The sequence below is a fragment of the Triturus cristatus genome, chromosome 7 (assembly GCF_964204655.1).
Source record: "Triturus cristatus chromosome 7, aTriCri1.1, whole genome shotgun sequence".
Classification (NCBI taxonomy): Eukaryota; Metazoa; Chordata; class Amphibia; order Caudata; family Salamandridae; genus Triturus; species Triturus cristatus.
Window position 1 is genome coordinate 333,706,285 of NC_140590.1, and position 144,179 is coordinate 333,850,463.

A 144,179-nucleotide genomic window follows, 5' to 3' on the forward strand; every position below is an offset into this window, starting at 1 on the left:
GGGGCAGAGATGGCACCAGGCTGACCAGCATTTGGAGAGTAGGGGGAGGAGAAGCCCGGGAGTTGAAGAGGCTGCTATAAAACAATTGACCCGTCTCCTGCTGAGTGATTAAGGATCCAGACTCCCAGTATCAAAGGGAGAAAGGCCTGGGAGGGAGACACCTAGAACTGATTTAGGCAGGGGTCAGGGACCCCTGAGCACAACAAACTTCAAAGACATTCAGGGGTATAACTATGAGAGCTGAGACCCCTGAACGTTGGAATAGAAATGGATTGAGACTGAAAAGGCTTGGACCCATTTCGTGGTCAAGATGAACCTCTGCTAAGGACGGAACAACTGAAAAAACTGCTGGGAAGGACCGACCCTTGCTTCGTAATCTGGGGGTGGTCTGCAGTTTGCTGTTTTAACAAAGGAAGAGGCTGTTGGAACTGTGCTTTGTGTGCTGGGTCCCCCTGCTTGAAGAAGACTGTGCTTTGTGCTGTGTCTTGTTACCCCAAGGGCCCGAGGTGAGCAGGCTCCTTGTTTGGAAACACAGTAACATTGAAATTTCCGGAGAAGTTTCAAGTGATTCGGTGGGCGCGTGTTGTAGCAGCTTGACACCCTCGGAAGGTGTGCCCTGTGATTTGGGACACACGGAGGAGAAGTGAGACTCAGACGCGCTGGGTGCATGTCGTGGTGCACAGGAGGCGTTGGTGAAGAGCGCCTAGTCAATGTGTGCATCGAAGGTAAAGTGAGTCTCGGACGCGCAGGGTGCGTGTCGTGGTGCACCGCAGAAATTGGTGAGGAGCGCCTGGTCAGCGTGTGCATCAGAGGTGAAGGGAGTCTCGGACGTGCAGGGTGCGTGTCGTGGTGCACAGGAGCCGTTGGTGAGGAGCGCCTGGTCAACGTGTGCATCGGAAGTGGAGTGAGGCTCGGACACAGTGAGCGTGTCGTGGTGCGGCCGAAGGCGTTGGTGAAGAGCGCCTGGATATCGGGGCACCGGAGTTGGAGTAAGTCTCAGTTAAGCAGTGTGTGCGCTTTGGTGCAACCTGGGACTGTGAAGGTGATCAGCTGATCATCGTGTGCACCAGAAGAAAGTGAGTCTCTGCAGCATGGTGTGCGTGTCTTGGTGCCAACTGAGACCGCAGGAAGGAGTGCCTGGTGAACGTGCACTGGCAGTTGACGTGAAGTCCCATCAGTGTTGTGTGTGTGGCTTCGTGCCAGAGGAGACCCGGAGGGTGCTGTGGTGAATGTGCACCCGGAGTAACGTAATCTCAGAGGCGTGGGGTACGTGTGCCCTGCGGCCACCTGAGACCTTCCTAACAGTCACGGCCCGGACCGGCAGCCTCAGAGGAGATGAGCTGCCAGGCCGAGCCGCTGAGGCCTATTGAGAAAGTTCTGCACGGAAGGCCCAGTTCAATTAAGGAGGAGCGGAGAGTGGGGTCGCAACCAAAGGGCCGTGGATCATTACCTGGGCGAGGTGCGGGTTCGGAGGGACACTCTCTTGGCCTCTCATTCCTTCTGGTGACGTGAGCCTTTGCTTCGGCTGAGATTGGGCCTGTACTGACCAAAGGAGTGGCCGTACTGGGGCCAGAGTGAGAAGCTGTACTTTATGTCATCGTTCATACATGTGGGGGGCAACTGTTATCGAAGAGGCTGATTGTCGTAATACACATTGCCAATATTGCTGCTAACGAACTGCCGGACTGTCTTGTGACGCCTGACATTATTTCTGCATAACGAAGTACACGATTGTAGCGCTACGCATTGCATTATTTCTCCATCGCAAAGTACAGGATTGTTGTGGCCCTCGCATTGCATTATTTCTTTATTACTAAGGGGGTGAGCAGGGCTATCTCAAACAGTGTCCTTACTTGCCCTAACGTTGAGAGAGGAGTCCCGGGTCTCGCATTTGGTGACAGCGGTGCGGGAATGGGACTCCGGCTTCCAACATAAATGTACTATGGTTTGACTTGCAGTATTGTTTCAGAGAAATGCAATCACTTGTAAATACAGTACATAGACTTGAATGGGATTTCCATTAAAATAGCAGGTACGTTATTTTTGGATTACTTTTTGTCATAACTTGCCCTTTAGTGCCAAACACGCACGAGCAAACTTACCACGTGAGTGAAGACTCCTAGCAGGCTAACGTGTGTGCCAGTGAATGAAAAAGGAACGATGTCATCGGAGCTCCTGTCCTGACGCACGGTGAAGAGGTGCATGCGCATTGCCTGCTCTGACTCGCACACGCAGACGCAGCGTCGTGGAAGAAAAGACTAGAATGATGAGCGCTTATGCAACACGCTGTAATCTGCTCCTCGTAAAAGCCTGACTTGACCTGTTTTTATCAACAGCCTACCAATTGTCGTGTGTGCAGTTCAAAAAGAAGACAAGAATAAATTTCTGAAACTTGTCAACGGCACACCTCATGAAGAGAACTCCCTCAAGCTAAGTTATTTATTTTAATTTATTGTATTAATTTTCCTATTAGTTTGACTTTCTTTATCTAATTGACAACACCAGCAAGTGCTTTTCTTCTTTTGTATGAGTACCTACAGGGAGTAAAGCAGACGGGGAACTAATCAGCTGACAACTTCTAAATGGAAATTTTGGGTTTAGTTAGCTTGTTATTTTGGCTTGTTGTTTTAAATTATTGTATTAACTTATTTTGTTAGTTTGTTAAGTTATTCTTTCTTGCAGCATTTCGATGTCCAGTGGCATGAGCCAACCTCCTCAGTTTTTATGTGAGCGAGGTGAGCCTATTCTTCCTTGGAAGAAATGGAAACCACTTTTTGATTCCTACCTCATAGCCATCGGTGGTGAAAAATTCTCTGCCACAAGGAAACAGGCAGTCTTACTTCATAATCTTGGCATTGAAGCCAGGAACATCTATGATAGTCTGGATCCCATACCAATAGGCAGAGGTGCCGGAGAACTAAATGATGTTTACGAAATTAATGTACTACAACTGAGGAAATATGAATTTTTATGGTCAATTGTGTCCCCTATCTAGACCCCAACGGCTCCATGTACATGCTACAAGTACATGTATGTTCGCTCCACTTCAAGCTATGAAGACACAAATACAATTGTGTCCAACGTTAATATGTACTCTTTCATATCTGCCATGAATGGGCCAGATATTCCGTTCCTAAGTATGCCTTGCCACCGTCTTTATATGGTATACTTTTCACGTTTTCCAGCTCTGGCAAGGTAGGCCCTGAATTCTGCCATCGAGCTATTTCCTGCTTCTGCCTCTGAAATGCTCCAGCCTGAACCTGCATCTGTATCCATGAACCTTGTCTTACTTCCTGCGCGGCTAACGGTGCCTAGCCCGGCCTGTTGCCTTCCAAAACTGTATTCAGCCTTCAAGTTATCTGTTTCGCTCCTCAAGAAATGCATTCCTGTCTACGTAGCGTAGGTAAACATCCCTCTAGCTGCAGAGCAAAGGGCCCGGCCTTACTGTCTCCGTGCAAGTAATTCATGACTCTCGTTACCATGGTAGGCCCATGCCCCCCTCGCATCTCATGTAGACACTTAGACACTTGTACACGCACTAGCAGTCAGTATAGAATAGGATCTGTCTGAGAAGACCTTTCCTTCTAGATAATATAGTTCCTTAAACACAAGATATTAGATATGATTTAGGACTAGGTTGTCCTGACACCCCAGACTTCTGTCTCCTCATGTAGGGCTAAATGTCAAGTTCCCTTCACCCTCTAGTTACACGTCAATCACACGTCATGCGGCTGCGCGCGCATCTCTGCCATGTATTTTTGCTGACTTTGCAGGATTCTCTTATGGATCCACCCACTTGTGTCATCATCATAATGACGTTTTTAGTATACGCCTCTATGCACGCCTATTGTAACGCCTTTTCTATTACGTATGTGTATTCTTATCAGTTGTTACGCCTCCTGCATCTGTCTTTACTGTAATGCATTACTATATATGCCATAACCTGTCAATAATGTATTGCTGATCCCTTCCTGAACCTTCGTGGTGACGGAACTCGATTGCCTGGTTCGAACCATCATTCCTTTGTAAGGAATAAACTCCCTATTATACCCTCGAATACCACGGATTCTGCCTCTTATTTTTACTGAGTTATTCGTATTGTATTTTACCGCATAAATTAAGTCTAGGTAATTTAAATTTACCACATAATTGGCGCCCGAACAGGGACACCTCTCACACCCCACGCGCCGGAGGTGCGTTGCAGACCCGGTCTCCTGCCACAGCCGGACGGACAATTACGCGTACCCGCAGGATTTCCTGTATCTCCCTCAGGCCAACGGGGGCGACTGAGGCTGCGATCAACACCCAGACGAGGCGGTGAGGAGTGCGGAGAATCCCGACCAGAGCCTAGCTGAGAGAGCAAGATCCGAGGTATACAGAGGCCCACCAGATTCCGAAGTTCCGAAGTATCTAAGTCACGAGTCAAGTCCAGTCCAGTTTGGTCTAGTCCAGTCCAGACTTCCGAGGCCTTCCGTTCCGTGCTTCCCGGTGAGTACCGTTGCTGAGGACGCATCTAGACGTGCACATTAGTTTGTGCCGGTCAAGACGGGTCTGGGTACACAGACCTGGTCTGCACTGTTTTAGCAGTGTATCTGTACTGTTTAGCAGTACATACAGTATATTTAGTATTATGCAGTTAACTAGTTTTATTCTAATTATTATTGTTCGTTCTAAAATGTTTTGATATGTTTTAAATGTCGTGGTATGAGTGATTGTTCGATCTTCATTATTGTGTTTATTGTAATTATTGTGTTCAAAAACCGAGTAAGAATTAAGTAACAAGGTTCAAGATGCCGTTATTTTCAAAATTAAGACAGATAAAAACTAGAAAAGGGATACTCGAGGAAGCTGTTCCTATCCCACCTAGGGACACTCCAGGGTACTTTATGTACCATAAACATGGCCTAGATGCCGTATTATATCTTGATCTATGGGTGGACTACACCAAGGATTTGGCAGAGAGTCAGAGATGGCCCGCTGCTGGAACGTGGGATGCAGATTGCATCATGAGACATAATATCTCCACGGGTAAAACCAAGGAGAGACCACGTCCGCCTAGACAGGATCAGATCCAACAACAAGTACCTCAGAATATACAGCCTATGCAAACTGCACAACAGACCGTACCACAACAACAGCCACAGCCTATTGCCGCAACACAAAACACGACACAACAGATGTACCAGTATGCACAAAATGACTATCCAGAGTATCAGCGCTACACATGAAATAGCCTGGAGAGGGAAGTTGGCTTACCCCTTATTGAGGTTCCTGTAGATCAAGAGGGTCCCTATGTGCAGAGTCAAGTATTAGGGAAAGACAGAAAGTTTCTACTTGATACAGGGGCAAGCAGAACAACTATAAGTCACAATGAAGTTCCAGGGGCACCCCTCTCAGGCTCACAAAATATTTCCCTTGGTTTTTCAGGAAAGCCCACTATTAACGAAGTATCGCAACCACTTGCATTCACAGTCGGTCCATTAACACGGACTACAGATCTATTGCTTACGAAATCATGCCCAGAAAACTTGTTAGGTATAAAAACATTGAAAGCTCTAGGAGCTATAATATGCTGTTCTCCGGACGGAGTACGACTATCTTTGCGTGACTTTAAAGGTCACTACATGTCTAGAGACATGGATCACCGGTTACAGAATCTACCTGCACACTTATGGGCACAAGGCCCCACTGATGTAGGTTGTATGCACATTACACCTTATCGAGTTACGCTCAAAACAGGAGTGGTACTACCACGAATGCGACAATACAAGTTACCACCAGATGCTGTAGTGGCTTTACTGCAAATCATTGACGAGCTCATTGCACAAGGAGTGGTTGTAGAAAGCGACTCCAATGTATGTAATTCTCCGATTATTCCGATTCTTAAACGAACCGACCCAAAAGCACCCCCAGTATATCGATTAGTTATTGATCTGCGAGAATTGAATAAATGCATTGTACCACAATATCCCGTGGTCCCAGATATTTCTTCATTACTGACAGCTATTGATTCAGAGGCAACGTTCTTTACTGTAATTGACCTCAAGAACGCCTTCTTCAGCGTCCCAATCGATCCGGAAAGCCAATATTTGTTTGGATTCAGTTTAAATGGACGAAGTTTTAAATTCACACGCGCACCTCAAGGATTTACAGAAAGTCCTAGCATCTACAGCCAAGCACTGAAAAGACAACTTGACAGTATCCACATGCCTGTTAACACTGCACTGCTTCAGTATGTCGATGATCTGCTGATCACCGCCCGAAGCGAACCCGAATGTGAAAAAGCATCACTGACGGTTTTACATTTCTTAGCCGACAAGGGGCACAAGGTGTCCCCTTCAAAGCTGCAATTTTGTGCCCAGCAAGTTGTGTACCTAGGGCACTTGCTGTCCAAATGGGGGAGACAGCTCACACCTGATCGTATCCAGTTAATTGTAAACATGCCACCACCCAAGACACAAAAGGAGGTACGGGCCTTCATAGGCCTCACTTCGTACTGCAGGCAGTGGATTCCCCAATATGCATTTTTAGCTAAACCACTCATTCAGTTGACAACCCAGGAGGCAGCGACATCGACTGTCCTCCCTTGGACTCCAGAACATACACAAGCTTTTGAAGACTTAAAGAAAGCTTTATTCCAAGCACCTGTTTTAGCGACACCATGTTACAGTAAGCCTTTTACACTCTTTGTTACAGAACGTGAAGGTACTGCTTTGTCAGTACTCACGCAGGAACAAGCAGGATCACACAAGCCATGTGCTTACTTTTCTAGCACATTAGATCCCGTAGCTCAGGCTCTTCCTGCGTGTCTGAAATCAGTTGCAGCGACAGCTCTAGCGATTAGACAAAGCGATTCCATAGTATTAGGACATCAATTGACAGTACAAGTACCACACGCAGTAGAGGTTCTCTTGAACCGGACACAGACACAACACTTGACTATAGCACGACTGACAGGTTACGAACTCACATTGTTTCAGCCACACATAGAAATCAGACGTTGTAGTACATTAAATCCTGCCACACTTTTGCCATTAAGTGGAACAGACCCACTGGCACATGATTGTATTGAAGTCATTACTATTACGACGAAACCCAGACAAGACTTGACAGATGTCCCATTACCAGATCCAGACCTGACACTTTATGTAGATGGTTCATGCATGAGAACAAGTACAGGAAAGTTAGTGGCCGCCTATGCAGTCACGACAGACACCGAAGTCATTGAAACAAATTGTATCGACACATTATCAGCTCAAGCAGCAGAGCTTATTGCTCTGACACAAGCCTGTATTCAAGCCAAGAATAGAAAAGTTAACATATACACAGATTCACGTTATGCTTTCGGAGTCGTACACGACTTCGGAGTCCTTTGGCGAGAGAGAGGTTATTTGACTTCTCACGGTGCCAACATTCAACACGGTCCCCTCATTCAAGCTCTATTAGATGCAATACATCTACCTACTTCAATATCTATCATGAAGTGCAAAGCCCATACAAAAATCACCGATATTACTTCCCAGGGTAACGACCTAGCAGACCGAACAGCTAAGCAAACAGCACAGAATCAGACTCATGCAACTGACTTGACAAAGACAATAGTTCCAACGCCGACACACTGCATGACAGTTAAGGATCCCGCTCTTGATGTAATTGACATACAGACACATGCTACACCAGAGGAAATAAAGAAATGGACTGAATTAGGAGGGATCCAAACCGATCAGGGATGGATGACGAAGGGAAAATCTATATGGTTTCTCCCCGACTCAATGGTTCAAGTTATCATTAACACAATACATAGTCCAGCACATCTAGGAGAAAAAGCTATGTTAGACAGTATTCAACACATTTGGTTCAACAAACACTTACGAGCTGCAGCCAAACAGAAAGTCCGAACTTGTATGATTTGTTGTCAGTTCAACCCAGGTAAAGGCGTACCTGTAGAGCAGGGTGGATTTCAACCTCCCGATCACCCTTTTGAAGTCCTCCAGATGGATTATATCCAGATGGAACGATGTCGAGGATTCAAATATGTCCTCGTAGTTGTATGCGCTCTTTCCCGTTGGGCAGAGGCGTATCCCGTTTCAGATTACACTGCCCCGACTACTGCCAAACAATTAGTTCGTGAATTCTTCCCACGGTATGGTTTGCCCCGTATCGTGTACTCAGATAATGGCCAGCCGTTCTCATCCGAGCTAATGAAACACATTTCACTCTTGTTAGGCTATCAATGGAAATTCCACTGTGTCCGACATCCCGAGGCAGCAGGTCTCGTGGAACGTCATAATCAGACCCTGAAAATACGACTTTCTAAAATCTGTAGAGAGAAAGGTGTCGACTGGATAGTAGCCTTACCGGTTGCACTATTTTACATGAGAATGCTAGCACATTCTCGCACAGGGCTATCCCCGTACGAGGTGGTCTTCGGTAGGCCACCAAATATGTGGGGGACGCCTATACCTCGTAAAATAACTGATGTTGATTGTAATATGCTGACAGATTACCTTGCTTCCTTGATGTCTGCACTACAATCTTGCCGTTCACAGGTAGCTGCAGCCTTGCCCGACAACACCGAGGTAAAGCCCCATGAAGTAGTTCCGGGAGATCTCGTTTTTGTCAGAAATTTCGACAGGAGGAGTCCGTTGGAGCCTCGCTGGCTACAACCGAAGCTGGTTCTCCTAACGACGAGGACAGCAGTGAAGGTCGAAGGTCGCAAGGGTTGGTTACACTCGAGTCATATCAAGAAATTTCATGGACTATCAGCCGATCTGAACTCTCAGCCCTGCCCCCTTCCAGAGACTGATTAAAAAACTCCCCCTGGTTGAACCGACCGAATCTCAAAACTATAAACTGAAACTAAGGTCTAGCAAGTCAGACAATTCGATTGTTTAAGTCCTCTCCAAGGTGAATCGGTTGAATTGAGTCTTTGACATTTATCCTCTAGACCGAATGAGAGAGAAAAATAGACAGAAACAGCTCAAGAAACATGCATACTGTAAATCACTTCATAGTCACTGTATAGTGACATTGTTGATTATGTTTTTTCTAAGTCTTTTTATTATTGCTGCAAGCATACTGTTACATATGTACTATCCTATTTTCAAGCGTGCTTACAATGTTACAGCCGAACATTATTTTAGTGAACTACCTCCACATGAGTTGTCCTATAGATTTGCGCTGCGCAACAACACATTCATTAGTATGTTACACCATTTCCATCAAACCAGCAATGCTACAAATTGTTGGATATGTGGCCGACTCCCTCCCTATCAGAAATACAAAGGAGTTCTGCCTCTCTTTCCATATCCGTTCACACACAATGGTTCCTGTGGAGCATGGTTTAGTTTGATTAACTCTTTAGATTCAAACACCGTAGTTTACCAGAGCAACTGGGTATGGGGAAACCTGAACTTAGTTTTGCTTAAAGCCTGTTATCCTAACAAGGAGGGACTTCCCAAAAGAACAGGAACTGACCTAGAAAATGAAGTATATGGATTAGGTAATTTTACACTTAACCTCATGATTCTAAATGTTGAATCTGAAGCTACACTAGTCTTGCCTGCTATGTCCGTATTACCAGTCAAAGGTGAATTATGTGTAAGAAAGAATGGTTCAGTACACCTGGGTCATAGTAAATGTACTACTGTGATCGAATTCAGTGATAAAGGCAAGTCTACATTTAGAGCTTCCCGTCACTCCTACTTCATCTGTGGTCACACCGCATATATACGCCTACCCCTAGATTGGGATGGTACCTGTTACATTGCATTCCTTCTGCCACCTGTTTTCCTAGCCCCTCCTGATTATCATAGAAATACCAATCTAGTACACCATAGACCCCAGAGAGATATCCCGATTGTTGACTACACCGAAACAGCATGGGAACAATATACAGACTTCAATAAAGGTCTCTTCCCTTACATAGGTGTTGTCTCAAACAGTAAACTGATACGTAGATTAACCAGAACCCTTGAAGCAGTAGTGAATGAAACTACCTCTGCCCTAGGCAACTTAACAGAGGAGCAGTCTGCGATGCGGATTGTTGTTCTCCAAAATCGTCTTGTCCTTGACGTCATCCTAGCAGATAGGGGCGGAGCTTGTAGGGTCATCGGATCAAGTTGCTGTGTTTTCATCCCAGAAAACGCGCCATCCGTATATAAAGCCATAACTCGTCTTCACAAGATTGCAAACCAGATACATCAGAATGCAGGCACCTGGACATGGTCCGGTTGGTTCTGGAGCGTGTTGTCAGCCTGGGGATGGAAAGTCCTATCCTTCCTAGGTATTGGCCTTCTCATAGTATTCAGTTGCTGCCTATGTCTACAATGTGGACCAGCGATTTGCGGCCTGTGTGCCACATCGTGTATTCCACGTTCAAGTTTTCATTCAAGATCCCGGAAGAAGAAAGAAGAGCAAATGATGTTACATGAACAGATTGATGGATTCCTGAAGATCGATATTTCATGAGGGTCCGTAGGGGACAAGGAGGGAATGAGGAAATATGAATTTTTATGGTCAATTGTGTCCCCTATCTAGACCCCAACGGCTCCATGTACATGCTACAAGTACATGTATGTTCCCTCCACTTCAAGCTATGAAGACGCAAATACAATTGTGTCCAACGTTAATATGTACTCTTTCATATCTGCCATGAATGGGCCAGATATTCCGTTCCTAAGTATGCCTTGCCACCGTCTTTATATGGTATACTTTTCACGTTTTCCAGCTCTGGCAAGGTAGGCCCTGAATTCTGCCATCGAGCTTTTTCCTGCTTCTGCCTCTGAAATGCTCCAGCCTGAACCTGCATCTGTATCCATGAACCTTGTCTTACTTCCTGTGCGGCTAACGGTGCCTAGCCCGGCCTGTTGCCTGCCAAAACTGTATTCAGCCTTCAAGTTATCTGTTTCGCTCCTCAAGAAATGCATTCCTGTCTACGTAGCGTAGGTAAACATCCCTCTAGCTGCAGAGCAAAGGGCCCGGCCTTACTGTCTCCGTGCAAGTAATTCATGACTCTCGTTACCATGGTAGGCCCATGCCCCCCTCGCATCTCATGTAGACACTTAGACACTTGTACACGCACTAGCAGTCAGTATAGAATAGGATCTGTCTGAGAAGACCTTTCCTTCTAGATAATATAGTTCCTTAAACACAAGATATTAGATATGATTTAGGACTAGGTTGTCCTGACACCCCAGACTTCTGTCTCCTCATGTAGGGCTAAATGTCAAGTTCCCTTCACCCTCTAGTTACACGTCAATCACACGTCATGCGGCTGCGCGCGCATCTCTGCCATGTATTTTTGCTGACTTTGCAGGATTCTCTTATGGATCCACCCACTTGTGTCATCATCATAATGACGTTTTTAGTATACGCCTCTATGCACGCCTATTGTAACGCCTTTTCTATTACGTATGTGTATTCTTATCAGTTGTTACGCCTCCTGCATCTGTCTTTACTGTAATGCATTACTATATATGCCATAACCTGTCAATAATGTATTGCTGATCCCTTCCTGAACCTTCGTGGTGACGGAACTCGATTGCCTGGTTCGAACCATCATTCCTTTGTAAGGAATAAACTCCCTATTATACCCTCGAATACCACGGATTCTGCCTCTTATTTTTACTGAGTTATTCGTATTGTATTTTACCGCATAAATTAAGTCTAGGTAATTTAAATTTACCACACAACTTCAAAGGCATTTTGACCCACGATTGAATGTGGTCATGGAAAGGCACATATTTTGTATGCGCGTGCAGGCCAAAGGCGAGAGAGTTGGTAACTATGTAGCAGCATTAAAGTCATTGCCACAGACTTGTGAGTTTGAACAGTTGTCTGACTCTCTCATCCGTGATCAACTGGTGCGGTGCACTAATGACTTAAGAATTCAAAAAAAGTTGTTATCAAAGAACCCGAATCCCAAAGAAGCCATAACTATTGTTGAGAGCATTGAGCACACCTCCCATTGGGTAAAAGAAATACGCAGCAGCACCATTTCTGCTGACGCTATTGCCAACATAACTAAAGATAATCTTGAAAATGTATCACTTGACACACCAGTTGCAACTATGAGTAAAATTAATGTCAAACAAGAGAAAGAGTTTGCAAAGTTTGATAGACAAAAGTTCAACTATATTTTGAACAATGATAACAAGTCAAAATGCCCTAGATGCAGAAGCCAGAACCATAGACCGAATTTTCCCAACTGTTTTGCAAAAAGCACGTATTGCAGGAATTGTGGGAAAAGAGGACATTATGCCCGAATGTGTAGAAACACAAAAGTAAACTTTGTTGAGGATAATGAAGAATTTCCTCAGCAAGTGATACACTGCATTACTGAAAGCAATTTTGTGCCTGTGCATGATGTATGTCTTGTAGATACTGATAATGAGACCATGCCGAAACGTGATGTATACATTGGTGACAAGAGTGTTCCAGTGCTAGCTGATTCGGGATCACCGTATACCCTGCTGAGCGACAAATTTTGGTATGCCACTTTCAAGCCCAACAGTATAAAACTCTTGCCACCTGATATCAATCTTGTAGGATGTGGGGGTCAAAGTATTGACTTAATAGGGTATTCCATACAACCCATCGTGTTCAAAGGAAGAGAAACAGTTGGTAAAATCTATGTTGCCAAGTGAGGAGATAATCTTTTAGGTTGGCGTCACCAAAAAGATCTTGGAATCATCTTTAACCCAAATGCGCCTGACCAGGTTATGCTAGTTATACAACAAGGTGATGATCAAGATATTGCAGGAAAATGTCCTATGGTTTTCAGTGGAAGACTTGGACTTCTTAGTGACTTCAGCCACAAAATAGTTCTAAAAGACAAGGCAAAATTGGTTGTGCACAGAGTAAGGAAAGTGCCCAACCTCATGTTGAAACCTCTCCAAGAAGAAATCAACAGACTGCTTGATTTGGGAGTTATAGAAAAAATTGAGTCATCAGAATGGTTCGCTCCCATTGTTTTAGCCCCCAAGGATAAGGGCAGTAAAATTAGGATGTGTGTGGACTTGAGAAGTTTAAATAACTGTACCTAGGTCGACAGGCAGCCCTTGCCAAATATTAATGAAGCTTTCACAAAGTTGGGAGGTGCTTGCATGTTCAGCATGATGGACTTATTGTCAGCGTATCATCAGATTTAACTAGATGAAGATTCAAGACCGCTAACATCCTATGTAACCCCTTTAGGCACTTATAGATTTATCAGGATGCCATTGGGGTTGGCGAGTGCCGCCGCATGCTTTCAGAGAGTGATGAAAAATGTATTCGCTGGGATTGACTCTGTCCTATTTTTCATAGACGATATACTTGTCTATGGGCAGGATAGAGTCAAACATGACGAAGTACTGTTCCGTGTGCTGTCCCGATTAGAGGAATGTGCACTCACTCTAAAAAGCGAGAATTGTAAATTCAGGGTTGGGTCAGTATCCTATCTGGAGCACTCCATCTCCAGTGAGTGCATTAGCCCCAAAATTGATCTTGCAGAAGCGATATTACAGGCACCAGCTCCATCATACAAAGACCAAGTGAAATCTTTCCTTGGTTTATCTGAATATTACTCAAAGTTTGTGTACAACTTTACTAGTGTGGTAAAACCCTTGGGATTACTGTTAAAAAAAGGGTGTTGACTTCAAGTGGACAGCAGATTGTGTCAATGCCTTTAACAAAGTTAAAGATAAAATTGCACGCATGCCAACCTTGGGACATTTTGATGTACATTGAAAGACTATCCTGACCACAGATGCCAGTGTGCAGGGTTTGGGTGCTGTCCTATCCCAAATGGTTGATGGCAGTGAGAAGGTCATTGGTTTCACTTCCCGCTCATTGAAAGAGCGGAAGAGTGTTACTCGGTGATCGAGCGTCAGGCGTTAGCCTGCTCTTGGGCCATCAATCATTTTAGATTTTACTTGTGGGGTTTACCATTCGTGGTTAGGACTGACCACAAGCTCCTTGTACACATGTTTTCTTGTAGGAATGTTGAGAGCACCACACCCAGAATTAAAAGGTGGGTTGAAGGACTCTGGGAATACACTTTTTTGGTAGAATATCTGCCTGGTCTTAAAAATATTCCAGCTGATTTTCTTTCAAGGATGCCCTTAGAAACAAATACTTCCAGCAGCCCTGACTGCTCGGTTTCTTGGGTAAAGGAGTCGGCCCTTAATAAGGAAAAATGGAAAGCCTGTTCTGAGAGTGACAAGACAAGAAGACCAGTTATAGAATTCGTTGTCAATGGTTGGCCCTCTTTGAATGATGTTCCCATCTGTGCTAGGCATTCACATGTGAGGGCATACCTGATATTCTAGTCTCAGATAACGGAGTACAATTCACTTCTCAAGAGATGATGGATTTTCTAAAGGACCTCTCCATCACACATCACAGGACTGCCCTCTATTCTGCGCAAGCTAATGGCTTAGTTGAGAGCATGAATAGACTGGTCAGAGCCTCTGCTCAGACTGCTCTAGAGACTAGATCCCCTCTCAAGCCCATCCTTAGAGAAATATTATGGGCACACAAAAATACTCCTAACAGCGTGATTGGTTGTTCTTCATTTAAAAAGCTCACGGGTAGGGCAGCTGGTTCTAAATTAAATCCCCTATGGTTGTGTGTAAAAGATAGGGGCAGTGTAGTGAACAATTGGAGAGTGAAAAGGGACCAAGAAAATTACAAACGCAGGTTTGATAAGAAGATGGGTGCACGGACATCTGTCTGGAAAGAGGGTGATCTTGTTTTTGTCAGAAAGGCTGGTTGGTCTCCCAAAGGTGAAACAAAATATTTTGGTCCCAGGCACATCATCAAGGTAATGAGAAAAGTTGTCATGCTCAGTGGTGGTGATGTTTGGAGCATGTCCAGTCTGACAAAATGTACAAGGGAGGATGATAGTGTGGGGCCTCAGCCTCAGACCAGTCATTTCCAGTATAATGATGGTAAAGTCCAAACTGATTCACTTGCTCGCAACCATAGAGCGAGGAGGTCACCATCGTATCTTCAAGATTACTATCTCAAGTAAGGCTGTCAATCCCTTTCTGTGCTCACCCTCATACCCAATCTTCATTTTTAGCCTGACATTTTTTCCTCAGCACACCGTTGTGTTTTACCGTGTAATTTTTCTTTTCCTTGTCCCTCTCTTCCCTTTTTTCCCCCTCCTCATTAATATTGTCAAGGGAAGATGTGTTGTAACTTGCCCTTTAAGTTTATAGTTCTTTCTGAGAATGTCAGCAGCAGAACGTGTAAACCGCAAACAGTGTAAGTCAGTTGCGGTGCCTGCTGTTGGTGTGGACTGTTCTGGTGTGTGTAAAATTAACCTCTTCTTGTAACGGACTACTGAAGCTTTGTTTTATTACTTTTCTTACTCAGTGCTGTATGCCTGGATGCAGCACTGGGACATTTCCTGTAAACAGGTGAGTAAACACGTTTTTGGTAAATCGTACAATTTTAAAGAATTTCTTTAGGTTTCAAAACTGCACGCTTAGAAACTTTTCCAGGAAAAAGTGTCAATGTTATCCTATGGAGGAAAATATGGTTGTCGGTTTTTAGGTACGTATTTGGTAGTGGGAGTTGAGGTTCTGGGGGTAGACTCAGAGGTCCCCCAGGGCCAGTGATGCACTCTTGTTACACCCTCAGCGGCACTAGGGCAGCCGGTTCCAGAGTGTTGAGGCCCAATGTTATCCAATGGGGGATAGGAGGCCTCCGGTTGGTGGCTGCTGGTAAGCAGGCCACTGAGTTGTGGGAGCAAAGCTCCTGGACTTCAGCTCAGGGCAAATGGGGAAACAAATTAGCACCAAAGGTGCACCCTCAGCGGCACTAGGGCATCCGGGTACATGGTGCTGTTTCGAAGTCGGATGCCCTGTTGTTTCCAATGGAGAGCCTCCAGTTTGCAAAAGCACTGCAGGCAGGGAGACGAACGACTTCTGGGTGCGACCACCACTTCGAGAGGTAAGTTGGGAAGTTAGGGGTTGGTTAGGCACCGTTGGTTTGGGCACACAAGGCCGTGGGGCATCTAGTGCAGGGGTGCCTTTTGGGGTCGGATCGTCTTACCAGCTCCTTAGGACGGCCTTCTGGATTTAGACTGCAGGCGTCGGCTGGAGGCTTGAGGTAGGTCAGGGGTCGATGGTTCTCGGTTCAGGATCACCGGTGTGACCTCCTCGTGGTGTTTGCCCACTCGAGCTCGGGCCGGGGAGGGCGGGTGCAGAGTGGGGCAGATTCGCGGTCTCCGGCTGCTGCCAGAGGTTGCAGTTGAACATATCCGGTGTTCACGGGAGAAGCAGTCTTTGGAAGTGAAGGCAGGCAGGTCCTCCGGGGTTTTTAGGTTGCTGGCTGCAGGACACACTGGGATTTTGCAGGAACAGGTTCGAGGGGGAGACAGGCCGGTAGGGCTGGGGCCGAGTCAGTCGGCGTCTTCCTCTTGTTAGCTGCTGCACGGCTGTTCGGTCCTTCTTCTTCTTTTCTTCTTATTTCTTGTCTGGATCTGAGGAAACAAGGTTTAGGGGTGTCCCTGATAATTATATTTAGGGGCGTTACAGGTAAGTAAAAGGCAGTGACCAATGGGTCCCTTCCCTGGGGTGGGTACACCCCCTATTATGCCACCCTCCAGTGGGAGGGCGGCATGTGCTTGTCCCTGGTTGGCTGTGTCCCCCCATCTTCAAGATGGTGTGGACTGAAAGTTGTGCTTCACCTCGCCTCCCCCACCTGAGGGTTGGAGTTGGCAGAGGTGGGCACACCTCTCTTCCTCACTTGTTTTAGCTGCCGGTTCTCCCACCCAAAGTGGGGGTCAGAACCAGTGGGGACCAGTTACTGAAAGCAGCAATTGGCCTGGGGACGCTCACAAAGGCGGCAGGCCTTTGAAGCTTCCACTTTGTGAACCCTGCCCATCCTGGGGGAGTAGGCTTGGCACCTCGTCCCAGGATGTGCATTGTTTCAGGCCCCAGAGAGCAGCAGGCTCTCGATCCAGGGGTCCAGAAACATGTCTGGTGGTGGCTGCTGAAAGTAGCCACTCAGCCTGGACACTGGTGGTGGGTTAGGTTTCAGGGGGCATCTCTAAGATGCCCTCTGTGTGCATTTTTCATTAAATCCCACAATGGCATCAGTGTGGATTTAATGTGCTGAGAAGTTTGATACCAAACTTCTCAGTTTTCAGTGTAGCCATTATGGTGCTATGGAGTTCGTAATGACAAACTCCCAGCACCTTATACTCTTAATGGCAGCACTGCACTTACAATGTCTAAGAATGGACTTAGACACTGTAGGGGTACAGGGCTCATGCACCTGTACCCTCACCACTGGTATAGTGCACCCAGCTAGAGCGGTGACTGATCCATGCCAGGGTAGTGGTTTGTAGGCATGGCAAGGAGGTGTGCCATGACGACTCTTCACTTTGTTCTGCACTGTGAGAAGGTGGCCTGATATATGCTGTCCACTAGTTCTAGTGGGCACCTTGTATCAGTCCAAACAACCCCTTATGGTGAATGGTTAAAGACAACCTTATGTGACAGCTATCCTAGTGGTAGCTACGGAGAGCAGCCTTCGGGCTAAGTCTTGAAGGAATGTAAAGCAGCTTGTTTTACCAGTCTATTATCTCCTGAATGATCAAATGAAAAGACAACCACACCAGGTATATATTCAAAATACATGTATTTAAGATAAAACACACCCCTCTAGTCTCTTTATGAGGCTGGAGTTCGAAGTACTTAGTTTACAAGTGAGCAAGCATCAGTAAAAGCACAAATACACGTTTGGGCCCTAGGGGTGTACCAAACCATATACCAAAAAAGTGGTATAAGAACCAACCTGGAAGAGGCATTAGGCCTATTGCCTCTAGAATTGCTGGGACCCCAAGGAACCACCCAAGGTAGTGACACAGGGGACCCACGGGGACTGTATGCAGTGTGTAAACACAACCGCGGGTTCCTATTATCTTCTATGGGCAATGTCGCGGTTGGAAATTTAAAGATTAGGGACATGTCTAATCGAGCCTGGACCAAACCCTTTTGGACTTAAGAAGTTCTAGGGCTAGCACCCACGAGAGCACCGGAGTACTCGAGTTACCTCACCCAAGGAAGCCGGGTGCATAGGTGTCTTTTGGTGTCGGGTCGCGTCGTTGATTTCAATGGAAGCCTGCAAAGAACTGCTGCTGCCATGGAGAGGAGAAGTGTCCGAAGAGATCCAAGCCTGGATCTAGGATGTAAGGAACCTGAAAGCAGAGGGGACAGAGTCTGGGTCACTAGAGGGGTGGTTACACCCATTTCCTTTGTCCAGTTTCACACCAGAGCAGGGGCAGGTAGCCCCTGCAACCGGTTTGAACTGGGCTATGTGCAGGGACACCAAAAGTGCCCCCAGTGCAGGACTGGTGCTCCCGCCCAGCCCCAATACACATCAGCCTGTCTGGGGAGGTGGGGACACCTCCCCTCGACAGGAAACCTATTGTCCAGGCCTCCTCTGCCGGAGTTTCGGTCAGCAGCAGGAGGCCAGACCCGTGTCTGTGGCAGATGCATCCATTTTGTGATGCCAGGGCTCAGGAAACTCCTACCGAGTTTAGCCAGTGTGAACATGTCTCTCCCTCTAGAAGGGTGGAATGCTACCCCGGCCACCAGAACTGGTGTGGGGGGGGTAGTATTCCAAAGCGTTTGACACCAAACACAACTTGTTTTGATGCAGCCATCCCAAAGTTAGCGTTTACCGCGAGGTTATAATGCACTTAAGAGTATATGGTATGGCTGTATCACAGAACAGCCATAAGGAAGTATTTCCGAAAGCTGCAGAGGGTCTCAGCTCATGCTTGGGCACCCTCTCACACAAAACCAAGCACTCTGCCTTCAGGATTGCCAAGGCCTGCCATAGGAGTGGCTTATAGGTTTATATGTGTCTGTATAGGGTAGTGATATAGGTAGCCTATACCACAGCAAGGGGTGCAAGCACACCCTTACCCAGGCTGCAGTATCAGACCTGTGGTGCCATTTTGGAGTGCTTCCCAGGGGTGGCATAATATATGCTGCAGCCCCTGGTAGGCTTCTGAGGTACCTATGCCCTAGATACATAGTATACCATATACTAGGGGCTTATAAGGCACTCCAGAATCCAATTAGATATGTACCTAATGTACATGCAAACCATTTTACAGAGAAAGGAGATAGACTGGGGCCCTGAATAGCAGGATCCCAGTGCAACTAAGTCATAAACCAGCAAAACACCAGGAGAAAAGTGGGGGCAACCATATAGTCAGATTCCACCTTCCTACATAACCCCCCCCCCCCCCAAAACGAAAGGAGATAAGGCTAACCTTGGCCAGTTGATCCTTTATTGACTAAGTGACCATATAATGAAGCACCTGCACTAGCATGGTTGCCCCCTGTCTTATGGTCCACTAAGCTATTCCTCACCCTAAGGGCATTAGAGGATCTCCACCATGGGGAATTACTACCTGTGGTGTGTTTTGGCAAAGTAGAAGGCTGGTGAGGTGTCTGAGTAGAGAAGTGAGGCCCTAGTAAAGTTGGCCTCAGCTTCCTCAGATCACTTGTCACCATGGATGCCTTACTTTCCATGACTGAGTTGTACTTTGCTCTAAGGGTCAACCTCTGGCTGCCTACAGCTGGGGGTTGGGTCCCTTTGGATGGAACACTGGAGGGGCTGGGCAGGTTTGGAACATTTAAGTCCCATGTTTGCCCTTGCCCAACAGAGCCCTGCTGGGGGAGGTCCCTACACAATGGTAATGGGGATCCCTCAGTGTGTTGAGGAATTTTCACCTGGCTAGGGCTACTAGACTGGGTGCCCCTAATCTGCTGATGGGGGGGTTCCTCTGGACAGGGGGCCCTGGGTGGTCTACTGACCTTCCTGACCTCTGCAGCCCTGGGATGATTGAGGCAGGGTAGAGAGGGGCAGGTTACCTGCTTCAGACTGGGTACCACATTGGAAGGTTCCACTGCCATCAGGGGTGTTGCCAGGCCAGGCCTGACTACCTCTGGGGCAGTTCCTTCACAAGGGGTAGGATCAGCTCCCCCAGGAGGCAGACCCTTACCTATTGTCTGGGGGGGGAGAAGACTTTTCCTCAACCCTTGTGCTATCTTGTGGAGGAGAGTGGGCCATTATTTCAGGCTCCATCACTCCAAACATTTTCTGGGTTTGGGCTGTGGCCATCACAGCCCCACTAACTCTTTCAGGGTTGCCCAGCATTCTTAGATGAGTTTGGTGTTCAACTTCAGCCCAGGCTGAAATTTCCAGATCATTGCCCATCAGGCAATCTACAGGCAAGTTTGGGGACACTGCCACTCTTTTTGGGCCTGTGACCCCTCCCCAGCTGTGATTGACTATGGCCAGGGGGTGATCTGTTCTGACACCATCAATGTTGGTCACCTGGTATTTAAACTCAGGTAAAAGCTGCTGAGGGGGGACTAGTTTCCCTGTCACCATGGTGACACTAGCCTCTGTGTCCCTGAAGGCCACAGCTTTCTGACCATTCACCAGTGGCTCCAATCTGTACCTGCCCAATGCATTGGGACCTATGGTAAAAGTGGCAAATCCCATGCCACCATCAGAGTCAGAGGAGTCAGGTGAGGAGGCACTACCTAAATTGGGGCTTACCGCTGTTCCACTTGCAAAAGCACCTAACTTTTTGGGGGCAATACTACCACCAGGGGGATTACTACTAGTAGTACCAGGAGGAATGGTAGTATTTGTTGGAGGAACATTATCTTTATTGCCAATCCTGGGGCAGCTGGGATCCGTTTTCCAGTGCCCAGGCTTTTTACAGACATGGCAATATGGTTTCTTTTCAGGAGAGGAAGGAGTTTGGGACCCACCCCCAGAAGAGGACTTTTGGAGCCCTGTAGTGGACTTATCTTTAGATTTGTCCCTGCCTTTCTCTTGGGGCTTGGTAGAATCTTTCTTCTGGTCACCCCCCTGATTCTTAGGCCTTACCCTGGTTCTGACCCATTTGTCTACCTTCTTTCCCAATTCTTGGGGAGAGGTCAGATCAGAGTCCACCAGGTACTGGTGTAAAAGTTGATTGTGACAATTACTAAGGATCTGCTCCCTCATAATCAAATTGTACAATCCTGAAAAGTCATGCACTTTGCTGCCATGTATCCAACCTTCCAGAGACTTAGTAGCACAATCAACAAAGTCTACCCAGTCTTGAGTCTGAGCCTATTGGGTGTCTCTGAACTTCAACCTATACTGTTCAGTAGTTAGGCAAAACCCATCAATCAGAGCACTCTTCAAGACCTTGTAATCATCAGCATCCTCTTGTCTTACAGTGAGGAGCTTGTCTCTACCTATGTCTGCAAAGGAGAGCCATAAGATTGCTGCCCACTGACCTTGAGGGACCTTCTGTACTTTACAGGCCCTCTCCAAGGCAGTTATCCATTTGTGGATGTCATCCCCACTCTGGTAGGGAGGGACAATCTTACTTAGGTTTCTATGGTCATAAAACCTCTCCCTATCTCTAGGGAAATTGCTGCCACCAAGGGACTCTAGTCCCTCCTTTTTACTAGCTCTGTAGAGCTTCAGGACTTCCCTATCTAAGGCCATCTGCTGCTTTCTGAGATTGAACTTGTCTTGCTCATACTTCAGCAGTCTCTCTCTCCTCTCCTGGGAGGTTTCCCTCCCTCTGTGAGAAGAAACAGAGGTTCCTATAGAGGAGTTAGACTGGATAGATCCCCTTGACAGAGATCTATCCCTTCAAAGCCCTGTTGTCAGGCCTACCAGGAGGAATAAAGGAAGTGGCATTATTGTCATCCTCCTCATCCTCATCCTGGTGGTCTGTGTTCACCAGAGTCTGGTCATTGTCACCAGTCTGGTCAGCATTAGAGTTATGGTCAGGGGAGTTTCCACCCCTGGACCCACCCTCAGGTGCTGCCCCACCCACACTGTCTACATCATCAGGCCCACTAGGCCCTGTGATATCATCCAGTTTCAGTATATTCATGGGATGCTGTGTGGATGGACTTTTGCCTGTCTTCAGCTTCCTAATGGTACATAAGGCCCTAAGCTGAGCAAAGGAGAGATCCTCATATTTATAGGGAAGGAGCTCACTGGTTCCTGGTAGGGACCCACTGGTTCCTGGCTGGTTAGACATACTGATGTGGTGTATTGCACTACCTACACTAGTGTGGCCTACTAAACTCTCTTGAGCCGTAGAAAGGGTGTGCTATCCCTTAACACACAACTCTAAGTTCAGTAGAACTTACTGTAGCTAAACTTGATATTATATGTACCTCAGGTACCTTTAGTGGTTTTCAGTTGATCAATTCGATTGAGATTATCTGGTAAAACAATAGCAAGCTGGAATCCCACACGCTGCACACCAATGTGAGAAGGTGGCCTGATATATGCTGTCCACTAGTTCTAGTGGGCACCTTGTATCAGTCCAAACAACCCCTTATGGTGAATGGTTAAAGACAACCTTATGTGAAAGCTATCCTAGTGGTAGCTATGGAGAGCAGCCTTCAGGCTAAGTCTTGAAGGAATGTAAAGCAGCTTGTTTTACCAGTCTATAATCTCTTGAATGATCAAATGAAAAGACAACCACACCAGGTATATATTCAAAATATATGTATTTAAGATAAAACACACCCCTCTAGTCTCTTTATGAGGCTGGAGTTCGAAGTACTTAGTTTACAAGTGAGCAAGCATCAGTAAAAGCACAAATACACGTTTGGGCCCTAGGGGCGTACCAAACCATATACCAAAAAAGTGGTATAAGAACCACGACTGGAACAGGCATTAGGCCTATTGCCTCTAGAATCGCTGGGACCCCAAGGAACCACCCAAAGTAGTGACACAGGGGACCCACGGGGACTGTATGCAGTGTGTAAACACAACCGCGGGTTCCTATTATCTTCTATGGGCAATGTCGCAGTTGAAATTTAAAGATTAGGGACACTTCTAATTGAGCCTGGACCAAACCCTTTTGGACTTAAGAAGTTCTAGGGCTAGCACCCACGATAGCACTGGAGTACTCGAGTTACCTCACCCAGGGAAGCCGGGTGCAAAGGTGTCTTTTGGTGTCGGGTCGCGTCATTGATTTCAATGGAAGCCTGCAAAGAACTGCTGCTGCCGTGAAGAGGAGAAGTGTCCGAAGTGATCCAAGCCTGGATCTAGGATGTAAGGAACCTGAAAGCAGAGGGGACAGAGTCTGGGTCCCTAGCCAGTGACTGAGGGCAGGATGGACCAATGCCCACAGATGTCGGGTGCTTCAGGTGAGTTGATGGGTGTCTTGACTCTTCAGCCACGAGGTCCAGGAGGCGTCGACGAAGTCCACGAGCCAGATTCGAGCTGTCCCACGAAGTCTATCGAGTGCTGCGGTGTCGGCGACCAGAATGGACCCAACAAGCCTTGGCAACGGCAAGTCACTGGAATTCAGAGAAAGGACTGCGGTGCAGACCAGCAAGGTCTGAGGGACTCACCCAGCGAAGGTAAGTCGGGGCACGTCTGGAGCAACCAGGTAAGCCCAATCAGAAAAGGAGTCACCTTCGTAGGGACCTGCTAGCCAACGGGCTAGTGATCGCGAAGGAGCCTCGAGCGGTCGCACTTGGAGCTAGCCCACAGGTCACTCGTGGAGTGGAGGCCAACACTCTTCAGTGCAGGAGGTGCTCACGGCTGGGGCTACTCAGAGCCCAAAGCACAACTTCAAGGAGGACCAGGAAGATAGTGTTGCTGCAAAAGTCCACGGTGTCCAGGGGTCATGGTTCCACGTCACCCACGATAGCCACGGGCCTCAGCTTTGCTGTGGACTCTGGGTAGCCTCGGGGAAGTCTGGAAATCCACCTCTGGGGATGCAGAGACTTTGGCGTCCGGCGGGAGCTTCAGAATTGCAGACCGGTCAGTTGCTTCTTTGGTGCCTGCCAAACAGGGGAGTCACTCCTTGACTCCAAGGGAGATTTCTTCAGTCTTCTAGTCAGGATAGAACGTCGAAGGTCCAGGATGTACGGTGCAGAGTTTCGTTCAGGGTAATCTAAAGTCCTAGGGACTGGATTCCTATACTTATAGTAAGTTTAGGGGATGGACTAACTCTAAAGCCCCACCTATGGGTGGGCCAGGAAAGAGGGGTGGTTACACCCATTTCCTTTGTCCAGTTTCGCACCGGAGCAGGGGCAGGTAGCCCCTGCAACCGGTTTGAACTGGGCTATGCACAGGGACACCAAAAGTGCCCCCAGTGCAGGACTTCAAAGCACCAGAGAGTGCTCCCGCCCAGCCCCAATACACATCAGCCTGTCTGGGGAGGTGGGGACACCTCCCCTCGACAGGAAACCTATTGTCCCGGCCTCCCCTGCCAGAGTTTCGGTCTGCAGCAGGAGGTCAGACCTCTGTCTGTGGCAGAGGCATCCATTTTGTGATGCCAGGGCTCAGGAACACAAAACCAAGCACTCTGCCTTCAGGATTGCCAAGGCCTGCCATAGGAGTGGCTTATAGGTTTATATGTGTCTGTATAGGGTAGTGATATAGGTAACCTATTCCACAGCAAGGGGTGCAAGCACACCCTTACCCAGGCTGCAGTAGCAGACCTGTGGTGCCATTTTGGAGTGCTTCCCAGGGGTGGCATAATATATGCTGCAGCCCCTGGTAGGCCTCTTAGGTACCTATGCCCTAGGTACATAGTATACCATATACTAGGGGCTCAAAAGGCACTCCAGAATCCAATTAGATATGTACCTAATGTACATGCAAACCATTTTACAGAGAAATCAGATAGACTGGGGCCCTGAATAGCAGGATCCCTGCCCAACTAAGTCATAAACCAGCAAAACACCAGGAGAAAAGCGGGGGCAATCATATAGTCAGATGCCACCTTCCTACATGCACCAAGACACGCAGCCTGCAAAGGCAGTGTGTGAGTGTCAGGATAACGGACCTCTAAGGGTGGCACAATAAGTGTTGCAGCCCTTAGAGGCCTTCTCTGGTCACAGTGCCGTGGGTACCTGTGGTACCATTTACCAGGCGCTGACCTGTGGCCAGAGATGCCAATTGGGTTTAGGCTTCAATGCAGTTTTAGGGAAACTTGGTACCTAATTAGCAGGAGCCCAGGGCACGCTCAGTCAAAGTACATCAGTAATTCAGCAAAAAGTGGGGGTAACCATGCAGAAAGAGTGCACTTTCTCACATCATGGGAGTTGTAGTTTGCTCACACCTCGTTCCAACTTCTATTGCCCATGTTTCTTACTTTTTACTGAGTGTTATACTCGTCTCCACATCGTGAGGATATGAAATAAAGGCATCAACTTCTTTACTCCAAATGGAGTCCGGATCTTTACTGAGAGTGAATGTTCCTACTCCTGACAGTGTTCAATCCCTTATGCTTAGTTTTGGGTGTAACAAACTTACGGCCAACTTCATGTCTCCAGGCGAGTTTAGTTTAGTGGTTTTCAAAGGATCTACAATAGGTTTTGTTGGCATTGGGTTGTTGTTAGCATTTTTGTTGAATAGGTTATATAGACACAGGAACAGCCAGCTATTAAACCTGTTTAATGTTGCTCGGTGGATTTGGGTCAGTGTGCTGAGCGAGGACATTAGGGTGCCGAAGCAGTTGAATTTACCTGGGTGATGTTAGTGGGGAATGTATCTATTCATGTTGGGTTAAAGCCACTGCAAAGTACTAGGTTGGTGGTAGGTTAAAAAACGTATATTCCATTCAGTCCAAGAATCTTCAGGCAGCACACTACAGTAGGAAAGACCCACGTTTTCCTGAGAAAGACATATCAAGGATGTTGAGTCTTGGAAAGATAATGTGAAGTTAAGGGCCAGAACCCTGGTAGATGGAGGGTGGACCCATACAAGTAATGGTGTCTCAAAAGCATCATTGAAAAGAGAAGTCTACACGTCTTTCCTAAACTTCAGGTAGTTAAGGTGGCCTCTTAGTGTGGGGTGTTGTTCAATTAAGAGTCCCCAGCCCAAACTTTAAGAGACCTTCCTTCAATTGTTAGTCATTTGGGCTTGCTTTGGCATGGGTGGATGCATTCTTGGAGTTTGAGTTCCTTGAAGGTAAAGGGTGGGAGGCCTGTATTTTCAAAGAGGGTGGGCCCCTTTTCAGAAAAGCCTTGTGCCTGATACGTAGTGCCTAAACCTGGATCCATCCATTGCTGTTTGGCAAATCAGTTCAGGGACTTCAGAGCAAGGGTTATACGCTTGTGCATTTCGAAATTCAGGCACATTGTAGCTGCTGATTCTGGATTTATTGTCCTTTTTTATCAATGACTTTGGTAGGCCATCATAGACGATTTTGAAATAGTCTGTCCTTGGTAGGACCAAATTACTTCCCGGTTTGGTGAGCATTAGAATGTCACTGGTGTGCCAAAGTTTTAGAATTGCTCATTGAGGTATTTGCTGTACCTGGAGGTGGGATGAAGTTGAAGATAGAGCTTCAGGTGGCATTGGGGGAAGTGGTGGGAGGATTTTGAAGGTGTTGGCAGATAAGTTGTCCATGAATATCTTCATGCAAGTCGTTTTGAAATGTATTGCATCTCTGTCACCCCAGTCAACCTTTTTCTTTATCTCTTTGCTTGGGAGCCTTTTTTAGCAACACATTTCGCCTTCCCAGCCTTTAACAGTGACTGGACTGCAGTTGGGTGCATGGATGCAAATGTTGTTGTAGTAAGTATCAATTCATGGAATTCCAGAAAGGTGGGGTGGAAGGGTGGGTGGCATCAAGATTTAGGCGCTAAGCAATGAGCATAATTTGTGTGTGTGATGTCTGTGATTTTGGCGGGATGGACGATGGTTGAGCTAGCCTTGATGAGCTTGAGAAGGTCTGTGGTTGAGACTTTTTGCAGAGACAGGTTTGTAGGAAAATTGGTATGTGCTTGGAGAAGTTACAGGTGCTTTTGGATCTGTGTTTGTGTTACGCATAGCAGGTGTATATTTTAAAGCAGTAACCAGAACCTAAACCCGGAGGAAGCCTGAAACTAGGTGGGCTGAAAGGCAAAGGATGACGCAGTGGGCAGGTTGGCAAACACTGCCGAACAGCCGTCAAAGCACACCGTCCCTTTGTCAGAGGTACATATTGTAAACATCTTTTGGTATATTCCCAAGTTAGGCCCATGTAGCAAAGCAGTTTATTTCTTACATTGTCCTAGAAAACAACATTTCAGTGTGAACTTTTGCACACATTTGCATGCACGACAATGTTAGATTGGTTTCTCTGAAACTACTTTGTTTAAACATCAGCTTCGCACAACATTATCACAATGGGCACTGGAATGGTTTCTGAGCTAACACTGGAGCATGGGCTGGCAGCACTCAGTTCAGATAAAACCTCGGCAAGAGAAGCCTTCAACGGCTGGTCGATTGGTTTGTTGGTTGGTTGAGTTATAATTCGTTAGGTGGAAAAATATTGATAGATTGGTTGTTGGTTGATTGATTAGTTGGTTGGTTGTTGACTGGTTCATTGATTTGTTCCTTGATTGACTGTGCGTGTGGTAAATAATTAGGGACGTTTTATTGTGCATGCTGCACACCCAGTTGTTTAAGTGCATTCTGGTGTTGCCTTATTTTGTTATTATTTACTTATTTGTTTTAGATATTGATTACTTTAACACAAAATGTGTAATTTAGTTTTTTCTACTTGCATTTCATACTTAACATTGTATGCTGTATTATTGCACTTAATATTCAAGTTTTACGTCGTCTTTTGCTGTGCTATTTCGCATAACATATCCATTTGAGAATGTTTCTCTCGGGTCATAGGAGACAGAAGAAAAGATACCTACAATTTCTCATTTACAACAACTGCGCATTTTTCAGGTAGATTTCGAATTATGTGTATCTTTTTGGCATTTACAACTGTTTAGCTCGATTATATCCACGGTTTTTCGGGGTTATTTCGGCCTAGGTGGGGGTAGCTGTCAACCAATCAGGTGGCAACAACTGTTTGGGGCTTCCATCTACACAGTGACGTCAGCCTGCCAGCTGGAGTTTATTTGAGCGTCACTGTGAGGTAATCATCTGACTGGGGGGTGGGGTGAGGGGGTTTCCAGTTCTGTTGTTGTTCCTCCCAGAGCACCACACCCCGCTCTCCCCGCCTCCTTCTCTTGCTCGCTCAAGTGAGTGAAGGTGACTTGAAGTTGAAACGGACGCGCAGAGCGGTCTGCTGGCGACGCGGCTGGAGCTGGTACTTTGAAATGAGTGGGGCTGCTGACTCTGTTCAGTGACGCGAGAAGCAGAGGGCGAGAGAAGCATCCGAGAGAGATATTATGTAAGTAAAAAACATTAATTGAGGGGCTATATATGGGGAAAAGAGACGTGAAGGGGAAGGAAATGTTAATGAAACGGAACGAACCTGTGAAACACACGTGAAAAACTAGAAAGGACATAGTGACAAACGGAGTGAGTGAAAAAGAAACGAAAAGTATGAATGTGAGAAACTGCGAGTGAATGAACGGGATTGTGCTAGAATACAGAGACTATTTAATGAAAGATAAAAAAAACGAACGAGAAATGAATGAACTGAAAAGCTCAACAGTCATAGAAGGAATGATTACAAGAAAGAGCAGTAACGTGAAATAACGAAACGATAAAATGTAAAAAGAAACACTTGGAGAGAAAGAAAAAAAGAAGAAAGACAAAGAAAGAACGAAAGAAAGAGAAGATGGTATTAGAAAAAGCAAAGCAAAAAGAGAAAGAAAATGAAGCAGAGTAATAAGATAAAGGCGAGGAAAAGACTAGAATGAAAACCTGATATTGAGAACATGAAGGAAAAAGATATACAGAATAAAAGATAGAAAAAACTAAGGGCGAAAGGGGAAAGAGAAAAGTGGAGAAACTGCGAGATCTTGAGAAAGAACAGACAGAACGTAGGTATGCATACATATCCGAAATCTAATATATTTTTAGAATAAGCCTTTAGGAGTTGTACTGTTGCGCCGTGATCTGCAGGACATCTACGAACAAAAGCCCATGTGGATAAGGAATGTAGTGAATGCGCCTCCGTTACCCGCGCGGGCACCTATAAACATAGGTATTGTGGGATGCAACGTGACTGCGCCAGAAAACCATTTCATGAAGCATACATGCGAATCCCTATCAAAAGAACACACAACACGAGATTAATAACATCCCGTAAGGAAGGTTACGTGCTGTGAGCCGCGGGGAGGTCTGTCGGAAACACCTACAGAACTGACATTTTGGAAAGGTGTGGGCTGCAGGAAGGGCCCTGGCCCCGGGCACCTCGCAGAACAGAGTCTGCTTGTGATTGTGAACAGTGTGTGGTCGAATCTGCCCTCCCGCGGAAGGAACGCGTCACATTGTAAATGTGAGCAGGAGGGGCGTCGTGATTAAAAGAGGGGGAACAATGGCAGCAGCGGAAGCCCGCCTATGGAGGGGTGGGGGGCAGACTGATTCTTTCAGGCAGCCCCCTGCGGGAGCTGCGCGGGGTGCGGCTTGTGCTGCAGGCCGGGAGCTTTGTTGTGTGCTGTGCATGTGTGCCTGCTTTTACTAAAAGGTAATTCTACTGTTTGTCCTCTAGACGGTCCGGGGAGGGAAGAGGGGAGCTGTTTATTAACCAGAGAGTGGGAGGGGCGGTCTGGCCCTGAGCCCCAGGCCGTCCCATTGCAATTTGCACCTCACCTCAATGCTGCTCCGTTCCCTCCAGCCCTCAGACCCGGAGCCGCCTGCCCCCGTCTGGGCTGAGATACTGGCCCAGTCCGCTTTCCCTTTACAAGTGGTAATAATGCTAAAGTGTTCGGAGTTCTTTTCACACATTCTTACTAGAGACATAGATTACGTGCGGGACTACAGGTACCACATTGAAAGGAGGAAGGAGCACCGGTGGACGACATTTAGGATTCCTTATTGTAAAAAATATTTCTCCAACACCCAGAACGCGTACAACAGGGGCTGCAGCAGTGCAAGCATCCCGATCATAAAACACATTCAAACTCGGCATCAGCTGAGCGTGCGTCTACAAACACACACACACACCCCTTCCCATCCTATCTTTACACGAACTAACACACAACAGGCATACACAAGCAAGCAGTACGGGGGTTACTTATACACAGTGGGGGTGCAGTGCTGCAAGTGCCTTGATGCGTAGTGCAGTAGATAAAGTTGGCCCCCGAGTCCTGTGAGCCCGGGTGCACTGCACCTGCTGCACTATAGATACCCACGCCCCTGCTCATGCACACAGGTTGGTACAAATACGAACCGTGCAAGCGTTCTTATCAGGCCCGGTTCTAGAGGGTGGGCCAAGCCCACCCAAGGGCATTCAGAACTGAAAAGCAAGTATTTTCCACCGTATTGTTTTGCAGGGGCGTGCAGCCCCGTGCACTCTCCATTATCGTTGTTTTTAATGAATAACACTAATGATAAGGGTACTTTCAGCCCCAGGGAGGGGTGTGAAGTCAGCTGCTATGTTGCACAAATGACCAGCACTGATATCCTGAAAACTGAAGTATGATTCTCGGCAGATTGCATCGTGCTTTTCAACCGCAATGCTTTGCACAGTATTAACCCGACAACGTTTATTTAAACCATGAAAAGCTGCAAAGTGGCCCTGTGTGTCGGCAGAAATATTTTTGTTATTGCACTTGACCGGGAGCATGATGCAGTCTTAAAGTTCAGACAAGCAGCGTTCCCCCCTTCCCCAAAGTCAGAATCACACCAGAGGAAGCGAAGTATGTAGCACTGTGGGTGCTGATTATTCTGTTAAAAACGTCAAAAGCGGGGGGCGGAGCTTGGCTCGCGACGAACATGGCCGCCTGAGCCCGGAGCTCCTCCGCACCGGCCTACTATCCTGTATTTATCCGACACCCCCTCAGGCAAAAATCATCTTTGGACGACTGCTTTTGGGTCCGGGGGCCTCGACGTCCCAGACCTGGCCTTTCGACTCTTGGTTGCCCCCCCGTTCCGGAGCTGTGAGGCGAGGCCTCTGGCGCGTTGCTGGGCCTCGCATCCCCGGGGCCTGGTAGACAGGGGGCGTGGCTGCGTCGCCTTGCGTGCGGCCGGGCTCTGTTGGGACGGGCCGGTCCCCGGAGCGACCTGTGGCAGGACTCGAGGGCCCTCGGCGGACTCGCGCCGGGGCGAAGACGGGGTGCTGATCTGGCCCCGCGGAACGATCTGGCCCCGCGGATCGATCGTGTGAGCTGAGCCACCTGCGGCGCCTCCTTGAGTGATAACCCTGGTACAGCCTCCCGTCCATCTCCGTGCCTAGAGGGACCTGGGCAGCGGCCCGCGCCTCGAGGCAACCAGCATTGAGGAGGAGCAGGGGTGGACTCGCCGGCTACAGGGAGGTTAGTGGAGATCGGACTTTGGGATTGACCTACGCGGGGCTGGCGGCGCCCTGCCGCTCTTGACTGCGGCCTTCTGAGGGGACTGTGAGCGCCTGACCCGGGTGGTGCCCTCACGCAGACTGCCGGCCAGCACGTGTAGTCCTGGGATACAGTGCATCGCCCCAGTGCCTGCGGCCATACTCTGACCTTTTGCTGTGGTGACCGTCGCTTTGCCTGTGGCTTGCCGGCGCTGGGGCGCCTCGGATATCGGCGGCCGCGCCGTGGGGGCGACCTGGAGATATCTCGGCCCGCTGCGGCACTCGTGGTCGGGCGGCGCCGCCCTTGGGCCTGCCCTGCACGTGGGTCGGTCGCTCCTGCGGTAGCCCTGTGCCTGCACCGGCCGGGAGTGATCGCGGAGGCGGCCTGGCACCATGGGGGGGAAGGGCCACCGCAGTGGGGCACAGGCGAAGCTTGAAAAGTACGCGTTCTGTCAGGATCAGAAACGGTCCCCCCCGGACGGGCCTGCGGAGTACACGCTGGCGGACGTCATGGCCACGCTGACACAGATGCAGGCCTCAATTGGCACTATCTCCACAGATGTTGCGCTCCTCCGGGCGGATGTCGCCAAAATCAACTCCAGACTGACTGAGGTCGAGGCCACCACGGAGACCCTCACGCGGGGCACGGCAGACCACCACAAGCGCATACAAGCCCTTGAACTGGTGCAAAAGCAGCTGCTGGCCAAGCTGGATGACCAGGAGGGCCGGTCTCGGCGCAACAACGTGCGGGTCGTGGGTGTGCCTGAGAGTGAACGCGGCCCTGCCTTAGACCTCTTTGTTGAAAAACTGATCACCGAACAGCTGCAGCCCCGCGGGCTCTCCAAGTTCTTCTCGGTCGAGAGGGCGCGCCGGGTGCCGGGTGGGAGGCCTAAGCCTGGGGCCCCCCCGCGCCCGATCCTGGCCCGCATTTTCAACTTCCGAGACCGGGATGCGATCCTCCAGGCGGCGCGTGCCGCCCCACCATTGCGGGTGGACAACGCTAAGGTCACCCTCTATCCGGACTACACCGCTACAGTAGTGCGGCAACGTAAGGACTTCATGGCAGTTAAGGCAGACCTCCGCTCTCGAGAGCTAAAATATTCAATGTTGTACCCTGCAAAGCTGCGAGTGGAGGCGGAGGGGCGCACATGGTTCTTCACATCGCCGGCGGAGGCCTCGGAATGGCTCGAGGGGTGGCGTCCAGCAAGAGCGAGGGGCAGGGGAGAGCGCGCCCTGGGCGGCCTTCCCGACTCTCGCCAAACCCTGAACGTTGAGGACTCAGGCGCGGGTGACGAAGTGCCCTGAGGCATGGTGCTGTGATGTGACCGAACTATTGGACGCTTGGCGACCTGGGACCTTGCAGTGGCCGCCGGCCCCTGGGGCCTTGAACCTACAAGGAGCGGATGACCCCGGATCCCCCTTTTTCCTTTTCTCTCATCTGACAGTCTGCTGCTTGAGGGGACAAACTTACGGTATGGGGAGTGGCGGCTGTGTGCTGAGCGGCTTTCCCCCGTACGCACGTACCAAGTTTATGGGAACTAAGCACTCTGCTGTGTTGGGGTGGCGGGTAGTTGTAAATCCGCTGGGCAGGGAGGCAGGGAGGGGGGTGGGGGGATGGGGAGTTCGTTTAAATGTTGATTTTTGTTTTGTTTTAGGTTCACCAACCACTCAGGGGTACATACGGCAGATTGGGCAGGTACAGGTGCACAGGGGTGGCACAGGGCAGGACGCGACTAACACACCCTCCCCTGGAGACGACGTCACATAGCTTGCCTCGAGCGGCCTCTGACTCACTGCCAGACGCCCCTGCTCAGCAGCGTTCTCCTTCCTTTGCGGTCCTCTCCTGGAACGTTAACGGCCTGGGAGACAAGATTAAGAGGGGGCTAGTGCTTCAATATCTCAAGCGCAAGGGGCCCGGGGTGGCGCTCTTGCAAGAAACACACCTAGTGGGTACGTCCACCAAAGCCCTGGATAGGTGGGGGTTTAAGATGGCAACACATTCAGAGTTTACGACAGGGTCCCGGGGGGTGGGCATACTGGTGAACAAGCGTGTCCCCCTGATTCTTCTTGATTCCCGTAGGGACGAATATGGCCGCTTCGCGGCACTCACTTGTCAATGGGAGGGGAGGGTTTATAATCTGGTTTCTGTCTACATCCCCCCGACACTACACCAAGCCTCCCTCAGGGCACTGGGCGAATTCCTTTTGGCGCTCCCTCCTGGGGAGCTCATCATGGGCGGAGACTTCAATGCAGCCATGGACCCTGCACTGGACAGGTCTGCACACAGGACTCTTGGGGCCGACGCCTCCACGTTTGCAGACTTTGCTACCGCGCTTGGCTTAGTAGACACATGGAGGGCATACTGGCCTGATGAGAGACAATACACCTTCCTCTCCGGGGTACACCACACCCTCTCCCGTATCGACTACATCTTCACCTCACCGGCCGGGTACAAAGGGGTGACGGAGGTGTCGCACCTACCCAGGGGCATCTCGGATCACTCGCCGGTGGTCATCACGTTTGCGTCCGGTGACCCAGGAAGGCGCACATTGTTCCCGATCCGCCCCGGATATCTTAAAATCCCTAAAATTGCTAAGACCCTCAAAAAGGCGACCAAGAACTATTTTACCGAGAATGCCGAGTCGGTCGAGAGCGCAGCAACCCTCTGGGAGGCCTTTAAAACCGTCCTCCGTGGCCAGGCCATCTCCATCATTACGGACCATACTAAGACCCAGCGGCTCGCTGTACTGGAGCTGGAGCGGGCGATAGTGGAGGCGGAAGCATCCCATACACTGCGGGGGGACGGAGATTCGGCGCACACCCTTCATATGGCGCAGCAAGAATATAGGTCCCATCTTTGGGAGGGGGCCCGAGCTCGACAAGTAGCCACCCAGCACACCATCTATGAACTCGGTGATAAGGCTGGCAAACTCCTGGCCTGGCTGGAGAAGGGGGACCGTGCGTCGCGGTGGGTGGCGCGGATTCGCCTGGGCGAGGGAGACTTTACCTCGGAGCCCCAGCGCATAGCCGGGGCCTTCGCGGCCCATTATCAACACATCTATACCCCGGAGGCCTCGGCCACCGTGGCGGACAATGAGCTCTTCCTCAGGGACATCGCAATGCCTCGGCTGGCCGCTTCGGGGGCTGAGGCCCTGGAGGCTGATCTGACGGCGGAGGAGATCACGCTGGCGATTTTGGCCCTCCGCAGTGGTAAGGCAATGGGGCCCAACGGAATCCCAATCGAATACTACAAGCAAAATTCCGCTCTTGTGGTCCCTCACCTATTAGCCATGTATGAGGACGGTCTATCGACGGGGATGCTCCCCCGTGATCAGAGGATGGCTACAATAGTGGTGATCCCTAAACCCAACAAGCCGTCCCACGAGTGCTCCTCTTATCGCCCGATCTCGCTGCTCAATGCCGAGGCGAAGATCCTGGCCAAGGTGATAGCAACGCGGCTGCAGCCCTACCTTTCGACCCTAATACACCCGGACCAGTCGGGATTTATGCCCCACCGGAACACCGCTTTGAATCTGCGGCGTCTCCATGGCATCATTGCCGGCCGCTCCTCGATCGAGGAAGATGCGGCCATACTGTCGTTGGATGCGCGGATGGCGTTTGACAGAGTGGAGTGGCCTTTCCTCTTTGCCGTCCTCCGCCATATGGGGCTCGGCCCCAGGATTTGCGCGTGGATCCAGCTGCTTTACACTAAGCCACTTGCACAGGTGGTGGTCAATGGCCGCGTCTCTGACGCCTTTCCGCTGGGTCGAGGGACTAGGCAGGGTTGCCCCCTCTCCCCGCTCCTATTTGCTATGGCTCTCGAGCCATTGGCGGCGTGGGTGCGACAGGATCCGATGATCCGTGGCCTTAGGTGGACGTTGGAATGGGAGGATCGCATATCCCTCTATGCGGACGATGTGCTCCTCTATCTCGCCTCGCCGGCGCGCTCTATCGCCTGTCTCCTCAACATATGTGAATCATATGGTAGTAGGTCTGGATACGATATAAACTGGGAGAAATCCATCTTATATATGCTCCGAGGCTCCCCACCGCGGCTTCCGTCAGGCTGTAACATTCTACTAGCTAACGACGGGTTCAAATATCTTGGCATATACGTCACGGCCGACCGGGACAAATTTGTCGCGGAAAATCTAATGAGGCCCCTCCAACGGCTTCGCACCGACGTTAAACACTGGCGCACATTGCCGCTGACATTGCTTGGGCGGGCTTCGCTCTTTAAGATGCTCGCCCTCCCGAGATTCCTCTATGCGCTGCAAAATACCCCCTTCCCCATTGCACCCTCCTACTTCACGGCGATCAACGCTGAGATCACTCGTCTCCTCTGGGAGGACATGTCGCCTCGCATTGCCCTCCATAAGCTTACCAGTGGCTGGTATGATGGAGGTATAGCCCTCCCCGACATGAAGACCTATTACTGGGCGTCGCACCTCATGGTTATTAACCAGTGGCTCCATGTGCCGGGGGATGACCCCGCATACCGTATGGACCGACAACTACTTGGCCCCGGAGGGGTTATGGGAGCCCTCTACAACCCAAAAAGGGGTCGCGTTCCGGCGGGGCCCGCAGCCCATACCCTCCGGATATGGCACGCGGCGCAACGGGCGATGGGATGGGCTGGAAAGATTACCCAGGCAACGCCGCTTTGGGACACCAGGCAGCTCGGGGTACTTCGCACTACCAAGGGGTTCCACCAGTGGGATCTTATTGGTATCTCCAGGGTGGGAGACCTCTGGCGCAAGGGAGAGGTGATCACTTTTGCCCAACTGCAAGCGGACTACGACCTGGCGGACACCGAGCACTTCCGATATTTACAAGTTCAACACGCTCTTCAGGCGGCGATACCACGTGGGACTCGGCTCCCTGAGTCATCGCCCTTAGAGGACCGGCTCCTCATGGAGCATCTGCTCCAGAGGGCGACGTCCCTAACGTACCGGAAGATACTAAATATCCGCCCCGACCCTTTTTCCGCCCTCAAGGGGAAGTGGGAGGCAGAACTTGGAGAATTTGATGAGACGGACTGGAATTCCGCGCTCTCATCCCCCAGGGAGGTGGGCATATCTTCCAAGCTCAGACTGGTCCAACTCAAAATTTTGCACCGCACATACTACACCCGCACCCTCCTATTCAGACTCCACCGGGTGGAGTCCCCGCTGTGTCTCAGGAACTGTGGCCACGAGGGGACCTTCTTGCATACCCTCTGGGAGTGCCCTGTCGTGGCGACGTATTGGAAAGGGGTGTTGCGTATTCTCTCCCAGGTAACAAAAATTCCCACGCTGCCGGAACCTCGGCTGTGCCTCCTTAATGTCTGGGAACAGACGGACCACAAGAAGGTGACCCAGCTTTGGGTGACTTTGGGACTCATGCTCGCAAAGCGTAATATAGCCCAGAAATGGGGATCGGGGCTGGGGCCTACCCTGACGCAGTGGATCCGAGATATGGACCTTGTAATGGTGACCGAAAAAACTGTGTATGTCCATAGAGGGTGCCCCAGGAAGTGGTCCCAGGTCTGGGGTGGATGGAATGTATACCGGGGAAATATCTGTGAGCCCCCACCGGATGCAGCGGACTCGGATCTCAGTGACCAGGATTAATGGCTCCACTGCTGGAGATGGGCGGGGAAGGGAGCGATGGTGTGTTGTCATTGGGCTGTTTATTTCTCTCTGTGACACCTGTACTGTCATTGCTCCGGTACCCTGTAACCCCTGTATGCCATGCCTTGCACTATACGAGTGGTGTTTGTTTTTCTGTTTTGTTGATAAACCCAATAAAAATATTTCAAAAAAAAAAAAACGTCAAAAGCAGACAGATGTCAATACTTCCAATATCAGATCGATTAAATACTTTGTTATTTTTTTGCTAGTACCCATTCATCTTCATGGCCCACCCAAGCTTCTTTACGGCCCTCCCAAATGAACAAATCCTAGAGCCGGGCCTGGTCCTTATACACACAGAAGCAGAAAGCACCCGCATCTTCATGTAATCAGCACTCACGCACAACAGTCAAAACACAATCGCCAACAGTTGAGGCGAAGATGTTGTGCAGCGGGCAGGGCTGCAGTCTGTGGTTCGAGTCTCGGCGTCAGCGCGACACCCTGTGATTCTGGGTAAATCACTTAATACCCCCCCCCCCCGCCACCCCCTGCCCATGAACAGCGCCTGGATACCCTCACGGGTGATAAGCGGCGCTATATAAATAAACTAACAAACAGTGTAAACAGCCCACAGTCAGCCACGCACACCACACTTTCTGTCTCGATGTTTTAGGGTGAAAATAACCAAGGCCCTAGCTACAGCTAGGGTGACCAACTGGCATTGGTGCAAATTCAGGACTGTGAGTGTAAAAATTCAGGACAAAGGGTCAAAATTCAGGACACAAATTCAGGACAGGAGGTCAAAATTTAGGACAAAACTTCAGGACAATAGGTAAGTTTTACAGACACATCAGAGGAGGTCGCGCAATTGTATATAAGTAAGCCCAGCCATATCCAAACATATTCAACCATTTGCAAACCTATCCATCATGTATCCTTCCATCTATCATTTCACTCATCCATCCCTTCACTCGTCCATCCATTATCCATCCACCCTTTCACCCTATCCATCTGTACACTCACCCATCCACTCTTCTACCCATCCATCCATTCACTCATCCATCCAGCCATTTACCCTTTCACCCATCCTTTCACTTACTCATCCATCCACCCAGTCACTCACCCATCCACCCTTTCAGTCATCCATCCATCCATCCTCCCTTTCTCTCTCCATCGACCCTTTCACTTAGCCATCCTTCCTTCCATCCACCCATCCATCTACTCATCCACTCATGAATCCATCCATTGACCCTATCACTCATCCATCCTTTCTCTCATCCATTTATCCTTTCACTCCTTCACTCATCTATTCATCCTTTTGTCCACCTATCCTCCCTTTCACTCACTCATCCATCCTTCCATCCACCCTTTCACTCATCCGTCCATCCATTCACCCTTGCACTTATCAATTCATCAATCCATCCATCATTTCACTCATCCATCCACCCACTCACTCATCATCCACCTTTTCACTCATCCATCCTTTCACTCATCCATCCACCCTTTTACCCATCCAGCTACCCTTCCACCCATACATCCAGCTATTTACCTTTTCTCTCATCCATCCTTCCACTCGCTCATCAATCCATCCATCCTCTCTCATTATCCATCTATTCAATCTTTCATTCATCCATTCACCCTTTTACTAATTCATCCACCCACCCCTTCACTTACTCACTCGCTCACCTTTTCATATTAATTTTGAGCTGAGCCATTTTGAGAAGAGGCCCATCAAGAACTTCACCCTCACTGCAGGAGCCATTCCAGTACTGGGACAGAAGCCACCCAGGGTGGAGACAGGATCCTCCATAGGAGGGAGGGGGGACAGGAGCCATCACAGGGGGGGGGACAGGAGCCATCACAGGGGGGGGGACAGGAGCCATCACAGGGGGGGGGCAGGAGCCATCACTGGGGGGGGGGTGCAGGATCCATCACAGGAGGGGGAACAGGATCCACCAGGGTGGGTACAGGGGTGGGCATGCAGTATTCTAGTATCATCTTGGTCTCTTCCAGGGTGGGGTAGGGCTCCTCACTCCCTCCTGGACAAGACAACGAGACGACAGGCTCTCTTTCTAAAATGTTAGTTATGCCATCCCCCACTGTGATGTACAGTACTTAAAGGAGCTACTCCAAGAGAACTGATTTAACTGATTGTCCTCCATACTTTGTTAATCAGTGTGGGTGCGATTGTGCCATTTCTGTATTTTATTACATTATAGACTGCATGTTTGAAGAACTGAGGTTTGCTTACAATTTAGTGACAGTAATTAAGCTCTGTGAAGAGAACCACGTGCTGCCTCGGTGTAATTAGGGCCGGTTCTACGATTTTTGGGGCCCTGGGCAGAAAGGGACTGTGTGAGGCCCCACTAAATTGCAGAGACATGACGCATTCACAGGGTTGTTTGCATCTGAATAGATGCCCCTGCGCCTGAAGCTGCAGCCCCTCCCTCTCAGTCACCTTCAAACACCTCTTAACAGCTCATCAAGGGCTGAATGTGTGAGGGTAGCCATCCCGCTTGTGGTGTCGCTGGGGGCATCTGCAGTTGGCCCCCACTGGATGTGTGCTGTGCGGGTGCAGTAATGAAAACACGGGACACAGGTGTAGTGTGCTCGCCGTCTCCGCAGCCGTGGCGTTTCTGCCTACGTGCCTGCGTGACGCAATATTTATTGGGGCTCAAGTGACGTGCCCTGACGTGCACGCCAACGCGTGTCACGTCAGGGGAGATATCGCGACACTACATTCCTCCCCAACATACGAAACAACAAAAAAACATGACCCCAGATTCGTGACAGCCTTCTAAGGTATGGACGGTAGGTCTCATAGTGTCCCGCACCTCTGCCTTCGGCATCTACAGTCTGAAATTGTAACAAACACAAACTTAAACAGTCTTACTTGACGTAGTCACGTAGCCGTCTGGAGGGCGCGGGGTGCGGCCTCAGGTCATATCGCACTCCGCCACGGTCCACCGCAGCATCCGGACCTCCACTCCCGGAGTCGCCATCTGCACCGCTCTCTCCGGTCTCAGGCACGCCGGCTGCTTCGGGTGGCAAGTTCTCTGGCTGGTCCTGCCTGGTGTCAAGTCCGTGACCTGTGGACTCCGCTCCTCCACTCACCTGGCTCTCGAGCTCTACTAGTCTCTCATCTCGCGGTATGTCCATCCTAGCCCTGTCCTGGCATCGTTCCTCCACTCCGGAGGGCACTGGGACTTTCTTGAAGAATGAAACATTCCTTGTTATTTTCTCGGCCCCTTTTCGGGCTGTCACGCACGTGCCTCTGACTTTCTCCACAGTCCAGGGTTGAGGCTCAAAATTTAGGCGGAACTTGCCCCCTGGCACCCGATTGCGGATCAGCACATTGTCACCTGGGGCTAGTGGTGAGGACACTGCCCGCCGGCGGGCGTCGGCGTGAGCAAACGCTTCCCGTCGCCGCGCATCAATGGCACTGTCGTTGGGAGTTTCGGGCTTCCATTCTGGGTGATGCGGTATTGAGTCTGTGACAACCCGCCCCATCAGCAGGTGCGCCGGTGCTACTCCTGTAATTGAGTGGGGCGTTTGGCGGTAGCTGCGGAGAAATGTGAAAATGGCAAGTTCTACCGATTGGCTCTTTTCATGGGCAATCCGTATCACTTTATTGAGTGTCCTCATGAAGCGCTCAGCTTCTCCGTTTGCTTGGGGCCATCGGGGGGTGACTCGCCGGTGATGGACCCCAAGAGTCTGTAGGTACGCCGCGAAGTCTTGACTCTGAAAAGGTGACCCATTATCCGTTCTGATCTCCTTAACGATGCCGTGTGTTGCCATGATTTTTTCAAGCTTCGGGATTACTTCCTGAGCGCTCAGGACCGTCAATATTTCCACTTCCGGGTACTTGGAGTGATCATCTATGGCCACCAAGGTGTGCCGTCCGTCTGGCAGGCTGCCGAAATCGACGCTGATCTTGGACCAGGGCCTCCTCGGGCGAGGCTCCATCACCACGGGGGCTGGTCGGGGCACCTCTCCGGTTAACTGGCACGCTTGGCATTCTCGAACGGTGGCCTCCACGATTTCGTCCATGAGTGGGAACCACACCTTGGTTCGGAGCCTTGACTTAGTCTTGACCATGCCTTGGTGACCGACGTGAGCCAGATCCACCACTCTCTGGGTGAGGGCCGTCGGTATGACCAGCCGGTGGCCTCTCAGCAAACACCCTGTATCGTCTTCCGTTAGTTCTGTTCTCACATGGTGCAGGCTCTCCATTATCTGTTTCGCCTGAGGCGTTAAACTCTTCCACTCCTCTCTGGCGCGGGCCCAGCTGTTGTCGCGGACCGCCACTCTTGCTCTTTGTAGGCACTCGTCTTCACTGGTGGCCTGAGACAGGCTAGCCATGGACACAGGCCGGGGACATGACCGCGCCGTGATGCACCGGACGTACTCTTCTGTTTCTGCCGCCTCCTTCATTTCCTTTGGAGTGGCCGTGCGGGGGTGGCGAGATAGGTAGTCCGCGGGATTCCGCGCACCCGGCTGATACTCGATCTTGCAGTTATAGTCTTGTAGTTGCAACATCCACTTTTCGATTCGCGGTGGTGGCTTAGTGGAGGTGCCTGCAAACAGGGATATTAATGGCTTGTGATCCGTGGTCACAACAAAGGGTTTGCCATAGACATACAAGTGGAAGTGACGACACCCCCAATGAATTGCGATCGCCTCTTTTTCTATTTGGGAGTATCTCTGCTCCGTCTCAGTGAGGGACCGGCTGGCGAACGCCACTGGGGCCCATTCCTCGGCACTTGTCTTCCTTTGCAGCAGGACCGCGCCCAGCCCAACTGGGCCGGCATCGACAGCGATCTGTGTCAGCTTGGCCGGATCGAAGAAGGCCAGCGTCGTGGCTTCCGAGAGTGCCTGTTTGACTTCCTCAAAGGCTCGGCTCTGGTCACTGTTCCATGTCCAGGGAGTTGATTCCTTAGTAAGTTCTCTCAGTGGCGCCGTGAGGTTCGCCAGATCCTTGATGAACCTGCCACAATAGTTCACCATTCCTAGAAAGCTCCTCACCTCCGTGACATTGGCAGGGGCAGCTGCCTCCTTGATGTCCTTGACCTTGTCCGGATCCGGGTTAACCCCATCGGCCGAGAAAATGTAGCCAAAGAACTGGATCTTCCGGCACAGGAATTCGCACTTCTCTCGATGTAGCGTGAGGCCTGCGTCTCGTATACGTCGTAGCACCTGCACTAGCCTCTCGTTGTGTTCCGCTACGGTCGTGGCATGGACCATGATGTCATCACTGACGTTGATCGCTCCGGGGATCCCTGCAATCAGTTCCTGTATCACGTTCTGGAATACCTCCGCAGCGCTCGACACCCCGAAGCTCAGCCTCGTGTAACGCCTCAGACCTACATGGGTGGAGAACGTGGTTATGTTCCGGGATGCTTCGTCTAGAACTAGCTGGTGATACCCCGATCGTAGGTCCAGCTTTGAGAACCACTTGGCGCCGGCCATTTCCCCAACGATGTCATCGATGGTCGGGGTGATGTGTCGTTCCCTTTTGATGGCAGCGTTGGGGAGCCTCATGTCCACGCATATTCTGACTGCGCCTGGCTGCTTGGGTTTCTTCGCCACGACAATTGGCGACACCCACGGGGTCGGTCCGGACACCTTCTCGATGATCCCCGCTGCCTCTAGCTTCTTCAATTCCGCTTCCACCAGTGGCCTGAGGTGGAACGCTATGCGGCGGTGCCGGAGGGCTACTGGCTGTACAGTGGGATCGATATGCAGGTGGACTTCTTTTCCCCGGAACTTGCCTATCCCTTGAAAGATTTCCTCGAACTCCTCCAGGGTGTGGTGTACTGACTCCTGGTGTACTCCGAACGCGAACGTCACCACTCCCAGATCTTCTGCCGCCCGACAGCCCAGGAGCATGCCTTGTCCGTCTTCGGTGACGTAGACATTCGACGTGATGGACCTCGTCCCATGGGATATCACCGTTCTGAACTTTCCTCGCACCTTTAACGGTTCTTCCTGTCCATAGGCGAACACCGTGATGGTCGAGGGCTGGAGCGTGGGCTGCGGGCGCATGGATTTGTGCATCGCGGCAGCCATGATGTTGATGCTGGCCCCTGTGTCTACCACGGTCGTGACTTCTTGTGACCCTACTCGGATGCTGCATTGCGGCAGTCTCCTGGTCCGGCGGGCCGCCGTGCCTATCATGTGTACCCGGTGTATGACTTTTTCCTCCTCGTCATCGTCGTCCATGTCGCTGGCCCCCGGACCATGACGTGGGTCCCGTGCTCACTACGCCACTGGAGTCAAGCTATCCTGGCTGATGACGGCTGATAGCCAGAAACCGGTCCTAGGATGCTTGATTCCGGTCCAGGGAAGACATGGCTTGGCAGTTCGGGCTGGACTGTTCCCAACTTCCCATGAGGCACAGGGTCAAGACTGATTTGCATATGGCCATGTCTGAACTGGGGTGGCGTAGTGGGCAAAAGAACGATGGATTTAACCCAGATCTCTTGACTGGGGGAGAATGTCTGCATTGTCAGCATTCCGTCCATCATTTGTTTGTTGTAACGCTTTTCGCCCTAAGTAGGATGGGTATGCCCAGACGTGGGTCCCGTGCTCACTACGCCACTGGAGTCAAGCTATCCTGGCTGATGACGGCTGATAGCCAGAAACCGGTCCTAGGATGCTTGATTCCGGTCCAGGGAAGACATGGCTTGGCAGTTCGGGCTGGACTGTTCCCAACTTCCCATGAGGCACAGGGTCAAGACTGATTTGCATATGGCCATGTCTGAACTGGGGTGGCGTAGTGGGCAAAAGAACGATGGATTTAACCCAGATCTCTTGACTGGGGGAGAATGTCTGCATTGTCAGCATTCCGTCCATCATTTGTTTGTTGTAACGCTTTTCGCCCTAAGTAGGATGGGTATGCCCAGACGTGGGTCCCGTGCTCACTACGCCACTGGAGTCAAGCTATCCTGGCTGATGACGGCTGATAGCCAGAAACCGGTCCTAGGATGCTTGATTCCGGTCCAGGGAAGACATGGCTTGGCAGTTCGGGCTGGACTGTTCCCAACTTCCCATGAGGCACAGGGTCAAGACTGATTTGCATATGGCCATGTCTGAACTGGGGTGGCGTAGTGGGCAAAAGAACGATGGATTTAACCCAGATCTCTTGACTGGGGGAGAATGTCTGCATTGTCAGCATTCCGTCCATCATTTGTTTGTTGTAACGCTTTTCGCCCTAAGTAGGATGGGTATGCCCAGACGTGGGTCCCGTGCTCACTACGCCACTGGAGTCAAGCTATCCTGGCTGATGACGGCTGATAGCCAGAAACCGGTCCTAGGATGCTTGATTCCGGTCCAGGGAAGACATGGCTTGGCAGTTCGGGCTGGACTGTTCCCAACTTCCCATGAGGCACAGGGTCAAGACTGATTTGCATATGGCCATGTCTGAACTGGGGTGGCGTAGTGGGCAAAAGAACGATGGATTTAACCCAGATCTCTTGACTGGGGGAGAATGTCTGCATTGTCAGCATTCCGTCCATCATTTGTTTGTTGTAACGCTTTTCGCCCTAAGTAGGATGGGTATGCCCAGACGTGGGTCCCGTGCTCACTACGCCACTGGAGTCAAGCTATCCTGGCTGATGACGGCTGATAGCCAGAAACCGGTCCTAGGATGCTTGATTCCGGTCCAGGGAAGACATGGCTTGGCAGTTCGGGCTGGACTGTTCCCAACTTCCCATGAGGCACAGGGTCAAGACTGATTTGCATATGGCCATGTCTGAACTGGGGTGGCGTAGTGGGCAAAAGAACGATGGATTTAACCCAGATCTCTTGACTGGGGGAGAATGTCTGCATTGTCAGCATTCCGTCCATCATTTGTTTGTTGTAACGCTTTTCGCCCTAAGTAGGATGGGTATGCCCAGACGTGGGTCCCGTGCTCACTACGCCACTGGAGTCAAGCTATCCTGGCTGATGACGGCTGATAGCCAGAAACCGGTCCTAGGATGCTTGATTCCGGTCCAGGGAAGACATGGCTTGGCAGTTCGGGCTGGACTGTTCCCAACTTCCCATGAGGCACAGGGTCAAGACTGATTTGCATATGGCCATGTCTGAACTGGGGTGGCGTAGTGGGCAAAAGAACGATGGATTTAACCCAGATCTCTTGACTGGGGGAGAATGTCTGCATTGTCAGCATTCCGTCCATCATTTGTTTGTTGTAACGCTTTTCGCCCTAAGTAGGATGGGTATGCCCAGACGTGGGTCCCGTGCTCACTACGCCACTGGAGTCAAGCTATCCTGGCTGATGACGGCTGATAGCCAGAAACCGGTCCTAGGATGCTTGATTCCGGTCCAGGGAAGACATGGCTTGGCAGTTCGGGCTGGACTGTTCCCAACTTCCCATGAGGCACAGGGTCAAGACTGATTTGCATATGGCCATGTCTGAACTGGGGTGGCGTAGTGGGCAAAAGAACGATGGATTTAACCCAGATCTCTTGACTGGGGGAGAATGTCTGCATTGTCAGCATTCCGTCCATCATTTGTTTGTTGTAATGCTGGCCCCCGGACCTCCTTCCTCGACCGTGTTCACGGCTTGGCGGGGCCTTCGGAAACTCTTCGAACGGCACACTTTCTCAAAGTGGTTAAAACGTCCACACCCTCTGCATTTGGTCCCTCGCGCTGGGCACTCCGACGGGGTGTGGGGTGAGCCACCGCAGTACCCACAGGACTTTGGTTGTTCTTGAGTAGCCGGGCCTGGCTTTCGTCGGGGCCACCTCTGTTTAGGCTTGACTGCCACCGCGTTGACCGGCTCGGTCTTTACTGGCACTTGCAGGGCCGCCTCCATGTGCGCAGCGCGCGCCTTGGACAGTTCCTTCGTTCTGCCCATCGTCAGGATATCAGCTAGGGGCTTACCGGACTCCTCCAAGATTCTCTCCCTCAGCTTGACGGACGCACAGCCCTGTATTATCTGGCCTCTTATCTCCTCCGTCTCGTCTCGAAACCCGCAGGTGGCCGCCAAGTTCTTTAGACGAGCATAGAATTTGTCGAGGGACTCCTCCGGCAACTGGCGCGCCTGGCGAAATATGAAGCGTTCATAGTCGCGGTTTGCCATTGGCTCGAAGTGTTCATTGAGCGCCGCTATTAGCGTCGTGTGTGTCTTGGGGGTGGCTTCCGCAAGCGTCTTCACTATATTGTGGATCTCCTTCCCACCTAGGTGGATTATCATTGCGCGCTTCTGATCCCTGTGGACCTTCGTGGCTTCGAAGAATATGCGCACTCTGTCCTCCCAGTCTCTCCATCGGGCCGCAACCGTCGATGGGGGCCCCTCGACCGAGAATGGCTCTATTGGTGGAATCGTTGCCATGTTGCACGTGCGCGGCTTGCGTTGAGCAGAACCTCCTTCTCACGTGTGTGCTAGCGCTGGGCGAGACCTTTGGGCACGTGCGCTCTAGCGCTGGGCGAGACCTTCCAACGCTGGGCGAGACCTTCGGGCACGTGCGCTCTAGCGCTGGGCGAGACCTTCCAACGCTGGGCGAGACCTTCGGGCACGTGCGCTCTAGCGCTGGGCGAGACCTTCACCACCCCAGGCCAATGAGGGCCTCCACGTGGGCTGCGGGACCTTTTCCCCCTTTCCCAGTGTCAGATTCCCCAGGAGGGGGCTCCAGGACAGCAGGGACCGTGATCACTGGTCCAGACGGGCTGAGGGCACGTGGTTCTAGCCTTCCAGGCAGCTGCAGGCCCAGGCTGCACTATTCGTCACCGGGGGCTGGGCACGACAGGCTCTGCACGCTCTCCAGGCCAGGGGGGGCGGGGCGCTCGAGGTCAACGAAGCGCGCTGGGGCGCCGATGCCAGAGACGGCCCCAGCGCGAATCAGCAGTCACTGCGGAGCACTCCGGCGCTTCCGCGCACGTGTTAGGCAGACCCGGGAGGCAGGGACAGTAGCGCGCTCCGGCGGGGCACGAGCACCGCGAGCGAGGATCGCTGACGGCCGCCACACCTACCGGACGCGCAGAGCTGGAGCGGGGGCACGCCCACCCTCGTCGCCAGTTTGTGGTGTCGCTGGGGGCATCTGCAGTTGGCCCCCACTGGATGTGTGCTGTGCGGGTGCAGTAATGAAAACACGGGACACAGGTGTAGTGTGCTCGCCGTCTCCGCAGCCGTGGCGTTTCTGCCTACGTGACGCAATATTTATTGGGGCTCAAGTGACGTGCCCTGACGTGCACGCCAACGCGTGTCACGTCAGGGGAGATATCGCGACACTACACCCGCTGTGCCTCTCCAATGCTGCTGGGATCTGAGCTTTGGTACTGCATCGGAGTCTGTTACATCCGACCTCAACAGCATCGGAGTCAAGCAGGGAGGTGGGTGGAAGCTGTGCCGGCTTTAGGGTTGTGCGACCGGTGCCGGTTAAAATTACGGAGGACACATGGCGCCCGTTAAAGAATCCTTCACGGACAACAGACAGACGGCCGAATTACGGACTGTCCGTGAAATTTACGGACGGTTGGTCACCCTAGCTATCGATAGTGGGACCCAGTGGCACAGGGAGACCTCCATTCATTAAATCCTGCTGTGGAACGAGGCGAGGCAGCACAACAGGTGGGTCTGAGCACGTGACCTTCGGTCCTTGGTTTGATGAGAGGCCGTATGTGTGTGAGACTGCACAACATTGTGATTAATGTGCTTGCTCGCCTGACCCTCTCTCAAAAACTGGCACATATATTTATTTTAAGGAAATGTTTCAGGGTACCGAGACAGTCCTTTAAAAAGTGGGACTGTCCGGGCAAGTCCAGGCCATCTGGCCACCCTAAAGCGACCCACTCAGCAGCCCTTCCATCTGCCCATCTCAAAGCCCTCTCCCCCAACAACATCCATAGTCAATTAATTCTATCTATTTATTTATCCCAGCTTTAAAAAAAAAAAAAGCCCTATAAAACCTACAATAAAGTGGAATGTTGCTTTATCATAAAATCAATGGAAAAATTAGTCAATGCGGCTAAAAATATGAATTGGATCAGTATAAGGTAGAAAGGTTCATAAAGGTCAGCTGCAGAAACAAGCTACTGACAACTGGCAAACAAGATCTGATAGAAACAAAATGGAGTTAGGTCAGAGGTCGCGTAGATGCCACAGCTGGTCTCCGCGGCCGCTTTGCCTTAGAAGAAGTCGGAAAACTTCCCCCATCCTCGCCAATGGCAAAGTTGCCTCAATTCGCGAATATAGGCCATCGGCAACTGAAATGTCTTGTAAGACTGTGCGTTGTGATATTTCGCAAACTTGCAGCTCGCAGGGGTAATTACTTTTAATAACTTCTCACAAAGGACTCAAGAGGTCTTTCAGTATGGGCAATGCTTAAGAGCCGGTGTCTCGGGGGAGTGTCTATGGATCACCAAACACCTTTGGTACCTGAGGGGTGACAAATAACTTACTACTAGAGATGCATAACATTACCTGAGGGGGAGAATGTGTAGCCTTGAAGCTGGGTACTACACCGCACAGCCTTAGTGTGATGAGATGCTGGTGTGATGCCAAGCCACTGCACACCTCGCTAACATAGCGTTGTCAGAAGGAACAGAATAGTAAACAAGCATTTACAATGCAATAGGTCTCGCAATTGCAAGTTTTTGAGCCATTGGCATTGTAAATGGCAAGGCCTTTCAAGGCACTGTCATTTACAATACCAATAGTTTAAAGTTTTGCAGAGCGTGGTGTCCCTGAAGCTCATTATTGAAGTTTTTTTCTTTAAAATTAAACAGAGCGGGGTGTCCCTGAGCGGGCGCCGCGCTCTACTACAAAGTAAAACATTTTTTTAAAACTGAGCGTGGTGTCCTTAAAGCGGGCGCCGCACTCAGCATGCAAGTTAGAGCGGCATAGCGCTCTATAAGAAAACCGGCCAACATTGTCCCCATCAGTGTCAATAAACAAAATAGTGCTCAAGCACTAGATAATGCAGACCGTGTAACAAGCCAAGTAAAAGGTCCAGTCGTTATGGGCGGTAAAAAATGGAGACAAGGTGGTACCAAGAAGGGACTAACAAGCCTATTTACAAATCAGAAGCCAGCATTTACGAAGGGCAATGACACAATCCACTGACAAATACAGGTGGAGACTGGGCGGGGCTTCCAGTGCATATGCCAATGAGGCATGCCTTGCAGAGCGAGTAGCGCTTGCGCACTGCCGCTAGGCTCGACTTAAAAAAGAGGACAGGAAACGAGGGATAGTGGAAGAGAGTGGAAGTGACAATGAAAGCCAAGATGAAACGGACAAGTGAGACAGAGGCAGAGGGTGAGAGAAAGTAAGCGGGAAATGGAGGGAGAGAGACAGGCAGGGTGAAAGAAAGGATTTGAACAAGGATGCAGAGGGGAAACAGATGGGTGATACGAGTCAGAGAGAGTGAGGGACAAAGAGAGAGAGGGAGGCAATAGGAGACAAGGAGGAAGACAACCACCAGAGGGCAATTTCACACAGACACATGGGGGTGGGGAGGGAGGGGTAGAAGGAGACATGGCAAAGGAATGATTCCTGAGAGAACTATAAGAGTGAAAGAAGGGATAAACGAGGAACACTTGTATAGAGAGAAAAAAGAGGAAGGATGGGTTTAAAAAAAAAAAAGCAAAGAAAGTTTTTAGAAGAACGTTTAAAAGAGAGGTAAGCAAATAATGCATCTTCGTAAAGCATTAATGTGATGTGCTTTTATTTGACAAATGTGGAATTAGTAAAGTTGTTCATGGTGGAGCCAGGAGATGTTTTAATTAAGCTTTCAAAGCTTAATGAGATTATGTGATCTTGTGCAAAGCACTTTGTGTCCCTGCATAGAATTCCCTTTAGTAGCAAGAATTTGCACTTATGTTGACTCCCAGTTTTAAGAGGCATCCATATAAAAAGGCAGTTAATGTGAGATTTCAGGTTATTTTTCCTATTAGCATTATCGCATTTTCCAAAGTACTTTATCAGGCTGTTTTAATGTATATTTATTTTCTTATCAGTTATAAAAATGCTTTGTATTAGAGAACATTAGCAGCCACTGCAAGGATGAATACGTTCCAGAAATGACAGAGGCGCGCAAAGATGTAGTATTACAAGGCCGCAGCCCGTACCACTATTGCACATTCGGAGGGTATAATGTAACTTCTTCCCCATGTTACCAGTCAGTGTCATCTAGTGGGGAACTGCTGTGCAGCATGTTCGGTTGTACTGCACTGCGTTTCCAGAGTAGACCATTTGTCATTATCATGAGTAGTTGAGGGGCGGTAGGAATATTAGTCTATATATATGTGTAAATGTTCACAAGCTTTCTCAGGGACCAATTCCAATTTAATCGATACATACTCTAAACACCCCTTTCTCATAGTCATCAGGTGCTTATGATCAAGGCCATCAGAATTATGGGGAAATTATGCGGCTGGATTGACAAAATTAAGCTGCGAGTCAATTAATATTAGGCCGCATTTTATGGCACACTCTGACAATATATCGCTATTTTGTCATTTAAATACCTACAAATGCGGTTTGGCCAGAGCTGCACCTCGTTAATACCAGATTAAGAAATATTGCAATGGGTTAGTGATTTTGCTCTTTTTTGTGCCTTTTGATTGGTTTAAGCACGAGAAACATGGAGTAAAATCTGCGGATTACGTAGCACATTGTGGATTTTGTGGTGAATGTGGTAAAGCGATACTTATACAGAAAATGTAGCGACCGCAGAATCACATTATTCCTGTGGCACTGTGTATGACCGATATTCTAATCCTTAACATGCAAACAATTGTCAGCTGGCAGCCGAGTAAATGATTCTTTAAAAAGCAGAAGAAGTATTAAAAAGCGACTAGACTCCCTAGGCCTACCAAAAAAGAAATCAATGTGTCCTTCAGTAATGTAACTGCTGCTCAAGTAAAGCGCTCCAATACCTTCGGTTCGAGTTTGCGCTATGTAAAACTAAAAGAACAAAAAAAAGTGACTAGAGAGAACTGCGGCCTCCTGCCTCTCCTGAGCTAACCCAGACGAACCGTGGGATACTTCAACAAGCTAGTGCATGTACCCGATGGGAGAAGTTGGCCTGGTATATGCTGTCCACTAGTTATAGTGGGCACCTTGTACCAGTCCAAACAACCCTTATTGATGAATAGGTTTAAAGACAACCTTTATTGGAAGCTATCGTAGTGGTAGCTATGAGAGTCGCCTTCAGGCTAAGTCTTGAAGGAGGGTAAAGCAGCTTGGTTTACCAGATTATAACCTCTTGAAACACTAAATGAAAGGAGAACCACACAAGGTATGTATAAAATATATGTATTTATTTCTAAACACTCACTACTAATCTCTTTATGAGATTAGAGTCCAAGATACGAAATAATACAGTTCTAAAACGATAGTAAATAGCACAATATACAATGGGCCCCAGGGGCGGACCAAACCATATATTGAGAAAGTTGTATAAGAACCACGACTTGACTAGACACAGTGCCTAGAGCACGTAGAATCGCTGGGACCCCAAGGAACCACCCAAGGTAGTGACACAGGAGACCCACGGGGTACGCGTGCAGTGTGAGAACAAAGGCGCGACCCCGTACTATTCTATTGGAAAGTCGCGGTTGGAATTTTAGAAGGACACTTAGGAGAGGACTTTGAGCAAACCCCTTTAGACTTAGGAGGTTCTAGGGCCAGCACCCACGGGAGCACTAGAGTACTCGAGCTAACTCACTTAGGGAAGCTGGGTGCATAGGTGTCAAATGGTGTCGGGAATCGTCGTTGATTTCAATGGCGATCTGCTGTAAAGTGCTGCTGCCGGGAAGAAGAAAAGTGTCCGGTGTTATCCAAGCCTGGATCGAAGATCAGAAGAACCTCAAAGCAGAGGGGACAGAGTCTGGGTCACTTGCCAGTGACCAGGGGCACGATAGACGAATACTCACCGATGTCGGGTGTTTCAGGTGCGAAGAGATGAAGCTTGCAGCCACGAGGACCAGGAGGCGTCGACGATGACCAGGAGCTGGATTTGAGCTGTCCCACGAAGGATATCGAGTGCTGCAGTGTCGGTGCTTGGATTGAACCCAACAAGCCTTGGCAACAGCAACCCACGCAGGAAGAGAAAAAATGCTTCGGTGCATACCAGCAAGGTCCTGGGGACTCCCCAAGCACACAATACATGCTGCAGCCCCTGGTAGGCCTCTGGGGTACCTAATCCATGGGTACATAGTATACCATATACTAGGGACTTATAAGGGTACCCCAGATTCCAATCTGGAGTGTACCTAAAGTACTGGTAATCAATTTAGAGAGGAAGCAGCTAGGCTGGGGTCCTGGTTAGCAGGGCCCCAGCCAGACTAAAGTCGAAAAACAGTGAAACATCAGCAAAAAGTGGGGGTAACCATAAGAAGCAGATCCTACTCTCCTACACAACCCCCCCCCCCCAGACATAAGGACATTAAACTAACCTTGACCAGTTGTGTCTTCATGTTCTAAGCGAAAATATCTGGAAAGTCCATCTGCATTGGCATGGTTACTCCCATGTCTATGTTCCACTGTATAGTCCATCCCCTGTAGGGAAATGGACCACCTCAAAAGTTTGGGGTTTTCATCCTTCATCTGCTTTAGCCATAAGAGGTGCTTGTGGTCTGTCTGAACAATGAAGTGAGTGCCAAACAAGTAGGGCCTCAACTTCTTCAGAGTCCAAACCATAGCAAAGGCCTCCCTCTCAATAGCTGACCAACATTTCTCTCTGGGGCCAGCCTTCTGCTAATAAAAGCTACTGGCTGATCCTGACCTTCATTATTCAATTGTGATAACACAGCCCCAACCCCCAACTCAGATGCATCTGTTTGAACAATGAATTCTTTGGAGTAGTTAGGACTCTGCAGAATGGGAGCAGTGCACATGGCCTGCTTTAGGTCATCAAAAGCCTTCTGACAGCTTCTGTCCACTGAACTTTCTTGGGAATTTTCTTAGAGGTTAAGTCATTCAAAGGGGTCACTATGGATCCATAACCGTTGACAAATCTTCTATAGTACCCAGTCAGGCCCAAGAAAGCTCTGACCTGAGTCTGGGTGGTTGGAGCAACCCAGTCCATTATGGTCTGGATTTTGCTCTGCAATGGTTGAACCTGGCCTCCACCCACAAGGTGGCCCAGGTACACAACCTGACTCTGCCCTATCTGGCACTTAGTGGCCTTGATAGTTCGGCCTGCTTTTTGCAGGGCCTCAAAAACATTTCTCAGATGGACCAGGTGATCCTCCCAGGTGGAGCTAAAGACAGCAATATCATCTAGATATGCTGCACTATAGGCTTCCAGGCCTGTAAGGACTTTATTCACCAACCTTTGAAAAGTGGCAGGTGCATTTTTCAAACCAAAGGGCATCACCACAAATTGGTAGTACCCACTAGGGGTAGAAAATGCTGTATTTGGCTTTGCATCATCAGCTAGCCTGAACTGCCAGTAGCCAGCTGTCAGGTCAAACGTGCTCAGAAACTTGGCTGAGGCCAAAGTGTCTATATACGCTCATCTGCCCTAGGGATTGGACGGGCATCAGTCCTAGTGACTGCATTGTGACCCTTGTAGTCTACACAAAACATCATCTCTCTCTTGCCATCTTTGGTGTGAGATTTGGGCACTAGGACTGCTGGACTAGCCCAAGAGCTATCCGAGGGTTCAATGACTCCCAAATCTAACATCTTCTGGACTTCAGTCCTGATACAGTCCCTGACATGGTCAGGTTGCCTATAAATCTTATTTTTAACAAGCAGTCGGTCCCCAGTGTCCACTTCATGAGTGCACCAGGTGACTTGGAGTCAGAGAAAACATATGTCTGAACTGGCTGAGAAGTTCTCTGCAGTCAGTTTGTTGCTGGACAGTGAGGGGGCCTGCCAAGGCTACACCATCTACTGATCCATAATCAGGGTTCTGAGAGAGCAGGTCAAGGAGTGGATCACTCTTCCTCATGTCCCTCATCAGTTGCAATGAGCAAGCCCATGTTACCCCTGTCGACATATGGCTTGAGCCTGTTGACATGGAGCACCCTATGTGGGCCCCTGGGAGTTCCTAGGTCCACCAGGTAGGTAACCTCTCACTTCTCCTCAAGCATTGGTCGGGGAGCCATTCCACTTGTTTTGGAGGGCTGCTGGGGCCACAGGCTCCAACACCCATACTTTCTGTCCTGGCTGATATACAGACACCACAGCCTTTGGGTCATGCCAGGCCGTTTGTAATTCCTGGCAAGCCTCAAGGTTTTTAGTTGCCTTCTTCATGTACTCAGCCATCCTGGAACTGAGACCAAGTACATAGTCCACAATATCCTGTTTAGGGGATTTGAGAGGTAACTCCCATCCATCCTTCACTAGACACAATGGACCCCTAACTGGATGTCCAAACAGAAGCTCAAATGGGCTGTAAGCAACCCCCTTCTGTGGAACCTCTCTGTAGGCAAAGAGAAGGCAGGGCAAAAGTATGTACCTTCTGTGGCTAAGCTTTTCTTGGAGACCTTTAATCATGCCCTTTAGAGTTTTGTTGAACCTTTCAACTAACCCATTGCATTGCGGGTGATAAGGGGTGGTAAATTTGTAATTTAGTCCACACTCCTTCTACATAGCAGTTAAGTAACTAGACATAAAGTTTGTATCTCTGTCTGATACTACCTCCTTAGGGAAACCCACTCTGGAAAAGATTCCAAGTAGGGCCCTTGCTACCACAGGAGCTGTAGTGGTCCTAAGGGGAATGGCTTCTGGGTACCTAGTGGCATGGTCCACCACCACCAGTATAAACCTGTGCCCAGATGCTGTCTGAGCATCCATGAGACCAACTATGTCAATCCCAACCCTCTCAAAGGGAACACCCACCACAGGTAGTGGTATCAGGGGGGCTTTGTGGTGCCACCTGCCCTTACCAGGTGACATAGGAGCGACAAAACTCCTTGGTGTCTTCAGACATGTGTGGCCAATGAAAGTGAGGGACAATTCTGTCCCAAGTCTTGCTTTGGCATAGGTGTCCTGCTAAGGGAATATCATGGGCTAGTGTTATTAGGAAGCCCCTGAACTTCAGAGGTTTAACCAACCTCCTGGAGGCACCAGGCTTGGGGTCTCTACTCTCTGAGTACAGGAGTTCATCATCCCAATACATCTTATGGCTTCCACTAGCATTCCCAGCAGCCTCATCAGCAGCTTGCTTTCTGAGGGGTTCAAGCGAAAGGCAGCTCAGCTGCTCCTGGCTCAGATCTGCCCTGGAAGGACCCCCTGTCCCCAATAACTCAGCCTGATCAGGTTCAAGCTCACCTGGGACAGTTCCTTCTTCAGGCCTGAGATCATCTCCCTCAAGAGACTGATCTGCTTCCTGAGTCAGGGGGGAAGACACTGCCTACCCCTGCTGCTCCTTTTCTTGGGAGGCACCTGGTCCATTCTTCCAGGATCCAGGGCCTGTTCAGTTTTTGACATTTTTTACTGTGACCTGGTCACAGCAAACACATGTGCAGGGATTCCCAACATTTCTGCATGAGTCCTGAGCTCCACTTCAGCCCAAGCTGAAGTCTCCAAATCATTGCCAAGCAAGCATTCAACAGGGAGGTCTGCACTTACCACAACTTTCTTAAGGCCAGTTACCCCTCCCCAGGAGAAATTAACAACTACCAAGGAATGGTCTGTCCTGACATTGCTAGCATTGGTCACTTGGTACATTTCACCAAGTATGATCTGCTCAGGAGCCACAAGATCTTTTGTCACCATTGTGACACTTACTCCTATTTCCCTGAATGCCAAAGCCTCTTTTCCATTGATTAAAAGCTGCTGTCTGTATTTGCCCAGATTATTGGGACTCACAAAGGAGGACATAGCCATGCCTCCATCACAGATGAGTACAGCCTGAGTTGGAACTCTGACTAGGCCAGAGTCCACCTCAGAACCCAGGGTTAACCCTACTACACCCTTATTCTGAGTACCACCACTTGGAGCTGAACTAGGGGGAACAGTTGCCTTAGGGGCAATGGTGGCTGGAGTCTTTGGACTTGGTACAATCACTTGTCCAATGGATTTTCTGTTTACAGATTTTACACCATGGTTTCTTTTGGCCTTTTCCTTTGTTAGATTGGGACTCCCCACCAGATGCAGATTTCTGGGGCTCTTGAGAAGACGTCTGGTCTTTACCCTTATCCCCACCCTAGTCAGAGTTTTTGGAATCCTGCTTTTTGGAGTCACCACCTTGGTTCTGAACCTTCTGCCTCACCCTGGTTCTAACCCATTTGTCTGCCTTCTGACCCAATTCTTGGGGAGAGGTCAAATCAGAGTCCACCAGGTATTGATGCAACAGCTGATTTTGACAATTATTAAGGATCTGCTCCCTCATAATCAAATTGTACAATCCTTTAAAATCACACACTTTACTGCCAAGTAACCAGCCCTTCAGAGCCCTTCTTCCTCACCTTCAGGAAAGATTGGATTTTCCAGGTTAGAATCATCTTGATACTCCTGGTCAGTTTCAGATTCTAGGTCATAGGTGTTGTCACCTCTTGGCCTTTCCTCTTCTGCTGCCCCACCTACTATGCCTACCTCATCAGACCCTGGGGTCTTTCTGAGGTCATCTGCTAGCAATAACGTTATGAGATGTTGTGTGGTTGGACTTTTCCCTGTCTTCAATTTCCTTGAGGCACACATATTCCTCAATTCTTGGTATGTAACATTGTCATACTTAGCTGGGAGAGGTTCACTGGCTTCTGCCCTTGAAGACATGACTAGTGTGGTGTGTGCGCCTACCTACTGTAGTGGGGCCTACTAAACTTTCTTGAGTTGTAGAAAGGGTGTGCTAAGCCCTTGACACACAACTCTAAGTTCAGCAGCACTTACTGTATTCTAGACTTGATTTATATGTACCTATAGTACCTATAGTGGTTTTCAGTTAGTCACTCAAAGAGATTATCTGGTAAAGCAATAGCAAGCTTGAATCCAACCGCTGCACACTAATGTGAGAAGTTGGCCTGGTAAATGCTGTACACTAGTTATAGTGGGCACCTTGTACCAGTCCAAACAACCCTTATTGATGAATAGGTTTAAAGACAACCTTTATTGAAAGCTATCCTAGTCCTAAATCTTGAAGGAGTGTAAAGCAGCTTGGTTTACCAGATTATAACCTCTTGAATCACTAAATGAAAGGAGAACCACACAAGGTATGTATAAAATATATGTATTTATTTCTAAACACTCACTACTAATCTCTTTATGAGATTACAGTCCAAGATACACAATAATACAGTTCTAAAATGACAGTAAATAGCACAATATACTATGGGCCCCAAGGGCGGAGCAAACCATATATTAAGAAGGTGGTGTAAGAACCACGACTTGACTAGACACAGTGCCTAGAGCACGTAGAATCGCTGGGACCCCAAGGAACCACCCAAGGTAGTGACACAGGAGCCCCCCGGGGAAGCGTGCAGTGTGAGAACACAGGCGCGAGCCCCATACTATTCTATGGGAAAGTCGCGTTTGGAATTTTAGAAGTTAAGGACACTTAGGAGAGGACTTTGAGCAAACTCCTTTAGACTTAGGGGGTTCTTGGGCTAGCACCCACGGGAGCACCGGAGTACTCGAGTTACCTCACCCAGTGAAGCTGGGTGCATAGGTATCAAATGGTGTCGGGAATCGTCGTTGATTTCAATGGCGATCTGCTGCAAAGTGCTGCTGCCGGGAAGAAGAAAAGTGTCCGGTGTGATCAAAGCCTGGATTGAAGATCAGAAGAACCTGAAAGCAGAGGGGACAGAGTCTGGGTCACATGCCAGTGACCAGGGGCACGATAGATGAATGCCCACCGATGTCGGGTGTTTCAGTTGCGAAGAGGTGAAGCTTGACTCTGCAGCCACGAGGACCAGGAGGTGTCGACGCCAGCCAGAAGCTGGATTTGAGCTGTCCCATGAAGGATGTCGAATGCTGCGGTGTCGGTGCTCGTATTGAACCCAACAAGCCTTGGCAACAGCAACCCACGCAGGAAGAGAAAAGATGCTTCGGTGTGGACCAGCAAAGTCCTGGGGACTCCCCAAGCGATGGAGAGTCAGGGCACGTCTGGAGCAACCAGGTAAGCCCAATTAAAGTTAGAGTTGCCTTCACAAGGACCCAGCAGTCGACGGACCAGGGATCGCGAAGGGACCTCAAGAGAAATATAACAATACCAGCCCACAGGTCACTCGGTGAGTGTAGGCCAGTAATCTTTGGTGGAGACACTGCTCGGGGTTGAACGACAAGAAGCCCAAAGCACAGCACACACTTTTAAACACAAATGAATATAACTTGTCAGTGCATTAGGTTCATATTGCTGGTGGCCTACAGTAAATCTCTTAATCATTTGTAAGTATGGTTAAGGACTACATTTTATGTGAGATATACATGAGACATTTGTGCACACATTACACAAATCCATTATCGTTTCTAGAGTAAACACTTTCTAAATAGGTGAGGATGGTTTGTTCGATAGTTTGATAAGTGGTATATTTATATAGGTGAATTGGCGCCGCTAAGGAGAATAACACTTAAACTATATACTGAAGCAAATATCTAGGTGACTGTGCTCGTAGGGTGGAGAGAACCACCAGCCTCCTCCAAATCTTTGTGGCCAAGGCCAGCAAAACATGTAGAACAACAATCCCCAGCACACGTCTAAAGTTGTGGCAACTTAATCCTAAAAGCACAAAGTAGGCAAAGACTTTTTTTTTCCAAATCATATATAGATTCCTTCATTTTATTCTTGTATGTCTTCAGACAGCAGCAGCCGACACGTGTTTCGTCGCTCTGTGGGCAATATCCCGCGACTTTTTCAAGGCTCTGTCTTTTGAAAGAAGAACCTATAATTTGTGGTTGCACTTCCGTCCCACAAGGGTTCTGTAGCACACAACGTTATATCTGTATTAGCTCCTGAAACTCCTGGTTTATAACGTTAACAAAAGCACCAGATCATCAGTATGCGGTGCCTTCGTCTCATTTATGTTATGTATTAGTGACGTGTAAAGGTGGAGTCAAAATGATGGTGCTCCAGCAGCAATGACAGAAGCTTGATTTATTAAAGTATTGGTTTTCCTGCTCTTTCTATTTCAAGTTTGGTTTGTTGGGCTTGTGAAGTCCTCATATAGTAATGACTGGGACAAGGAGGTCCTATGAGGGGGTAATGAACCATTAAATACCGGTAATCTTCATCACTCCGTTTAAGGCCTTCCTCGTCCCAGTCATGTCCCCCCACTCTGTTGTTTGTCTGGTCTTGATACTAGCAGGCATGGGGTGGGAAGGGCTTTAAATCAGTAAAAAGAAAAAGAAAATACTAGCATGTTAAAGTGTCTTTCGGAAGGTGGACCACCTCATCTAGCAATGAATGGGACGAGGAGGACCTTAATTAGTGTTATGAAGATTACTGTTAAGTAATGCTTCATTCCCTTCCTTCCAACCAATGTAAAGACTCCACAAAAAGCTGCATAACATATTACCACCCAATATGTAAATTCTGCATCCAAATACGATACCTAAAGATGTACAAATGCACACGCTTGGAAACTGAAGACCTACAAACAAAACCACAACTCAGATTCATAACCTAATAAAATTCATGCAACTGTGAAAGGACGAGACCATCTACACACATTCAGCACTCACAAAAACAATCAATACCAAGGTCCACCCACTGCATTGCAAACAAAGTGAAAGCGCGTAACTACTTCCACTCTGCACAGTGAAAGAAAGAGTGAGCGTTACAGCAGTTCCACTCAAAGGGTTTGGACGATCAGCCACACATGGGAGCCTTGAAATAGGACCACATGCACTGAATGGGTGTCTAGAAAGAGGAGAGCCTGAACTCTACCCAAAACAAAGAAAAACATTTCCCAGCGCTAGGATACTGCAAGAGTGGGGGCCCGAATCCACATTAGTAAGGTCCTTAACGCGCCTCTAATGTGGATTGTGCTCTGCTCTACACATTACAAAATCCATCTTCATGGGTGCAACATACAGAAGATTTCCACGCACTCATCATGGGTCAGCTACGTACCTAGGTGTGTGCGTAACGCCCTAGCAGGGCCACGTTAAGATGGCTCAGTGGGCTAATGCATCAACTCTCCCATTACATATTTTAATCTTCCATCAACTCTTAGGAGACTCTGAATCCAAAGTTACAATTCTTTTATCAATACTTCTTCCCTTTACGTAGCACACTGAGGCGCTGAAATTGGCACTTGTGACTCAAGAAAATGAAATGGACGCAGAATCAAACTGCGGACTCCTGGCAGATGCACTCTGCACCGCTCTCTTCCAATGGCAGTAAATTTCACTACCAGGCAGGCAGCGTTCTGTGGCAGAAACCACAATATTTTTCACAGGAGCTGGGGAAAAGGGCAGCGCTGGATGTTTACAATCCCCGGGGCAGTGCTTAATTTGTGCCGGTGCTTGCCGGTGCTTAGCACCGGCACTTATTTATCAGGGCCGGGTCTACACGTATGCGCGTTGATGACATATTTACCTTACGGACTCGGGCAGAAAGTGTTGTACTTGTTTGTCCCTCGAGTGAGTCCTAGTGAAGTGTTACGGCTTTGAGAGCCAAGATTCGCAAGATATGAGGAATTACTTGGTTTTAACCATAATTATTTATCCAATATCCTCCATATAGCAAGCGCATTGCGAATTTGCTTTTGGCGGCGCAGAGGCAGCCCTTAGTTCAGTGCTTCCGGCGGGCGGGTGCCAGGCGGGAGCCGCGGGACACTGATTGGGCTGGAGTAGGTTTCTGCGGGTGGGGGCTGTGCGACAGGCAGCGTGCACAGATTGTTTTCAGAATGGCACGCCCCAGCACGCCCACACCCCACGAAGCATCAGCGGTTCAGCCAGGTCAGCCCGACGACGACGTGGAGGGCAGGCAGTAGGAGCTGCACCAGGCCTATCAGTTAAATAAAGGGAGTGCTCCGGCCGCCAACCACCAGTAAACCGTAAGTTCTAAATGAGCGCTGGTATTTTTTATCTTGAGCCGAGCCAAGCCAAGCGTGTTGGCTTGACGGACACCGTGGTAGCTCCGGCTCCACAATCTCAAAATTCAACGATGCCCAGGGGGCCCTGCCCTAGCCGTACATTATATCACAATAGGGCGGGCCGCCCGGGGTGAAGTTAAACGCCCTGCCCAGCACCTGCACAATCACAACGGAAATGATACCAATATTATATTTTTGAAATGCGCGCCTGAATGGTGACTACAGCAGCACACACGTAAAATTACTTTTGTGTACATACTCTTTGTTTACAGTCCAGACCTCTTGGGCTCATGATGAATCACACCAGGGAAGGGGTCAGAGAAGAGCAACAGGCCGAAATGCAAGCGAAAAGCCAGAAGCGGGGAGAGCGTGTGAAATAAATAACCGTTGGAGAATGCTTTCTTTAGATGGCAGGGTGGAGTCTGAAAGGCAGTGCGGCATAAAGTGTGCAGTGCTTTGATTCGCAAACTGGGCCGCCACCGATATTTTCTCCGAAGAAACCAGAACATTATTCTTTCCTAGCAGTCACTAACAGGCCCGGTTCTAGAGGGTGCCTCCCTCGCAGTGAATCTGAAACCGATGTACAACAACAATTTAAAAAAAAAAATCGTATAACTGGCGATTTATGATCCTGCTGCGGAGCAACCCTTTGTTGGTAGTTTTTAAATGCTGATAAACGGAATTTTATGGAAATAGCTCAGCGGGTTACTACCTCTGTCACAGAGATCCTTGTGTTACTTGCAGTTCAGAAGTTACAATCCTAACATAGGACAGTGACCAATGAACTGTCATCAAAGAGCTGCATCCAAAATTCGGTTTTTTGTGTTGTGATATAGTTAGAACTTCTCCATTCTTTTATTATTCTAATGTTGCTAAAAAGAGTTCGTTTGGGCAGTTATACATTTTTTTCAGTAAAGCCAACCACTGGAGTACTCTTTAAATCCTGAGTTTGTGCTTCTCCAGACAAAACCCTCGTAAAATATGTTGCCCACTATGACATGTGATTTCTACACCTTGAAATCCTCATTGGCTTATGTGACATTCCCCGTAGACTGATTTATTGTCTCTGTATAATGTGTGCTGTTATGTAAAGTACTGTGACACCCTACACTGATATGAGTAGCGCTATACAACAAATGGAATGGATATGAGAGCGGGGCAATGGAGATATGAGCACTGGTGGAGGGTGGCAGTGAGGGAGTCAGAGGAGGAGGTCACGGGGTGGGGGGAACTACAGAGAGATGAGGGGCACTAATGGAGGGTGGCAGTGAGGGAATGCAAGGAGGAGGTCATGGTGTGGGGGGAACTACAAAGGGATTAGGGGCACTAGTGCAGGGTGGAAGTGAGGGAAGACGAGGAGGATGTCATGGGGTAGCGGGAAACTACAGAGACCTGATGGGCACTAATGGAGGGTGGTCGTGAGGGAATCCGATGAGGGGGTCATGGGGTGGGGGGGGGAACTACAGAGAGATGAGGGGCACTGGTGGAAGGTGGCAGTGAGGAGTCTGAGGAGGAGGCCATGAGGGGGAGGGGCTACAGAGAGATGAAGGGCAATGTTGGAGGGTGGTAGTTAAGTTATCTACAGAGAAAGAGGTCATTGGTGGGGTGCCAAAAAAGACTTCCACACCAGCACTAAACCCTGTCATGGCCTTTCTGTTTTGGTTTATTTAATTAACAGTCAGGTGATTAGGACAACTGTGGAGCATACTTTAAAGTGTGTGCTAATTACATTCACTGCTATATTCAATGTTTTAAGGTGATTTTACTATTGTTTTCTACTGGGAATAATGAAAGTGGAACTGAATGGTGGCTGATATGGGGCTGGGGCCCAAGGTCAGCTGTGAGATAAGGTGCAATGGAGAGGGGTGGTAGAAAAGTGGATAATCAAGCCTGTAAGGGAGCGCGCTGCAGAATCTGGTCAGATGGAGGTAGTAATGAAGAGGGTTTCTGCCTGAAGGCTCACACAGAGGGAGCCCGAGTAGTGTCACTTGCCTGATACTCCCACCTTAGAAACCTCCTCTTCCCATCAACAGGACATTACATGGATAAAAACACTTTTTGAGAGTGATAACATTTAGAAAGAGACTTGGAAAAGAGTGCGGTTTACTGGGCTTGTAAGACTAAGGACAGATAAGAGGGCCCGGAAGCACGCCTGGCTAGATATACAAGCGATAAATCGGGACAGCAGTGGCTCACCCGAATGCACCCTTGGCCCACCCAAATAAAAATCCCTGGAGCCGGGACTGGTCACTAAACAAGCGTCTTAACTTGAGTAATTAGACTAAATTCAACCAATATCTGGGTAGGACTGGAAACATGATCCTGAAATACTACCTAGAACACTGGTGATGTGACCAAACACCACAGTAGTGCCCGTGGCCCTGACAATTTAGCTACCCACGGCATTCATTCCCATTAACCCTTCGCCTACCGCCTTAGTTTTATGATCGTTAAGTTCTAACCTTCTACCAGTGTCTGGGCTGGAGCTGCCAATCTAGGACCCTTTGAAAACGGCCCCCATCTTGCACTACAGAGGTGTGCATATATCACTTTGTAGTACTGCTTTCAGAGCGTACCAGGTACCCTTTCCATACTGGACCTTACTCTCCAGCTACTGGAACTCAGTGGGAAGAAATATAACCAAGTACACCCAAACCTACCCCAGGTCAGTGTGTCTTGGTTACATAAAAGGAATAGAACCGATGTCGGCCAAGCCTCTGTCACTGTGTCAACACCCATCTCTTTCTCTGTTTCTCTAACTCTTTTCCCACACTCTGCAACATCCTCTTTCTGCCTTTTTAAATATTTTCATAACTCTTACTTCCTATCTTTCTCTCTTCTCAAGCATCCTCTCCTCCCGGTCTGTATCAGCTCCCTCTCTTCTCCCATCCTCTTTCCTTCTATCACCAGTCACTAGTCACTTATCACTTCGGTTCTCACCTGGCCTCCTCCCTCTTTTAAAACCGGTGCCCTGGAGCAAGAGTGTCTCAACTCTACAACTGGCAAGTTGAGAATGTTCTGATGAAGACACATGTTTACCAACATGCAAATTGGATTTACACATACATTTTACATTAAATCTTTTGCTGACCTTTTTGTGCTTTGTGGAGAACATCTGTATTTGCTGAATGAACCCTTTAGTTATCAGAGGTTTACCTTTTCTTTCTGTATTTTTATTTAAGTGTTCTTAATGTAATTTGCAATATCTTTTGTGATCTAATCGCATACTGGCTGAGCAACGCTGTTCTCAAGTGCACATTCTATGTTGCTCTCCTTCACACGTGGATAAATGATATGATATGATTTAATCCTTTTCAAAATTTCCCAAGGTAGGGGAACCTCCTATCAGAACTTTGCTATGAGGACGGTTCAATTGCTGAAATTCAGATAGGGTATTACCTCTGACTATTAGCAGTGCCAGTTGAGGATGTGGGTGGAGCCAATAGAGTAAGTGGGTGGAGCTGGGGAAAAGTAGGTGTGGCCTCCGACAAACATTTTAGCACCTGGACTTCATATTTTACAAATTAAGCACTGCCCCGGGGTCATCTGTCATCAGCAGGGCGGGTTTCCTTGGAGCAGGACCACACACCCAGGATTTTAACCTTCTATTTCCAAGCTTGTTTGCACGGCGCGGATTGAAACAATAGCCAGGGTAGGCCATCACCCGTAATTCGGAAACAAAGGCCAAGCTCCCATAAACCCCCCTTGGCTTCAGAACTGTGACTATTGCAGCCCTGCCTACTTGTTCCTACTTCCTAAATAGGCACTCAAAGCCCATCTCGCATCAGTAAAAAAAACTAGGCTGGCCCAGCAGTTTTATTTATAACGTGTACACGAACTGCTTGGCAAATACTACAGGGTCCCTTACTCCCTTCAGCTGCATAATGCAATGCCATCGACCGCCCATTAAAATGATGTCTGGGGTCAACCATACGAATTTCATCCCAAAAACACCCCCTGGGGGCATAGCTATCAGTGCAGTGCTGTGCCACCGTGGACCAAGAGTGTGAGGTGCCCAATGTAGCCCAACTATGGCTTTCTTTTGCTACCCGAACACGGGGGCAAACGGACCATTCCCCATGCTGCATTAAGCCCATGGCACCCTTGGTACTTCACTGATAACCACTCAGTTCAAATGACAGTGTAATTCTTTTTTAGTGGCATTGTTTTGATTTTTTTTTTTTGCATTAGTGTCTTTCTGATCTACTGCGAACAGTCTACATAAACAAGCACAAGCGGGGGCGTGGCCAAGATGGTGGTGAGGTAGGATGCGTTGTTTCGAGCTCCTGCCCGTCACCCGCCTAATACAGCGTCTCTAAGGGTTTACCCCAAGCTGAGTGACCACCTGTTTGCCACAACAGCACCCGGAGCACCAGATCAGACCTTTTTGGTGCCTGCGACTTATCTAACTGGTCCAGTCAAGGCCGGACGCCCGCCGGGACCTGCCAGCCTTAACTAGTGGATCGCGCTCAGCGGGAGACCCATGAGGGCGGCTCTCTCGAGGCAAGCTTCGACAGCACCTGGTCCGCGCCACCTGGCACCTCGGATGGAGCAGTGAGCAGCGAGAGAATGTGAGGCACCGCTGATTCGTCACACCCCGGCGGGGCCCGGTGGATTCCCTGGCCTCGGACTCTCAACACGTCCGGCGGCAGCGCACAGCCCCGGGCTGAAGTCACGGAGTGCAGCATGGCTCATCGCCTTCGGGTAACAATGCTCTTGGCCGTATGGGTCGCCAGGACTTTCCTTGTATTCGAAGGCTTCACCAATCGCCCGCCCGGCGGGGCCGGCGTACCCATTGCTACTTGACTGCACTGCGACCCCGGGGACTGGTGGTTGACCCAGGGGGTGGCGCCTGGTGCCAACGGGCCGCCCTAAACACATTTTCAACAGCGACGAGTGGCCCCACGCCGCAAAGCAAGGCCGCGGCCCACCTTGCCGATCCAGCTGCCACGAGTTCAGAAGGCTGGACCTTTGGGCCTAATCAAGGCTCTGGGTCTCCCACCAACAGAGGACATTCCAGCGGTTTGCGAGATCCGTATAGCAGTATCGACCAGCTTCCTTCCCTCCGGCGACACAGCTAGGAGAGGGCGAGCGTGGCCGTCAGTAGAGGGCGGCCGCCAAGTGAGGGGCGCGGTAGCCTACCGAAGCGGCCCAGCTAGGTCTGGGTGCGGTTTGTGGGCTCGCTGCGTCCCGAGCTCACTCTTTCTTTCACAGCGGGGGATCCTCGGCCCGCTTTTCAGGCGATCAGCATCCCAACAGCCTTCGCCCGGTGATCAGCCGGCCCTCGCCCGGACACATCGTGGACTCTATCTCTGCAAGGTACGGAGGTGTGGGGGCCCGTGGCGGAGGGGCTCAGCCTCCACTGGCGGCGGGGCGCGCTTCGGGTGGATGACACCACCGGTACCTAGCACGTCCCCGCCTCCTGGCCTCGGACTCCCTGCGCCTTACTGGGCGGTCGCTTCGAACACTAGTTGCCTCTGGGCGCGGTCTCGAGTGCTACGCAACCTTAAAGCACCTAGGCATGCTTCGCAGCCCAATCAATCAATCAATCAATCAATCAATCAATCAATCAACCAGGGGTTTATAGAGCATGCTACTCACCTGCGAGGGTCTCAAGGCACGGGGTGAGGTGGGGGGGAACTCTGGATCAGTCAAAGAGCCAGGTCTTAAGGTCCTTCCTGAAGGTGTGAAGGGTTGGGGAGCGTCTGATGTTCACGGGGAGCTCGTTCCAGGTCTTGGCTGCGATGTGGGAGAAAGCTCTCCCGCCTGTTCTGTTCTTGCGGATCCGGGGGACCTCTGCCAGGGCGAGGTTGGCGGAGCTTAGGTTTCTCTTGGGTATGTGGAAGGATAGTCTCTCGTTGAGGTATTTGGGTCCAATGTTGATGAGGGATTTGTAGGTGTGTGTTAAGAGCTTGAACGTGACCCTCTTCTCGACAGGGAGCCAGTGGAGGTCTCATAGGTGTTGAGTCATGTGTTTGTGGCATGGAGTCCCAAGGACGAGTCTGGCTGCAGCATTCTGGATGGTCTGGAGTCTGTGAAGGAGAGATCTGTTGATTCCAGCGTATAGGGCGTTGCCGTAGTCTAGTCTGCTGGTTATGAGTACGTGTGTGATGGTCTTTCTGCAGTCAGGGGAGATCCATTTGAAGGTCTTGCGGAGGATGTGCAGGCAGTTGAAGCTAGTGGAAGCGACGGTGTTGACCTGGCAGCTCATGGAGAGGGAGGAGTCGAGGATGATGCCGAGGTTGTGTGCGTGGTCTCTAGGAGTGGGAGGGTTCCCAAGGGCGGAGGGCCACCAGGAGTTGTCCCAGGCAGAGTTGCAGGGTCCGAGGATGAGGACCTCGGTCTTCTCCGAGTTCAGCTTGAGGCAGTTGTCCTTCATCCAGGTTGCTACATTCTTCATTCCCTCCTGGAAGCAGAGTCTGGTGTCTTCGGGGTTCTTCATGAGTGAGAGGATGAGTTGGGTGTCATCTGCGTAGGACACGATGCTGAGCCCGTGTTGTCTGAGGATGGCGGCGAGGGGGGCCATGTAGACGTTGAAGAGCGTGGGGCTAAGTGATGAGCCCTGGGGCACTCCGCAGTTGATGTCAGTGGGTTTGGAGAGGAAGGGAGGGAGTCTGATCCTCTGGGTTCTGCCGGAGGGAAAGGATCGGATCCAGTCAAGAGCGGCACCTTGTATACCAGCGTCGTGGAGTCTGGCTGCAAGGGTGCGATGAGAGACGGTGTCAAAGGCTGCGGAGAGGTCAAGAAGGATGAGGGCTACGGTGTGTCCCTGGTCAACTAGCATGCGGATATCGTCTATGGCGGCGAGGAGAGCAGTCTCGGTGCTTTGGTTACTGCGGAATCCGGACTGGGAGGCGTCTAGGATGGAGTTCTCTGCGATGAAGGAGGTCAGTTGAGCGTTCACGAGTCTCTCGAGTGACTTTGGCCGCAAAAGGGAGGCCCAGCACCCGGGGGTAACTCTTTTCTATCATCCTCCACACGGGACTGCCTGCACTGAGCCCCGTCGGAGACTTAAGGCACAGATAGTGCCTCGGCCCACGGCTTGAGGAGCGACATAGGAAGAAGTCATAGGAGCGAACCATAGAGGGGGGCCCCCTCCGGCACACGTGGGTTTCTAGTACGTTTGATAGCGACGCCTCTTTGATGGCCAGTCCCTGTACCTAGGGCTTCCACGCTCTGTTTATCACACAGGACACCCGGTCGCGCCCGAGCTGCCATTCAGTCGCCCCCCACAGATTGCGGTGGGCCACAGGGGAACAAGATTATGTCCTTCATGATGGGGAAGAAGGAAAAATCCCTATAAGACATCTTTGCCCGCCAACAGAGCTGCTCCACAATGGCACAATCTGCCCTAGGAACCTCGACCCATGCGAAGTTGGATGGCCCTGGTGATGAGCCTGTGACCCTGGCTTTTCCGAAGTCCCTTTTCTTGACTCTCTGGGAAGACCTCCAGACAGGGAAAAAGGACCTTACCTCGGAAATAAAGGATCTACGTAGAGACATGGACAGCATTGGTGAAAGAGTCGCCACCCTAGAGGATAGATGGGACACTGAGTTGGCCACTCTCCAGCAGGAAGTGATACGGCTCCAGGACCAACACATTGACTTGCAGACCCATCTGGAGGACCCAGAGAATCGCTCCCAGAGGCATAACATTCGCATACGGGGAGTGAAGATCACGACGGACACCGACTTCTGCACTTTTTCCAGAGAGCTCTTTAACCATATCCTTGGCAATTCTCCTGAGGTCGATAGAAAGCTAGACCGCGCCCACAGAGTTGGCCACCCCCGGACGGGCAACGCTCCTCCCGCAGACATCCTTGTCTATGTCCACGACTTCAGGGCCAAGCAAGCGATTCTCAGCAAAGCAAGGTCCCTGCATCCCATTTGGTTTAAAGAACAGTCTCCGGTGCTTTATCAAGATCTGGCTCTGCTCACTCTCCAGAGGCGGCAGCAGTTCCGGCCCATCACTGACCCCCTACGCCAGCAGGGCATCCCCTATTCTTGGGGCCACCCGTTTCGGCTCATCTTCCGGCACTCCGGCAAGTTGCTTCAGCTGCGCTCCCTCACAGAGGCTAGCCGGTTGCTGGGAGTTGCGGTGCCTCAAGAGGATGATGAGCACCGCAGCCCTGCCTCCAGAAATGAGGCTTCCCTGTCTGGTAGGCAGCCGCAGGGCGAGGCAGACCCCAACGTTCCTACCAGATGGAGATCGCAAAAGGCCAGCAGGCGGTCCTGGACTCTAGTGCACTAGAGGCACTAGCGAAGACGCACTCCTAAATGCATTTGACTGGGTCTTGTTATCCTGCTCTCTTTCACTGCCTCCTGGGCGGGCGGCAAGCGGGGTCAGAGTCCCGGCACTTGGCCACATCATGGGACCCACAGTAACTACCTTCTAGCCATCCTTGGATGGCGGATTACTTCTTCCAACTTTGTTCTGTTCATGCAGCCATGTTTTTGATTGTTTGTTAAGGGGGATTTTTGTTTGGTTTGGGGGCTCCCTCGTCCACCTTTTTCAATCATTCAGACGCCCATCGATGTCCCCTTTTCACTCCTCGTGCTCAGCAGCCACACCTACACTGGCAGGTCAGGTCCCCATCTATTTCTGTATTAATGGCTCGGTACCACCTAGAAGCCTCCCAATACACTTAGAATTCTCACCATGAACGTGCGGAGACTCAACAACCCCATTAAGCGCAGAGCGGTCCTCTCGTATCTAGAAAACTCCAAAGCTGATATATGCCTATTACAAGAGACGCATCTGCTGACGAAGGATTGTCATCGCTTAAAGTCCCGCATGTTCCCAACTCAAATGTTTTCATCCGGTCCCTCCTGGTTTCCCGCACGTTTCAGGTAGAGTACTTCAGAAGAAGGCCGAAAATTAGGGGCGACTACTCACATATCAGTTCACCATAAGGGGCCAGATATTTGTTATTGGGTCGGTCTATGCACCCAACGAGGGTCAAGAGAAGTTCCTCCACGATGCACTCATAGAAGCCACAGTGAAGGCCGAACATAGGCTTTTACTAGGGGGAGACTTGAATCTGGTCTTTGACAACGCCCTAGATAGATCGAGCCAGCGCACGGGTCAGACGGGAGCGCTTTCCTCGATAGGCCTAGATAGGATGAGAGATTTGGGGTTGGTAGATCTCTGGCACTGCTTTTATCCTCATAGTCCCGAGTACTCCTTTTTCTCGAGCGCGCAGAAGACTTATTCTAGGCTCGATTATCCTTTAGGCTCAGCACCCCTTCACCCGCTTACTTCTTAGGTTGAGATACTGGTGGCCTCCCTGTCAGATTATGTCCCAGTAATAGCTACATTCACACTTCCCCCGCTGCAGTGTCCCTCTCTCCAGTGGTGTCTCCGAGACACGCTCTTACACCTACCAGACGTTGTCACGCAGATACAGCGCGCCATAGAGGATTACCTCTCACACAATGATAACCAAGACACTTCACTTTCAACACAGCACTCAAAGCAGTCATCCAGGGGGAATTTGTCGCCATTTTCATGGCAGAAGATGCAGAGCGCCGGCGTAAGAGGAAGAATTTACTCAAAAGACAGAAGAGCTAGAGTAGATGCACCAACCGAAGGGGGCACCCAATGTGTGGCGTCAACTGCGGACTATGCGGGCGCAACTGGCGGCTTTAGACCAGGATAGAGCTGAGTACGCGGCCCTTCACCTTCGTCACTCCCATTACACTGGGGGAAACAGGTATGGCCGACTACTGGCGCACAAGCTACGAGAGTCCAGGCAGAAACAAGGGGTTCATGAAATCCGCACTGTAGAGGGTAGACTCGTGACAGACGATGCAGGTATCGCTGAAGTTTTCCATGACTTTTATGCTCAACTTTACACGGGGCAACCTCTGGATAACAGCTCCGGCGCTGCCTATCTCGCCGAGGTCCGACTCCCCACCTTGACAAAGGACCAGGCTGACTACTTAGAGAGAGAGAGAGAGATTCGGATGGAAGAAGTTGTTGTGGCTATCTCGCTCTTTAAGCCTGCTAAGTCCCCGGTCCCGACGGCTACTCTGCAGCTTTTTACACAACGTTTTGCTCGCTGGTGGCTCCACTCTTGACCCATCTCTTCAATCCATTTGCTCAGGCAGGGGCAATCCCAGAGGATATGCTCGAAGCAGCAATTGTGGTCATCCCGAAACCCGGGAATGACAAGACCGCCTGTGGTGCGTACCGCCCTATATCTCTCCTTAACATAGACCTTAAGTTATATATGGGGATCCTTGCTTCCCGGCTAGCGGCCTAAATGCCAGAGTTGATAGACCCTGACCAGGCGGGCTTTATCCCTCAACGCCAAACAAGTGAAAACACCAAGCAGATTCTCCACCTCATAGAGAAGGCCTCTCGGACACAAGGCGAATACATGCTGCTTCAAGTTGGTGGTAATTTGCAATTTTCTTTAAAAAAGCACTTTTTTGATTTTCTAAAAGTGCCATATGTCACACATACATGCCCTTAGGGCATGTATGTGCGCAAAATGTGCACACATGCATATTTCAGGGGTGCAACAGGGTGTCCTTTTGGCACCCTTGCAACCTTGAAATTGCATTCTCAATTTGCGTTTCTCTAATTGGTAATCGCAAATTGAGAATGTCTTCCCATTCATTCCTATGGGCCTCCTATCCCATAGGAATGAATGGGAAGGTATTCCTTATTTGCGAATCTCAATTTGCGATTCGCAAATAAGGAATATGTAGGATTCGCAAAATTTTGAGCAAATCCTACATACATTGCATTTTGCGATTCTCTAATTGCGATTTGCAAAAAATCGCAATTTGAGAAGCGCAAAACTCTTTTTTGTAACATATGGCCCTTCGTCCTTAAGTCCGCTTATAACATAGCCCTTCGTCCTTAAGTCCGCTTATAACATAGCACTTCAACAATACAAAGAGGCTATTATACAAGCAAAAACTACCTATATTACTGCAAAAATAAAGGCTGCCAACAACTCCTCTAAGGAGCTTTTTAAATCCATCCAATCGCTATCTAAACCGCAACAGAGCACTTCACTCAGCCCAGATCAAGCGTTCTGTTTTAAAATGGCGAACTTTCCAGTCGAAGGTTCAGCTGATTTATGATGAAATTCGTAACAATGTGCAGGTTAATGAAATGGCCCTGAACAGAGCAGTGGAGGAGAAGACATTGCACTGCCGTCTTAACAGTTTCAGCTCGCTTACTTCAAACGAAGTCAACAAAATCCTATTATCCACTAAATCAGGGTCCCCGAAGGATCCATGTCCACCGGCCAGTATGCACCTGGTTTCTGGGTCTATCAGTCGACACCTAACCCCCCCTCCTAAATCAAGTAGTTGAGTCCGGGATATACCCGTCGGTCTGGAAAAAAGCCTGCATCAGACCTATTCTGAAAAAGCCGGCGCTTAATCTCTCGGAGGTCAAGAACTATCAAACTATTTTGTGTCTGCCGATTGCAGCCAAAATTCTCGGAAGGTCGATAAACCAGGAGCTAACTTTATATTTAGATGGCAACAATCTGCTCGACCCAAGTCAGCATGGCTTCCGGTCGTGTCATTGGACAGAGACCACGTTTGTCATGGCAGCAGAGGAGATTCGTAGACAGGTAGATGGGGAGGGGGGAGAGCAATCCTCATCCTCCTAGACCTATCAGCAGCATTTGACACAGTGAATCACACGGTGTTAGTGCGACGGCTGAAGGCAGTGGGGATTGGGGATCTGGCTCTGTCCCTTTTCTCCTCATTTCTGGATGATAGAGAACAGACCATACATTGGGAAAATTTGCAATCTCATTCTTTCCTCCTCCCGTGTGGAGTGCCACAGGGATCTGCACTGTCGCCTACTCTGTTCAATATATATGTCACCCCACTCGCCAGTCTCCTCAGAGAGCATGGTTTCTCGCTAGTGTCATATGCGGACGACTCACAGATTGTCATCTCTGTATCTAAACAGTCCGAGTTCACTGCCGCTAGCTTCCATGCTTGCCTGACTCACATCATGAGCAGTAACTAACTTAAAATCAATACAGACAAAACTGAGATGATGGAGTTTGGCAATGGTCCGTCCCTGTGGGACCATACTTGGTGGCCAATAGAGGCCGGTGAATGTCCCGTCCCATCAGCCAAGGTCAAGAATCTGGGGGTCATTTTTGATGACCAACTTAGTTTTGCGGCCCAGATTAACCGTGTAACCTCTTCCTGTTTCTTTGTACTGAAACTTCTTCGGAAGGTGTTCCCTTTCATTCCCCAGGAGCTGAGCAAAACAGTGGTAGTGGCCCTTATCCTTTCACGGATAGATAGATTATTGCAATGCACTATCTATAGGCATTGACAAGGTGCAGAGGGCTAAATTGCAATCAATTCAGAATGCTGCTGCTCGTCTATTATTAAACATTCCGAAAGGCCACTCTACCTCTGCTGTCATCAGGTTGTTGCATTGGCTCCCAATACAGCAGCGAATGGAATTTAAAGCCTTATGCCTGGTTCACAAGACATTACATGGCGGAGGGGCAGCTGACTTTCGTACATTTTTCTCCTGGTATACTCCCACGAGAAATCTTAGATCCTCAAACACAGGTCGCATCTGTAGCACTAAAATCTGTAGAGCCAGATGGGGAGGCAGGAGTCTATCACACTGTGCAGCCAGGCTATGGAACCAACTGCCTATCACTGTGAGACTTCAACCAAACAGACAATTGTTCAGGAAACTGCTAAAAAACGGTCTGTTCCCCGCGGTCTAAATAGGTCTGTTATAGCTGTTTGTGGTTCCTCTATTTTCTCACCTCCCTAGCACCAAGACGCCTCGGCATTCGAGCGCTTTATAAACTCTATTCTATCCTATCCTATATCAGGGATCAGGTTTGGGGGCGACATCCATACTATCAGCTTATACGCAGACGACGTTTTGGTCTCACTCTCGAACCCCATCATTGCACTGAGGGCCTTTTTATTGGAACTGGATTGCTTTGCGCTGGCCTCGGGGTTCAAGGTCAATGTAGAGAAGTCTGTGGCGCTTGATCTCTCTTTGTCGCCTCAAACGCTGGAATGTCTCTAGACTCAGCATCCTATTCAATGGTCAGAGGCCGCAGTCCTCTATTTGGGTGTCCAGCTGGCCCCCACCTTACCGGCAGTAGGCACCACAAACTATGCCAAACTATGGATGCAGCTACGCAAGGAGCTGCGGCAATGGAAACACTACACGCTTTCCTGGCCAGGCAGCGTAGCAGCCACCAAAATGACCATATTACCTCAAATATTATATTTATTTCAAACTCTTCCCCTGCGACCCCCTCCCCCCAGGGTGGATCCAGCAGGTCCAATCAGAGCTTGCGCAATTCATTTGGCAAGGCCGCAAACCCCGGTTGAAGAAATCTATAGCACTACCGCCCGAGGAGGGCGGGCTTGGAGTCCCTGATCTACAGCTCTATTTTCAGGCGACGCAACTGCATCATCTGGTTGAATGGAGCCGGCTGGAGTCTGAAAAGCACTGGGTGTTCCAAGATCATGCGATAGCGGCTATGTCTCTCCAGAAGGTCCCCTTCCTCCGAAGGCCGCAAAGACCACCTAACCACTACGAGTTCTATATCTCCCGGACCTTGGAGGCATGGGACCACACTAACGTTAAGCATAACCTGACCATTTTCCCCTCCCCACACACCCCCCTTTTCGAGACCGTCTTCACACGCTGGCGTCCCACGGCATGCCACTCCTTGGGCCATCTCTTCCATATCGACGGGATCCTTCTGTTTCCACGGATTAAAGAAGAGTATGGGTTCCCTGAATCTGAGAGACTGCAGTACTTTCAGCTCCGTCATTGGTGCTGCATTCGCAGATCAGGCCACACGCCCAGCGTCACCTCACCACTTATGAAAAATGGCTCATCACACGTACATCCCATAGGAAACTCATTCCTGACCTTTATAAAATGTTGCTCTCCAGGCATAGCCATGCGTACAACGCTAGCCGCGCTCGCTGGGAGCAGGATCTAGGCCGGACGCTTAGCCATAAGGACTCAGCATATCACACGGTGCTGACTGAAACAATGACGAACAAAGCCACTTATTGGTACTATACATCTGCACGCATCCACAAAACAGACCCACGGCAGAGCGCTGACTGTTGGCAGGGATGGGGGAAGCTGGGCACCTTAGTACATCTCCTCTGGGACTGCGAGCTCCTTCAGCCCTACTGGACTCAAATCATCAACGAAGTTGATACTCACCTGGACACCCAAATACCGAGGTTCCCCGCTTATGTTTTGTTAGGCCTTCCAAACCACTAAACATACCCCCTTAAATCCAGAGGGGGTCGTCTGATAGCAATCGCCCTAGGTACGGCGATCCAAAACACCCAGATCCACTGGCGAACCTCTTGAATTCCTACACTCACGGGCTGGTTGCAGCGCCTGTGGCATGTCTTGGGGATGGAGAAGATGACTCTTGCGTTAGCGGGTAAAGGCTCTGCTTTTGGAGAGCTTTGGCAACCATTCCTGTCCCTTCTCACCTCGGAATTTCGAGAATTAACTTTCCCACGGTACTTACGCCTTTTGCACCTCTCTGATCTGCAGACCCCAGCGAAATACACGGCGCCCTACTCAGCCTCCATGGTTTAAGTAGCCCCGGTGGACGAGGGACGGGGTGGGGGTAGGGAGCGAGGGGTAATATAAGTTTAATTTTTCGGTTATTGTTCCTTTTCTTTTGTTGCTCCGGTTCCACTCTGCCTGTGTACTAGCTATTCAGGGCCTTTACCACCCGTGCAATAATATAAGTCTTGGAACGATGGGCATGTTGTTTGTTGATAACTTTCTTTAAAAGATTTAAACCATAAACAAGCACAAGCAAAGCCAATCGTTTTGTCCTTTCTGAAGCATGTTAATAATGTATTTGTCTGGGGAAGGTGGCTTTATGTACTTGATTCCAATGCGCAACCAGTCTCCCTTGCTCCTAGCTAAGGTTGTGCTCTGTAACTACCAAGACATATACAGATATGTGGTGTTGACGGCTATAAGGTAAGGTCAAAAGGAAACTTGATGAGTGAATTGGACCCACTTGACTTTTAGAAAGAGGAATTTATTATTGTGTATGCATGTGATGTAGTTCTTTCCTGTAGGGGTTTGTATAGTAGAAGTGCAGGGGCTTGAAGAGCTAGGGAGGTGCTGGCACTGTGAGGCCCAGAGTCAGAGGCTCTCTGCTCCCAGTGGATTGCTCGGAGAGCTTAGAGCAGTAAGAGGATCACAACTGAGAGCATTATATAGCTGCAAGAAGAGGGCATTTCCCCGTGCTGGGATATTTGGCTTCAACTTCACCCATTAGCCTCGATCTTACAATGTCTCTAATTTGTATTACCATCAGGCTACTTATATGAAGTTCTTGAATCTGTGTTGATTTGAAGGAATACCAAAATAAGAACATTTCTTGATTAATCATGTCGATTTCATAGAATTTTGGATGTTATGTTTTCTTGATATGTATCTGGATCTCTAACAAATCACAGATGCCAAAGATATTGTTGAAAGACCGCGTTTGAAGGAGTCCTTCGATGCTAATAAGGAATGCGATTTCCTTTTTAAACCAAATTGGATTTTTTTAGATATATTTGATTGATCTCTCTTTTATCGTCTTTTTGATGGAAGCTGCTCCCCTTTCGTAAGTGTCTTCTGTTTACTATGTTCGCTGGTAGGGTAACTGGCTTTTTAAGGGTTTGGAGCTGAGCACAGGGCCAATGCCTGATATAACCCTAAACTGTTGTTGACCTTGTGGCATAAATCCGGAATTATATATAATTGCTTCATATTCGTTACCACGTGTACAGATGGGGTGCCTCAAGGTTATTATTCGAGAATCAGAGTGGCTTACTATAATTTGTTTTTTATTAATGAAATTGGGTATACAGGGAATCAGCAAAGATAGGATTTCTGTTGCTCTCTCCTCCCAGTAGCCACACCCAAGCACTAAAATGGATTAAGGAGAGCTCCCACAACAGCAAGCAAACATTGTAGAAGGTGCCAGATCTATTTGATTCGTCCTAGATAGGCACCAAAACCTACAAGACCATATCTACAACAGCTGCTGCTCCTCCGCTGTGGCGGGAAGCGTTGCCCCTCCTGCCAGCAGCTGCAAAACTCGTAAAATAAAATCATAATAACATGGGGTTATTATCATTTTATTATGAAAATTAGTCTTGGGGGCAGGGCCAGAAGATGACCGGCTGGAGGGGGAGTGTTTCTTCACTGCATGTCTCCAACCCGAGCTGCATTGCCAGGTTGAAGACATGCAGGCACAGGCTGCCAGTCCCTCTGGGAGCACAAATCCAGGGTGCTCAGGCCAATCCTGACGCTGCTCTCATGCATGATAGCAGCAACAGGATTGGCCGCAGGGGAGCCTGTGCAGTGCATAAGGAGACCACTGAGTCAGCGATGCAGCGAGTGCAAGTTAAGTGGTTTTCTTTTATTTTTTCTCATTGTCTCCCCTCCGCCCGCCACTCTGTCCTGATGTCAGCCACCACTGATGAACAACCTAGCAAAGAAAGTCCCATTTCAACCCAAGCTGCAGCGGGAAATCAAGAAATTCATTCCAGCCCAAGACTTCAGATTAGTTAGCCAGGCCTTAGTACTATCAAGATTTGTTTTTGGCAATTCATTGCTTGTGGGCATCCCCAAAATTCACCTTGCACCCACCAGAGCTGCCCTACACTCATTCTCCAGACTGGTCACAGGTTCCAGAAAATGAAATATATCTTGCTCATTCTTATCTCATTCAAGTGAATCAATACAACCATATCTACCTCAAGCAGAAACGAAACATCTCTGGAGGGCATAGCCATATGAAAAATGCAGACACTCAACACCTGGAAAACCCCACCTTCAAAAAAAATCAAAGCACTGAAACAATCATTCTCAGGATGAACATCGAGAATCTGGAACTCCATCCCCGCAAGACATTACAAGGATCCCTCTTATGAACCATTCACAAGGGAATTGAACACCTTATTTTTTCAATACCACCCCAGTCCCTCTATGCTAAGATCTGTGTATTACTTGTTAGGTTGAAGCCCACCAGGCAGCACACCTGTCTAGTTCACAAAAGACATCTTGGGAACATTCAGAAAGCTTCCCTGGAAATGCATGCCGCCTGTTGCTTACCATTGGCATTGTGGTTTGTAACTCACATTTCCTAACTTTCTTATTGCTGGCTTTATTTGTTTTAGGCTGTCCGGCTTGAGTACATTCCTTCCAAAGAACAAAGACTTTCGCGTAAACAGGCCTGTAAATCATGTTCTTATCTTGTCACATTATTGTGCATTCAAAGACAGAGGTCAAATGTCAGGCTCTGTCTTCTGAGGGGTCTTGGTGCTCGGTATTCTTTCTCTGACTTCAAAGTTAGAGGATTTATGGGCCAATGTTGCTGGATACTGGGGATAGGAAAGGGTTTTTTGCTAGCACACAACTGTGCAAGTATTTTAGAATCTTATTAGAATTAGGAAAGCACAAATTAAGCATATTTTTTTGTTAATTCTGAAGTGTGTTGGAAACAAATACTTTAATATGATCAAGTCAATATATGAGGTGATGTCTTTTCTACACGTTATCGTTTGTATGCTGTATAATTTCTTTAGTAAAACTGTATGTCTGAGCAAATGTAATCGCTATTTCATTTGAAAATATGTTGTTTCTAATAGCAGTGTGCTATCGTACTATGCATTCTCCAATCTACGCCACTCAACTCTGCGCCACTCCACTCCACTCTGCACCACTCCACTTTACACCACTCCATGCCACGGCAAAGTGAAGGTACTGAAAGGGAAGAAACTGATAAGTGCTGGCACTTAATACCGGCAAGTACCGACCCATTTAAAGCCCTGCATTTGATGGCATGCAATGCCCCCTGACAAATTAACATTGGTTCACATGAATTCCTGTACATCCATCGATTTTAAGCAGTCTAGATGTGCAGCTTTCTTCCCATGTCACAAAAGGTAAAACTGGAGACCACAAAAATACTTTGTGGTATGTGTGCGTTTATATTGAATAGCCATGTTGATCCTTAGCTGCCTTCAAATCCATTGATATTGTGTAACTGTCAAATAAATGCGTTTTTAATTTTGTTCTACGTTTTCTTGTAGCGTAATGACAATGTGTTCTTCGATATGGTACCTCATGGCGCTGACATGGTTTTTGGCACCCATCCATGGACTGAAAGCACCCAACAATTCTTCCTCTGAACTGTCACCCTTCCAGAGTTCCAGAACTCTATCAGAAGCCTCAGAAGGTAATGTGTCAATGGCAAAGACTGCCCAGAACATATCAATGACACCGGTCGGCTGCAGGCCAGGGGTTGACCCAATATACTTTAGACTTTGTGACCTGAGATTGGCGTGGGGTATTGTTTTGGAGGCGGTGGCAGCACTTGGAATTCTCTGCACCGTGATCCTGGCCTTGGTGTTCCTGGCACTTGCCCCTTTGGTGACAAGGGATCAGCGAAGTGGAGTCTTGGTGATAAACTTCATGTTTCTCATGGGTGTCTTTGGCCTCTTCTCGCTTGTGTTTGCTTTTGTCGTGGTGCAGCACTCGGTCAACTGTTCGGTACGACGTTTCCTTTTTGGAGTACTCTTTGCTCTGTGCTTCTCCTGCTTGGTGGCCCATGCAGTCCGTCTGAACTACCTGGTCTGGCGCAACCATGGGCCACGGAGCTGCGCTGTCTTCATGCTGGCTGTGGGCCTCTTCCTAGTGGAGACTGTGATCAATATGGAGTGGCTGCTGATCACCAATGTGCGGCATAACCCCCTGGCACCTGACCCATCAGGAAGCCCTTGCAATATTGCTAAAACGGACTTTGTGATGGCACTGGTCTATGTGATGTTCCTTATAGCTGGCACACTAGTGAGTGCTTGTCTGGTGCTGTATGGAAACTACAGGCAATGGAAACGGCATGGGGTCTACATCTTGGTCACAACCGCGCTCTCAGTGGCCATATGGGCCACCTGGATAGTGATGTACCTCTATGGAAACGAGAAAGTAGGCTCTCAGCCAGCCTGGGATGACCCAGTGCTAGCCATCGCCATTGTTAGCAATGGGTGGACCTTCCTCCTCTTCTACTTCATCCCAGAACTGACGGAGATGGCCAAGTCAGGGTACCGAAACGAACCAGAGAGCAGCCTCAGTAACCATTGGCTAAGTCAGTACTCACCATCGATAATATTTGACAACAAGGCATTCAGCATGGAAGATGAAAACCAGCAAGAAGGCAGAGGACCAGCAGGTATGTTACATCAGTTATTTATATGCATGGCAAGATTTTTTAAGTATTGCAAGGTTTTCATGTTGAAGGATACTTGGGATAGGAGCATTCATTCAGGGAGATGATGGAAAACAGGTGGGCGATATCTCATTATAGAGGTGGGCTTACCTATAGTACATTGGATAACTTCTTTGTTGAGGCTATAGTAAAAACAATTATCTGAAAGAAAAGGGGAAAAATTGTTCCAGAAAATGGAACAAAGTGGGAATTAGTCAAGACAAGGGTGGGTGGAGGAATAAAAGGATAAAGAGTAGCGATATGAGTAATCAAGACAATGAGAGCATAAAAGTTTGAGAAATGCGGCAATCAAGAGAGTCAAACTAAGTACCCAAAGAGAGTAGAGATTCTGGAAGACCAGAGCTCTCCTCAGGGGCACCATGATCCTAATTCTGATTTGTGTATCTTTATGGAGATCATAAGTAAAGAAAAGAAAAGGTCAAAATTAAAACCATTAAATAGAAGTAGTCTCCAAGGTGTATTTCAGAGTGTTAAAGCCCTTACAGCCATCTCCTCTAAGGATATTAGTAGAGTAGGTTTCATGCAACAAAAGGAGGGTAATGGAATTACAAAGATAATGTGTCATTCAAGGCTGATAAAACATTTGATAATGAAGGAAGAAAAATAATTGAATAGCAAAGGACTTAGGTCTATTTCAGATATAAGAGGTGGGGAGACCTCAAGTTGCAACATTCCTCTATTTCCAGGCTGCACTATCAATAGAACAAACTAAGGAAGTGTGGCAGGTGAGACACAGACCTAAAGGAGAGCAATTTTGTAAAGAGGCAAAAGGTAGAATGTTAATAGGAATATGTAATGATCTTACGGAGCAGAGGGCCATGGCGAATCACCAAGAAGGCAAGAATGTTTGGGTGGATGAAAATGAGGAGGGAGGCCTAAGTTATATAGATTAGGAGAGGGCCATCTCTCCATGTGGCCTAGGAGTAATATGCTCAAATGCACATGGGCTGAGAAGGTTAAAGTCTTGAAGGGTTTTTACAAATATATATTGAAGGAATAGAAAATACGCAGAGGTGCCAGACAGGGGGCCTGTTGTTATTAGCATCAGTAAGGATTGCTAAAGATATAAAATCTCTACCCTCAAAATGTGAATGGCTACACATCTGTAAGATTGATCTTTATCAAAATTCTGTGAATGTGGACTATTTGATCAAATCTAATCTATACGTTCATCTGGATGATCCTGGGAATAATGAATCCCAATTAAGTTTTTTCATAGATGATGTACATGTATGTATGGATACCTATACAAAGGGACTGCTGCTTATAGTGGGGGATTTCAATGCTATAATCAATCCAAACAAGTCTTGGAAAAATTGCACTGAACTCTGGAAAACTAATATTGTCACAGATGCAATTTTCACTCCTAGTAGGTCCCTAAAGATGGTTAAAAAATGGGCTGAAGTGATGCAAAACATACGCTTGATCTGTCTAAATGGGCGTAGCCAAAATGATATACCAGCGGCCCAGACCTTTAGATTTGGATCCCAGAAGTGTTCAGTTGATTACTTGTTTGCACCACAGTGGCATTTTCATTTGTTCACGGACTTCAGGGTACTCGAGAAAGACGATAGTGACCACCTCCCAATTCAAGCAATATGCCAACTGAGGCCTGTTATGGAAAAACATAAGGTGGTAGTTACTGATATTATCCTTCCTAGAAGGTTACAAGCCAGATTAGAGGAAAAGGAGCAGAATATGCTAGCAAATCTACAATTAGAGCCCATAGGAAAGGTGCAAAAGCTAACAATATTGGTGACAATCAAGTGGTACTCTGAGCTAATGGGAAAAGTAAAAGCAGAGCAGGGGAAGATAAGAAAGGTAGAGTCCATTACAAGTCAGGGAGAATTCCTGCAGAAAATGTTGTTTGACCATAGTTGTCAGAAATGATAAAGTAAATGTTCAGGAACTACGTAAAATCTACAAAAAAACCAACAAAAGCGAAAAAAAGGCTTTTTATAGTATTAACTGGCAGGAAATTTTAGAAGAGATAGCAAGCAAAGACACTAGGACATTTTGGAAATTGGTACATCAATGAATGGGTATTGTCTAACCAAGGTCTGACTGTGTGGTCTCAGAGGTGACCTAGACAAAGAATTTAGAAGACATGTATGTAAAAGATTATCCAGTCCCGTTTAACGGGGGCTATGAGGCAGATATGGAACTTTTATAATGCCTCATGGTGAAAGACATATAAGAGGTTATAAGAACCTTGTCTTTGTCAAGAGCAGTGGGGCCTGATAATATTCCAGCCATATTGGTGAAAGTGGGCATCAAATGGTGGAGGAAAATGTTCCATGTGTTGTTTAGAGCTGTAACCATTTTAGGATTAGCCCAACAGAGTTGAAAATGGGTAATAGTTAAACCAATTCGCAAAAAAAGTCCAACTTCCAAACCAAAAAATTATAGGTTAATCAGTTTAATGGAAGTGAGGGAGAAGGTTTTAGGCAAATTTGTTTTGAGAAGACTCAGAGATTGGATTGATGAAAAAGCTCTGATACCAGTAGAGCAGGGTGGCTTCAAAGAAGTTCACTCAACTCTGGACCACTGCTTTAGCCTGTGGGCGCTTGATAGGAAGACAATTGATATGAAAGGGAACTTGTTCTGCTGTTTTGTTGATTTCCGAGTTGTGTTTCATTTGGTAAATCGAGAGATCTTATGGGTAATTTTGAAAAATTAGATATTTCGAGAGGCCCGCTTTGTATTTTACAAGAATTGCATCATGGAAATTGAGCACAAATAGAACTTGATTGAGGTGGAACATTAACAGAGAAGATTATGATAAGAAATCGTCTGCGTCAAGGGTGTCTTTTGGCCCCAGTAGTATTTGCACTTTATTTAAGGGACCTCCCGGCTTTTCTGACAAAAAGGGTGGGTGTTATGAGGCATGTCTGCTTTATGCGGACAATTTCGCAATATTGGACATGACACAAATCAACTTGAAGAGTAAACTAGATGTTTTTGAAAGAAATATTAATGATAAAAAAAACTCTGTTAATATGGTAAAAAAAAAATTATATTTGGGGACATGAATAAAGATTTTAAATGGTTTCTGGGAAAAGAAAGGATAGAACAAGTAACCCTGTTACGTTACCTGGGTATGCATTTTACTTCAAAGTTATGATGGATGACTCATCTGGAGGTGATTAAAGCTAATGCATTTCCAACAATTATGTTATGGTATTAAATAAATTTAGGAGAGAGCTCCGGGGGCCAAAGATTGATCCCGTCTTGACAGCAAACAAAGCAACAAGTCAGACCAAATGGCTTTATGGTGCAAAAGTATATTTTTGTGGGATGAGTAATTAGGATTAAATTGAAGGGCAGTGCTTAAAGAGGATATTGCATCTTCCTAAAACTGCAATTGTTCAGGCTATAAGGCTTGAAACAGGATTGTCATCATGGTCCTGCCTCTAAGAAAGGGCAGTATTGACACTTTGGGATAAGCTATTGGTATCTAGTAAAGCAAAGATATTATTGTGTGTGTAGAGAGGAAGTTTTGAAGAGTGAGCGGAAATGGGCTTGTAAGTTAACTTACAAGGTACCTTATTAAAGATAAAAGGTTGGTATTCTTTGGACCATTTAAGGTGGGAACGTCCAACAGATCTTTCAAAAAAAGAAATACGTACCAAAATGGAATCTGTTAGACCTGGGATATTTCCTCTGTCTTTTTGCCATCTGACCTGTGGAAATATGGATTTTTATGGTCGGTTATGTCCCCTATCTTGGACCCCAACGGTTTCATGTATAAGTCACAAGTACATGTATGTTCCCTCCAGTTCCAGTTATGAAGACGCAAACACATGTGCGTCCACCGTCAACATGTCCTCTTTCAGATCCGCCATGAATGGGCCGGATATTCTATTCCTAAGTATGAAAGGCCACCGGCTTTATATGGTTCATTTATCCCATTTTACAGTCCAGGCGAGTAGGCCCTGATTCTGCCATTAAGCCTTTTCTTGCCTTCTGCCTCTGAAAGCTCCAGTCTGAACTCGCATCTGTGACCATGAACTATGTCTTACTCCCTGCGCGGCCAACGGTGCCTGACTCGGCCTGTCTGCCTGCCTGCCAAAAACTGTATTTCACCTTCAAGATTATCTGCTCTGCTCCGCTCCGCATCCAATGCATTCCTGTCTAGTAGTTTAGGTAAACATTCCTCCAGCTACCGCGCAAAGGGCCAGGCCTCGCTGCCCTCATGCAAGTAATTCATAGCCCTGTTACCATGGAATATTCCTACCCCCTCGCATCTAGTGTAGACACTTAGACGCTTGTACACGCACTAACAGTCAGTATAGTCAGTATAGAATAAGATTCTATCCTAAGAGACCTCTCTTTTTGGATAACACAGTTCTTTAAACATAGGATATTAGATATGATTTGGGATTAGGTTGACATAACCCCAGACTTCTGTCTCCACATGTAGAGCTAAATGTCAAGTCCCTCTCTTCCCCTAGTTGCACGTCAAATCACACGTCATGCTGCTGCGCGCGCATCTCTGCCAAGTATTTTTGCTGACATTGCGCAATTCTTTCATGGAACCACCCATTTGTGACATCATACCTAATGACGTTCTTTAGTTACGCCTAGTTACACCCATTTTAGTTACGCATGTATATCTTTATCTCTGTTATCAACTGTTACGCCTCCTGCATCTGTTTCACTGTAATGCCTCTTCTATAAAAATGATTACCTGTCAATAAAGTATTGTTCCTTCCTTCCTGAACTTTCGTGGTGATGGAATAGAAGGCCCATAATTCGAATTATGTTCCTTTGTATAGGAATAAAGCCCGTTCTGAACCTCTAATACCACGGATTCTGCCTCTTATTTTACTGAGCTATTTCTTATTAATGTTCCGCATCAAATTAAGTACCGGTAATTAAATTATTTACCACATATATGGCGCCCGAACAGGGACACTTTCTCATCTCACGCGCCGGAGGTGCGTTGCAGGCCCGGTCTCCTGCCACAGCTGGACGGACAACAACGCGTACCCACAGGATTTCCTGTATCTCCCTCCTGCCGAGCGGGGGTAACTGAGGCTGCGATCAACACCCAGACGAGGCGGTGAGAAGTGCGAAGTATCCCGACCAGAGCCTAGCTGAGAGAGCAAGATCCGAGGTATACAGAGGCCCACCAAGTTCCGAAGTTCCGAAGTATCGAGTCGAGTCCAGTCTGGTCCAAGTCCAGTTCAGTTCAGTTCCGAGGCCTTCCGTTCCGAGCTACCCGGTGAGTACCATTGCCGGGGAGGCGTTCTGATGTGCACATAGGTTGTGCCGGTCAAGACGGGTTTGGGTACACAAATCCGGTCTGCACTGTTTCAGCAGTGTATCTGTACTGTTTAGCAGTATATCAAGTATGTCTAGTATATAATTCAGAATTACCTAGTTAGTGCCGAGTATTATGCTTAGTGACTAGTTCCCTAAATGGCCATCATTGTTGTTCATTAAATGTTAAATGTTAAATGTTTTAAATACGTTCAGCATATTGTGGTGTGAATGACTGTTCATTATTGTGTTTTGTTGTATTAAACGTGTTCAAAATTAGGTTTCAGATCAGTTCTCAATATGCCGCTCTTTTCGAAATTAAGACAGATCAAAACTAGAAAAGGGGTACTCGAAGAAGCTGTTCCCATTCCTCCTAGGGACACTCCAGGGTACTTCGTGTATCATAAACATGGCCTAGACGCCATATTATTTCTTGATTTATGGGTAGACTACACCAAGGAATTACCAGAAAGTCAGAGGTGGCCCGCAGCTGGGACCTGGGATGCAGATTGCATCATGAAAGTAGAGGAAGAATTATGGAAAAAGAAAGCTAGACAATCACAGAAAGATGCCATTGAATTATGGCGTAAAGAATCATATAGACGTACAGAAAAAGCACTCAGACAGGAAGAGAAAAGTAAGGAGAATTCAAATAAAGTCCGAGAAAATCTATTAATTGAAGAAGGTACCCGAGCAAAAGCAGAACAAGTAGACAGACAAAGAAATGCCCTTATGAATGGTATGTATCCTCTTCTGGCCGAAGGGTTACCTAAGGCTACTCCGGAGATACCAAAAGACTTGCCACCTCCATTGTTTCCGATAAAAGCACATCCCAAAGGGCATCCCAGAACCGCAGAAGATGTTTTTCTTTCCTCTTATTTAGACGACGCAGCTCCCGAGTATGCTAATACTGCACCACATAGACCGCCTGCCGAGGGGGTTCAACGCCAAGACCCTCCGTCTGTACCTCCGCAACAACAAACTCCGACACAAGTTCCGGCAAGCACATCTGTTTCTACAGCTGTACCCACACCTATGGTTGCTATATCACGTTCAACGAATCCTTTCACATCCAGCACCCCAGGCGGTGCCACAGGAGGTACAGCAAACATTTTTTCCACGCCACCCAGAGTAAATAAACTTTCCTTTCAAGAATTAGCCCACCAACGTACGCCCAAACTAGTAACTCCCGACATGCTTAAGGAACTTCTAGTAGATTGTAGATATGACCCTGTGCCCGGCAAAGAGGACGAAACGCTGCTGGCATCATTACGTATCCGACGAGCTGCAATATATTTAGGGAGGCTACCAGGAATGACTACACATTTAGAAAATATATATCACTTTGTCCAGTCAGGGCGAGATTCTGAAAGTATTAATAGAGCCATGGAGTACCAGAAAGTGGAGATACAGGGGGAACTGTTACGTTTCCTCATAAATTGTGTGATCAGAAATCAAGACCGACCAGGGGTAAATCCGGAAGAAATGCGAATTCTTACCACATGGAGTCGGAATATATCAGAGGGGAGACATAATAAACTATTAAGTATAGTAGCTATGTGCCGAAAGATCCGCAAAGAAGTAGAACGAATACACGAAGAAAGATTAGCGGTAGAGCAGCTTGAACAAAACGAGGAGGAGGAAGAATTAGAACTGCCCACAGGACAGTTAGAAACTATGGCCTATGTAGGTAGAGGAAGATCTTGTAATAATACTAGATGCTTTACTGATCCGATACGTCCGATACGTCCAGATAATAACAGAAATTTCCAAAACCCTATAATAAATATAAGGTCCCCCGAACATTCGTTCCAAGCCGCTGACAAATTACTCCGAGAACGAAGGGGTTATCATATACTCGATTCTATGGACGAACAAGAATTAGCCAGGTCAGCCGTTCACTGGGTTGACAGTCCCGGAAAATATAGTGATGATACACTAGCGCACACGTTTTTGAACCTCACCCCAGATGAACAGCGTTTAGCTGGTATCTACATGATTCAACAACTCCTTATATTATATAAAAGCCAACACTCCGATCCTGGTCCCTTACCTGATATATTGACTGAATTACTCACGAATAAATGGAGAGGTTCAGGTACTGAGTTAATTAGAGAAATACTAGAATCCAGAAAGCAGTACATTCTTTTTGTATGCCCCGAACATGTCTCACTGCCCATCAAGGAAAGAACGACGTATTATATGGATAGACAGAATCCCTTACGCGAAGTGCATCCGATAAAAGGTGATGACAATCAGATTAAACGTGTGTTTGTATACACACCCATATCTAAAATAGAACTATTAGAAATGAAGAAAGTGGTACCCAGTCATGACAAAGACCCAGCGGGTTTCCACCGTGAAATTAAAGACATGTTGCTCATGGGAGAGTATACCTATCCCGACATTATGAAAATATTAAAGGTATTAATGCCTGCGGGCATTTACGAAAAACTCAAAGAAAAGGATTGGGAGGTGGGAGACCAAAAGATAGATTGGACAGCATTAGAAAACGAAGAAACAGCTCGAGGTCCAGGTTTAGGGCTTGGGGAAAAGACCAAAATACTACCAGGTTTATTAGTACAGGTACTGCCACGTTTATTAACTACGAAAAAGGAAGACTGGGGTGCAATCTCAGCCTGTAAACAAAAGCAAGATGAAGACACTAGTGATTTCTATGCCCGATTCGAAAAATGTTTTGGTATAAATAGTGGAATAAAAGCAAGTAGCGAATCGTATCCACATCTGTTTGTGACAAAATTAGTTGAAAATGCCTTGCCCCAAGTTAAGAATAGAGTATTGAAATTCGAGAGTACCTGGCAAGGTAACACTCCGTCACAAATGTTACAAATGCTACAGTACCATCACAATAGAATTAGAGAGGAACAAGAACATGAACAAAGACGCATGAAAGACACGAAAATGAAAATGCTAGTTTCCCAGACAGTTCCAGCTGACGGTCATAAAAAGGGTATGACACAGTCCAGTGTTTCAGCAGGTTCTGTAAAAGGGACATGCAACTATTGTAAACAGCCAGGTCATTATGTACACGATTGTCCAGTTTTAAAACATAATATCGCCATAGGTAATACAAAAGAAAGACCACGGCCACTTAGACAGGATCAGAACCAACAAGGAGCCCCGCAGCATGCACAGTCCATGCCAGCTCCGCAACAGTCTATGCCAGCTCCACCACCGCAGCCTATTGCTGCCACACAAACAACCACACAACAGATGTACCAGACCGCACAGTATGACTATCCTGATTATCAACGATACTCATGAAACAGCCTAGAGAGGGAAGTTGGCTTACCCCTTATAGAGGTCCTTGTAGATCAAGAAGGACCTTATGTACACAGTGAACTATTAGGCCAAGATAGAAAAATTTTACTTGATACAGGGGCAAGCCGAACAACCATAAAACGTAGTGAAGTTCCAGGGGCACCCCTCTCAGGCTCACAGAATATTTCCCTTGGTTTTTCAGGAAAACCTATCATTAACGAAGTATCACAGCCTCTTCCACTTACGATTGGTCCCTTGACACGAACTACAGATTTATTGCTTACTAAATCATGTCCAGAAAACCTGTTAGGTATAAAAACATTGAAAGCTCTAGGAGCCATAATATGTTGTTCTCCGGAAGGAGTAAGATTGTTTTTACGTGATTTCAAAGGGCACTATGTGTCCCGAGACATGGATCACCGACTCCAGACTTTACCCACACATTTATGGGCACAAGGCCCTACAGATGTTGGTTGCATGAACATTACACCATATCGAGTCACACTAAAGACAGGAGTGGTACTACCACGAATGCGACAATACAAGTTACCCCCAGATGCTGTAGTGGCTTTACTGCAAATAATTGACGAGCTTATTACCCAAGGAGTGGTTGTGGAAACCGACTCCAATGTATGTAATTCCCCGATAATTCCGATTCTTAAACGAACTGATCCAAAAGCCCCGCCAGTATATCGATTGGTTATTGATCTGCGCGAATTAAATAAATGTATTGTACCACAATACCCCGTAGTCCCAGACATTTCTTCATTACTGACAGCCATTGATTCCGAAGCAACGTTCTTTACTGTAATTGATCTCAAGAATGCCTTTTTCAGCGTCCCAATAGATCCGGAAAGCCAATACTTGTTCGGATTTAGTTTAAATGGACGAAGCTTTAAATTCACACGCGCACCTCAAGGATTCACAGAAAGCCCCAGCATCTATAGCCAAGCACTGAAACGAGAACTTGACAGTATCCACATGCCAGTCAACACTGCCCTGCTTCAATATGTCGATGATCTGCTGATCACCGCTAGAAGCGAACCTGAATGTGAAAAAGCCTCACTGACGGTTTTACAATTTTTGGCCGAAAAGGGGCACAAGGTGTCCCCTTCTAAGCTGCAATTCTGTGTCCAGCGAGTTGTTTACCTTGGGCACTCGCTGTCCAAGGAGGGAAGGCAGCTTACGTCAGATCGCATCCAGTTAATTGCTAACATGCCAATACCCAAGACACAAAAGGAGGTGCGGGCTTTTATAGGCCTCACTTCATATTGTAGGCAGTGGATCCCTCAGTATGCATTTCTAGCAAAACCACTCATTCAGTTGACAACACAGGAGGCGGCCACATCGACTGTTCTCCCTTGGACTCAGGAACATACACAAGCTTTCGAAAACCTAAAGAAAGCTTTATGTCAAGCACCTGTTTTAGCAACACCATGTTACAATAAACATTTTACGCTCTTTGTTACAGAACGCGAAGGTACTGCCTTGTCAGTACTCACACAGGAACAAGCAGGATCACACAAACCATGTGCTTATTTCTCTAGTACATTAGATCCAGTAGCTCAGGCTCTGCCTGCGTGCCTGAAATCAGTGGCAGCGACAGCTTTAGCAATCAGACAAAGCGATGCCATAGTGTTAGGACATCCATTGACAGTACAAGTACCACATGCAGTAGAGGTTCTCTTGAACCGCACACAAACACAACACCTGACTATAGCAAGACTCACCGGTTACGAATTAACATTGTTTCAGCCACACATAGAAATCAGACGTTGTAGTACATTGAATCCTGCCACACTTTTGCCAGTAAACGGGACAGACCCACTAGCACATGATTGTATTGAAGTTATTACTGTCACGACGAAACCTAGACAAGACTTGACAGACGTCCCATTGTCAGATCCAGACCTGACGTTGTATGTAGATGGTTCATGTATGAGAACAAGTACAGGAGAGCTAGTGGCCGCGTATGCAGTCACAACAGACACTAAAGTCATTGAAACAAATTGCATAAATACCTTGTCAGCTCAAGCAGCAGAGCTCATCGCTCTGACACAAGCCTGTATTCAAGCCACAAATAAGAAAGTCAACATATACACTGATTCACGTTATGCATTCGGAGTCGTCCATGACTTCGGCGTGCTGTGGCGAGAGAGAGGTTATTTAACTTCTCACGGTGCCCACATTCAGCACGGACCCCTTATTCATGCCTTATTAGATGCAATACATCTACCCACTGCAATCTCAATTATGAAATGTAAAGCTCATACGAAAGTTACTGATATCATTTCCCAAGGCAATGATCTAGCTGAGAGAACAGCTAAACAGACTGCTCAAACTCACACATCTGACATGACAAAGACAATAGTTCTGACACCAACACATTGCATGACGGTTAAGGATCCCGCTCTTGACGTAATTGACATACAGACACATGCTACACCAGACGAAATAAAGAAATGGACTGAATTAGGAGGGATCCAAACGGATCAAGGATGGATGACGAAGGAAAAATCTGTATGGTTCCTTCCTGACTCTATGGTCCAAGTCATCATTAATTCAATACATAGTCCAGCGCACCTAGGAGAAAAAGCTATGCTAGACAGCATTCAACACATTTGGTTCAACAAAAATTTACGAGCAGCAGCTAAACAAAAAGTTCGTACCTGTATGATCTGTTGTCAGTTTAACCCAGGTAAAAGCATTCCCGTAGAACAGGGTGGATTTCAGCCTCCTGAGCACCCTTTTGAAGTCCTCCAGATGGATTATATCCAGATGGAACGATGTCGAGGATTCAAATATGTTCTTGTAGTTGTCTGTGCTCTTTCCCGTTGGACAGAAGCATACCCGGTCTCAGATTACACTGCCCCGACTACTGCCAAACAGTTAGTTCGAGAATTCTTCCCACGGTACGGTTTACCACGTGTTGTCTACTCAGATAACGGCCAGCCGTTCTCATCCGAACTAATGAAACACGTTTCACTTTTGTTAGGCTATCAATGGAGATTTCACTGTGTCCGACACCCCGAGGCAGCAGGTCTCGTGGAACGACATAATCAAACTCTGAAAATTAGATTGTCCAAAATATGTAGAGAGAAAGGCGTCGATTGGGTAGTAGCCTTACCAGTTGCACTCTTTTACATGAGAATGGTGGCGCACTCTCGAACAGGGCTATCCCCTTATGAGGTGATCTTCGGTAGACCACCAAATATGTGGGGGACGCCTATACCACGCAAAATAACTGATGTTGACTGTAATATGCTGACAGATTACCTGGCTTCCTTGATGTCTGCACTACAATCTTGTCGTTCACAGGTAGCTGCAGCCTTTCCCGACAACACCGAGGTGAAACCCCATGACGTAGTTCCCGGGGACCTGGTGTTAGTGCGAAATTTTGATCGGAAGACTCAGCTGGATCCTAGGTGGAAATCGCCTCAACTTGTACTACTCACCACGAGGACAGCCGTGAAGATCGAAGGTCGCAAAGGTTGGATACATTCAAGTCATATCAAGAAATTTCATGGACTACCGTCTGATGTAAATTATACACCTTGCGTGTCTTCACCGATTGACTCAAAGCTTCCTTTGGTTGAACTAAGCGATAAGGAACTATACAAACTAAAATTACGGTCTAAAAAGTCAGACAATTTGATTGTTTAAGTCCTCTCCAAGGTGAATCGGTCGAATTTGTCTCTGACATGTATCCCCTAGACCTGAATAGAGAAAGAAACCGAAAGATGCAGTCGAAACAACATGCGTACTGTAAATCACTGCGTAGTCATTGCACAGTGACGTTATTAATTTTGTTTTTCTTAAGTCTTTTAATAATCACTGCAAGTATATTGTTGCACATATATTATCCTATTTCTAAACATGTTTACAATGTTACTGCTGAACATTCTTTTAGTGAATTACCCCCGCATGAGTTGTCCTATAGATTTGCGCTGCGCAATAACACTTTCATTAGTATGCTACATCATTCCCATCAAACCAGCAATGCCACAAATTGTTGGATATGTGGCCGACTCCCTCCCTATCAGAACTATAAAGGAGTTTTGCCCCTCTTTCCCTATCCGTTCACACACAATGGCTCCTGTGGAGCATGGTTTAGTTTGATCAATTCCCTAGATTCGGATTCCGCAGTTTATCAAGACAACTGGGTATGGGGAAACCTGAACTTAGTTTTGCTTAAAGTCTGCTACCCTAACAAGGAGGGACTTCCCAAAAGAACAGGAACTGATCTAGAAAATGAAGTATACGGATTAGGTAATTTCACACTTAACCTCATGATCCTGAACGTTGAATCTGAAGCTACACCAATCTTGTCCGCCATGTCCGTATTCCCAGTAAAAGGGGAACTATGTATAAGAAAGAATGGCTCCATACACATGGGCCATAGTAAATGCACCACTGTGATAAAATTCAGTGATCAAGGCAAGTCTACATTTAGAGCTTCTCGTCATTCCTACTTTATATGTGGCCAGACCGCATATATACGCCTACCTCTGGATTGGGATGGTACCTGTTACATAGCATTCCTCCTACCACCTGTTTTCCTAGCTCCTCCTGATTATCATAGAAATACTCATTTAGTACACAATAGACAGCAGAGAGATCTCCCAATCGTCGATTACACTGAAACAGCATGGGAAAAATACACAGATTTCAATAAAGGTTTCTTTCCTTATATAGGTACAGTCACTAATAGTAAGCTGATACGTAGATTAACCAGAACCCTTGAAGCAGTAGTGAACGAAACTATTTCCGCCTTAGGCAATTTAACAGAAGAGCAGTCTGCTATGCGGATTGTTGTGCTTCAAAATCGTCTTGTCCTTGACGTCATCCTGGCCGATAGGGGCGGAGCTTGTAGGGTCATCGGATCAAGTTGTTGCATTTTCATACCAGAAAATTCGCCGTCAGTATATAAAGCCATAACTCGCCTTCATAAGATTGTAAGCCAGATACACCAGAGTCCAGGCACCTGGACTTGGTCCGGTTGGTTCTGGGGCGTGTTGTCAGCCTGGGGATGGAGAATGCTCTCCTTCCTAGGTATTGGCTTTCTCATACTATTCAGTTGCTGCTTATGTCTACAATGTGGACCAGCGATTTGTGGTCTGTGTGCCACCTCGTGTATCCCACCTCCAAGTTTTCATTCGAGATCCCGGAAGAAGAAAGAAGAACAAATGATGTTATATGAACAGATCGATGGATTGATGAAGATTGATATCTCTTAAGGGCAAGTAGGGGACAAGGAGGGAATGTGGAAATATGGATTTTTATGGTCGGTTATGTCCCCTATCTTGGACCCCAACGGTTTCATGTATAAGTCACAAGTACATGTATGTTCCCTCCAGTTCCAGTTATGAAGACGCAAACACATGTGCGTCCACCGTCAACATGTCCTCTTTCAGATCCGCCATGAATGGGCCGGATATTCTATTCCTAAGTATGAAAGGCCACCGGCTTTATATGGTTCATTTATCCCATTTTACAGTCCAGGCGAGTAGGCCCTGATTCTGCCATTAAGCCTTTTCTTGCCTTCTGCCTCTGAAAGCTCCAGTCTGAACTCGCATCTGTGACCATGAACTATGTCTTACTCCCTGCGCGGCCAACGGTGCCTGACTCGGCCTGTCTGCCTGCCAAAAACTGTATTTCACCTTCAAGATTATCTGCTCTGCTCCGCTCCGCATCCAATGCATTCCTGTCTAGTAGTTTAGGTAAACATTCCTCCAGCTACCGCGCAAAGGGCCAGGCCTCGCTGCCCTCATGCAAGTAATTCATAGCCCTGTTACCATGGAATATTCCTACCCCCTCGCATCTAGTGTAGACACTTAGACGCTTGTACACGCACTAACAGTCAGTATAGTCAGTATAGAATAAGATTCTATCCTAAGAGACCTCTCTTTTTGGATAACACAGTTCTTTAAACATAGGATATTAGATATGATTTGGGATTAGGTTGACATAACCCCAGACTTCTGTCTCCACATGTAGAGCTAAATGTCAAGTCCCTCTCTCCCCCTAGTTGCACGTCAAATCACACGTCATGCTGCTGCGCGCGCATCTCTGCCAAGTATTTTTGCTGACATTGCGCAATTCTTTCATGGAACCACCCATTTGTGACATCATACCTAATGACGTTCTTTAGTTACGCCTAGTTACACCCATTTTAGTTACGCATGTATATCTTTATCTCTGTTATCAACTGTTACGCCTCCTGCATCTGTTTCACTGTAATGCCTCTTCTATAAAAATGATTACCTGTCAATAAAGTATTGTTCCTTCCTTCCTGAACTTTCGTGGTGATGGAATAGAAGGCCCATAATTCGAATTATGTTCCTTTGTATAGGAATAAAGCCCGTTCTGAACCTCTAATACCACGGATTCTGCCTCTTATTTTACTGAGCTATTTCTTATTAATGTTCCGCATCAAATTAAGTACCGGTAATTAAATTATTTACCACAGACCTCCTGTTTTTAATGGCATGCTGGACTTTGTTTTGTTGGTTTAATGACACTGCTTTTCGGTGTTTAGGTGCAAGTGCTCCTTTTGTAAATTGTGTTTATGGATTAGTGTTTCCATGATTAGCATATTTGATTTATTAATAAGTCCTTAGTAATGTGCACAGGTGTGCCCAGTGCCTGTAAATCAAATGCTACTAGTGGGCCTGCAGCACCGATTGTACCACCCACACAAGCAGCCTTTTAAAGGATTCTCAGACCTGCCACTGTAGTGTCTGGGGACAGTTTTATCTGCCATGTCGCCCTGGCAAATCTTGCCAGGCCCTAACCATCCCTTTCCTTACATGTAAGGCACCCCGCAGGTGGGCCCAAGGTACCCCCCTGATGGGCAGGGTACAGTGTATGGGAAAGGTAGGTCATGTACTGTTGTGTCTTACATGTCCTGATAGTGAAATACTGTCAATTTTGTTGTCACTATTGAAAGGCTCTCTTTCCCATAGGCTAATATGGTAGTTGCTTTGTAACATCTTACAAGCCTATCTTTCCATTGGGACAAGATAGGGAAATGGAGTTTAGGCTTCCTGAACTCCGAACTTAAAGATACATCTTTTAGTAAAGATGATTTTTATATTGTGTGTTTGAAAATGCGACTTTTTTGCTCTGCATTCCGTCCATCATCTGTGTGTATTTTGCTTCTCGCCCTAAGTGCACCAGGTATGCCCAGACGTGAGTCCTAGGCTCACTGTGTCACTGGATTCAAGCTAGCCTGGCTGATAACGGGTGATGCCCCGAAACCGGTCCCAGCATGGTTCTTTCCAGTCCAGGGAGGACCTGGCTTAGCAGTTTGGGCTGGACTGTTCCCATGAGTCACAGGGTCAAGACTGATTTGCATATGGCTGGGTCTAAACTGGGATGGCATGGTGAGCAAAAGAACAATGGAGTTAACCCATATTGTGTGTTTGAAAATGCTACTTTTAGAAAGTGGAAGACACACAGATCTAATGACTGGGGGTGAATGTTTGATTTGCTCTGAATTCCCTCCATCATCTGTGTGTCTTTTGCTTTCTCGTCCTAGGTGCGCCGGGTATACTCAGACATCGGTCTCGGTCACACTGTGTCACTGAATTCAAGCTAACCTGGCTGATGAGGGGGTGATGACCCGAAACCAGTCCCAGGATGCTTGTTTCTGGTGTGCTTGTTTCTGGTACAGGGAGGACTTGGCTTTGCAGTCTGGGCTGAACTGTTCCCATGAGGAATGGGCTCAAGACTGATTTGCATATGGCTGGGGCTAAACTGGGATGGCTTAGTGAGCAAAAGCCAGTTCTATTGTCTGGGAGTGAATGTTTGACTTGCTCTGCATTCCGTCCATCATCTGTGTGTCTTTTACTTTTAGAAAGTGGACATTTTCTAGCTTAACCATCCTGTGTGCCTCTGCCATTTGTGTATTTCCCATCTGAGTTCAGAGTGATAGGAGCTCGGGATGTGCATTCACACTAGACAGACACACAGGGGGGGTTGAGGTGTGTCCTGCCTTTCCTATGTGACTCATAGCCAGGCTAAATAGAGTAGTGGGAGGAGTTGTCGCTTGCACCTGAATAGGTCCGGTTGCTGCCTTCCACAAAGCTGTCTCCACCTCCTGCAGTGAACCTGGCCTGAGCCAGGCAGAACTGCTTTATGTATGCCAGTGGAACTTTGTGCCAACTTCGAAGGGAAATGTGGTATAAATATTGGGGCCCTGATCCCAGAACTTTGGAACTCTTTGGAATCAAGAAGCCTGCCAAGAAAAAGAGCCAGAGAATCTTTGAGAAGGGACTACCACTTTGCTGTGTGCTTTGCAGGGTTGCCCTACAGTGGCTGATTCTGTCTTGGGCAGGGAAAGGACTAGAATGGACAGAACTTTCTATAAACTTATTCTTTCGAGTATCTCCAAAGGCTTGAAGTAGAGCTTGCCTCCTGTGCTAGAAGTCTCAGGAACTGCGAAGACTTTGCCTTCCTCTGGGTACTGCCTCTGGGACCGTGTGCTTCAATTGCTACAGAGGGAAACTGCAATCTGACACTGTCACCGAGAATGCCGGCGGCTCTGTGACCTGAAGGCACCGCAGAGGGCACTACCACACTTTGCACCACAATCCTGGTATCACCGACGACGATGTATGCTGCTGCCACCGAGCCGTTGCTTGCACCACGACCTGTGGTCACCGCACTCTGCACCGCCTCGCGCCACACCACCGCCCTGGTCTCCCCATGATGCTGCTGCGAGCTGACATTGATGCCGCTGCCTGCACCGTGGTTTGGGGCCACCACTCGTAGGTTACACGATGCACCGCCGCATCCCACACTGCAGTCTCGGCCCAACAACACCAGCGCCTTCGACCCCAGATCAGCAGTGGACACTATTGCTTGCACCATGACCGTCAGCGCCACAACAAACACTGCCCCACTTTGCACCGCAGCCATGATCTCACCAAGACCGCTGGACGACGAGCCGCTGCCTGCACAGTGACCTGAGGGCACCGCATGCCGCACCGCTCCGCGTCACCCCACAGCCTTGACACCCACTGCAGTTGGCCTGCACTGCCATGGACAGCGGTAACCAAAGGTACTGTTTGGGGGTTTTCCGATACCGCAGGTGGGCTGCACCGCCATGGTCGGCCCTAAGCACTGGATTGGGTGGTTCACACCGCCGTGGTAGCCCCGGACAGAGCTGTCCACTTCAAGGAACTGTTTCTAAAGTCTATTTTTGCTTATTGTTATTCCTGAATAGCTGCATGTTGGATTCTTATCATTTTGGTCTTGTTTTACACAGGTAGATATTGACTACTTTTCTAAAACTGGTGTGGTGTCCTTTTATAGTGTTTTCCCTGTATTACAGTGAGTTATGTGCAGATGCTTTACACATTGCCTCTGAGATAAGCCTGGCTGCTTGTGCTAAGCTACCAAGGGGGCGAGATGGGGTTATTTTAGAAGTGTATCCCTGTTGCAGGGATTCTGCTCAAGCACAGAACTATGCGCAGGAAACCAGGACCTCGGTGCATTGTTGTGAACCAAAAAAGCCAACTCAGTGCCCAGAACCCCAATCCGACTAGCAATAGTGCCTCATTCGTTCTCCGTACTACAGCAAAGGTACCAATGATTAGACAACCTAGAACATGCAACTTAGTAAACTCTCAGGAATAGTGGGAAACAAAAACACTCTTTCATTCACACTCATACTTGTCCACAACGTGAGTAATCAGAGACACTGTATAGTTTAAAATGTTTATTTTTAACTAACGTGCTCTAAGGTGCAGTACTCTAGCCAATACGAGCAGCATAATGCATAAGAACAATATAATCAGAATTGTTACATTTCCATAAAGTACAAATGGGGAAATCATATTATAATGACAGTGTAAACAGGACTATAGCGCCTTTTACCACCCTCCCTTGCTTATTGGCTAGTTTAGAATAATTATAGAAGACCTCTGGGCTTTGTCAGCGAGACCCCATACCTACGAGATCAAATGCAATGAATTACATCCCAGGATCAGCACAGCTCTTCTATGTTGGAAAGGTTTTCTCCAAGTGCCTCCTCATGCATGTAATGCCATATTAAAAAGCACAGAGTTTCAGTTGGGCTGCTGTGCTTCATGTTATGTCTAAGTGCGTGGGACTGACCAAAGTGAATCAACAGCATACATTGTTATTCAACCTTGAATACGCTGTGCAGACAGTGAGCGCGGTGCCCAGCTGATTATGTGAAAGGTAGACAGTTCTCATGTGAAGCAGCGCCAGCAAAGTATTTCATGAGAACAGAGCCATGTAGGGTCTTGTGCAAAAGCGGCAGAATGGCAGCCAAGCATATACTACTTATGCTAACTTAGAAATGTCTGCAGTTAACCCCATTTCCTCACTACATCCCCCTTTCCCTGACTAGAAAGAAGGGTCCCTACTTGGTCAAAGTGCTAACCATTGTCAACTAAAGACCCCCATTTCGAACAGAATCTATTTCCAGAATCAAAGACTGTACATATATCTGTAAAAAAAGTCTACCTCCCTATGTTAGGATGCCTGGCAGGATTGCGCCACTTTCCCCAATATCTCGGAATTAGCAAATACGTCTATGAGGCAGGAAATATTTACATTTCGAATTGGGATTAATCCTTTGTACTCCTCTAGTGAGGTGGTTAAGGGGCTAAAGGAATTCAAGGGCCTCTGTAAGTGTGGGCTAGGAATGAAATGCTCAAATATGCATATTTTATTTGTTTAGTTTTTCAGACTGGAGTGCTGTAGAGTTTTAAAACCAGTTTTATTGAAATATTGTATGGTGGAGACAAAAATCTCTGAACTTTTTATCCAGGATGGAGTTATTTGATGGTACTTGCACATTAAGGTTCTTTTTAAAGGCAATTAAGTAAAGTTTGGCACATTTAAGATTGCATATTTATCCCATATGAAATGGAAAAGTTTGTATCAAAATAATTGATGGTGTTGCAGAAAATGAGATAAGTAAAGGGACATCAGATATTTTGTGGCTAATGACTATGATTTTAATGAAATAATTGTTTTTAGATGTTTAATGGACTACGGTCTAAATAAACATATTTTACGAACTGAACTAATTCTATAAATGATACTGAAGACACAATATTTTTGTCAAACAATATTTAGGCCACAATAGCCTGATATCACACTGGGACTATACTTCCAGGCTCACCACATGATGGTAAATCTAGTTGGCAAAAACACAGTTGTCATTTTCTAGGAAATCTGGGGTGTGGTTTATACATTTAATGAAAATGTGGTTGTGCTATATCTTACTGAAGTAGACTGTATATATATAGATAGATAGATAGATAGATAGATAGATAGATAGATAGATAGATAGATAGATAGATAGATATATTTTCCACAATGTGGTAGATTGCAGGCCATACAAGTAGACTTCAGCAAAATGCAGGGAAGATCCTCAAGTTTGGGGAAACTGAGGTGGGCTCTCAATAAACTAACCAGGTACATCCCAGCACCAGCTATTCATGTCCCTAATGTTTAAAAAAAACCTCCCTATTAAGGTAAAGTATCTAACACATTTACACCTTAAAGTAAAAGAAATCAGGAAACAGCAGAAAAGGATCAGCTTGTTTCATGTCTGATTTGGGGCATGCGTCTGACCGCGCAAGAGCAAAGTCAACTTCTGAGAGCCATTGCCAAGCCTGAAAATATATGTGCATTAATTCATAGACATAATCATAGTTAGACTAAACACCAACTTTCCTTTGTATATATCAATCGCATCCTTGGTTTAATGTCCTATATAGCCTGGCATATATGCTGACCATGTTCGAAAAGATTAGGTTAGGCTTCTGGTGTGGACCAGTTATGTGACTGGCTCTGCTCCAGTCGGGCTGACTTTTCAGAGGCACCAGCATGCAAGTCAATCTCTGGGTTTGCTGATAGACTAGTACACAGTATCTCACACCAAAATGACAGCCATATTGATGGAGTAACTAATTTTGCATTGAATTCTTTTAAGGTAATCCGGTTTCTCTGTATGGTAACTTCAGTACACAAGTCCACGTCCTTCACTCGAACAAGAGCAGAGAAATTATGGTAAGCATATATAAACTTTATCACAATGATTGCCATTTTAGGGAGTGAAATACCAGTTAGAACATTCTTACACGTGAGTGTCTCTGCTGTAGTTCATTTAACCACAGAGTACCTACATTTGGTCTCAACACTTGAAGATATTCCACTTATCACCTGCAAATCCATGTCTTAGGAACTTGAACCTTCCTATTTTGCTACTTGTTGATGCTGTGTAAGTATAATAGATATACACAGGCGATATAAGAGCTACCCAATATGCTCAAAGAGAACCTGGGTATATACACTTTTTATGAAACAATGGTTTCCCTGGGATTTATTAGATGAAATGTTTTAACTTGTTGTTGCATACAAAATTACACAACATGCTCTCAGTACCTAGTAAAATAAAAAACAAGCTGCTGTGTTGAGGAAAAATATTTAAATAATAATAAAATAGTCCTAATTTAAGAAACATAGATCTCCATGATACTAAAGAACCTGTAGTGTGCAGTGTGGCAAGTGCTCACCACAAACAAGAAATATCCGCTAATAAAGTTGAAGAACAAACTACAAATAATCACATAAAGTCACAGCCAAATTCAAAGAATAGTAAAGTAATTTGTTTATAGACTCCTTTGTTTTTCCTTGCTGTGGCTGTAAAGATCCGACTGAATGTCACAGCTCATGTCTTTATGTGTTTATCACATAAAATAACCTGAATCTTTTGGAAGCTTCAAATGAGGTTTAAATATTACCAATATATACCAGGTCCATATAAACATAGTACTCCCTCTTTGCCTTAGTAAAGACACCAAACAATACATGTTCAGTGCTGGTACACTAAACAATTGTCCGCTCTAGTGTTATAGGGTTACTATTCTTCTGTTTATTTAACATTAACCAGGCAGCAGAATTACAGGGCACAGTACTCTACTGAGCCCAACTTTATTTAAAAATATTTTCCCATGGCACTTGACAACGCAATGTATTACGAGACATGACTTCCTTTTATATCGAGCATAACCACGCCTCGATTTAAAGCAAAGGTTAGAGACCATCATACAATGGTCACTCATAACTATCTGAATGAGTACAACAGATTCGGAGAATACCTTTTTGCTTACTGTCCCTTTGTGGCTGAGTGTTCCTTTGTCCCCATTGCACTCACAGTGTTAATGTCTGTGTTGATCTTTTTATTTCACACTCCTCACACCAGCCTCTTTTAGCCACATGTGACATTTTCACTGCATATGCCCAGGCTCTCTCAGGGATGACTCCAGTTCCTCAGTGCTCTCCATCTTGTGACTCCTGGTGGTTCAACGAACAAGCATTGGCATAGCCAATAGGTCTCGCCTTTGGGACCTTATAAGTGTTTAGCCATGCAACAGTTGCATAACTAAATACTTATAAGGTCCCAAAAGCGAGACCTATTGGCTATGCCAAGCGGCCGCGAAAGTGAAAGTGATCGCGATCAAACACCAAAGCGGCCGTGTGGCTGCGAAAGTGAAGGTAATCGCGGTAAAGCGGGGCGCGCGCGCCCGCGCACATGTACTGTAGCTCTAGGCTGGCCTGGTAGCACTTTTTGGAGCCCTCTCAAAAAGTCTCGCCAGACCAGCGCATGCGCTGGGTCAGGCGAGACCTAAAAACGAATTCCTCCCAGGGTCCTCCTACCATCCGCATCTCTCAATTACGAGCAAGGGAGTTTGGTTTACTGAAACAGCTCTGAGGGTTCAAAAACACCTGGGCCGTTTCTCAGACCTAGTGCAAGAGAGGCCCCAAGTATTGTTTCGGATAAAAGTTACAGCAGGAATTAACTGTATGAAGGTTTCTCCCGTTGTTACTTGGGAACAAATGGCAGTCTCTGGAGTCCACCCCTTCTGGGTCACGTGTGCACTCCCGTCTCTTCAGGCGGCCATCTTCCAACTCTGCCGCTCTACAATGAACGCCTTTTCACCTCAGCATCAACAGTCCATTGATGACATGGCAGGAGCTCAGTCTTGTGTACAACGGCACTCTAACAGACATCCGTGATTCAACAGACAACAATAATTACAGAGAAACCCTGAGTGATTCAAGCCGTATTTGTCAAATACAATATGCATTAAGCAGCACAGACCTGAATAACGGGGATACACTCTTTGAATCAGCATTAGCCTCAACTGTCCTAGTTACTCCTGTGAGTACTAAAATCACTACCCTCACACGGGCTACACTGAGAGGAGCTTAAGAAATGAAATCGGATTGGTAAAGTCAATATGTTTTGCTTTTAAACAGAGTATGTGCCAAGAGACATAGACGGGCAGGTATGGTCCCATACAAACCGAGCAGCACACGCGGTGTACAAACAGACACACACACAAAGACATACACATTGATTTATTTTGTGGTTTTATTTAGCATGTACAAAGCCTCATAGCTGTCAGAACACTTTACAACTGAGGCAAAGAAAAATTACATTGTTTATTTGTTACAAAAGTAAAACAGTGCAAAAGTAGTGGCGATATATATGTACAATGAAGGGGAAAGTACCTTAAAACAGTATAGCAGTGCAATGGATGTATTCAATTGTTAGAAGTCCTTGTGCAACGAAAGCTCTGCCATTGGGCGAAAAAGTAAGTGACTTCTTAACAGAGGTGCTGACTAAGACGGAGAGTGTAGGTGGCAGTGGTTGGACACAGAGTCTTTCAAGATCAACACACACACAGAAACACGGACACCCAGAGCAATGCAGACCTGGGAAATGAAAAGTAGGTGCTGCTCGAATATTGGGGACACATGTTGCTCAATTTACTTAGATAACTTAAACCAAACATAAATCTCATTGAAGGCCCCTCTGAGGACAGACACTTCTTTAAAACTGAATCCTAAAGTCACGGGGAAACCCCGCAATAAAATGCTTCAGGTAAACTGCATTCCTTACTCACCAGGCCTGAATCCTGAAGCCTACACACGATATCTGAGACCCTTTTTGCTATATTTCCAATTACCTTGCAACAATCCACTCTACAGGAGACACGCTTAGCTCAGTCGAAAATGGATTCCACCAAAATTGTAACATGATTACCAATTTGTCCTCCTGCTGTGCAGTGTGTGTGCTTGCACTCCCTCTCCCTTACTTTAACCTTTGAATTAATGTGAACAGCAAAACTTACATGAGGGACACCAGCTGGCTGCTGAAACCGCAACCACGCGCAGACAATTTAGGTTTCTCAGAATGAAAGGACATGATTTGACCATGCTCATTCGAATGCACTAGACGTTCAATTGGAAGTCACATTATTGACATGTTCCTTTTAATATATGGGTATGTACAAACATTTTTGATGTTTAGATTTTTGCATATTTCCCTGTTAATGTGCGCTCTGTGTTTGTTTATGCAGTTTGGGTACCAGTGTATTCTGTGCCATCTGTGTGCAATGGCTAATGTGTTCGCGTGGGTTGATGAGGAATTTCCTGTGTGTCAAGCGTGCCGAATCCATCTTTGCTGTTTTGGTTATTTATCCTTGCATTAGTTGGGCACAATGTGTGTGGTTGATCCGATTGTGAAAGGCAGACTAAGGACACTGATTATCAGTTTCTAAGACTCCCATAGTCATTTTCTATCTAAAGATGCTTACCCAAAATAAGACTTCTTAGAATGAATTATCCTTTAATTGCAGAGGAGTATTTTAATACTTAGTACTTTAATAGCTATCAAGGACTCATAAGAAGGCTCCCCTTCTTGTGGCTGCAAGATAAGCCTCAGGGACCAGATTTTTAAATCACATTTCCTCAGTACTAGCCAACCTCTGGTGGCTTCCTATTGAATCCAGCAGTATATTTAAACTATTCTTTAGCATCGATAAAATCCTGCCTCCTGGAACTTCATGCTATCTAGGTCATAAACTGACCATCCTAGGTGGGTCCCGCTTCCTGTAGAGGTACATCAAGTTTAATGGGGTGACCCAGTCGCCATTTTCAATTATCTGTGTTTGCTTGTGACAGCCGTATTATGTTGTGAACAAAAAAAGAGAACAAGACGACAATATACTGATTTTGATTGATTCAAAACAGATGCGTTGTCCTTTCTTTCATGTATTGATGAAACTGTAAAGCAATTACTTTTACATTTTTTGTTGTTATTTTCCTTAAATGCAGCATACTGTGTACACACAGTATATTCATATTTCGAAGAGTCCCGTTAACATTGGCTTACATAGACACCCAAATCATCTTGTCACATGTAGTGCACTTGTTTCTTAGTGTAGAGCCCCCTCCGCGTGTATGGGATGATAGGTCAGGGCCGCTTCGCGCTGAGATAGTGTTGCATTCTCTATTGTCTCTGCTGGTTGCCTCCTAGCCCTAAATCCCGGGGGGTATGCGCTTTGTCATGGGAGGGATTGCATGCATTAGGGGGTATTTGTTTTATATCTTCGGACCTACCTTATCTAATCTATGGAGGGGGGGTCTTATTGTCGCTGATCGCCTCCGGGTGTGCAAGCAAATATGCGTGCAGTGGGTCCCAAATATCTCTTGGTCTAGAGGCTGTGGGTAGTAGTTCCACATATATTAATGACTGCTCTTGCCAGAGAAGGAGATCTCTGATCCAGTCCTTAAATTTAGGTGCCATCCCCCTCTGCCCTATTTGTATGCCACCCTTCGCTTAGCCAGTAAGAGGCCCAGTGCTGTGTATCTACGATATTCTGAGGGTATATCTGCAGTGTAGCACTACAGGAGTCTGCATGATTGTTGTAGTGATCATGTGTCCCAGCGTCTCTATAACGTTCCTCCAGTATAGGCGGATCTCCGTGCACTCCCATGCCAAGTGCAGGAAGCCTGCTTTCTCTTGCCCGCACCTGTCGCAAGCATTGCTATCGCGTAGTTTGAACTTAAATAGCTTAGCGGGGGTGTAGTAGAGACTCTGGAGATATTTATAATGTATGATTTGCAGCCTGCTATTGGCCGATATTTGGCCCGTCTGTTCACAGCAATAATGCCATTTCTTCTCATCAAGGGTTTCCCCTGACCCTTGCTCCCACTGCTCTCTAGCGGTCCCCGCGTGTTTCTTTCTGTGTATTGTGGTATATTAGGTATACAACGTGAGCGGAATTCGCGTTTTGGAGTAGATTATGCAGTGGGCCCATCGTAGGGGGTTCGCTAGGGTAGGCAGGGGTTGCAGCTTTTACAATCTGTCTCAATCAGACATACATGAACAAGTCCATCGGCTCGGGTTCCCTATCTGCGAAAAACTGCTCTTTAGTGCGGAAAGTTCCTTCTACGTAAAGGTCGCCTCATGTGTCTATTTCCATCCTTTTGAGAAGTTGGCGACACTGCACCTCCCGTGTGACCTCCAGGGCAGGGTGGCGGATCACTGGAAGCAGCGGTGAATACAACATTACTATGTTCAGTCGTCTCGCGATTTTCTTCCATGCGCTCACAGTGCATTTCACAGTGGTGGTGCACACTTCATTCGCCGGAGTTGCTATGAATCCAGATAGTGTAGTCGGCTGCATGTAAGAAAGTTCTATTGATAGGTGCGGCATGGATTGAGCCAGTGTGTCTCATAGTGTGCTTGTGGGCTAAGATAATACAATTCGAAGTCAGAGGCCTCGAAACCCCCCTGTGCATATGGCCGCCTCAGCGTTTCCCACTTCAGTCTGGGTTGTCTCCCCCCCCATGCAAGGCATATCATCTGAGTTTTAAGAGTTTTAAAAAAAAGCCGGCTCCGGTGAAAGAGGGATGATAATAAATAAATACAGTAACTTGGGTAAAATTACCATCTTCCTTAGGGAGATTCTTCTTGCCAGGGATAGGGGTAACGCTATCCATCTCCCCATTGACTTAGTGATGTGCTCCATCGCTCTCCCGTAGTTGGCGCATAGGAGCTCTGTACTGTCTCTGGTTATTGTTATTCCCAGATACCTAACTTCCCTGGGGCACCATTCCATGGGGTAGCCCAGGGGATAAGAGCGCACAGCATCAGTTGGTGGAAACATTCGAGATTTCGCCCAATTTATTTTAATCGCTGATAGCTCGCCAAACGCAAGACTGGTCTGGGGTTTTCGCACATATAGCGTGATGTCATCCGCTTATAGTGAGATTAACACATGCCTAGTAGGGTATTCCAAGGCCCATTTGCGATGTAATTGCCTGAGTCTGGCCGCCAAGGGCTCAACAGCCAAGGCAAATAACAGTGGTGACAGCGGGCTCCCCTGTTGAGTGTCCCTCGTAATGTCAATCCAAGGCAAGCTGGCCCCATTTATTACTACCTTTGTGCATGGCCGCATATATAGCAGCCTTACCCATGCCAGGAAGCAGTCTGGCATCCCCATCCGCCTCAGTATTCCGAATAGGTAGTCACACTCTACCGAGTCGAACACTTTGGTAGTGTCCAGGAATATCGCAGCCGCCTCGACTTCAGGATCTATATCTTGCAATTTCCGGAAACAGGGTTCGCAAGTTATGAGCTGTAGCGCGGCCTGGCACGAAACCCACCTGATCAGGCAGCACCAGCGCCTTCATGAGTAGGCTCAGCCGGTTTAACTGTAAAGCAATTACTTACCCGACAGGACCAATTGTAGCACATATTCCTGTATAGGTACAACTTAATTCTTGAAATCCCATTCTTCATAATACAAGATCTCTTCCACAGTCTTTCTTATGGGTGGCTCGTAAGGTACTGGCTCCACCCCCAGCACAATCAACGTATACCCACCCCATGGGACATAGAAAAATTAGCTGCAATTACAGCTAGTTGCACAGCAGATCCATCTCTAACTAGTCAACATTCCGTAATCTCTGAGGAAGCACTAAGGATAAATTACTAAAGTTTTAGATATCTATAAAATGCTTCTTGCTGGTTTACTATATCCAAATCAAACCTATGCTGTATTCATTAGCACTAAAGTTTAATTTGTTGCCGAATATTTAATTTGCATTTTATGTCAATTATACCTATGTATATTTGTAAAGTGCCCAGCTACCGACTAGGGCATAATCCACCCTATGTAAAATCACAAATATATTAATCCTTTGGCAAACACATCATCGCATGTGACATTCTACCTTAATGTAATCTGCATCTAACTTTATATAAAAAAAAATTAGAACGTCATGTCACACTACATTTACAATAAATTCTATATGCAAAGGTTTTTAGCTGCCTTTCATAGATTTTATCTCCAATGTAATTTTACAGCCTTCCACTGAAATCTTATCCCAAAGCACTTCCACAGCTTTTAAAACAAATCTCATTCCCACAGTATTTCAACACCTAGTCACACAAAACATCTTGTCAGTCTCTCACACAAATCACATGGATAAAATAGTTAACAGTTCCACAAAAAAAAGAGAGCTCACACAAGCTGTCTGCAAAAGCACATTAACAGAAATCGTTCATATACACCCATGCTTAAGGCACTTTAAAGCCTTGTTTTATGCAAAGAGCACTGCATAGCATTTTGCTGGATTTACACAAACGTCAAGTCGCACAGCTCTGTTAAATGATCTTCAAGTTGATGGCATTTTATTTGTGTTTTTCTCTTGTATTTCCTCCAGTGTTCTGACACCATGAACCAGTTCAATGTGCAAGGAGCACAAACTGAAGAGTGCTGGATATGCCCCCCTCGATCCTGGGCATGAAGAATCGGAAAGCGGGTGCTAAATAAGCTGCGTGCTGAAGCACAACTTGTTTCAATGAGCTGTGTCTGCCTAGGATTTATATGGGCATGTTATTTGGGATACTGCATTTGTAAATTCTGAAAGGGGCTTGCGCAGTGAAACGAAAATGTTTGCCCTTTGGTTTGTGGCATCACTAACAGCTGCATCATACAGGCATATCATTGGGTTGCAGGTTTGTGCCTCGGTCACTCTTTCTGCAAAGTTCTGCAACTTAATCTTGGTCCCTAGAAATGGGACTATTTCACCACGTTTTCTTGTTCTTGACCTGTATTTATGCCAGAATGGGACCGCCTCCTGCACTGTATGCAACTTTCCCGGGTATACAAAAGTATTTATCAAACACTCCCCCGATCCCCTCTGCTCCATACTGCACCAGTACAAGCCCCTATATACATATTGTTTTGGTGCTGGCCTTAAACCGACTATGTACTCCTCCTGTCTTGGTCTGATCTATAACTGTAATTATGTTTTTCTGCTGGATTGTCCTGGAGTGTGAAGATGACACTCTGGACTTCTGGAAGGTGAGAATCTACTGCCAGGTACTGTTGGTGTGTCTTGGTGGAAGAAGGGCTGCTAACTGTCTTGAGGGGATCTCAGCAGCCTGCTAACCCAGTTTGTGGTACTACTGTCAAGAGGTGTTACTATGGCAGCAGGTGCGGTTGAAGTGGGCAGCAAGTCAGTGAAAAAAAAAGGACTGAAAAAGGAAACGCCTGCCTGTGACAATTTAAGGGCAACACACATCTGATATTTAGAGACTGCATGCCAATATCTGCAAAAGAGTCATGGTGTACAAAGGAGTACAAAGAGGTCAAAATCTCTCAGAGAATAAAGGGAAAAACTGACACCCCATATAAAAGAAATGTAAACAAGGACATTGAAAGTAAAGGCAGAATAAGAATCAGATACAAGAGACAAGTGGTGAATGTATTAATTGTGTTGGCCTGTGATTTTAGTCTTTTGTTTAAATTGTTACTTGGGTGAGGTCATGAGCAATGCATTTAATGTGCAAGTTATTGTTTGCAGGATCGTTGTATGAGTAATAGATTGTGGCCCTGACCGTATCATGTGAATTTCAGTGGGTATTTTTGGTTTAAATGTGTAACCATAGCTGCACTTTAACATTTTTTCTTTTAGGCGAATAACTGAGGATTTTTAAACCACACATTAAGATGTTTAAACAATGCAACCATAATTCCACCTTAACCTTTGTATTTTTCAGTGAAAAAAAAATAAATAAAAAAAATATATATATATATATAAGGTTTATTTTACTGGCAATGCGTTCCGACCATGCGGTCTTTTTTAAAGTTTAAGCTGCTCATGTGCACAACCACCATATATGTGCTCGTCATTGTAATAAACATAGAAAACAGGCATCGTGTTTTGCTGTCTCAATAAACAATGACAACAGACCCTCGTAAGAGTCTAAAAAACAAATCTCCTGTCAAAGGATGCAAAAGAAAAGGACAATTCATTCCTAAAATTGCATATCAGCTCATGACATTGGTATGGAACACATGTAAATTATGCATATCGCATTATAAATGGCAGATAAAATTAATTGAAACAAAGCCTTATCAAACAGTCATCTGTCTTCTCCATTTGTGGCAAACTTTCAGGTCAAGTGACCACCAATTAATTCACATAGTTGTTCACCCCTGTAGTTATGTCAGTATAAACATATGCTCGCCAAGTGGCATATCACAAAGATATATGTGTACTTTCAAACTGTAAATGTCAAGTTAAAATAAATCAAAATAAATTAAAACAGAGCCTAATCACCTTCATCAATTGGCTCGATTTGTGACAAACATTAAGGTCAAGTGACCACCAGTTAATTCACATAGTTGCTCACCCCTGTAATCATAACAGTATACACACATGTCCCCCTAGTGGCCTACTTCTTTGTCCTAAACACATCCAAAAGACTTGATCTATATCAACAAAATGACATGTACACACAGCACATACCTATTGTTTTCCCTATGGGAAAAATGAGGTGCAAATACTACGCTACTGTCTGAAAATTAAAGAGCATATCTACAAAAATATATACTAAGAAATAGTATATATTGGGACACCGTGCTTGTGTATGAAAGGAATGTTAACAAGCATTTGCATTGCAATAGGTCTCGCTTTTACGCAAGTTTGAGCTATTGACATTGTAAATGACAATGCCTTTTATTTTATTTTTCAAAACATAAATAAAAGGCATTGTCATTTACAATGCCAACAGGTTAAACTCACGTAAATGCAAGACCTATTGCATTGCAAATGCTTGTTGTGGCTTGCAGTAAAAAATAAAAATAAAAAATAGTTGCACCAGCTTCCTCGGGCAAGGCCTGTTGGTTTTACCAGTGCTTGCTTAAGTTTTGTTTTAGCGAGGGTCTATAGAAAATGTTGTTGCAGTGATAGTGGTCTGGTATTGGGTAAAGGTCAATTCTGTGATAATGAGCCATTGAGGCTGTATCAATAGAGCAAAGCCTGTCTTGTGTGATGGTCGGGCAGGCAGACTATAGTATTGGGCACAGAGAGTCTAGAGCAGGGGTACTCACAAACTTTCTCTTGGGGGCCAAATTTACAGTGCGGTTTGTGGCCGAGGGCCGCACCTTGGGGGCGGGGTCATTGGGGGAGGGGGCGGGGCTAGAGCAACAAAAAAAAACTGCGACCATGAGGTGGAACATAGGTCCCTGCAGCGGACGCCTTCGTCCACTGAGCCACCGGACCCGGCATACACATATCTCTCCATCTCCCTCCCTCCCTCCTCCGTCTCCCTCCCTCCTCCGTCTCCCTCCCTCCTCCGTCTCCCTCCCTCTTCCGTCTCCCTCCCTCTTCCGTCTCCTTCCCTCTTCCGTCTCCCTCCCTCCTCCGTCTCCCTCCTTCCTCCATCTCCCTCCGTCTCCCTCCCTCCTCCGTCTCCCCCCTCTCCCTCCATCTCCCTCCCTCTCCTTCCGTCTCCCTCTATCTCCCTCTATCTCCCTCCCTCTCTGTCTCCCCCTCTCTCTCTCTCCCCCTCTCTCTCTCCCCCTCTCTCTCTCCCCCTCTCCGTCTCCCTTCCTCTCCGTCTCCCTCCCTCTCAGTCTCCCTCCCTCTCAGTCTCCCTCCCTCTCTGTCTCCCTCCCTCCGTCCGTCCCTCTCCCTCTCTCTCCTTCCCTCTCTCTCTCCCTGTCTCCCTCCCTCTCTCTATCTCTCTCTCAATCAGTTTGTCTCCCTTTCTCTCTGTCTCCGTCCCTCTCTGTCTCCCTCCCTCTCCATCTGTTCTCCCTCTGTCCCCCTCCCTCCGTCTCCCTCCCTCTCCCAACTTGTCTGTCTCTCTCACGCTGTCTCTCCCTCCCTGTCTCCTGCTCTGTCTTCCCTCTCTCCCTCCCGCTTTAAACTCATCTGCTGCTCTCACTAGCTGCTGCCCCCAACCCCGCCCCCCCTTCCCCTGCCCGTCACCTCACCCGGCGCTTCCCTGGAACACAAACAGCCGCCGCACCCAAGTACTTCACAGCTCTTTTAAAGGCCAAGTCACTTGTTAATGAGGCTTTGTTGTATTTCATCTCTTCTTAGCGCCCCTGCATCTCCACTCATTCAGAGGGGAGATGCAGGGGCGCTAAGAAGAGGTGAAATACAACAAAGCCTCATTAACAAGTGACTTGGCTTTTAAAAGAATCGCCCGGCCTCACAGCTCCGCGCTGCTGCAACCGGCGGTGCACAGGTACGATGTCTGCAAGGTCCGCGGGCCGCCAGGGAAGGCTTGCCGGGCCGCTGGCGGCCCGCGGGCCGTACTATGAGTACCCCTGGTCTAGAGCTTGCTTCACTTGGTGTGAGGTTACTTTACTGAGGGTTAGTGGACCGTTATTAAGTATTGGACATGTGGCTATAGTACTGGATGGAGCTCCACCATGAGGTTCTATGATTGACATCCTACTGAGCTCTTCAGTGAAACACCCAGCTACACTCTGTCCAGTCAATGTAGGCTACCGTATGACTTAAGGGAGAGCAAGGTACCAGATGTTTCTCACAGGAGAGCCAGAATGGGTGTCAAAGCAGCGTAGCAGATGTTTCTTATGGGAGAGCTAGGATGTGTTAGTGCAGTTTACCAGATGTTTGTCACAGGAGACTTGGAATGAATGTCCATGCCGGGTACCAGATGTTGTCCGGGGAGAGCTAGGATGGGTGTCCATGCAGGGTACCAGATATTTCTCTCAGGAGAGCGACAATAGGCATAAGTGCAGGGCACCAGAAGTTTCTTACGGGAGAGCTGGAATGAATGTCAGTGCTGGCTACCAGATGATTGTCAGGGGAGGGGTAGGATGGGAGTCCATGCAGGGTACCAGATGTTTCTTATGGGAGCGATAGGGTGGATATTGGTGCAGGGTGCCAGATGCCTCTGATGGTAGAGCTTGGACGGGTAACGGATGCCTTTAATGGGAGAGCTAGGATGGGTGTCAGTTTCTCATGCCAAATATCTCTTACAGGAGAGCTGGGATGGGTGCGAGAGCAGGGTCCCAGATGTTTCGAACAGTAGATCTATGATGTGTGTCAGTACACGGTATCAGATGTTTCTCACAGAGGAGGAGCTAGAATGGGTGTTATTGCTGGACACCATATGTCTCTTACAGTAGAGCTAGAATGGTTGTGAGTTCAGGGTACCAGATGTTTCTCAGAGAGCTCGGATGGGTGTTACTGCAGGGGACCAGATGTTTGTCACAGGAGAGCTAAAATGGGTGTAAGTGCAGGGTACCAGATGTGCCTCGTGGGAGAGCTGAGATGGTTGAGAGTTCAGGGTACCAGATCTTTCTCACAGAGCTAGAATGGGTGTCCGTGCAGGGTACCAGATGTTTGTCACGGGAGAGCTAGGATGGATGATGGTAACTGAGCGAGTGAGTGCTCAGTTACCATGAGCACTCACTCGCTATCAGCTGAATTGATGCTTAATATTATTAGGAATGTTCTAAAAGTTTATCAAAGGGGCACTTGTCCAATAGGACAGTCCATTTTCCAAACATGACATCCCCTTTTGCTAGTCCACCATTATCATGAGCACTTGCTAGATATCAACCATATAGATGCTTGACAGTAGGAATCTCTTACAGTTTACCAGGGCACTTGACCAATATGATGTTTTTACTCTAATTCAGAGGGTTCTTGCAAAATATTTATATCTATTTGCAAGTATGATGCGCATTGTGTTGTCTGCTGAGCGCTTCTACTTATCTTATGCATTATTTATAGATATGGGACAGTGCGACTGGGCAATTCGGCATCGGTCAAGCCGAATGAATTATGGAATCACTTTGACTAATACAGTTGATTGTGGGGTATTATGTGATTCTTTCACTATTTTTCTTTATTTCTCTACAGCACTAAATTGCACTATTGTGGTAATACCAATGACGTTCGCTCATATGCTGCTGCCGCTTGCATTTATAAATACAAATAATGCTGATGATTTTGAACAATTAATCTTTATCGATTGTCAATTTTGAAACATAAATAACGCTAACGAATTTGAACACTAAAAACTTTATTGATTGCCGACGGATCGTTTTCACAAATGCAATTAATTTTATTATAAATAAAAGAATGATTGTGAGGGACAGTATTTACATTTGGAGAAATGCCATCAATCGATGTTTATGAATATTGTGACTGCTGAACAAACTGTCATTTTTCGTAATTACTCAAATTGATTAGTATTTTGTCAGTGCCTATGAATTTATAATTGTATTTCTTGAGGCAGTAGAGTGCATTGCACTACTTGACAAAGGCTTTTTGCCGAAACATGTTGTTTGCTTGCACAATAAACTATTGTGCTATCCACTGGTGTGCCGCATGGCTTACTTCGTATTTGAAATTGGATTTGTGTTTAATATTGGATGGCAGCTGCCGCTGCCAGCAGCAGGCTGGTTTAACAGCTCTTGGAGCAGCAACATTTCGTATATACCTATATATATATATATATACGAGAGTCACTGTGAGGAGCCGCTCACCCTCCTAACGACAGCCTAGAAGGGGAATAAGGTCATCAAATACAATATTAGTTTTAGGAATAATTGAAAGATATTTTTCTATTTCCTTCCAAAAAACCTGGATTTTTGGGCACTCCCAGACAATGTGTTTCCAAGTGCCTTTTTCATCGCATCGGAAGCATTTGTTGGCTACTTGGGGGAAAATATTATGTAAGAAGGACGGGGTTCTATATATTATATGAAAAATTGCATACGTTTAAAATTTGCTCTGCGAAAAATGGTTTTATTGAATTTATTTATTTTGTCCCATACCTGATGATTGATTGTAATATCTTCCCTCTTTTTCCATCTTTCAGTAAACTTGCTGTAAGGGTCCTGGGCCTTGCTTTCTTTTAAAATTTTAACCTAGATACTCATTTTCTTTTGAATTTTATTATTAAAGACAGTGGAAATATTTTCTTTATTGAATAAATTTGCTATATTGAGTTCTCTGAGTTTTATTCTAATAAAGGACCAGTTCAGCATTAAGTGCGAATGAGTTAACTGGCTGTGGATTTTGTCCCAAGATTTCCATCTATTTCCCAGGAGGAAATCTTCAATTTTCTCAAAACCATTCTCCTTCCAAAGAGTTAATATATTTTGGTCCAAACAGCAAGCATCTCCCAAGCTAAGATTTATTAAACTTGTCTTATTGCTAAAAATGGGCAACTCATAAAATTTAAAAAACTGCGTTTTCACCTTGAAGATCCACTGAAGGGATTTATAGCGAACTTTTTTGGGATCTTTCGTGGCTCTAACCGGATCGTAGATTTTCAATTCAAGCAACATCCTTTTCATAAAAAAATTATCTGTGTCAAGAGAGTCTAAAAATAAAAACCTGTGACTATAATGTGCAAAAGATGCGAAATAGTATTCTCTGAAATTTGGGAGGGACAGTCCTCCTTGTGCAGATGATAAATATAAAGTGCTCAGTGCTAATTTTTTTGCCCATAGAAAAGAGGAGATCAAAGCTTCTATGTTTTTAAAAATAAGAGGCCTGGATTGCGCAGGGAATTGCGCTAAAAAGGAAATTGAAAAGGGGTAACACCGACATTCGAATTAGCGATGCCCGCCCCAAAAGAGACAGGGGAAGTAAATTCCAGCGGTCTAAAAGTGAGCCCACCTTGTTTAATAAAGGTACAAAATTAAGTGAAAAAAGATCATCTGGGCTATCGGATATGAGTATTCCAAGATATCTCTTTGGATCCGTATTATATATCTTCCTGAACTCAGGAGCTAAGGTGTCTGTAGTGCAGTTAAGTAGAATAATTTCCGTTTTGTTTACATTAATTTTATAGCCCCCTAGCTTTTGAAAATCAGAAAAGATTTTTAGAATCTTGAGTTGGCTTGAGGGTTTAGAGTCAATGAAAAGGGCAATATCATCCGCATATAATTTTATATTTGTCATGCCTAGAATTGGGGCAGTGTCGGCTTTAATATTCCTGATTGCGATCGCTAGAGGTTCAATAAATAGTGCAAATAGAATTGGCGACAAGGGGCATCCTTGTCGCGTACCTCTAGTAACCGCACAGGACCCAATATTGGTGTTATTGATGATAATTTGTGCCCTAGAATTCATATACAGATTTTGTAAAATACAAATAAAAACATTCGGGAAATTAAAACTACTCAGAATTGCAAACAGACAATCCCAAGACACTAAGACGCCGATCACGATCCTGTAAAAACCGGGTACGAACCGTCGGACGGAGCATATTCTCCGTCCGACGCGTACCCGGTCGTCAAAATATACCAACATGGAATTACGATTCGCACGGAAACACCATTTCCGTACGAATCGTACAAAACCCCGACCGACGAAAATAAACATACAAATGCGATCCGGGAAAGCGCCGACCTGACGTCGGGACGCACGCAGCCTGCCATTCACGAACCAGGAATTACGATTCGCACCGTCATCCCGCACGGTGAATATTTTCCGGCAGCCAAAAACTGCCGGGACATCAGGACGACGCGAACAAGGAGTACCAGTACGCGACGGACAGACAGGACGACGCGAACAAGGAGTACCCGTACGCGACGGACAGACATGGACCCGAACCTACGTGTCATCCCGGCCCTCATAGCAGTCCACCTCCTCTACAGGTTACGACGCAGACGCCGCAGAAGGTCAGAACAACAAAGGGAGGGGGGAAAGGGGGGGGGCAGGACCAGGGGCAGGCCACAAAACCCCCACCATAGTCACACAGCACACATGCCCTGGACATACCTGACCCTCAGGCCCTGGTCACTACGAGGGGGTGGGGGCGTGTCCAGCTAAGCCAGCGACCGCCACAACGGAAGTTCTTGACGACGCGAACCTGCAACACAACCAGACAGGTACATCCCGTACCCACGCCTTAAGAGCGTGGGTACGAGTCGTACCACGCCCACACCTACGTCACCCCAACAATGGCGGGACGGCTCGTACCCACGTGGCAAAGGCCTGGGTACGGGCCGCACAAGCATCACATAGCGTGGGGACGGATATGTACGGACCGTACCCCCACCCCGTATGCATGGAGCGTACCCCCAACCCCAACAGTGTAAGTACAACACGTACCCCCACCCGCGTATGCAAGGAGCGTACCCCCATGCCAACAGTGTAAGTACGACACGTACCCCCACCCGCGTATGCAAGGAGCGTACCCCCCATGCCAACAGTGTAAGTACGACACGTACCCCCACCTGCGAATGCAAGGAGCGTACCCCCATGCCAACAGTGTAAGTACGACACGTACCCCCACCCGCGAATGCAAGGAGCGTACCCCCATGCCAACAGTGTAAGTACGACATTTACCCCCACCCACGTATGCAAGGAGCGTACCCCCCACCCCAACAGTGTAAGTACGACCTGTACCCCCACCCGCGTACGTATGGAGCATACCCCCACCCCAACAGTGTAAGTACGACCCATACCCTCACCCGCGGACGTATGGAGCGTACCCCCACCCCAACAGTGTAAGTACGACCCGTACCCTCACCCGCGGACGTATGGAGCGTACCCCCATCCCAACAGTGTAAGTACGACCCGTACCCTCACCCGCGTACGTATGGAGCGTACCCCCCACCCCAACAGTGTAAGTACGACACGTACCCCCACCCGCGTATGCAAGGAGCGTACCCCCATGCCAACATTGTACGTACGACACGTACCCCCACCCGCGAATGCAAGGAGCGTACCCCCATGCCAACAGTGTAAGTACGACACGTCCCCCCACCCGCGTATGCATTGAGCGTACCCCCCACCCCAACAGTGTAAGTACGACCCATACCCTCACCCGCGTACGTATGGAGCGTACCCCCACCCCAACAGTGTAAGTACGACCCGTACCTTCACCCGCATACGTATGGAGCGTACCCCCCCACCCCAACAGTGTAAGTACGACACGTACCCTCACCTCGAATGCATGGAGCGTACCCCCCACCCCAACAGTGTAAGCACGACACGTACCCTCACCTCGAATGCATGGAGCGTACCCCCCCCAACAGTGTAAGTACGACACGTACCCCCACCTCGAATGCATGGAGCGTACCCACATCTGTGTATGTTATGAGCGTACATATTGTGAAATAGGAGAGGTGGGTGCAGAGTCCTCCCAGCAGTGCCCAGAGACAGGAGGGGTGGGTGCAGAGTCCTCCCAGCAGTGCCCAGACACAGGAGGGGACCGCCACAACGGAAGTTCTTGACGACGCGAACCTGCAACACAACCAGACAGGTACGTCCCGTACCCACGCCTTAAGAGCATGGGTACGAGTCGTACCACGCCCACATCTACGTCACCCCAACAATGGCGGGACGGCTCGTACCCACGTGGCAAAGGCCTGGGTACGGGCCGCACAAGCATCACATAGCGTGGGGACGGATATGTACGGACCGTACCCCCACCCCGTATGCATGGAGCGTACCCCCAACCCCAACAGTGTAAGTACGACACGTACCCCCACCCGCGTATGCAAGGAGCGTACCCCCATGCCAACAGTGTAAGTACGACACGTACCCCCACCCGCGTATGCAAGGAGCGTACCCCCCATGCCAACAGTGTAAGTACGACACGTACCCCCACCTGCAAATGCAAGGAGCGTACCCCCATGCCAACAGTGTAAGTACGACCTGTACCCCCACCCGCGTACGTATGGAGCGTACCCCCACCCCAACAGTGTAAGTACGACCCATACCCTCACCCGCGGACGTATGGAGCGTACCCCCACCCCAACAGTGTAAGTACGACCCATACCCTCACCCGCGGACGTATGGAGCGTACCCCCACCCCAACAGTGTAAGTACGACCCGTACCCTCACCCGCGTACGTATGGAGCGTACCCCCCACCCCAACAGTGTAAGTACGACCGTACCCTCACCCGCGGACGTATGGAGCGTACCCCCACCCCAACAGTGTAAGTACGACCCGTACCCTCACCCGCGTACGTATGGAGCGTACCCCCCACCCCAACAGTGTAAGTACGACACGTACCCCCACCCGCGTATGCAAGGAGCGTACCCCCATGCCAACATTGTACGTACGACACGTACCCCCACCCGCGAATGCAAGGAGCGTACCCCCATGCCAACAGTGTAAGTACGACACGTCCCCCCACCCGCGTATGCATTGAGCGTACCCCCCACCCCAACAGTGTAAGTACGACCCGTACCCTCACCCGCGTACGTATGGAGCGTACCCCCACCCCAACAGTGTAAGTACGACCCGTACCTTCACCCGCATACGTATGGAGCGTACCCCCCCCACCCCAACAGTGTAAGTACGACACGTACCCTCACCTCGAATGCATGGAGCGTACCCCCCACCCCAACAGTGTAAGCACGACACGTACCCTCACCTCGAATGCATGGAGCGTACCCCCCCCCAACAGTGTAAGTACGACACGTACCCCCACCTCGAATGCATGGAGCGTACCCCCCACCCCAACAGTGTAAGCACGACACGTACCCTCACCTCGAATGCATGGAGCGTACCCCCCCCAACAGTGTAAGTACGACACGTACCCCCACCTCGAATGCATGGAGCGTACCCACATCTGTGTATGTTATGAGCGTACATATTGTGAAATAGGAGAGGTGGGTGCAGAGTCCTCCCAGCAGTGCCCAGAGACAGGAGGGGTGGGTGCAGAGTCCTCCCAGCAGTGCCCAGACACAGGAGGGGACCGCCACAACGGAAGTTCTTGACGACGCGAACCTGCAACACAACCAGACAGGTACGTCCCGTACCCACGCCTTAAGAGCGTGGGTACGAGTCGTACCACGCCCACACCTACGTCACCCCAACAATGGCGGGACGGCTCGTACCCACGTGGCAAAGGCCTGGGTACGGGCCGCACAAGCATCACATAGCGTGGGGACGGATATGTACGGACCGTACCCCCACCCCGTATGCATGGAGCGTACCCCCAACCCCAACAGTGTAAGTACGACACGTACCCCCACCCGCGTATGCAAGGAGCGTACCCCCATGCCAACAGTGTAAGTACGACACGTACCCCCACCCGCGTATGCAAGGAGCGTACCCCCCATGCCAACAGTGTAAGTACGACACGTACCCCCACCTGCAAATGCAAGGAGCGTACCCCCATGCCAACAGTGTAAGTACGACACGTACCCCCACCCGCGAATGCAAGGAGCGTACCCCCCATGCCAACAGTGTAAGTACGACACGTACCCCCACCCACGTATGCAAGGAGCGTACCCCCCACCCCAACAGTGTAAGTACGACCTGTACCCCCACCCGCGTACGTATGGAGCGTACCCCCACCCCAACAGTGTAAGTACGACCCATACCCTCACCCGCGAACGTATGGAGCGTACCCCCACCCCAACAGTGTAAGTACGACCCGTACCCTCACCCGCGGACGTATGGAGCGTACCCCCACCCCAACAGTGTAAGTACGACCCGTACCCTCACCCGCGTACGTATGGAGCGTACCCCCCACCCCAACAGTGTAAGTACGACACGTACCCCCACCCGCGTATGCAAGGAGCGTACCCCCATGCCAACATTGTACGTACGACACGTACCCCCACCCGCGAATGCAAGGAGCGTACCCCCATGCCAACAGTGTAAGTACGACACGTCCCCCCACCCGCGTATGCATTGAGCGTACCCCCCACCCCAACAGTGTAAGTACGACCCGTACCCTCACCCGCGTACGTATGGAGCGTACCCCCACCCCAACAGTGTAAGTACGACCCGTACCTTCACCCGCGTACGTATGGAGCGTACCCCCCCACCCCAACAGTGTAAGTACGACACGTACCCTCACCTCGAATGCATGGAGCGTACCCCCCACCCCAACAGTGTAAGCACGACACGTACCCTCACCTCGAATGCATGGAGCGTACCCCCCCAACAGTGTAAGTACGACACGTACCCCCACCTCGAATGCATGGAGCGTACCCACATCCGTGTATGTTATGAGCGTACATATTGTGAAATAGGAGAGGTGGGTGCAGAGTCCTCCCAGCAGTGCCCAGAGACAGGAGGGGTAGGTGCAGAGTCCTCCCAGCAGTGCCCAGACACAGGAGGGGTGGGTGCCTAACACTCCCAGCAGTGCCCAGAGACAGGAGGGGTGGGTGCAGAGTCCTCCCAGCAGTGCCCAGACACAGGAGGGGTGGGTGCAGAGTCCTCCCAGCAGTGCCCAGTCACAGGAGGGGTGGGTGCCTAACACTCCCAGCAGTGCCCAGACTCAGGAGGGGTGTGTGCAGAGTCCTCCCAGCAGTGCCCAGACATGAGGGGTGGGTGCCTATCACTCCCAGCAGTGCCCAGACACAGGAGGGGTGTGTGCAGAGTCCTCCCAGCAGTGCCCAGACACAGGAGGGGTGGGTGCCTAACACTCCCAGCAGTGCCCAGAGACAGGAGGGGTGGGTGCCTATCACTCCCAGCAGTGCCCAGACACAGGAGGGGTGTGTGCAGAGTCCTCCCAGCAGTGCCCAGACATGAGAGGGGTGGGTGCAGAGTCCTCCCAGCAGTGCCCAGAGACAGGATGGGTGGGTGCCTATCACCCCCAGCAGTGCCCAGACACAGGAGGGGTGTGTGCAGAGTCCTCCCAGCAGTGCCCAGAGACAGGAGGGGTGTGTGCAGAGTCCTCCCAGCAGTGCCCAGAGACAGGAGGGGTGGGTGCCTATCACTCCCAGCAGTGCCCAGAGACAGGAGGAGTAGGTGCCTATCACTCCCAGCAGTGCCCAGACACAGGAGGGGTGTGTGCAGAGTCCTCCCAGCAGGGCCCAGACATGAGAGGGGTGGGTGCAGAGTCCTCCCAGCGGTGCCCGGAGACAGGAGGGGTGGGTGCCTATCACTCCCAGCAGTGCCCAGACACAGGAGGGGTGTGTGCAGAGTCCTCCCAGCAGTGCCCAGACATGAGAGGGGTGGGTGCAGAGTCCTCCCAGCAGTGCCCAGTCACAGGAGGGGTGGGTGCAGAGTCCTCCCAGCAGTGCCCAGAGACAGGAGGGGTGGGTGCCTATCACTCCCAGCAGTGCCCAGACACAGGAGGGGTGTGTGCAGAGTCCTCCCAGCAGTGCCCAGACATGAGAGGGGTGGGTGCAGAGTCCTCCCAGCAGTGCCCAGTCACAGGAGGGGTGGGTGCAGAGTCCTCCCAGCAGTGCCCAGAGACAGGAGGGGTGGGTGCCTATCACTCCCAGCAGTGCCCAGAGACAGGAGGGGTGTGTGCAGAGTCCTCCCAGCAGTGCCCAGAGACAGGAGGGGTGGGTGCCTATCACTCCCAGCAGTGCCCAGACACAGGAGGGGTGTGTGCAGAGTCCTCCCAGCAGTGCCCAGAGACAGGAGGGGTGGGTGCAGAGTCCTCCCAGCAGTGCCCAGAGACAGGAGGGGTGGGTGCAGAGTCCTCCCAGCAGTGCCCAGACATGAGAGGGGTGGGTGCAGAGTCCTCCCAGCAGTGCCCAGAGACAGGAGGGGTGGGTGCCTATCACTCCCAGCAGTGCCCAGAGACAGGAGGGGTGGGTGCAGAGTCCTCCCAGCAGTGCCCAGAGACAGGAGGGGTGGGTGCCTATCACTCCCAGCAGTGCCCAGACACAGGAGGGGTGTGTGCAGAGTCCTCCCAGCAGTGCCCAGAGACAGGAGGGGTGGGTGCAGAGTCCTCCCAGCAGTGCCCAGACACAGGAGGGGTGTGTGCAGAGTCCTCCCAGCAGTGCCCAGACATGAGAGGGGTGGGTGCAGAGTCCTCCCAGCAGTGCCCAGTCACAGGAGGAGTGGGTGCAGAGTCCTCCCAGCAGTGCCCAGAGACAGGAGGGGTGGGTGCCTATCACTCCCAGTAGTGCCCAGAGACAGGAGGGGTGTGTGCAGTGTTAGACGGCGACCTCAGAGGAGGCTGGAAGGGGTCCTGACTACCCTGAGACCACCCTCAAGGTATCGTAGCCGGGCACTGGCGGGAGACTCCCCAGGGGGAGGAATCTCGTATCTAGGATCGTACTTCTGGCACCACACGACACAGAGTGACCACACCGGGTATTCTGAGAAAACAATCTTTATCAAGAAGGGTATCACTGCAAATATGTACAAGGTGAGCACGGGCTCAAGAGTCTCGGAAGGGGTAGGGGGTAGCGGGACAGTCTCTGGTAAAGGTTCAAGCAGGGACGTATCCGGCGCACAGCTCACAATCCTCGAGCTGGGGGATACGATGTGGTAGTCGGGGTCCGGCGGGACCGTGAGAGTCGGTTGGAGCCGCGAGTCACTCAGCGGGCTCAGGTACAGGTTCGGAGGTCTTATGATCTTCAGGGAGCCGCGAGTCACTCAGCAGGGCTCAGGTACAAGTCGGAGGTCTTACGATCTTCAGGGAGCCGCGAGTCACTCAGCAGGGCTCAGGTACAAGTTCGGAGGTCTTACGATCTTCAGGGAGCCGCGAGTCACTCAGCAGGGCTCAGGTACAAGTTCGGAGGTCTTACGATCTTCAGGGAGCCGCGAGTCACTCAGCAGGGCTCAGGTGGGTCCAAGTTCCAGGAGCCGCGACCACGTCGGCAGGCTCTCGTTGTTCCAGCGTCGAATCTGCCGGACAGACCCAGAGCACCCCTTGTTATAGGTCGACCCCTCTTTGATGTCCGGAGTCTGTGCAGGCAGGGGTCTTGTCACCTGGGGGTCGCTTGTCGGGATTTCCTGCTATAGTCTTTTGATCCTTTCAGGGCCGGGTCGGGAGGAGTCCCAGACACCCAGCAGGCACGGAGCCAGCCCTCAGGGAGGCCGGAGGGCCGATCGAAACCCATCGTCCCAGGGGAGTTCAGAGGTGCGATAGAAACTGCTCCTCCCTCTCTCAACCCCTGGAAGCGTGATGTCCTCCAGCCGGAGTGGCGCCTCTAGGCCCGGGTCGCGCCGGGGCCGGGCGGCCATCTTGGTGCATGAAGGGGGCACGCGGGCCCGGGGTGGCCGAAAGGAGAGAGGCCATGGACGGGGACGTCCGGGTCGGTGCGTGTGTCTTGGTGGGGAGGTTCGGCTGGGCCGTGCGCTTGGGCTGCAGGTACCAGGTTTCGGTGGTGCGGGGGCACGGAGGGCCATTCTACGAGGCCGGGTCCAACACGCGTCCCCCCCAGCTGACAGCCGGAGAGAACTGCCCATCAGCTTGGGGGGTTCTCTTCGCTGAGGCGGAAGAACCGGGAGAGGCCGTCAGCATTGGCGTGGTCCGTACCAGGGCGGTGTTCTACGGTGAAATCCATCCCCTGGAGGGAGATTGACCACCGCAGTAGCTTGGGGTTTTCTCCTCGCATCTGCATGAGCCATCGCAAGGGCCGATGGTCAGTTTGGACTCTGAAATGGGTGCCGAACAGGTAGGGGCGTAGCTTTTTGAGTGCCCAGACCACGGCAAAGGCTTCGCACTCTATGGTGCTCCATCTCTGTTCTCGGGGCAACAGCCGCCGACTGAGGAAGGCGACGGGCTGGTCTAGGCCTTGGTCATTCACTTGTGATAGGACGGCCCCAATGCCATGCTCGGAGGCATCGGTCTGGACTATGAACTCCTTGGCGTAGTCGGGAGCCTGGAGGACGGGGGCAGTACACATGGCCTTTTTTAGGGCATCGAAAGCTTCCTGGCAGGCAGCCGTCCACTGCACTTTCTTTGGCTGTCTTTTAGACGTGAGTTCTGTGAGAGGGCCGACAAGGCTGCCATACCCCTGAATGAATCTTCGGTAGTAGCCCGTGAGTCCCAGAAAGGCTCGGACCTCCGTTTGGGTGATGGGTGGTTCCCAGGCCAGGATGGCGTCGATCTTTGACTGTAGAGGGGCGACCTGGCCGCTCCCGACCTGGTGCCCCAGGTAGACCACGGATCCTTGCCCGATCTGGCACTTGCTGGCTTTTACTGTGAGGCCTGCCTGGCGCAGGGCGGTTAGCACCCTCCGGAGGTGCTGGAGGTGCTCACTCCACTCTGAGCTGAAGACAGCGATGTCGTCCAGATATGCCGCGCTGAACTGTTCTAGCCCGGCCAGGACCCTATTCACCAGTCGCTGGAAAGTGGCCGGGGCATTTTTCATCCCGAAGGGCATTACGCGGAAGCGGTAGTGCCCATCGGGGGTGGAGAAAGCGGACCGCTCCTTGGCCCCTTCGGTGAGCGCAATCTGCCAGTATCCGCAGGTGAGGTCGAATGTGCTGAGGAACCGGGCTGCCCCTAGTCGGTCAATGAGTTCGTCGGCTCGTGGAATGGGGTGGGCATCGGCTCGGGTAACGTCATTGAGCCCCCGGTAGTCCACGCAGAATCGGAGCTCGGGGGCGACACCCGGGGCCGCTGCCTTCGGGACCTGGACCACGGGGCTGGCCCAGGGACTGTCAGAGGGCTCGATCACCCCCAGGGTCAACATCTTCGAGACCTCCGCTTGAATACAGGACCGGACCCGGTCAGGAACCCGGTAGGCTCGGTGTCTCACCGGCGGGCTGTCCCCGGTGTCCACGTCATGAACACACCAGTTGGTGACCCGGGGGGTCAGGGAGAAGAGGTCGGAAAATTGTCTTAGGAGCTGGCGGCAGTCCGCTTGTTGCTGGGCAGTGAGGGCTGGGGAGAGGTTCACTCCTTCTACGGAGCCATCCTGCTCCTTGACACACAGGAGGTCCGGGAGGGGATCCGACTCATCTTCGGCCCCGTCATCGGTGGCCAGCAGGAGGCTCAGTTCTGTCTGCTGGAAGTGAGGCTTAAGGCGGTTCACGTGCAGGACCCGGAGGGGATCCCGAGGCGACTGGACGTCTACCAAGTATGTGACTTCACTCTTCCGCTCAACCACTTTGTAGGGCCCAGTCCATCGGTCCTGGAGGGCGCCAGGCTTCACGGGGGCCATGACCCACACCTGCTGGCCCGGCTGGAACTCGACCAGAGTGGCATTCTGGTCGTACCAGCGCTTCATCTCTTCTTGACTTGCCTCCAGGTTGGCCTCGGCCAGTTCTCGGAACTTCCTGGTCTGGTTCCGGAGGGCCAGGACGTATTGGAACACATCTCGGGGGGTGGTCTGGGGTGCTGCCTCCCACCCTTCCTTAACCAAACTGAGGGGACCTCGGACGGGGTGTCCATAGAGTAATTCAAACGGGCTGAACCCTAAGGACTTCTGGGGGACCTCCCGGTAAGCGAACAAGAGGCAGGGGAGCAGGACGTCCCACTTACGCCGGAGGGGCTCTTCTAGGCCAGCGATCATCCCTTTCAAAGTCCTATTAAACCTTTCTACTAGGCCGTTCCCTTGGGGATGGTACGGGGTGGTGAACTTATAGGACACCCCACATTGTTGCCACAGGGACGCCATATACTTCGAGATAAAATTAGTGCCGCGATCGCTCACGACCTCGCGGGGAAAACCCACCCTGGAAAAGATCCCCATCAGGGCCCGGCCCACCACGGGGGCCGTAATGGTGCGTAGGGGAATAGCCTCAGGATAGCGGGTGGCGTGGTCCACGAGGACCAAGATGAAACGGTGGCCTTGGGAGGTGGGGGGGTCCAGTGGTCCCACGATGTCGATTCCGACTCGTTCAAAAGGGGTACTGACGACCGGGAAGGGTTGGAGGGGAGCCTTGCACTTCCCCCCACTCTTCCCACTAGCCTGGCACGTGGGGCAGGACTTGCAGTGGGCTTCTACCGCTGCTCTCATTCTAGGCCAGAAAAAATGGGTCACGAGACGGCTGTAGGTCTTGTCCTGACCCAGGTGGCCGGCGAGGGGGACGTCGTGGGCTAAGCCCAGGAGGAAATCTCGGAAGCGGAGGGGTACCACCAGTACCCGTCCGGATCCCAGCTCCACCGACTTCTGCTCACTGTACAAGATGTTATTTTCCCAATAGATTTGGTGTGTCCCGGTCTGGACACCTACGGCTTGGCCCTCGGCCTGGCGCCGCAGCCCGACCAGGGAAGGACAAGTGGCTTGCTCCCGGCAAAACTCTTCCCGAGTGGGCCCGCCCTCGTGGCGCCAATGGGCCAACTCGGGTAGATCTCCCAACTCGGGGACCGGGGCGGGGTCGGATGGTGCGGGTTCGTCGCGGGCGACTGGCCCTTCTGATGGGGGGACGGGAGGACCCTCGGCGGGGACTGTACTGGTCTCTTCGATCGGGGTGTTCTCGACTTCTCTCCGGGGAGTGAGTCGGGCTGACATAGATCGGGTGGTGGCGCACACCCACTCAGGGAGTCCCATCATTCCTAGGTGGGCCTTGCGCTCGACGTGCTTCCAGGGAGAACTCTCCAGGTCGTTCCCTAAGAGGCAGTCGACCGGCTGGGAGGTTCTTACGGCCACCTTGAGTTTACCTATCACCCCTCCCCACTCAAACGGCACCAGGGCTACCTGACACATACTTTCTCTATTGTCTGCGGATATTACAGGGCAAAAGACGTTGGGGAGGATCTGCTCCTCGGGGACTAGGTGCCTGAGGACACCAGTGATACTGGCCCCGGTGTCCCGCAGGGCCTCTACCTGGTGGCCATTGATCTTGACGAGCTGCCCGTATTTCTGTGTGTTGGAGGGTAGGAGGCTACCAGGGATCATCTCTCTATCTCCCAGGGATACTAGGGCCATCGCTGCGGGTTCCCACTCCTCGGCTTCCTCAACCTCCTCCCCCAGAGCTACGTTGGCTATCTGTCTCGCAGGGGTGGTAGGGGAGACTTGGGTGGCCATGGGGCACTCTGGGTCATTGGCGTAGTGCCCGGGTTTCTGGCAACGGAAACATGTGACAGTCACCCGGTGTCCCCGTCTCCCAGGGGTCCTGTCACCGGTGGGGGGGGCGCCGGGAAAGGTGGAGGTTGTGTCTTCGGGGGGCTAGGCTGGGACTCTCGGCCCTCCCTGGTTCCCTCCCCCTCTCTGGCGGGGTGGTCCCTGACCGGCTCGGGGGTACTCTCCTACCATGCCCCGGGAGACCCGGGTGTTGGTCCAGCGGTCGGCCTCCACAGCCAGCTTCCGGGGATCTGTGAGCTTGCTGTCAAGCAGATGCTGACGTAGTTCTACGAAGCAGTTCGCAGCCAGATGTTCCCACAACATGAGGTCAGTGAGTTCGGCAAGGGTGGTGACTTTGCTGCCCTTGATCCACCCATCGAAGGCCCGACTGAAAAAGTTTACATACTCCACCCAGGTGGTGCCCGGGATCTTCCTGCAGTCCCGGAATCACTGACGGTAGATTTCTGGGGTGAGGCCGTATCTTGTGAGTAGAGCCTCTTTCATGTGGCTGTAGGAGGTCTACAGGGAGAGGGGTAGGTCGAGCAGGGTGTCCCTTCCTTCGCTCAGAAACCGCCCCCACAACCCCGCCCCCCAGTCCTTCTGCGGGATCCGATGGGAGGTCATGGCGACCTCGTAGGCCCGGAACCATTGCTGAATGTCATAGTTTTTATAATATTCCTTGACCACATCCTTGGGGATGTGGACCTTCTGTTCCGCTGGGGAGGCCGTCTCTCGGTTTCCCGGGGGCCTTCCTTCCTCGCTTCTGGCCTTGAGCTCGATTTCTTTCAAGCTGCGTTCGTGCTCTAGTTGGAGCTTCCTTCCTTCGTGCTCCCGTTGGAGCTTCTTTTCTTCTAGTTCGCCTTGTACACGCATTTGCTCTACTGCTAGCTTTTTTTCCGCTAACTTCAATTCGCCCTCGATTTTGAGTTTGGCTAACTCGAGTTCATGATTGCGGCTTCTCTCTCTGTCCGCGAGCTCTTCCGGGGATAGGCCCCCGTCTGGTACGATGCCTCGCACCTGATTGCTACTGCTTTCACTTTGGGGGGGTTCGGCTTCGTCGGGGCGCTCCCCCGTGCCTTCCGGGCGGGAGGCCCCGGTCTCCACCCAAGTTTTCAGTGCTTTCTGCAAATCCTCTTTAGTGTTGTGACCAGTGGTAGCGATTTTAAGTTCTTTGCAAAATTGCTTTAGCTCTTTATGTGTGTATTCTTCTAGCTGCTCCACCTGGAACACCCTGTTGGCGCTGGTTTCTGCGGGGCTCACGGCGCTTCCTTCTGCCATCTTTGTCGGTAGTGCTTCCGTTGTTGTAACACCCTGAACGTCTCAGGATCGTTTAACAGACACGACAATGAGGACGCAACCACTTGTGAAGGGTTAGTTCTTTTAATGAAGGCAAATAAAATACAAAGAACAAACAAAAGTTATAGTCACTGGAATCCTCCAGGCTAAGTACGTTACCAGCCCACAGCACGGATGGTCCTAACCGTCCTCTGCATATACGCCGATCCCGGCGTATGCCAACAGAGGGCAGAAATGAAATGGCCGACAATGCCAATCGGTAGGCTGTGAGGGGCACGAAGAGTGTTGGGGAGAATCGAGGAGTCAGGGAAACACCCAGCCGGGGTCTCTACCTGAAGGGAGCAGCCGCTCAACCTCTTCCTCAGACTGCACCGGGACGCGGAGTCACCTCCTGGTGATGCGTCACCGATACCCCAATCACAAGCAAGAAGACTGAACCGAGAGCAGCCGCTCGATCGATCCTGTGGACTTCCGAGTCTGTAACGCGGCAAACACCTCCTGGTGTGCGTTACAGCTGGCAGTCCCTGTGTCTCTGGTCGGGCTGGGAGTTACGACTCCAACCAGCAAAAGCGCCACTGCGCTTGGACTCAGCCGAGTCAAAAAGCGAAGCTCAATGGTTGACCGGTAGAGCTTCCGGGTCCTTCACAGGTGACGATGGGGCAAGACACGGCCCAGGGAGTAACGACTCGACCTACCTCCGTTCTTGCCTTACTGGAGCACCACTCCGGAACACTGCTCTTCACGAAGCAGGTACGTCGGTGTAAACACAATATCCGACAGCCTTGTACCTCCCGGTTCCTCCCTTTATAGGGCGTGTTTTCCTTGAGTTATGTAACAGCTCTCCTGTTTACATAAGGGCGTGTTTCCCTTGAGTTATGTAACAGCTCTCCTGTTTACATAAGGGCGTGTTTCCCTTGAGTTATGTAACAGCTCTCCTGTTTACATAAGGGCGTGTTTCCCTTGAGTTATGTAACAGCTCTCCTGTTTACATAAGGGCGTGTTTCCCTTGTATGACAGGAATTCTTGACAGTTGTTCACGGTACGATCTCTAGGTGATGGGCCCGAATCCCGTCGCTTGCCACCAATGTTAGACGGCGACCTCAGAGGAGCCTGGAAGGGGTCCTGACTACCCTGAGACCACCCTCAAGGTATCGTAGCCGGGCACTGGCGGGAGACTCCCCAGGGGGAGGAATCTCGTATCTAGGATCGTACTTCTGGCACCACACGACACAGAGTGACCACACCGGGTATTCTGAGAAAACAATCTTTATCAAGAAGGGTATCACTGCAAATATGTACAAGGTGAGCACGGGCTCAAGAGTCTCGGAAGGGGTAGGGGGTAGCGGGACAGTCTCTGGTAAAGGTTCAAGCAGGGACGTATCCGGCGCACAGCTCACAATCCTCGAGCTGGGGGATACGATGTGGTAGTCGGGGTCCGGCGGGACCGTGAGAGTCGGTTGGAGCCGCGAGTCACTCAGCGGGCTCAGGTACAGGTTCGGAGGTCTTATGATCTTCAGGGAGCCGCGAGTCACTCAGCAGGGCTCAGGTACAAGTCGGAGGTCTTACGATCTTCAGGGAGCCGCGAGTCACTCAGCAGGGCTCAGGTACAAGTTCGGAGGTCTTACGATCTTCAGGGAGCCGCGAGTCACTCAGCAGGGCTCAGGTACAAGTTCGGAGGTCTTACGATCTTCAGGGAGCCGCGAGTCACTCAGCAGGGCTCAGGTGGGTCCAAGTTCCAGGAGCCGCGACCACGTCGGCAGGCTCTCGTTGTTCCAGCGTCAAATCTGCCGGACAGACCCAGAGCACCCCTTGTTATAGGTCGACCCCTCTTTGATGTCCGGAGTCTGTGCAGGCAGGGGTCTTGTCACCTGGGGGTCGCTTGTCGGGATTTCCTGCTATAGTCTTTTGATCCTTTCAGGGCCGGGTCGGGAGGAGTCCCAGACACCCAGCAGGCACGGAGCCAGCCCTCAGGGAGGCCGGAGGGCCGATCGAAACCCATCGTCCCAGGGGAGTTCAGAGGTGCGATAGAAACTGCTCCTCCCTCTCTCAACCCCTGGAAGCGTGATGTCCTCCAGCCGGAGTGGCGCCTCTAGGCCCGGGTCGCGCCGGGGCCGGGCGGCCATCTTGGTGCATGAAGGGGGCACGCGGGCCCGGGGTGGCCGAAAGGAGAGAGGCCATGGACGGGGACGTCCGGGTCGGTGCGTGTGTCTTGGTGGGGAGGTTCGGCTGGGCCGTGCGCTTGGGCTGCAGGTACCAGGTTTCGGTGGTGCGGGGGCACGGAGGGCCATTCTACGAGGCCGGGTCCAACATGCAGAGTCCTCCCAGCAGTGCCCAGAGACAGGAGGGGTGTGTGCAGAGTCCTCCCAGCAGTGCCCAGAGACAGGAGGGGTGGGTGCCTATCACTCCCAGCAGTGCCCAGAGACAGGAGGGGTGGGTGCCTATCACTCCCAGCAGTGCCCAGACACAGGAGGGGTGTGTGCAGAGTCCTCCCAGCAGTGCCCAGACATGAGAGGGGTGGGTGCAGAGTCCTCCCAGCAGTGCCCAGTCACAGGAGGGGTGGGTGCAGAGTCCTCCCAGCAGTGCCCAGAGACAGGAGGGGTGGGTGCCTATCACTCCCAGCAGTGCCCAGACACAGGAGGGGTGTGTGCAGAGTCCTCCCAGCAGTGCCCAGACATGAGAGGGGTGGGTGCAGAGTCCTCCCAGCAGTGCCCAGTCACAGGAGGGGTGTGTGCAGAGTCCTCCCAGCAGTGCCCAGAGACAGGAGGGGTGTGTGCAGAGTCCTCCCAGCAGTGCCCAGAGACAGGAGGGGTGTGTGCAGAGTCTTCCCAGCAGTGCCCAGAGACAGGAGGGGTGGGTGCCTATCACTCCCAGCAGTGCCCAGACACAGGAGGGGTGTGTGCAGAGTCCTCCCAGCAGTGCCCAGAGACAGGAGGGGTGGGTGCAGAGTCCTCCCAGCAGTGCCCAGAGACAGGAGGGGTGGGTGCAGAGTCCTCCCAGCCGTGCCCAGACATGAGAGGGGTGGGTGCAGAGTCCTCCCAGCAGTGCCCAGAGACAGGAGGGGTGGGTGCAGAGTCCTCCCAGCAGTGCCCAGAGACAGGAGGGGTGGGTGCAGAGTCCTCCCAGCAGTGCCCAGAGACAGGAGGGGTGGGTGGCTATCACTCCCAGCAGTGCCCAGAGACAGGAGGGGTGGGTGCCTATCACTCCCAGCAGTGCCCAGACACAGGAGGGGTGTGTGCAGAGTCCTCCCAGCAGTGCCCAGAGACAGGAGGGGTGGGTGCAGAGTCCTCCCAGCAGTGCCCAGAGACAGGAGGGGTGGGTGCAGAGTCCTCCCAGCAGTGCCCAGACATGAGAGGGGTGGGTGCAGAGTCCTCCCAGCAGTGGCCAGAGACAGGAGGGGTGGGTGCCTAACACTCCCATCAGTGCCCATGGAACGCAAAGGGTGGAGTAGCCACAGATACCATGCCCACAAATGTCAGTCAGGTGCACAAAGACCCTGCAGTACATGTACCACATGTGTGCGAGGCTGGGAGTATACGCATGCATAGGGCCAAAAAGAAAACATGTCCACATGAAGTCATGTCAATAGTCCACATACACAAGTACAATGACTACCAAGGATGCCACGAATGATGCAGGTGGAGAATGGCTCAGCATGCATGTGCAAAGTTGAAGGACTCCGTCACACACCCAGCTAATTTACACACAGCTCTGCGCTAAAGTCAGGGGACACCCTGCAGGGAAGAAGTCAGGGTACACAGAGGAAGGAATACACCTTGGGACAATTGCAACATGCAGCAACTGCTTACATGAATGGAGAAAGCTAGCTAACACCGTGTGATGGCACACAGATCCCAGGGTCCCCCCTATGAGCAGCACACTACTACATTTCCCACACACCCAACACATGAACACCACCCACAACCATGTAGCAGCCACACCAACAGCAATGCCAGCAAATCAGGAGTGTTCCAAGGGCAAAAAATAAATAGCTTTATTCAGCATGATCCAAAAACTGGTATGTAGTAAGTTCAATATTTACAAAGCCCATAGAGCAGTCCAGGAGTCACAGCTGGATGGGGGACACAGTGGGATGTGTGTCCCCTAGCTTGCCTGCACAGTTACAAGCCGTTGTCTTCCACAGGGGCGAGGGCATCATGTGGGGGGGAAGGAACAGGCACCGCAGGGACAGGAGGGCGAAGGGTAGGCGACGAGGGTGCAGGGATGGAGGACTCCACCACAGGGGGTGGGGCAGGGCCAAAGGTGGATTCTAGGAGCGCGCTGCACACCTCGGCAAGGTCCTCCAGGGACTCCCCTGCACCCGAAGGAACCACAGGCCCCAAGGAGGGGGGGGTCAGAGGGATGGGTCGCAGCGTCACTGGGGGAGGGTGTGGACAGGTGGGGGGGACTCAAGCACCCTGACCGTGGACTTCCTTGACCGCTTGCGGGGTGGTGTCACTGTGGGGCTCAGGGACAGAGCGGCCATGAAGGAGTCTTTGGGGGAGATGTGGCCAGGAGAGCTGAGGGGAGGGGATTTGGAGGGAGTGGATTGGGTGGAATGCGGACTCCCACTCTGGCTGCGTGTCACACGTTTGCTCCCCGACCCAGTGGGTGTGCCTACTTCACCCTGTGTGTGCGTGTCAGGAGGTGTGCGGCGGACCTTCCCTGCTGGTGTGGTGCCTGTGTCTGTTGTGGTGGGTGCATGCTTACGTCTGGGTGTATGTGGGACAGGCATGGGAGTGGGAAGTGTGGAAGGGACAGGGGTAGGGGGTGGGACGTAGCGCTGCAGGAGACCCACTGCTGCAGTCAGTGTGGAGTCTATGGACCTCAGCAAGTTGTGTTGGTCAGCCTGCGATGAATGAATGCCCTCCAAGTATGCCTCCATGTTGTTGAGGACCTGGCTGTGGGCATGGAGGACATTAAGGATCGCAGTCTGACCAATCTGCAACTGCCGCTGGATGTCCACAGACTCAGCATTGGCGGCAGCAGTGGAGACAGGTGCAGGGGGTGCGGTGCCTGGCAGGAAGGAGACATGTGGTGACCGGGCACGTTGGGAAGGGACACGAGCACGTGGGAGGCGGCTGATGCCAATGCAGGGGGCGGTGCGAGATGTAGGGCTGCTGTCAGATGGTGGTGCAGCCACCGCCCACTCGGAGAGATCATCCTCGGACCCGTCAGCTTCATACTCTGTTGTGCCAGTCGACAGGTCCCCGGGTTCACTCTCCTCCGCCTCAGTCCCACTCGAAGTGCCAGGCACGATGTCACCGCTGGCACTGGTGCTTGGTCCCTCCGCGCCGTCTGTGTCCATGTCTCCCTCCGTGTCCCCCGACGATGCTGTGGGCAGGGTGAAGAGACAGAAATTAATCATACACCTGTATACATATGTCACATGAGTCAAATCTACTTAGGTTACAGTGCATAGCCTGAAACAAAGGAAGAGTTCCAACTACAAAACAAGGTACCTATGTAGGCCCTGCAAGACACAGTTGTGTGACCCACCATGCCATGGAAAAACTATGGAGAGCATGACACAATAGCAAATGAGATGACATGGAATTTTGACTGAAGAGCAAGGCCCTGGGGACAATCCAGCACTGCATCTGCACCACACAGCGTGGCAGGCAATAGGGATGAGCAGGGACCACATCCAGGAACTAGAGGCACATGCAGCATAGGTAATACTGATAACATGCCCACCCTGACTGGCACACTGCACCTTGAGTGTATGTCCAGACAAACATCACACACTGGCCAATCCTAGCAAGGATATTACAGGTCTTGACATGTAGGCCATGCCCGCACCACCCACCCCCTACATGAGACAAATCTGTGGAGACACAGGAAGCACTTACATCTCTTAGTCTGGGTGAAATACACATGGGATGCAATAATTCAATATTGCACACAAAATACCCAAGGTGCGCCTGTCCAAATAATCATGTACAAATGGGCATCATCAGATGATTGCAACAAGACACACAGGCAATGGCCACCGTGAGTATGTACTTTTGAAAATCAGGTCAGGCTGGACAGTGGACACTTGTAATACATCTCACGTCAATATACATGGTGCCAGGGGACAATGGCACAGAGCACAACCTATGCTGTAGACACAGAGATTGTCGACATTCTCGGATTACACACATGATACCTAGGAAAAGATGCCCCTGGGGACAGTAGTGGCCACACAACTCCATGCTCCTGAATGGGAATGACTGCAACACACGCTAACATCCCTGCACTATGCGTAATGCACACTCATGCACGTCATGTCACAGGCCACCACATGGGACATGCCTGCTGGAAGGCCTCGCACTCGAGAGATTAACTCCCATGTCTGGAATCAGCATTAGTGCCAACTGACATGGAACCCACAAGTCCAGAACTGGACAGGGCACAGGCAAGGTCACAAAACCTGTTACACACCACCCCCACACATGATGCTGCAGGCATTGTACACTTGGAGAAGGTGTCAGGCTACATAACCTTGTGATGGAGTGACTACACACAGACCAGGGAACACATTGCAAGGAGGGGAAGGGAGGCAGGAGAGCACTGCAATACTGTGGGTAACAGGATCTGCACAGCACCATAAACCCTGGAAGTGTATCCATGGAACAGTGCACTTACAAATGCTGGTGAAACACAACAAACACACACATGTACTTACCCCCTTCCGGCTGCTGCATCTCCTGTAGGCGCCTGTCCAAGTCTGGAAAGACCACCGCCAGCACACGTTTCTGGATGTGGGAGAGACGGCGGCGCCCGCGGTTCTTATGGCTCTCAGGTGAGTCCCCCAGCAGGACCCGTGCGATCCTCCGCATCCAGCACCGGATATCCTGCCAGCGTTTCCTCACCTGGGACAGGCGCCGCTTCCGACCATCCGCACTCCTCACGGCGCTGACGGCGTCCAGCCATATCTGCTCCTTGGCAGAGGCGTCTACCTGTGAGGATGAACAAGTGACACTACATCAATACACCTGGCACATGTCACAGGGACACAGATTAGAACACATTTGCTGTTTACAACAAGGCATAGTATGCATCCAACGCATTGCACCTTTGCCATAGGGACATGATCCTCTGGGGGAAGGCCAAAAGCAGTACGTGCCATTGAAAGGACACAAGTGGAATGAGGGCAACTACACAATCAATGATCCAGGCTCACACTGTGCATCACACCCACCCCTCCTGTCTCTGGGCACTGCTGGGAGTGATAGGCACCCACCCCTCCTGTGTCTGGGCACTGCTGGGAGTGATAGGCACCCACCCCTCCTGTCTCAGGGCACTGCTGGGAGTGATAGGCACCCACCCCTCCTGTCTCAGGGCACTGCTGGGAGTGATAGGCACCCCTCCCTCCTGTCTCAGGGCACTGCTGGGAGTGATAGGCACCTACCCCTCCTGTCTCAGGGCACTGCTGGGAGTGATAGGCACCCCTCCCTCCTGTCTCAGGGCACTGCTGGGAGTGATAGGCACCCACCCCTCCTGCCTCAGGGCACTGCTGGGAGTGATAGGCACCCATCCCTCCTGTGACTGGGCACTGCTGGGAGGACTCTGCACCCACCCCTCCTGTCTCAGGGCACTGCTGGGAGTGATAGGCACCCACCCCTCCTGTCTCAGGGCACTGCTGGGAGTGATAGGCACCCACCCCTCCTGTCTCTGGGCACTGCTGGGAGACATCAGGCATTCCCCCCCCTGGGACCCCCCTACAGTACATAGCATGTGTGTCACACCTGGACACAATGGCAGAAGTCACAGTCACAAAAAAGGGACACAGTCTGTCAAAGTGGACACTGCACTCACCTGATACCCTGGTCGCCCATACAGCATGGGGTACCGTGGGAGGATCACATCCACCAAAGCCATGTTCTCCTCCAGGGTGAATGGCTGTGACCTCTCCACAGCCCTTGACATGGTTCCAGGGAATCAGTAGCAGCAGCTGGGTCGTGGAATACAGAGATGTGCAGGCAAGTGCTCCCTCATGGGACCTGGCTGCCTTATATCTGCCTTGCTGGCCCATCTCATGCACAGGAGTACAGAGTGATTGGTCACTCACATTTGCATCCTATGTTTCCTCCAATCCCTTCAAACCTAGCAGTCTGTGGGTTCTCAATCTGTTTTTTTCTCCTGCATGATGTCAGCCCCACAAACACATTGCAACAAAGTAGATTCATTCCAACTGACTTCTGCTGTGCACCTTCCTGAACAAATTCAAAATTTGAACCTGGTCTCCATGACAACCAGCATGCATGTAGGCCTTAAAACTTGTCCCTCATGTGTCCCCTATGTAATTTGGAGCTTCACACACAGGTACGGTGCGTTCCAGGGCCCTAGGGCACCCCAAATGCATAGCAACGGCCCGTACACGCGTGCCTACGTTCACTATCACTATGGGTGTCCTCGCGTATGCGTACTCGTAGTGGTACGGGCCGTACACACGCCTGTACGCTCCCTATCACTATGGGTGTCCTCGCGTATGCGTACTCGTAGTGGTACGGGCCGTACACACGCCTGTACGCTCCCTATCACTATGGGTGTCCTCGCGTATGCGTACTCGTAGTGGTACGGGCCGTACACGCGCCTGTACGCTCCCTATCACTATGGGTGTTCTCGCGTATGCGTACACGTAGTGATAGGGAGCGTACAGGCGCGTGTACGGCCCGTACCACTACGTGTACGCATACGCGAGGACACCCATAGTGATAGGGAGCGAACAGGCGCGTGTACGGCCCGTACCACTACGTGTACGCATACGCGAGGACACCCATAGTGATAGGGAGCGTACAGGCGTGTGTACGGCCCGTACCACTACGTGTACGCATACGCGAGGACACCCATAGTGATAGGGAGCGTACAGGCGCGTGTACGGCCCTACCACTATGGGTGTTCTTGCGTATGCGTTCTCGTAGTGGTACGGACCGTACACATGCCTGTACGCTCACCATCACGATGGGTACACATACGGCAGCACTCCCATAGTGATATGGGAACGTACACAGGCCCTCTTAGCAGCAGTACGGCGGTTTTCACACATCACAGTGGTGACAGGCAGCACACAGGAAGGAATAGGGCGGACATACTTGTCCATGGATGGACATCAAGGCATTGTCTGTGCATTACTACATGTGTGGGGCACAGGTGTGACAGGCTGTGATGTGGAACATTACTCCTGAGTCGAGAAGGCACCAGATGTATGATGAGATGTGTACAGATGTAATGTGTGACGGTGCAATGTGTGCCAGGCATGCCCTTGACTCCTTGGACATGTGTGCATGTCGTACTGCACACTTGGGATGACCGACACTGGCATGGCACGGACACCAACACACGGAAGTGTCCCCTGATGCCCGGTACAGGGGTTACCACACCTGACTTGTCACTACCCACGGTGCACGATGTGACTATGTCATGTATGTGTGGGGGCTTCCCATTAGGTTGATGTTGGAGCACCCTCAAAAGCTGCAGCTGTTGCAGCAACCAACATGTGTCTGTGTGTAGATTGACATTGCACACTGTTCCGCACACCATGCCACATGTGGTATCGGATGTGAGGTGCGTATGTATGCATGGGACACGGAGTAGCGTAACAAGGACATGTCTGCATCCTCTCAATGAATGTGTGGTGAGTCATGACATGTGCACCTTCATGGCAAGGTGTGTGGGCTGTCCTAGTGTAATGTCATGTGACCTGTGGCTCTAGTGTTCCGCTACCAGTCTCTGCAATCGGCATCCTACTTCTGCTGATGTGTGGGTGTATGTCACTCCTGTCTTGCGTCTGGCTGTTCACTTGCACTGGGACACAGCTAATCCCATGGCATGGCATGTGGAGGTTCTCAATCTCCGTGTGTAGCTGGGTCTTGGTAGGAGTGTCACCTGGCAGCCATACGTGTCCAGGGCATGTGGCACATACCTGACTCCGTATGTAGCATATGTGTATAGACAGATTAACATGTGCTCAGTACAAATTATTTGTTGTTGTGGTGCACTCACTCTTCCTTGTCACTTCCAAATTACTGCAGAGCGCCGCCTCTTCCCCGAGCAATTCCGGACTTGGCTGCCATGCGGGAGAATGATCGTATCCGGTGCTACCGCTTCCCACAACGGTTGATTCTGGAGTTGACGGCGAGACTGGCACCACACCTGCAACCGCTGCACAGGTATCCTACGGCACTGACACCCAAGCTGAAGGTAATGGCAGCCCTACATTTTCTAGCCACGGGTACCTTTCAAAATACCATAGCTCATGTTGGTGGCATGTCCCAGAGCATGTTCTGCCGTGTGCTGCATGATTTCTTAGAGGCCATGTTGATTCACCTGGATGACTTCATCAAGTTCCCAACCCCTGAACAGTTGACTGGGGTCAAGCGTGGATTCTATGCCCTGGGAGGGATGCCCCATGTCATTGGGTCCATAGATGGGACACATGTTGCTTTGGTACCACCACACGCACAGGAGGTAGCATACCGCAATCGGAAGCACTACCACTCCATCAATGCCCTTGTGGTGTGTCTGTCCAACATGGTGATTTCACATGTCTGTGCTCGTTTTCCAGGATCAGCACACGATGCCTACATCATGAGGCGTAGCAGGGTGCCTGAAATGATGACGCAGCTGCGCAACGAACGAGCATGTGTTGTTGGTGGGTACAGTCTGTCTGTCCTGTATTTTGCATAGCCTACCGGCACGACCGCTTCACCAGTTCTAACGATGTCCATGTGCTTCCCATGTAGGGGACGCTGGCTATCCCAACATGCCATGGCTGATCACACCTCTCCGCAACCCCATCACGCCGGCCCAGCTCCGCTACAACACCGCCCATGGCCGGACAAGGCGAGTGATAGAGAGGACGTTTGGCCTGCTGAAGAGCCGATTCAGGTGCCTACACAAGACCGGCGGCGCGCTCCCATATGCCCCTGCGAAGGTCTGCAAAATCTTCATGGTCTGCTGCATGCTGCACAACATGGCAGTTGTGAAAGCTGTGCCACTCATCCTGGATCAAGATGACCAGGACCATCCACCCGTGGAGGACGAAGGGCTTGGCAATGGGGCTAGTGATGTGGAGGATGTGGAGCCGCAAGAGGACATCCGGACTCGGCTCATACGCGACTTCTTTGCTTAGTGGTGAGTACCAGTGTCTGAGTGTGCACACATTGCTCCACGTGTGGCATGTGTTGTGATGTGTGTCTCCACCTGCATGTATGGCACGTGAGTCAGAGGTGTGTGTGGGTGTGTCACTGGAGTGATGGTGGCAGTGATGGTTGTATTTCCCCAGTCATAATTGTGACCTAGCATGTTGTCATCCATACATGTGTCGAGTACATGCACATGCAAGTGGCTGTGCTTTTTGTGGCTGACTTCTTGTGTGTCTCTCATCCCCAGGTACTTGCGCATGCCGTCTGCTGGTTGCATTGTTGTGGCACTGCTATTCCTCATGGACACGTCATCGTGTGCTGACTCAGCGTTACACGCACGGACAAGTTTGGAAGTCTCCTTAGGGTAAGGGATGCATCAGGGGTGTATTGGGTGAGGCAGTTGTTCACGATGTATGCACACTGCCCCTGTCGATGTTTGGTTCCTCTGCAGCCATGTAGCATCACCATGGGACACGACATGCAGCTGTGTACACCTGAATAGATGGTCTGACTGGTTGACAGTCATCAGTGATGGGATAGTGGATTGTGATGATGGCATCAATGTGTGTAACACTGCCCTCGGACACATACGGTTTGCATTGGCTTGACATGGTGTGGGACTTCTACATCAGCGGATCAATGGTGTATGGCAGTCTCTCCGTGAGCAGCTGTGGGTGTTTAGCTGTTAGCCGACAATTGTGTGCCAGTTCCATGGCTATCACGCATTTGTGCTGCAGAAGGGGGGTGCCAGTGTTGGACCCACATGTTACTCCACATGAAGTGTTCATGTGTACTTCAAGTTGCCTCTGCAATCCCGAAAACATGACTAATAAAGGTGTCCCTATGCCTCCAAGGTGCCTCTTCTCAGTCAATGCTGGTGTGTTGCCACGGTGCATCCAGCATGTCTGGCATGGTTTTCCCTGATAGTGGCTATGTGTCTATGTGTCGAGTAGCAAGATGCAAGCTGTGTGTGTGGGCTGAGACTGTGTATTGTGCATGATGTCCATGACTGTGTGGGTATTGTGACATGTGCCATCCCCATGCATCCAACGTTGGCCAGGCCCCCATTCTCTGCATCCACCGGACTCAAGCTTGCAGGACATGGTTCTGCCACCTGTCTACACATACCTGGGTGCCCCCCAGGACACTGGACTGGATCCCTGACCTCTGCGCATGACTGTTGCTGTACTCAATGTGTCTGTCAGCACGGTTGTGCGGCCACCCCCTCAGCTGGTTGGGCCCATCACAGGTGTGTATGGTGCTCCATGTCTGTCTTGCCTAATACACTGTGACCCGTGTGTCCTGTGCCAGACTCAGGCCCCAGGGTGCGGATGGTTGATGTCAAAAGAGAAGTCAGGCATGTTTAGACTTTACAAGACACATGTAAGGTAATAATGCAACCAGCAGGCATCTTCTCTTCATGGTGTGAATTTTTATTTTTGTGGGGGGGTACGACGTGAGGGGCTTTCCGGGAGTTTGGAATCCAAAGTTCAGTAGGGGAGTTGGTGTCCTTGCCATTGGAAATCCTCAGAGTCCATGCCACAGTCTTTGTCAAAATTGGTCAGACAGTGACCAGCAAGGCCATGTGGCAGAGAATGTCTCTTGATGCTGTGATGCTGTTGCTCCAGTGGGCCAGGCGCCAGGCCAGGTGTCCTGGGAGATGGTGATGTAGCGCCGACCCTCACGGTCTTTTCCGTGGACGACCCGCCCTCCTGCGGGGACCCTCAGAAGCAGGCCGTGACGACGTCTGGGATGCTCCATCGGATGTTTCCTCCTCCTCCTCCTGATCCCTCCCTGTGGGTGGTGATGTTCTACGCCTTCTGGCACAGGGAGGGTTGGCCATGTTGTCGGACATCCGACGGAGTGTATCGTGAATTCCCGTGTACGCCGTCACGAGCTCAGCCTGTCCGTCCTCCATCCTCCGTTGGTGTTTCAGTAGACAGGCATGTAGCTCCGCATGTTGCTGGGCCTGCTGGGTCTTGATCCCCTCGAGGACGGACACAACCTGCCAGGCCCGTGGTGTCCTGCCGGTATGTGTCCAGGATGTTTCGGACATGGGAATATACCGGGTCCCCAGCCAACTGGTCAGGCTGGCGCCTCCGCCGTCCTCCACTCCCACCACCCCTGCCCACTTGCACCTGGCCTGCCCTTGTGGGCACATCGGGTCTCCGGGACCCCTGAGGGGTGGCATTGGCGTTGTCGCCTGCCTCCTCCTGGGTGCCTGGGACACCGTGTCCCTCCTGGCCAGCCTGGCTGCTTTGTGGTGGTGGGGCAGGGATCCTGGGTGTCTCCTGGGATGTGGCAGGAGTGGGGGTGGTGGTTGGCTCCGTTGTACCTGACGCAGGTGCTGCAGGTCGTTGGACACCAGAGGGGCCAGGTTGGTCGGGGTCGTCCACAGAGTGGTGAGAGTCGTTGCTGCCGGTGGGATCGGCCTCCCGCAGAGCCGGGTCCTGTGAGTCTTCCCCCCCAGTGTTGGGGGGTGAACCACGAGGTTGACCTGTGTGTGAGAGAGACAATGTTAATTTTGGTCCATGCAACATCCATGTATCATCAGTTTCAAAGTTGGCACATTTCCTCTTGGAATTAGGATCTGTCTTGCATTCCACTCACAGTGCACTTGTGCATGGGTGTGTCCCTTGGGCACCACTTTGGCGCCTTTAACTATGTGTGGCACAGTCTTACTTGCTGCGTCAAGTGTGACTGCAGTCAGCAGTGGAGTGGGCAGGTGTGGCGAGCCATGCATTGGCGCCTTCCGTGTAGCACTGTATATGTGCACATGGAGTGGATCCACACACTTATATAATGCAGGTAGCTGTCATTGTGCTCGTGCACAGGTTGTGACATGGCCCTGTGTTTTGCCATGGAGAAGAGGGGGGGTTCTGGCACTGGCCACCCTTGGCTACATGCACGCAGTCCACCTGCTGACGAGCAGACATTCCCACACACCACAAGGCTGATTTGCTCTCCCTGTGTCTCCCTCCCTCTCTGTCCCCCTCTCCCTCCCTCTCTGTCCCCCTTTCCCTCCCTCTGTGTGTCAGCCTCCTCCCTCTGTCCGTCTCCCCGTGTCTCCCTCCCTCTGTGTCCCCCTGTCCCTCCCTCTGTGTGTCAGCCTCCTCCCTCTGTCCGTCTCCCCGTGTCTCCCTCCCTCTGTGTCCCCCTGTCCCTCCCTCTGTGTGTCAGCCTCCTCCCTCTGTCCGTCTCCCTGTGTCTCCCTCCCTCTGTGTCCCCCTGTCCCTCCCTCTGTGTGTCAGCCTCCTCCCTCTGTCCGTCTCCCCGTGTCTCCCTCCCTCTCTGTCCCCCTCTCCCTCCCTCTGTGTGTCAGCCTCCTCCCTCTGTCCGTCTCCCTGTGTCTCCCTCCCTCTGTGCCCCCCTGTCCCTCCCTCTGTGTGTCAGCCTCCTCCCTCTGTCCGTCTCCCCGTGTCTCCCTCCCTCTCTGTCCCCCTCTCCCTCCCTCTGTGTGTCAGCCTCCTCCCTCTGTCCGTCTCCCCGTGTCTCCCTCCCTCTCTGTCCCCCTGTCCCTCCCTCTGTGTGTCACCCTCTGTCACCTAAGGCCAGCTTCCTGGGCACACACTGTTAGCAGATCTTTGAATGGCCCTTGGCTTGTTGCTGGGAGTTTGTTTCTGATCTCCAGGCACCCATTGGGTGTAGTGTGTGTGTCTGCGCTGCTGCTGTGGTGGTGTGTGCTGCCACTCTTTCACAGTGTTGGCTGTTCATTAGCTGCTGTCATGTGCAAAAACGTGCCTTCACCCCCATGTGTTAATGCAAGGCGTCCGCCATTTGCTGGCGAGTCTTTCCTGTGTGGGGACACAGTGTTAGTCTGGCTGTGACCTAGGCCATATGGGCAGAGGGCATTGTCGTCTGCTTCTGAGTTGCACTATGTGATTTTTGGGGCCCACCCTCCCACCATCCGGCTTATCGTGTCATGTGTTGGTGTCTTCTGTGGCCTGTGACTTGACATTGTCCAGCTGGGTGCATGGGGCATGGTGGCGCCAGTGGCGTGTTCGTGGAGTGTGGTTGAGTCATGCGATAGCTTGGGGTGGTTGCGTGCCTGTTTGTGGGTTTGGTTGTGGATGACGTTCCCCCCATGTGAGGTGCATTGTTTGTGTACTCACCCGGGTCTCGGAGTCCTCCTAATCCCTCCACTGTCTCCACCGGCAGTATGGCCATCACCCTCTCCTCCCAGGGATGGTAGTGTACGGGTCTGCGGGACGGCCCTCCTCCAGTGACGTTGGCCTGGTTGTGTTCGTCCGTCATCTTGGCTCGGACCCTCCTCCGCAGATCGTACCACCTGGCTTGGCATTCCTGCTTG

The 144,179-nt window shown here is 49.5% G+C and overlaps 1 protein-coding gene across 2 annotated transcripts; it reads left to right on the forward strand.

Moving 5' to 3' along the window:
- The first annotated feature begins 28,046 nt into the window (after nucleotides 1–28,046).
- On the forward strand, nucleotides 28,047–109,547 carry LOC146809609 (G protein-coupled receptor family C group 5 member C-like). 2 transcript variants are annotated; one of them, XM_085616457.1, is made up of 4 exons: nucleotides 28,047–28,186; nucleotides 78,895–80,030; nucleotides 100,612–100,688; nucleotides 108,204–109,547. In XM_085616457.1, the coding sequence occupies exons 2-4, from the start codon at nucleotides 78,899–78,901 to the stop codon at nucleotides 108,285–108,287; spliced, it is 1,293 nt and encodes a 430-aa protein (XP_085472583.1). In that variant the 5' UTR covers nucleotides 28,047–28,186; nucleotides 78,895–78,898; the 3' UTR covers nucleotides 108,288–109,547. The 2 variants fall into 2 exon arrangements, with proteins under 2 accessions (XP_085472583.1, XP_085472582.1); XM_085616456.1 differs by lacking the exon at nucleotides 28,047–28,186 and adding an exon at nucleotides 60,634–60,744.
- The last annotated feature ends 34,632 nt before the right edge of the window (nucleotides 109,548–144,179 follow it).

What these genes read in the sequence shown, in the direction of transcription:
- LOC146809609 (XM_085616457.1), top strand. Translation starts at nt 78,899, where the DNA reads ATGACAATGTGTTCTTCGATATGGTACCTCATGGCGCTGACATGGTTT. An exon ending in AGAAGGCAGAGGACCAGCAG is followed by an intron (nt 80,031 to 100,611) that starts GTATGTTACATC and finishes AATTCTTTTAAG; the next exon opens with GTAATCCGGTTTCTCTGTAT. An exon ending in ACAAGAGCAGAGAAATTATG is followed by an intron (nt 100,689 to 108,203) that starts GTAAGCATATAT and finishes TATTTCCTCCAG; the next exon opens with TGTTCTGACACCATGAACCA.